Genomic DNA, 124,024 nt, shown 5'->3' with positions numbered 1-124,024 from the left:
CCAATAGCATTTCCTAGTAAGCGCACAGAAACACAAGATTGCGCTTTCGGGAAGGCAAAATAAACGGAGGGAAGCCGATTTTGCACAGGCGTAACACGCTCCAGCGCAGACTTTCTTTGACTTTTAGTATCTGCATTAAAACAGTTCCTAGAAAAACTACAGAAGGAAGGAGAGCCGGCACATTCTTGACGTTAACTTTGAAGTCCATACTACAAGCGCCTTAGGAAAAACACGGACACGCATCGCGGACGTACCTTGTACTCGCAGACTGCTATGGATCACAGCAGCGTGCAAAAGAGAGGGGGCCAGGGGAGCGGCAGGGAGGGCCTGGCAGCCACCGCAGCTCTCGCTCTCTGCGCTGCCGGGAGAATTGGCCAGTTCAGACGCTTCTTTCTCCTTCTCTCCTCCCTTCCTCTTCTGTAACTCTGGTCACTCGGCTGTCCTGTACCTAAGAGGAAACGTGGGTGTCTTACAGCTCTTATGAGACAAGGCTTCCTAGGCACGTAACCTCTGTCTCTCACGCACTACGCAGCTGCACCACGCTTTGGGTTACGTGTACCAGCCCTGCGGTGGATGTTGGTGGTCTTGATACCTGCGAATATAGATAGAAGCTATCAATTCAAGTCGTTAGAATCATTGCACAACAGGTGTAACCAAACAAAAGTAAATCTTTGTGAATAATTAGGGCAGTTGTAAGATAAGAAGCTCCTGAATAATCCCCCTTTAGACAGCTAGGCCTTGGGAGAGCAGATGTGCAGAACCATAAAGTAAGAAAGGTGCAAAATGACCATTAGACCAGAACAAACCGACCTTGAAGGACATCATATACGTGATCCCAGAACCGAGTTTGTGCAGAAGTAAAGGTCAGTCAGCGAACACAGTGAAGAAGACTACGAGCCTTCATCTGAAGACCCCAAAGATCACCTGAAGACCACCACAGAAGGCGACTGCGCATGCAGATCGGACATTTACATATGGTAATAAGTTCCAGGAAATCCCATGTTTATGTAAACAAATTCTCAGAAATCCTATGAATGTGTATGATTTCATCATATGTAATTACTGAAAGTTTATCGAGCTGTCAGAGCCGTCATGGTGGAACGATCCCCAGTGCTGCCCAGCACCGCAATAAAGAATGCCTGCTTTCTAAAACGCCAAAATTAAGTTTTAGAGAGTGAATTATTTTGCCGCTTTCCGTAACAGATTTTGGCACCCCAGGTGGGACACTGCTCTTGAATATCAACAGATCCGAGGGATCGTAGGACCTCCGTCTGGCACCAAGGGATTCTCGGGGAGAACCTCCGATCCCCGGACCGAAGAGCTCTGAGCAAGGACTGGAAATAAGGTAAAGGCATTCTTTCAGCATTATGTTCTGTTGCCTGCCCATCAGTCCTAGCGAAAGCTGCGCAGGGTTGGGCTGTATCCCTGGGGCAAAGGGAAAGCCCCCTTGGATGCAAACTGAAGGATAGGTCTCCTTCCAGAAACCGAGGCTGGGGAGTTTGATCTGCGAATTTGAATGCTGAATACGGTCATGACTGTAACTGGGTGCTTTTGTGTGTTTGTTGCGCTAAGAGTTTGTAATTGTGGGGTGGTGTTATAAAAAGCTTGGTTTAAATTGTTTTGTGTCTTGTTTTTAAAATGGGAACAGCAACTTCTAAAGGGGAAATGATCTTAAAGAAATCTCCTCTCGGGTGCGTTTTACACAATTGGAAGCAAACAGCAGGACCCCAGGAGGAGCTGCAAAGAAAGCTGATCTAATCAAACACCGTAATCAGCGGTGGCCATTGTATAAGCTGGGGGATGGAGAAAAGTGGAGGTTAATGGAACTTTGTATTGCCATTATACTTTGTTGCAATCGCTGTGATACTTTGTTGCGATTGCTGTGATACTTTGTTGCAAGTGCCGTTATTTTTAGGACGGGAAGGAAAGTGGGATGAAGTCCTGTATGCAGATATGTTTTTCACTTTACGTTCACACCCTGAATGGCAGAAGTGCGGGATAAATTTGGCTCCCTCAGATCCTTTGGTGCTGGCATTGGAAAAAAGAGTAAGAGCAATGGAAAAGGGAAAGGTTTGAAAAAATGTTGTTCTGCTGGTCGTATTGGACAGAGGTGTTTACAATGAGTTCAGGATGAGCCAGAGGATGACCCAGAAGTGTTGGTTGCCCCCGGGCCGAGGCAGAGATGGCAGAACGACAAACCTGAGCCCCTTGACACGGGCGACTGAGAGCAGAGGAGGATGCCGGTGGCTGGGAGAACGCGTGGCCGGCAGCAGCAGCGCTGCCAGCGCCATTGGGATGGGCTGTCGGGAACGAAGGACCCCTGACTGTGAGGGGGCCCTTTTCAATTGCTGAGTTAAATAATTGGAAGCAGGCGGCGGGCAATTATAGCAATAACCCTGATAAGGTGGGTAAAGCCTTTGATACAATGATCAGAACTACAGACCCTGATGGGAAGGATATCGATGCTCTTTTATGTCGGTATTGTTTGATAGCGCAGAAAGAGAAGTCCTCTTTAGAAGGGCAAGAACTCAAACAGAGGGACAAATTGCTACAGGACAATTGCAGTAAGGCAAAAGCAATACCCTTTGAAACTAGAAGCTAGAATCGGGTTAATGCCAATTATTGAGAAATTTATAGAATATGGTCTGCTGAGGGAATGTGAATCAGAATACAACACCCCCATCTTGCCAGTAAAAAAGGCAGATGGGAAAAGTTATTGATTGGTACAAGATTTAAGAGCTATTAATCAAATTGTTCACAATATTCATCCAGTAGCTGCAGACCCATACACTTTACTGACAACGATAAATGAAAACCAAGAATAGTTCACAGTTATAGATTTGAAAGATGCCTTTTTCTGCATACCTCTCGAGCGAGAAAGTCAAAATATATTTGCCTTTGAGTGGGAAAATCTGGAAACTGGTCATAAATCACAGTACACTTGGACAGTGTTGCCACGGGGATTCAAAAATGGTCCTACAATATTTGGAAATTAATTAGCCAAAGAACTGGAAACCTGGAAAAGAGGATACAAGACAGGGACTGTGTTGCAGTATGTCGATGATATTCTAATTGCAGCTGTAACCCAGGAAGAGTGCTTACAATTAACTATTGATCTTTTGAATTTTCTGGGAATGAATGGTTACCGAGTTTCAAAAGAAAAGGCACAAGTCATTCGAGAATCTGTCAGGTATCTGGGATTTGAACTTTTGAAAGGACGAAGACTGAGCACAGAAAGGAAGCTATCTGCCAGCGTCCCGAGCCCCAGAATGCACGGGAGCTGTGGACCTTCCTGGGAACGGTGGGGTGGTGCAGGCTGTGGATTGCAGGCTATGGACTCATTGTGAAACCTTTATATGAGCTACTGAAAACTTCACCGCCTGGATGTTTGGAATGGGACGACAGCACCAGAAATGCTTTCAAACAAATAAAAAGAACTCTGATGAAGGCACCAGCTTTAGGACTCCCTGATCCAACTAAAACTTTTGAATTGTTCGTTCATGAGCGACAAGCTATGGCTCTGTCTCCTGGCATCTGAGAGCACTCCCAACAGACGCGCTGTGGGCTATTTCTCCAAGCAATTGGGCCATACTGGCAAAGGACGGCCAGGTGGTCCGAGGGCTGTCGCTGCTGCTGAGCTGTTAATCCAAGAAGCCCGGAAACTGACACTGGGACAGAACATGACTGGGTTTGTAGCACACATGGTACTCACTGTCCTGGACCAAAGAGGTGGGCACTGGTTGTCTCCGAGCCAGCTGTTGAAGTACCAGGCAGCACTTCTTGAACAAGATGATGCTGTTTTAAAATCAACTGCAGTAGTAAACCCAGCAGTTTTCCTGTCATCTCGACAACTGGAACAAGAAGAACCCACACATGACTTTACAGCCGCCCGGCAGCCGAGTGCTGCAAGACTACAGCTCCCAGCATGCTCTGCAGAACAACATGGCTACCAGAAGCCCCACGCCTCAGGACTACAGCTCCCAGAATGCTCTGCGGAACAAACACGGCCTACCAGAAGCCCCGTGCCCCGGGACTACACCTCCCATCATGCTCTGCAAAACCAACACGGCCGACGGGCAGCCCCGTGCCCCAGGACTACAACTCCCGGCATGCCGCGAGAGGCAGCCCTCCCCTCCCCGCGTTCCGACCCCGCGGGGACACCGTCCCCCCGCCCCCGCCGCGCCCTTGCCGCCGGGCTCGCGGCAGCCCTCGCCACCGGCTCTGGCACGGCAGGGGGCCCCCGCCGCCCCGTGCTTCCCACAGGGACCCCGCCGGCCTGGCCGCTTCCCCGCAGGCACCGCCACCCGCCCCGGGGCTTTCCCCGGGACCCGCCGGCCCATAGCCCGGCCCCTGCTCACCTTCTCCCGCGGCGCAGCCGCAGCCCGGCGACTGCTGCGCTCCTCCCGTGCCTCACACCGGCCCCTCCGCAGCCACGCGGGGCAGGGCAGCCCCGGCCCCTCCACCGGCAGCCCCAGCCCCTCCCCACGCAGCCACCCTTCTCAAGGGAGGGTCAGCACCAGCAGCCTCACTGCCCGCACCTGGGCCTTCTGCAGCCCCGGCCCCCAGCTGGAGCCCAGCAGGAGCAGGGGGCCATCGCCCGACCCCCACAGTGCATCAGTCACCTCCTGCCCTGGGCTGCGCCACAGCCTCTTGCCCGGTGCAAAGGGAGCGGAGCTGCAGGCGTGCGGGACAAAGGAGAAGGCGACTGTTGATTCGGTCAGGCACGGAACAAGTCCCAGGAGCGACTGTGCTCCGGTGCCCGGGACCCCGGATGGTCCCTCTGGTCCCCGGGCAATTCGGGAGTTGTTCCCAGAGCCACGCTCGTCAGTCCGGTGGGGAAGGGACAGTCGGCCAGCTGGCTCCTGGAGCAATGGGCTGCTGGGCAGACATGGAGGCCACCAAAAAGGAGGAGCAGGGCGTGGGACACTAGAAGAGGGAAAAGTGGCAGCCAGCTGGTCAGGGGGGTGTAGCGAGAAAGCACAAGGCAGGGAACGGGAGAGCGAGGGAAGGATGGGGACAAGGGAGCCTGACAGAGGTGGGGAAAGAAGCAGCAAGGAGAGAGGAGGAGAGGGAGCAGAAAGGAGGAGAGGGAGCAGGACAGAGACCAACAAAGAAGGACAGGGAGCAGGATGGAGATGCAGGAAAAACCTGGGACAGGCAGCACAACAGAGAGGGATGAAATAAGGGCAGGAAGCCGGACTGAGAGAGATGGAGAAAGACAAAAAGCAACAAGAACAGGGCAGAGAGAGGGGAATAAAACAACTGGGACAAGGAGCTGGGAGAGTGGACTATGGAGGGAAGGAGCGGGCGGGGGAGAAACAACACAAAACAAACCACATAGCTACACGCTACAGGGCAGAGAGGGAGGCATTAAAACATAGGGAGAGGGAGCTAGAGGTGGGGAGAAAGACAGGCTACAGGGAAGAGAAGGAGGAATTAAAAAATTGGCATCCAGAGCCAGACAGAGAGATGGAGAAAGCAGAAAGTGAAAACTAGGGGGCAGGAGCCAGCCAGAGAGAGATGGAGAAAGGAGAAACCGCTGTGGGTGCCAAGACAGAGAGGGAGGAATATCAAGAAGGAAGGGAGAGGGAGCCGGACATGGCGCGATGGAGAAAGGTGACCAAAAAGACCAACTCCAACAAGGCAGAGGGCAGAGAGGGAGCGATGAAAGACTCGGGAGAGGGAGTGGGACAGAGAACGGAAAAACAGTGACACGTACGGGGCAGAGAGGGAGGAATTACCAAACGGGGACAGGGAGCCGTACGGGGAGAGATGAGGAAAGACAAGTACTAGCATTGTGCTCCAGGGCCGAGAGGGAGAAATGGAAAAGTAGGGACCAAGGGCTGGGAAAAAGGAGAGAGAGGAAGAACAAATCGCAACATGCCACGGGACAGAGAGGGAGGCATTTAAAAAAATAAGGGATCGGGAGCAATCTACAGAGGGACGTCGGGGAACAAAAATTTTAAGAGCAATGCATACAAGGTAGAGAAGGAGGAATTTTTCAAAAATAAGTAAAGACGGCGAGCCAGACAGAGAGACACAGAGAAAGCAAAACCAGCGACAGGCTACAAGACAGAGAGGGAGGAATTAAAAAATTCTGGCAGGGAGCCAAACAGGGAGAGACAGTGAAAGAAATGAAAACGAACACGCAACTCACTGCAGCTCCTGCCAGTGGCAGGAGACCTCGGTCGCCCCAATGGTTTTCCCTCTGCCTCGGCAGCAGGTGCCTCAATGCTCCTCCAGCGCAAGGCTTCCCGGCCGTTCTCCCGTGCAGCCGATGGAGGCACTGAGCTCCCAGCACTGCGTGCTGGTAGTGCGCTCTGTCAGGGACGGCTCGGAGGGATGCTTCCTTGCTGCAGGCACTGGCCATTCCTTGCTGCAGGCAGCTGCCTGCAGGACTCCCTTGGATTCCCTCCTTGGACAGCTCCCCTTCATCAGCTCCCTCAGGCAGGCATGCCTGGACAGACCCTTCCCCAACCAAAGGGAGGGATTAAAAAAATAGGGACAGTGAGCCGCATAGTGGGAGGTGTAGAAATAAAACATAAAAAGCAATAGGGTACAGGACAGATTGAAAACATTAAGAAATAATGACAGGGAGACAGATGGGGGGATAGATAGAAATTAGCAAGTGGCAGGGTACAGGAAACACCAGAAAGATCTTTAAAATAGGGACAGGGTGGAAGATAGAGGGAGAAATAGAAAGAAAATTCAAAAAGCGATGGGGTACAATTCGCACAGGTGAGAATTAAAAAATAAGGCCAGGGAGCTGGCAAGAGAGACACATAGGTATAAAGAAAATTTTCAAACTGACGGGGTAAAGGAAAGAGTGAGAAGTAGTAAAAAATAGGAGAATGGAGCTAAATAGAGGGAGGCATAGAAAGTAAGTTTGAAAAGCAATGGGGTACAGAGCAGAGGGAGATATTAAAAAAACATAGGGTCAGGGAGCCAGATGGGGGGAGATATAGAAATGAAAATTTAAAAGTAATAGGCTACAAGGCAGTGCAGAAAAACTAAAAAATTGAGAGAGGGAGCTGGCTAGAGAGACACATAGAAAAAATTTAAAATGCAACAGGGTACTAGGCAGAGTTGGCAGAAGAATAACAAGTTTTGGGGAGCCATACAGGTAGGTGGGCAGAGAGGGAGACCGAGAAAGGGAGGCAGGCAGACATCTGGAGAAGGGTGGCAGAGATGGGCCAGGATGCAGAGGAGAGGACGCGTGACTCACCACAGCTCCTGGTGCCAGCAGGAGACCTTCATCGCCTCGACGCTTCTCTCTCTGCCTCTGCCCCTTCCTCCTCTGCAGTGCTGCATGCCGGACCCTCGCCCATTCAGCATCATGCAGCGGACACCTCTATGCTCCTCATCCGCAAGGCTTCCTCAATACCTGGTGGCTCACCCACATAGCCAACAGAGGCACTGAGCTCCTAGCACTGTGTGCTGGTGTCTGCCCTGTCAGGGACAGCTCGGAGGGATCCTTCCTCACCACACAGACTGGCCATTCCTTGCTGGAGGCACCTGCCTGCAGGACTCCCTCCTCAGCCCATTCCCCTTCATCAGCTTTCTCAAGCAGGCATGCCCAGGCAGCCTCCTTTACAGCTAAAGCCCCTTCACACAGCAGGGCCAGCCCCATCCTCAGCCTCACTGGCCACACCTGGGGCTGCCCCAGCGAGGGCCCATCAGGAATAGGGGCCATTGCCAAAGCCCCACAGCACATCACCCCCTCCCCTGCACCTCTCCACAGCCACATGCTCTGCACCCAGGGGCTGCAAACACATCCAGGGGCACAGAGGAGGCAGGAAAAGTTTATTCATTAATGCACATAAGAAATCTTGGCAGGGAGTTTGCTGCAAGGCTCAGTGCCCAAATGCAGCAGGACAGAGGGAGAAAAGAGAAGAGAAAAGCAGGAGGAAGGACAGAGGGACATAGCGGTGTGGGACAGGGAGCCAGAAAATGGGATGCTGCGAACAAGAGAGGGACAGGGAGCAGGACAACTGTGTAGAGAGAGGAGAGCAGAAGAAAGACTGCAGGGGTGAACAGGGACAGAGAGATGGAGGAATAAATAAGAGAGACAGGGAGCAGGAGAGAGAGGCAGAAGGGACCAGCAGGACAACAAGACAGACAAGACAAGGGACAGGGAAAATTCTGAAGTGACAGGGGAAAGGAAACATAGGCAAGAAATAAAAAAATAGAAACAGCGGGATAGAGGTAGACATAGAAAGAAAATTTTCTAAAAGCAACAGGGTACAAGAAACATGGGGAAGAACTAACACATAGGGACAGGGAGCTAGAAAGAGGGAGATATAGAAAGTCTAAGAAGTGACAGGGTAGAGAACAGAGAGGGAAGAATTAAGAATGAGAGGCAGGGAGATGGAGAGAGGGAGATGTAGAAAGACAATTTTGCAAGTGACAGGATACAAGAATCATACACGAGAATTAAAAAAATAGATACACAGAGCTGCAGAGAGGGAGAAGTAGGAAGAAAATTTGAAAACTGACAGGGTACAAGAAACACTGGCAAGAAATTAAAATTAGGTCAGGGAGACAGAGAGAGGGAAAGGTAGCAAGAAAATTTAAAAAGCGACTGGGTTTGAGAAACCTATGCAAGAATTTAAAAACTAGGGATGGAGAGGTAGAAAGAAAGTTTCAAAAGCAGTGGGGTACAAGAAACATAGGCAAGAACTGAAAGATAGGGACAGGGAGCCTGATAGAAGGCAACTGTGGTGGGTTGACCTTGGCTGGCTGCTGGGTGCCCACCAAGCCACCCTGTCACTCCTCCTCAACAAGACAAGGGGACAAAATACAACAAAAAAGCTTGTAGGTCGAGAAAAGGACAGAGAGGTCACTCACCAATTACTGTCACAGGCAAAACAGACTCAGCTTGGGGAAATTAATTCCATTTATTGTCCATCAAAATCAAGAGCAGGACAATAACAGATAAGCACAAATCTAAAAAACACCTCCCCCACACCCCATACTTTTTTCCTGGGCTCATCTTCATGACTCCTGACTTCCCTACATCCCACCCCCAAGCAATGCAGGGGGACAGGGAGCAGGGGTCGCACTCAGTTCATCACACATCATCTCTGCCGCTCCTTCCTCCTCGGGCTCTTCTTCTGCTCCAGTGTGGGCTCCTCTCCACGGGGCCACAGGTGCTGCCAGGAGCCTGCTCCAGCGCAAGCTCTCCATGGGGTCACAGCTTCCTTCAGGCACATCCACCTGTTGCAGCGTGGGGTCCTCCATGGGCTGCAAGTGCATGTCTGCTCCACCGCGGACCTCCACGGGCTCCAGGAGGACGACCTGCCTCACCATGGCCTTCACCACAGCCTGCAGGGGAATCTCTGCTCCAGTGCCTGGAGCACCTCCTCCTCCTCCACTGACCTTGGTGTCTGCAGGGCTGTTTCACACTCACATTTTCTCTATCACAGTGTCTGTGCAGCATTTTTTTTACCCCTTCTTAAATGTCCGTCCCAGAGGCATGACTGGCATTGCTGATGGGTTCAGCTTGGACCGGCTGCAGATCCATCTTGGAGCTGGAAGTGGCTGTGCCTGACATGGGGGCAACTCCTGGTGTCTTCTCGCAGAACCCACCCCTGCAGCCCCTGCCCTGCCCCAGCTAACAAAACCTTGCCACGTAAACCCAATCCAACAGCAATCGCCTACAGGACAGAGAAGGGGGACTGAAAAATAGGGAAAGGGAGCCACAGAGGGAGAGGTACAGCAGGAAAAAAATAGCGATGGGCTACAGGCCAGAGAGGAGGAAGCAACAGGGAATCAGCCTGAGAGAGATGGAGAAAAACAAAGAATAGCAATGGGCCACAGGGCAGAGAGGGAGGATTTTAAAAAGGGGACAGTGAAGTGGACAGGGATAAACTGAGAAATGCCAGGAAACCTTGATGAGCTGAAGGGGGGAGACAGGGGAATTAAAGAATAGGGACAGGGAACCAGACAGAGATAGAACGATAAAGACAAAAATAGGCTATGGGACAGAGAGGGAATAAATTAAAAGATAGGGACAGGGACCTGGAACGAGAGAATCTAAGAAAGTAAAAGTATGTATCTAGAATAGAGGGCAGAGAGTGAAGAACTAAAGAATAGGGTGGGAATTGTAAAGGGCTAAAGGGCAGATGGGGAGAAATTTAAAAAATTGGGATAGGAATACAGACAGATAGATGGAAAAAGACAAAAATAGTTATGGGCTGCACGACAGAGAGGATGAAAAAAAGAGGGAAAGGGAACCGGACAGCTCTTAAAATACAAGCCTTCCCAGATACGTAGCCTCACATGTGCACGTGCTACCTGGCTGTACTGTGCTTCCAGTTACGCATACGGACCCTGCAGTGCACGTTGGCAATTGGGTCTGCTGAGGGCTACACTAAGAGGGATCCTTCCTCACACTGAGAGGCAGGCTGTCTCCTGTCTGCAGCTGGAGGCAGTTGCCAGCTGGCTCCTCTTTATTTTTTTCTTCAGCTGCTTTACCTTTTTCTGGCCTCTCCAGCTTCAGCTGCGGCAGCTCCTGTCCACAGCCAGGAAGCGTCCAGCTGTCCATTTTTGCCCATGCCGCTAGGAGAATGAGGCCAAAGGCAACCCACACAAACCTGAGCCAGATGCAATCACCAGCATCCCTGGAGAGGAACCGCCAACCGAGTCCTCAGTTCTGCCTCTGGGAGAGGGAAAGAACAAGCAACCATTATCCACAGGGATGACTGTAGCTCTCCTCAGGCAGGAACCCCTCCTTCTGCAGGAGCTGCTGGAGACGTCGCTCTTTCCCTGAATTGATGCTAATAGCACCTGCATTTAAGGAGAATAAAGCATATTCAAGGGCCAGCTTGCTGCCATGAGGACAGGGTTTGTGGGCAGACCATGCCTACAGGACAGGCTTCAGGGGAGGTGCTGGAGCTGGGGGCAGCTGCATGGGGCGAGCAGGGCTGGAGGAGTTTTGCTGAGTTGGGGAGGCACCCAGCGCCTTTTCCAGAGGGTGGGCACCCAGAGGGGTGGGGGCAGCCATCTCCTGCCCCTTTTCCTGCATCCTCTCCACCAGCTCTCAGAAAATCCCTGCGACCTGCCCTGATGGGGCCCGACTCCAACTGATCATCAGCCTGTTGCACCAGTGGGTTGGAAACATCCTTGCAACTCGTCAGCATTCTCCAGCAGGCATGCCCCAGCAGCACCATCCCCTGGGCCTGCAGCCCTTTTACACAGAGGGGCCATCACCATCAGCCTCACTGGCCCCCCTGGGGCTCCTCCAGGCCACAGCTGCAGCCATGGCCCCTGACACCCACCGTGTAACCTGCTCCCCTGGACTCTCTGACAGCCACTCACCAAGTACAAAGGAGTACAAGCACAGGCATGAGTGCAAAGGAGACAGCAAGTGCTTATTCGGTAATGTATATAAGTCCCAGGAGTGAGTCTGCTATGGGGTTCACTGCCTGTACACTCACCCTTGCCCTGGAACAAGGCGGCAGTTGTTTCTGGAGTAGCAGATACAGAAAATGAAAATACAGTGATGGGGAGCAGGACAGAGAAACAGAAAGAAAAAAAATAAAAGAGGGAGAAGGACTGAGGAGCAGAGAAAGAAAGGTACAGAGAAAAGGACAGGGAGATGGATAAAATAAAATAGGGATGAGGAGTCCTGCAGGGACATGGCAGAAGAAAAACAGGGTAAGGGAGCAGGACAGAGGGAAAGAGAGAGATAAAATGATGAGCAGGGAGCTGAACAGATGGATTGAGAGAAAAACTGAATGAGAGGAATAAGGGAGGAAGGAAGAGAAAGAGACAGGGAACAAGCCAGAGGGATGGAGTGGGGAAAGAGAAATACACAAATTGGGTCAAAGAGAGGGAGAAAGAAAAACCAGCGCTGGGCTGCAGGATGAGAAAAAAGGCCAGGGAGCAGGACAGAGGGGAATAATGGGACAGCAAGCTGGGCAAGGGGACATAGCAAGAAACAATGGGAGAAACAGTACTATGGAGATATACAGACAAAAAGTTAGGGGGAGGATGGAGGACAGAGAGAAGACGAGAAAAGGGACAGGGAATAGGGCAGAGATGGAGAAAGAAACATTAGAAGCTGAGAGAGAAGGACAGTGACAGGACTAAGGCAGAGTGATGGAGAAAAAAAAAAAAAAAAGAAAAAAACCAGTGATGGGTAGCAGGCTAGGAAGGCAATGAAAGACTGGGGGGAGGACAGAGCGATCTAGAAAACAGGTGAGGGACAGGGAGCCAGAAAGTGGGATACTGCAAGAGAGAGAGGGTCAGGGAGCAGGATGCTGAGACAGAGAGCAAACAAGAGCAACAGACAGAACGACAGAGAGGTGGACCATGAGAACAAACAGGGACAGAGAGGGGAAGCAATAAACAGTAGGGACAGGGAGTAGCACAAAGGGTCAGAGAGTAAGAGATGAACAGGAGGGAGGACTGGGACAGTGATATATAGAATGGAAAAAAACAGAGATGGTGAGCAAGACACAGGGATAGAGAGAGAAACCGAAGGCAGGAAAGGGGGGGGACGGGGAGAGGCAGGAACATGGAGCAGCACTTGCAGGTGCAGAGAGGAAAAGAACACCAGGAAATGGGGCAGAGCAATTGTGGGGGAAAAGAGACAGATGCAGATCAGGACAAGGAGATGGAAAAGGAGAAAAAAACCAGCACTGGGCACAGGACAGAGACGGAGGATGAAATAAAGAGGGCAGAGGAGCAGGACAGAAGAATACAGACGAGAGCTGCAAGGAAGAAAAAAGAAAACCTCACAGCAGCGTGCAAAAGAGCAGGGACCAGAGGAGAGGTAGGGAGGGCCCAGGACGCAGAAGAGGGGCGACAGGGCCCCGAGGGCCTGGCACTCACTGCAGATCTCGCTCTCGGCGCTGCCGGGACAACCGGCCAGTTCAGGCACTTCTTCCTCCTTCTCTCCTCCCTTCCGCTTCTGTAACCCCGGTCGCTCGGCTGTCCTCCCCCTAAGAGGATACATGGGTGTCTCACAGCTCGTATGACACGAGGCTTCCTAGACAGGTAGCATCGCTCGCTCACGTGCTACTCGGCTGTACCATGCTTTGGGTTACACATACAGACCCTGCGGTGCATGTTGGTGGTCTGGCCTGTTGCGGACTACGAAGAAGGATCCTTCCTTACCCGGAGAGGCAGGCTCCCTCTTGCCTGCAGCGGGAGGCAGCTGTTGGCCAGACGGCCTTCCATTTCTTCTTCTTTACCCTTCTCCGGCCTCTCTGGCTTCAGCCATGGCAGCTCCTGTCTGCAGCCAGTAAGCGCTCCGCCCGTACCCTTTCACCGCAAGGGGAGCGAGGCCAGGCAGAGACAACCCACGCGAGTCTGAGGCGGGTGCAGTCAGCAGCATCCCCAGGGGAGGAACGGACATCTGCGCCCTCAGCACTCTGTGCAGAGCCGGCGCTGCAGTACCACGCTTTGGCCACGAGGCAGCAGCAGCGAGCACCCGTGGGGCGGGAGCGGCCATTCCTTACCGGGAGGCAGCAACGAGCGCGGCGGCGTCACCCCGCGGGCACCGCGTTGCCGCATCGCCGTTACGGCAGACGGCAACATGGAGCACGGCCGCGCCCCTGCGCATGCGCAGCGCCTACCCGCAGTACGGCCGCTTGGCCGCTGAGCTGCAGCAGCGAGGGCAGTGGGGGCGCGTGCCGTCGCGCATGTGCGGCGCCCGTGCTGCAGTACCGCATTTTGGTCGCTGGGCGGCAGCAGCGAGAGCAGGGGCACGCGCACTCGAGGCGCGGACGCAACGCTTTTCAGGGAACAGGCGCAGCGGGAAGCCTGCAGAAACCGCACGAATCCGGCAACAAAACTACACCTCGTGCCGCGCCGCGAGGGCCGCGGCAGTAGCAAGGACTATGCCGTGCCACATGCGCCGGAGAGCAATGCGGCTGCCCAGCAGCCACGTCCATATAAACTACACCTCCCGGCATGCCCTGGGGAACAACATGGCCGACTGGCAGCCCCGTGCCCCAGAACTACAACTCCCAGCATGCTGTGAGAGGCAGCCTTCCCGGCTTTCTCACCCCGCGGGGACACCGTTCCCCCACCGCCGGCGCAGCCGGTAGCCCGGCCAAGCCTCGAGCACAATCCTGCGCTCCGCAGCGCAGCTCCGGGCAGCCCTGCTGCCTGCCTCCAGCTCCAGGCAGTTCCCGCTGCTCGGCTCTGACACTGCACCCCACTCGCTCGGCAGCCTCTCTGCTCCTCCCTGGGCTCACACTGGCCCCTCCACAGCCACCCAAGGCAGAGCAGCACCAGCCCCTCTCCAAGCAGCCCCCTTTTACAGGGAGGGGCTGGCGCCATCAGCCTCACTGCCCTTCTGCAGCCCCAGCCCCCAGCTGGAGCCCAGCAGGAGCAGGGGGCCCTTGCCCGACCCCCACAGTGCGTCAGCTCCTCCCCTGGGCTCTGTCACAGCCCCTCGCCCGGTGCAAAGGCAGTGCAAGTACAGTGGGGAGGGCAAAGAAGGCGAGTGTTTATTCAGTCACGCACATAACATGTCCTGGGAGCGAGTCTGCTCCGGGGCTCGGGGCCTGCCCCTGGGACACTTCGGCAGTTGTTTCCAGAGCTGTGCTCATCAGTCTGGCCGGGAACAGTCGGTCAGTCTGTCGGCTGTTGGAGCAACTGCCTCTGGGCAGAGGTGGAGGCTGGCAAAAATGATGAGCAGGGCACAGGACACTAGAACAGAGGAGAAAAGGCAGCCAGCTGGACAGTGGGGGTGTAGCGAGAAAGCATGAGGCAGGGAACACCGAGAGAACAGAAAAGGCAGACAAGAAAAAGGCCAGAGGCACAGCGAGGGGTGGGGGGGAAGGGAGCAGCACAGAGATAGAGAAAGAAGCAGCAGGGACAGAGGAAGACAGCCAGAAAGAGGGAGTGGGAGCAGGACAGAAAGAAAAATAAGGACAGGGAGCACGATGGAGATGAAAAAACCTGGGATGGGCAGCATGACAGAGCAGGTTTAAAAAAGAATAGGGGCAGGGAGCAGGACAGAGGGATACAGTGAGAAATGATGGCACAGGGAGCAGGACAGAGCAACAGACAATAAGGAAGAGGGAGCATGAGAGAAATGGGGTGGGGGCGGGGAGGAGGACAGAGCAACAGAGGGGAAGAGAATCAGGGAGCAGGACACTGGGACAGAATGAGAAAAAGAGGGGCAGTGAGCAGGACAGTGGTAGAGACACAAGAATGATGGAGGGATAGAGAAACAAAGAGGGAGACAAGAACAGACGTAATGATGGGGGAAAGACACACAGGCAGGGAGCAGCAGAGAGGGATGGAGAAAGAGAGAGGTGGGGAGCAGGACAGAGGGTTATGAAGAGAAAAGTAAGATGAGGGAGAAGGACTGAGGAGCACAGACAGAAAGGTACAGGGAAAAGGACAGTGAGATGGAGGAAGAAATAGGGTCAGGGAGCAGGACAATAGGACAAAGGAGAGGAAGAAGGATGGATAAAGATGAGGACAGGGAGTGGGACATACGGGGAGAGAAAAAATAGGACAGTGAACAGGGGAGAGGGACTGAGTAATACAGAGAGAGATGCAGATTGGGACAAAGACGTGGAGAAGGTAAAAACAGTGATGGGCTGGAGGACCTGTTTCTGACAACTTATCACTCCTGATGTCACTTCCATGGCCTCAAAAATGGGACATAGCACAAGACAGAGGAATGAGGGAGTGAAAGAAAAGGCACAGGGAACTTCTTAAAAAAAAAAAGAAAAACCAAGAGAGAGCAAAATAGTGATGGGGAACAGGATAGGGATGGAGAGCAGACAGAACAAGAGAGGAACAAGAAGCAACAGGAAACAACAACAAAGTCTGCATTCCTCCTCTCAGAATCCTGGAAAAACAGCCTGCCTGTTGCTGCTCCAAAAGGAAAGGGATAAAATACATGGGACTGTTGTTACTACAAGATGATTGCTGTTATTGCTACTTGCTTTTCCTTCTCCACAAGGCAGTGTGCAGAGATTCATTTTTTTCAAAGACAAAATTAACTTTTGTTAATCTCAGCTGCTGCGATTTCCTAGACAACTTTCCAAATAGAACTTTCCCCATGTTAGGTGGAATATCTATATAGACCATTAGGAATTTTTTTTTCAAGTCTGTTTGCTTTCTTCTCAGATATAGGTTACTACTACTGCTTTCCCTTTCACTGAGTTGCTGAAGTAATTCTAGGTCTTCCTTTCCTCTTTCTACTCTTCACCCACCCCACTTCTTTACATCATTCTTTCTTGACAGTCTGTTGGGCTAAGAAACCTTAACCCAGAAACAAAAATCCTCTTCACTGAGCTGGTGAATTGCAGCTTGCTCATTCTGACAAAGGTTTCTAATATTATTGGCTGTAGAGTACCTCTGTTGGAAGGCCGCTGGTTGCACAGTTTACTCCAGGTTCCTCTGGAGTGAGAGACTAATTTGTGCCATAGTTTAGCACTAGTGACTAAAGTGAAGCCTTAGGCCACATTAATTACACTTTAACCTTTGGTTTTATCTATGTAAATGTAACCGGTAGATAAGGAAGTATAAGTAAAACTTTAACTACAGGATATTCTGTAACAAAAGATAAGGAAATGTGTCAAGACAGAGACAAAAAGGGTGGCTGGAGGCTGTGGGAGAAAATCAGAAGCAGAGAAGACCCCGTACTCTGCAAACAGGATTGGACAAGCATAAGTGCCATCAGGAAATCAAGCCGCCTATAGAGACTATAAAATCCAGTAACAATTGACAGGCGGGGTCCCTCTTCAGAGGCACCCAGCTCAAGCTGTAACTACTATGGCATATTAAACATAGTAGAAGGAACTCTGATTCTTTTATTAAAGCGGAACCTAGGGACAAGCCCTATTGAGGTGGCATCTGCATAATTCCTACCATGGTCTAGGTGGCGGCTGTATAATTCCTACAACTACTCTCGGCATCCAAGCTCTAACCCCAGCTGCAACTTTTTTATTGACTATAACTAATAACAGTGATAATGATAAATGTACTCCAAATGACCAAGCACCTGCCCTGGAGAGGAGCCAGACCTCTCCAATGGTAAGGATTTCTTACTTATTCAGTATGGAAACGGCTGAAGATGGAATTCAGTGAAGAAACAAATTCACATAAGAATGATCTGAAGAGCAACAGTTCTCACCTTTGTGAAGTCCCATTAAAACCTGTATATGTATGCCCCTGTACGTGTGTGTGCGCGCGCACGCGTGAATGCGCACACAAATGAACAGAAATCCAAAAACCCGAGAACATTTTCAGGAGCAGAAAGAAACCAAATATACCTGTCTTTGTTAAGACACATAAGGTTAGTGCAAGAGATACAAAGAAACAAAGTATTTATTGTTAAAAGCTTTTCTACGAATCACTCGGCATTGTACAATGAAGATATGGTGGCTACAGAGTAGAGGGAGTCTCTCTCTCTCTCCCCCTCCCCACTCCCCTTTTATACACGTATTTGCTCACTCTCACAAGCCCACAGTTGTATTTTTTTAATGGAGTTCCTTTCTTCAGTGAGATTGGAAAAGGTGTTTATCATACAGGATCTGGCAGAACAGATACATCCTATTAAACAACAGAGCAGTTACAGAAAGGAGACCTCTTTCTTCAGGAAAAAAGATCTTTCTTTCCCCCCTCATCTATTTGCACTGCCATAAAACGTTTCTCAACACAAAAACAGGCCAAAAAAACCCCAATACCTGACTAGCATTTTGGCAAAATTAGGAGCCCTAGGATATGCACCAATATTGATATATGCACTAATATTTTCACTCAGCTTCCACAGGATAAATTCTAAACAATGTGGTGTAAAAAAACTGCCAGCTGAAACAATGTCTGCACTACAACTACCAACCCTGCTAAGTCAAATAACTGAATCCTTGTTGATAACAGTGGAAAATGTTTTGACAATGTGTCTCAAAGTTACTTGCAGAACATTTGGTTCTGTCCTGCACGCCCATTTCCCAGGCTACATACAAGTTGAGACTGGGTCTCTCCCACATGCTCTCTACACGTATACATACACACAAGCACACAAAATATACTGACTCACATGGACTGTGCTATTTCCAACAGTACTCTGCACATTATCCTGTGCTACGTCTTACTGGCACTTCAGTGGCGCTCTGCTCTATCTTTTTATTTAATTTTCCACTGCTGTATTCTTCTCTCTATTCCACAATCAAACATTTATTTTCCCTTTAATTTCCAAGAAATGCTTGGTCTGAATCCTGACTCATGGCCAACAGCTCAAAGGACTAAAAAGTGTTTCAAACCTGCCATGTCAACACTTCAGCTCCAAGATATGTTTCCCTTCTATTGGTACTCCAGAATTTTGGTTTAACCCTTTCCTAGTTTGGTGCTATATTTTCTAACAATCTATATTATTATCTATACATTAACTACATCTATGCACAGAATGGGGTTTTTTTGCAGTATGCACAGATTTGTATTGTACTGTGGCAGCAACTGAAGACCCCAAAACATCTTCTTGTCATCTTTTATACACACAAAAAGACAACCATCCTGAACTTAAAATGAATTTGTAATTCACAATCTGCCACAATTACATGCCTGTTCAGTACCACTGCCTTTCATTTTCGTATGCCCAAGCAGCATTTGGTCCAGTTCCTCCCAGTATTGCTCCATTATTTCTCTTCAAACATAATTTCTCTTTTTTTGCAAGCAAGAAGGCTCCTGGCTGCACTCCTGGAACAGAGGACAAAATTTCTCTCTGTGTCTCTTCAGTAAAAGGCCTGAACTCCTTCTGAACACAGGAAAAAAGCATAAAAATCTCAAACCCCAGTTCAACCAAAGGAAAGACATGTGACAGCTATTCCTAAGACTCACTGTTGGTGACCAGCCTTTTTGCGTACAGTAGGAATACGGGCAGTGGGATTTAAGAATTTAGATTTTGGATTGCCATCTTCAGTGCCATCTACAGTGTGCACACACACACACACACTTCAGTACAGCATTGGTGCTTAACATAGATTGACCTTCCAGTGATGCTGTTGTGAACACTGGGCAGCAACACCACATTAGTTTCATTAATTTGCTCTGAAAAAGACTTGGAAACAGATCCATCCAATTGATTCTACAGAGAGATTCTAAAAGCAGGCTGGACTCCATTATGTTGCCAGCTGTGGCACGTGACTGAAATTTCTCTATACGAATATTTGCCAATTCAGTGGGAAAGTTCTCAAAAACCAGAATTCCCTGGCAGACATCCTGCAGGCATCTATCCCAGTCCCATGCCGTTCTCACATCCTTGCATATCTTTCTCTGCATTTCTTATTCCTGGAGACTGAATGCATCCCCTGAATGTAGCTGCTCTGTTTACCACATACAGAAAAGAGTTTTATACACTGGACAGCATGCACACAACTGACAAAGCAGCATAATAAATATGGAAGCACAGTAGCAGATGACCCTCACTGTTTTCCCTCATGATGCTTGCTTGTAGTCCAATTAGTGGAGTCCTGAAGTAAATAAGATTTCAAGTCATTCACTGTCTGGCAGCCTCACAGCCCCTCACTATACTCAGTTTAAGATTGCAGGATTTCACGTTTTACTGTAAAAAGAGGTTTTAACACAAAAAAGTTCAAAACGAAGCCATTCCCGGTAAAAGGCCTCAGGCAAAGAGGTACAGCTATGCTTTTTCTTACACCAATGGTTTTGCGTGACAGTACTGCCATCATATGACTGCAATTAAATGTAAATTTTCCAAGACATCTCTGAACACAATGGTCAGAGTTAAAAGCTATGGCACTATTAATGTGAAAGCAGAAGTATTAAATAAAAGGGTGGAAGAGAAGACTCTCTCTTCTGTGACTAGACAGAAGAAACTTTTAAGTTAAAGTAAGAAAGACAGCAGAAGAGAAAAGGACAATACTACAGCAAAACGCATTATTCAGAAGAGCTGCCTTCCTTCCGGACAACATGTGCATTTGATTCTCTTTCCAAGAAAGTGAAATAAAGGAGATGAATAGGAATAACCTAGAAGAGAATTTTGAGTGCCACATCATCTGGACAAAGAGTTATACTTTGGCAGCTGCTTTTTGGACTAGAAATCAGATTGGGCCATTAATTACAAACTAATCTATGTACTACAAAAAATGAGGGGGGGAAGGATTTAATGAAGATGTCCCTGCTTCCAAGTAAATATGGTATAAACTCCCATAGTCTGAATTTGTTGTACGTTTACAAAGAAGATGGTTTCCAAGGGATATGTTCTCTGTGCTATTTAAGGCTGATAATGCTTTATAACTCCATAGCATCCTACCTAACCAGTATGTATCATGTATGGGGGAACTAAATAATTCATAGTAAGAGGCAGTTCACCTATGATCAAAATGTGAGACCAATCCAGGGACTCTGTTAACATCTCAAAGTAAAGAGAAAACTGCCATGTTATATGAAGTTAAGCTTCTCGGATTCTGCACCAACTTAACAATTAGGGAAGCTCTTTTCCGTGCTGATTCCTACTGGCACACAGAGAAACATTTAAGAAATCTTGTATTTTACATAAATGCTTATTGTTAGTATCTGCTGTGTTCAAGGCAGGTATCAGCAAAGCACCATTAAGTTATTTTCATTTTCTCAGAATGCCTCATTTCTTGCTTCAGCCTCAGCTTTGCTAACACCACTGATACTAAGGATGCGTAAGAAGCTCTTATCCCGGGGACAACTCTCTTCCACTCAGTACAGCACATTGATCATACCCATCTAGTGATATGTAATTCAGTCTACCTTTCACTGCAGTGGTGAGGGAAAGAGGAAGTGTTAGAGTTTGCAGAAGAGATGTCCTGACTATACTTCTTTCTTCCAGAGGGGCTCTTCATTCCAGGAATGAAAATCCTCCTAGTTTGTTCTTTCACATGGTGAGATGGCTTCTTGCACTGCTCCAGCTGGAATAAAAACTCTATTCAGGAATATAAAGCATTCCACAGCTATGAGAAAGACTATCTTGTCTAATTCCAGAGAATTTACTATTTGAGACTCTTAGGTAACACACAATGAGAACTGCATTTATTTCTCTAAATCTGTAGTCTCCTATAACACCCATCTCAACCTCCCCCATCAATGCCACCCATGATTCTATGCATAGCCCATTAGGATTTGCTGTGTAGTGTCTGAACTTTCCACTAAAACTTAATGATGCACATTGATGAATGAACCTTTAATCTTCTTTAACACTGACACTTGTACGGCGCTGTCTCTGGCCTGGAATGGTTTGAGACACCCCTCGTGGGCAAGATTTTCAAGGGTCACTCTAAAGCTGGTGTTCTGACTGGTGTGTTGATGGTATATTCTCATCCAGTCAGGAAGCAGGTCCATGTGTAACAGTGAGCTAAGTAACACTGAGAAGTCCACTGGTTTGGTGGTCATGATGCCAACGGGATCTTGTGAGCAGCACTTATGTGTTGCGCACTCCCAGAGATTGTTCCAGTTCCTGCCGGCGCTGCTGGATCTGAAAAAAAAAAATAGAAACTGTACAGTTCAGCAGATTCAATTGTTCAGTGGCAGGAAGATTCATTTATAAGCCAGCAGTGTGGATAATTCCTTCATACCTTGCAGTAGAAATATCTGCTCACAGCCTCTTGAGACCATGGCTCATGATAAAATTCAGCTCTGCGTTCTTCCTCTGGGTTTCCAACTACATCAGTCATCACCTGTGACAAAAACATTTTTCACTATAGCTCTTCTACCACGTAGAGAAATATTCAGATTTACCTAGAGTCAAAAGTTATCTTCATTACTACATTAAAAATGTTCAGGACTGTTCTCTAAGCCCAAGGCAAATGAACAATGAATGGCATGTGTGCTTACTACAAAAACAAGATGGTCGCATACAACCTGTGAACAGCTCCTAACCTCTGCTCCTCAACTGTGCCAAGGAATAATTCTGGACAGCAGTAGTTGCCCAGGCTAAGTGCCACGATCTCTAACAATTTAACAGCATGGACAGTTTAGTTCCAATGCCCAGGAAAAGTTCCCCAGCACTGTATATAGCCTATGTATCCAAAGAACCTCAGTAGTTACCCATACACAGGGTACCAGCTTGAAATTAATAAGGTATTCACGTCAGATTGAAGCACAACTCTATACCACTGTTGCCCTTATTTCAAAGCATATCTTACCTTGATTTCAAGGAAAGTCCTGATGGGGAAAGCATTAAGGAAAAATAACTCTGTTGAAATGCAAGGAACAGAAAACCCTAGTAATTCCAAAATGGGCAAAGTCCTGAGCTGATTTTTCAGTCTCTACACAACTGCCAAGAAAGCAAGATTTGAAAAAAAACGACAAGGTGTTTAAGGAATTAGTGGATGGGACCACCTGGAAAACTGCCCTTAGGGACAAAGGAGCTAAACAGAGCTGGCAGCTCTTTAAAGACATCTTTCTTAGCGTGAAAGAGCTCTAAATTCCCATGTGTAAGAAACTGGGCAAGGAAGGCAGGAAACTGGCATAGCTCACTAAGGACCTCCTGGTCAAGCTAAAGTGTAAGAAGGAAAACCCTCACTGAAAGGGCAGTCAGGCACTGGCACAGGCTGCGCAGGGAAGTGGTGGAGTCCCCATCCCTGGAGGTATTTAAAAGCCGGGGAGATGTGGTGCTTAGGGACATGGTTTAGTGGTGGCCTTGGCAGCGCTGGGTTAATGGTTGGACTCGATGATCTTAAAAGGTCTTTTCCAACCTAAACAATTCTAGAATTCTATAAAGGCACAGGCAGTGGAACCAGGGACATGTATCTTGAGAAGAATATAGGGATGCTGCCCAGATGTGTAGGGATGGGCTGAGGAAAGCTAAGGCACAGATGGAGCTGAATTTGGCAAGGGATGCGAAGAATAATAAGAAGGGCTTTTGCAGGTATGTTGGCCAGAAAAGACTGAAGAAAATGTACACCCCTCTGGTAAATAAGACAGGAGAACTGGTGACAACCAATACGGAGAAGGCTAACTTTTAATTAACAACGGTAATCTCTCTTCCCACATCTCTCAAGCCCCTGAACCTCAAGGGGGAAAGAAGTCCCTCCCATCGTAGGAGAAGATCAGGTTTGAGACCATCTGAGGAACCTGAACATACACAAGCCCATGGGACCTGACGAAATGCATGCCAGGGTCCTGACGGAACTGGCTGATGTAGTCACTAAGCCACTCTCCAACATATTTGAAAAGTCATGGCAGTCAGGTGAAGTTCCCAGTGACTGGAAAAAAGGGAAACATCACACCCATTTTTAAAAAGGGTAAAAAAGGGTAAAAAGGAGGACCCTGGGAACTACCGACCAGTCAGCCTCACCTCTGTGCCCAGAAAGATTATGAAACAGATCCTCCTGGAAGCCTTCGGCTGGGGCTGCACGGCTAGAAGGCGCGTCCCCTGGGTGGTGGATAGGGGATCCCTCTCTGGAGGGTGCACTGGATAAAATTGAAGAAGGTGCTGCGAACCAACGCAGCCTAAGGGAAGGCCACCCTGACAGAAAAACCACTGGCCCTCCAAGTCATGGGGGTTGGGCAGGAGGCCAACTACCTCCTCCCAGAAAAAAAAATAAAAAGTTGCAGAAACGACGAGCATCAATTTTCTGAGATGGAGAAAATCAGTAATGAAGTGAGGAGGAGGAGATGGAACTGGATCGGTCATGTCTTGAGGAAAAAACCAACAGAAGACTGCGCTGTGGCCCTTGGGAGTCCAGAGCACGCAGCCGCAGACCGATCGAAGTGGAAGAACGATGTTCGTGCCTTGTGTGCCTCCTGGCACTGAGAGAATTCAGATTCAGATTCAGATCCTCCTGGAAGACATGTCGGAACATATGGAAGGCAGGGAGGTCATTAGAGACAGCCAACATGGCTTCACCAAAGGCAAATCGTGCATGACTAATCTAGTAGCCTTCTACGATGGAGTGACTGCATTGGCGGAAAAGGGAAGAGCAACTGATGTCATCACATGGGTCAGGGCAATTGTCAGTATCAATACAGACAGATGGATGAATGGATTCAGAACAGCCCTTCAGAGAAGGATTTGGGGACACCGGTGGACAAAAAAATAGATATCAGTCAGCAATGTGCGCTTGCAGCCCAGAAAGCCAATTGCATCCTGGGCTGCATCAAAAGAACCGTGGCCAGCAGGTTGAGGGAAGGGATTGTTGTGCCTCTCTACTCTGCTCTGGTGAGACCCCACCTGGAGCACCGCATCCAGCTCTGGGGTCCACACTACAAGAAAGACATGGACCTGTTGGAGCTGGTCCAGAGGAAGCCACAAAAATGGTCAGAGGGCTGAAACAGCTCTGCTGTGAGGACAGGCTGAAAGAGTTGGGGGTGTTCAGCCTGGAGAAGACAAGGCGCCGGGGAGACCTTATTGCAGCCTTTCAGTACTTAAAGGGGGCTTATAAGAAAGATGGGGACAGACTTTTTACCAAGGCCTGTAGTGAAAGTTCAAGGGGCAATGCTTTTAAACTGAAAGAGGGTAGGTTTAGACTGGACATAAGGAAGACATTTTTTATGATGAGGGTGGTGAGACACTGGAACAGGTTGTCCAGAGAAGCTGTGGATGCCCCATCCCTGGAAGTGTTCAAGGTCAGGCTGGATGAGGCTTTGAGCAACCTGATCTAGTGAAAGATGTCCCGGCTCATGGCATGGGAGTTGGACTAGATGATCTTTGAAGGTCCCTTCCAACCCAAACCATTCTATGATTCTATGATTCTATAAAAAAATAAAAATTCTGATGACTAAGTCTCCAGCATCACAGAATCAAGGGTTTATCAGCATTTATTAGCATCTTTTGCAGAGTAGTATTGTCCAATCACAATTCTGATGCCAGCAGGGCAGAACATTATAGAAAAGGCCCTTATGGGACTGGTTGTCAGTCAGGGAGAACACTGAACAACTGTTCTATGTATGCAGCTAGAGAAGCTCCACAACACCTTAGTTTGTAAGCTTTTCAAGCTAAAGTCTGCTTTATTTAAACGTTCTTTCAGATGCTGGACCCCTTTTGAATACAATAAAAATAATAATATTCATAATCTTAACAGATTTTTTTAAGACTATTAACTACAAACTAGACATTTATATTTGAAAAACAATGATTTTATTAAAATAATTTCATGGATTCATTAATATAACTGGTTTTGAGATGTCTGAGAAAGACACAAAGTGTGAAACTTTATGAGGAACAAATTATTCATTTTGGCTGGCAAACAACTGAACTTCTTTACATTCCATTTCTTGGGTATCTGAAACCTAAGCTCAAAGGCAGCTGATATTTAATCTGTCTATTTATTAAATAAGATTAAATTATGAACTAACCAAACACCCAAATTGTGTTATTGTACTATAGGATGTTCCTGTTGAGTTTCATATAGCTTTAATTTTACGGAGTACACCAACACAGCCCTGCACTTCGGTCCTACTGTCTGACCACAAATTCACCTATCTCCCCCATTAAGCACCACTATTCGACTGGAACTGGAATACAGGCTAAACTGTCTTTCCTGCATACTGTGTCCTCTGGGATTGCAGTATTCCACTCATTGTCTGTCTTCCACCAATTTTCCATCCTGGATGTTTCAGCTATACACTCTATATACATTTAGATAAAATAAGAATTTTACATTCTGGTTCCATTATTCATTCTTCTTCAAACCTTAGCTCACCTTCAGATCCCTACTTTGAGACCGGAGAAGGTCTTGGATGTATCCTTTGGGATCTTTGGAGAAACTCAGCATGAAATCACGTTGTATTTTTAACTGATTTATGGATTCGATTGTCTCATGAATCTGACAGAAAAAAACAAAGCAGGTGTTACTTAATTCCTCCCATGCTCCAGTGACACTGAGGTCAGCCCCATTAGCATCTTTGTACTTCTTGTAATGTACAAAGGTGATAATTCTACACCACAGACTTGTGCAGGTACCCATGGCTTTTTCCCTTCGAAGAGGGAGTTAACCGCAATCCTGCAATTACATGTTGGTTTCACTTGTACTTCTGCAATACAAGTATGTACAGGGTTCTTCCTTGCTTCCTGCGTTGAGCTGCTGGATGGCATGCTATATACAATACTGAAGAGCTAAGTCATGTCACTGTACAATGTAGTAATTTCCTGCATATAATAAGTCTTTCTGCCAAGTTTGGGATTTTTCAGGAAAGGCGTTATATAAATATGTCTTTAAACAGTGCCCAATGCAAGAAAGCAGTTATTCCCCTCATCAGTCATCATCATATCTTCAATATCCTGCTGTGGTCCTTAAAATTTCTAGTGATTGCCTGATCAAGTCGATGTTAAATGAACTCACATAACAGCTATGACTTCTAGACTTTTTCTTATGAGAAAGCCTACTAAATGGCTGAAAAAAGAAGAGTGTGAACAATGAGAAATCAGGAGTATGGAAGTTTTATAGAAAATGAGTCATATCTTCAGAAATATTATGAAAGAAATTAACATTAACCAGCAGTGAAGAATGAAGACTCCAAAGAGAAGTCAAGGTCCTGCAATCATCCTGGGTAACAAAATCAAGTATGATCAACGGGAGGACAGCTAATGAATCATTTGCACAAACACAGAGAAAAGCAAACTTTTGCTACCCTATTCCTCTAAAATTCTAGTTTGAGACTGTAAAACTACCTTGTTTAATTTCATGTATACATCTATTTTGCCAAAACAGCTAATGTGGCCAGGCACATGGAAGAAAAATAATCCTCCCCTGATCTGGCTATTCCATCAAGGCCACTGGTGTAGGCACAACTGAAAGGTATGTTAACAGAAGAGAGCTGCTGTCAATTTAAAATCATTCCTTATTTGGGAAAATGATGTAGCCATGCTGGAGAGAAATCTGGTGGCATGCACTGAGTTTCCACTAGAGGACTCTGTGGCAGCACAGCAATAAATGGTACAGATGACAGCAACGTAGCAGTCAATGCCTGCTTACCCAGACGTGACCTCAGTAACTTCACTTATCACAGCTTGCCCTCTGCTGTATCAAATGCTCAAAAATGAGGTGATACAGACATGGGAAAACCTAAGCTGGACTGGAAACAGAATAATCCTACGCGTGCTGCATGCAAGCCTATATAGGCTGGGAACCAACTGGCTGAGCAGCTGCCCTACTGAAAAGGACCTTTCTCAAGAGCCATAAAACAAAAGATGCTGCAACAGTTACCAGAATCCATAGGACTGCTAGTGTCCAAACCCCCTTTAAAATTGCATGAAGAGCAGAGTTTAACCTATTTGTTTGCATTACAGGTAAACAAACAGAAACTGGGCCTGACTGTATGTCACATAAATCATCTCTGGTCCATAATGTCACACCTCTTCTTCTTCCCTTGCTCTGAGAAGCCAGTTTTGTTTTTCCCTTACCAAGCCACATCAGCCATTTACATATGTGTCAAAAGCTGGCTAACAGCCCCCATGACATGAACCCCTAATACAGCCTGCAGAGCTCACCACTGCTGTAAGACAGATAGTATTATTTGAAGTGTGCATGATTCTCTTTCAATAACACTGAAAACAAGTCTGCCAAACTGCTCCAAGTGATTTTTCTGCCATGCATTTTCTATATTTGCACCTACTGCAGAGACCTCTTCTGCAACCACACATGCACAAAACACATCTGGAATGAGATTTTCTTAGCTTTGCCTTATAGCAGTTTAGCAAGATACCATGACCTCTCAATAAAAAGTTATAGTCAAACAGTTCAGATGATTCTTGAATGCCAGGGGACTCATTATACTGCCTGTGAAACTCTGCTTCTATCACCTTGACAACTGTGTCAGGCCCTGGATCAAATCCTAAGCAGGAATGCCACTCACCCCTCTGTATTCCCATTCCATGTGGCTGACTCATCCCTTGAAAGCACATCCAATTGAGAAGTTCCTGCCTCACGACATTACTGCCTTTGACGTGTCACACCAAACCCACATGAAGGTACGCAAGGAGTGTATATATATGCCATGTGATACTTTACTCCTGGGCTAGTACCTTGTTGTCCAATGCTGTAATCTCCTGTTGGTTAGCTGTGGAGAGAAGAAAACTACTCATCTGTCCCTTTAATGGGTCTTCAACTTCTACATCTATGTCATAACAAGCCGTCTTCTTCTGATCGTTGGGGTCAACACTATGGAGAGTATAACAGAAGATCATGAGAACTGCCATAATGAATCAGATAAATATCCATCCAGAACACACTCTTTAATAAAGCCTGTTGCAGATGCTGTGAGAAGAGTTTAAGAACAGGGTATCTTTGTATATCCTAGCATATCCTCTCATCTTTCATCAGTCAGAATTCAGAGACTTTTGAGCTGGAGGTTTTGTCCAGACCATCAACTTTAATAGCTGCTAATGGACATAATCTTCATTAAATTGTGCAAGATCTTCCCAGACCTGTTATAACTCCGGCCTCCAAAGCTATCTCCAGTGGTAAATACCATACTGGTCTGGTCTCTGCTCGACTACATCTTTTTTGAGATAGGGTAAGTAGAACTGTACACTACCATTCTGGATGTGAGCACATAATGACATTTTATTTGGTTCTTGGTTCTTTCTCTATTAATTCCTAGCACTGTAATTGCTTTGGCAGCTCTGCAGCATTGTAATTATTCCCAGCTACTTCTTAAGAGGTAGCAGTGAATTTGGGGACCACCACTTTGTTTGTAAAGTTGCCTGCTTAATTCTTCAAAGAATATAGCCAGTCATACCTTCTTGTTACAGAATCTATATTGACTCTTCCCCAATATATCACGTCTATTAACTCCATCCTGTACTACAATTAGTACCAATTGGCTTCCAATACCCAGGACTGGTCCTGGTATGTTCTTGGCATCATGTTAACTATTTACCACCCCTCTGTTAGTGAAGGAGATTTCAGTAATAGGTAACACATTTCATAGAATCATAGAATCATTTAGGTTGGAAAAGACCCTTAAGATCATCGAGTCCAACCGTTAACCTAGCACTGCCAAGTCTACCTCTAAACCATGTCCCTAAGCACCACATCTACACGTCTTTTAAATACATCCAGAGATGGTGACTCAATCGCTACCCTGGACAGCCTGTTCCAACACTTGACAACCCTTTCGGTGAAGGAATTTTTCCTAATATCCAACCTAAACATCCCCTGGCACAACTTGAACCCATTTCCTCTCGTCCTATTACTTGTTACTTGGGAAAAGGGACCGACACCCACCTCGCTACAACCTCCTTTCAGGGAGTTGTAGAGCGCGATAAGGTCTCCCCTCAGCCTCCTTTTCTCCAGGCTAAACAACCCTAGCTCCCTCAGCCGCTCCTCATAGGACTTGTGCTCTAGACCCTTCACCAACATCGTTGTCCTTCTTTGGACACACTCCAGCCCCTCCATGTCCTTCTTGGAGTGAGGGGCCCAACACTGAACACAGTATTCAAGGTGCGGTCTCACCAGTGCCGAGTACAAAGGGACAGCAGTTGGTAGTTAAGCAATTTCATGACAGTCCTGCATGAAAAATCATTTACAACTCCTCATTTAGTCTGTGTTAAATTTATTTCTATTTGACACCTTGGTGTGATAAAGTTTTTCAGATACACTCTTTCCACCTGCCCTCCAAAACCCATACTACTGCACAGGTACGAGACATTCCCTAATCTCTAAAGTTAACATTGATTGAAAGAATGAATTTTGATTTTCTTATCTGACTTTAAGCAGCGCATTGTCTTCCAAGAACAGTTTTTTTAAACTTTATTAATATATCAATTTCAGTAGTAGGCTTCCTACTTCCAATATATTTCAACCAATCTTATTATTTTCTTTTTCATCTTTAACAAGCTAAATATCAGTATTATTTTTCGGCTTGTCCTATCCTAAATTTATATTTAATTTATTGGGATGTAGACAACATTTACTTTCTCTTTAGACGAAAATTTCTTAGCAAGAAAACAGTTTTTCAGCCCAGTAGTTGGTAAATCAGACTTCAGTCATTGCCACTTATAATAAAAAAAATGCTGGCTTCTCACTACCGTTTTTGAAATGTTGAGGTTGTGTGCATCGGCTGTAGGTAGTAAAAAAATTGGCTCAGGATCTAATTGAGCTTGTTAAACTTGGGGGAGCAGAAGAACTTCCATGGATGGATTTGTATTAGGAGTGTTGCAAGCAGGTGGAGGGAGGTGATCCTTCTCTATGCTCAGCACTGGTGAGGCCACACCTGCAGTATTGTGTTCAGTGCTGGGCTTCCCAGTACAAGAGAGATATGGAGCTACCAGAGTTCCGCAAAAGTCCATGAAGATGATTAAGGCATTGGAGCACCTCACACATGAGGAAAGACTGAGAGATCTGGGACTGTTCAGCCTAGAGAACAGAAGGCTTGGAGGGGAGGGAAATTACCAACACCTGAAGGGAGGGTTTAAAGAAGATGGAGCCAGTATCTTTTCAGTGGTACCCAGTGACAGGACAAGAGGCAATGGGTGCAAACTGCAACACAGGAGGCTTCATCTGAACACCAGGAAACACATTTTTACTGTAAGGGTGACCAAGCACTGGCACAGGTTTCTCAGAGAGGTTGTGGAGTCTCCCACGTTGAAGATATTCAAAAGCCATCTGAACACAGTCCTGGCCAACTGGCCACAGGTGGGTCTGCTTGAGCAGGGGAGGGCATTTGAAGAGATGATCTCCAGAGGTCCCTTCCAACCTCAACCATTCTGAGATTCTGTGGAAATTCTACGGGAATTCTAAGGAAAACCTGGGTCTGGGTCTCGTTCTGCTGCTCATGTCAAAAGCCACGGAAAAGGCCGAGGCACTCAGTGTTGTCTTTGCCTCCGTTTCTCCTGGTAAGTCCTGGCCTCAGGCCTCCCAGGTCCCTGAGCCTACGTCAGAGTCAGGGGAGCGCGGCTGTTCAGAGGGACCTCGACAGGCTGCAGAAACAGGACGCCAGTCCAACGTTGTGAAGTTCAACAAAGGCAAATACAAAGTTCTGCTCCTGGGACAGAATGACGCCACGCAGTGGTACAGGTGGGCATCAGCTGGGTAGAAAGCAGTTTTGCAGGAGAGGACCTGGGGGTCCTCATGGACAGCAAGCGGAGAATGAGGCTGTGAGGTAAGCCAGCCGTGACAAAGGTCAGCTGCAAAATGGGCTGTATTAGCATACGTGTTGCCATCAAGTCAAGGAAAGAGGCTGTTCCTTGCTATGGCACGCTTGTGAAACTGCATCTGGTCTTCTGGTCACAGGACCAGAAAGACGTGACATTGTGGCGCGAGGCTCGCAGAGGACCACCAGGATGTCTGGGGGCTGGAGCACATGCCCACCAAAAGAAGCTGCAAGAGCTGCGTTTGTCCAGCCTTGAGAAGAGAAGGGGGAAGGGAGATCCTATTGGGGAGTGCAGCTGCCGCATGGGATGGCGAAGAAAAGACAGAGCCAGCCTCTTCTTGGAGGTGCACAGCACTAGGATGAGAGGCAACAGAAACTCACTGCAGCATGGGCAACTGACTCTGTATAAGGAACCATTTTTTTAAAATCATGATGGTAGTCAAAAGGGGGAAATCAAGAGCTAATCTGTTTGCAATAGGAGAATATTGGAGGGCTATGCTTTGTAGTCTACTTGTGTAAAGTTAATAGCATGGGAGATGGCTTGATGCTTTGCAGAAATGGGAAATCCCACAGATGTTTCTCTTTATACCTCTGATTTCAGGTGTGTCAGCTGCAATAAGGAGTGCAACTCAAGAAAAGCTCCAGCTCCAGCTTGAGCTCAGGTAAGAAGATTTGACTTCTACCAGTTTTAAATTTCATGCATCTGGTATTGCAGAGATCAGCAACTATTATACACTGTATTTTTTAATTTGCATTCTGCATTCTCTTTGAGTCTACCTAATATTTAAAATATTTACCAAGATTAGAGGCTTTCTGTTCACCTCTAGTTAATTTCCAATTCAATCCCATTGCATTTTTTGTTTTCCCTTTCAAAAAAGGGGAGTGGTTGGTGTCTGAAGAGTGGTTCTAAAATACTATTATTTCTAGAATGAGTTTAGAATACTCCACATTTTAGTCTCTGTGCACATACTCTAAAACTAGAATGAGTAACTGTGATCTAGTTGACCCTCTTGTAAAGCATAGGCCTGAGGATTTATCTGAATTAAGAGCACATATATTTAAAATCACTAGCGATGAAAAATTCCCTGTAGTAGTGTGCCGGTTTTGGCTGGGATAGAGTTAATTTTCTTCATCGTAGCTGGTATGGCACTATGTTTTGGATTTGTGCTGAGAACAGTGTTGATAATACAGGGATGTTTTCGCCAGTGCTGAGCAGTGCTCACACAGAGTCAAGGTCTCTTCTGCTCCTCACCCCACCCCACCAGCGAGCAGGCTTGGGGGCACAAGAATTTGGGAGGGGACACGGCTGTGACAGCTGACCCCAGCTGCCCAAAGGGATGTTCCACACCATGTGACATCATGCTCAGCAATAAACTAGGCGGGGGGGAGGCGCTGCCTGGGGACTTGCTCGGCATCAGTTGGTTGGTAGTGATCAATTCTTTTCATTTGCATCACTTGTTTTTCTTGGGTTTTATTTCTCTCTCTTTGTTATTTTCCTTTTCATTTCAATTTTTGTTGTTGTTATTATTATTATTATATTTTATTTCAATTATTAAACTGTTTTTATCTCAACCCAGGAGTTTTCTCACTTTTATGCTTGCGATTCTTTTCCCCCATCCTGCTGAGGGAGTGAGTGAGCGGCTGGGTGGTGGTTAGCTGCCGGCTGGGGTTAAACCACAACAAGCAGTTGGCAAATTGTTTCAGTGGTTCACTACATTCTCTCTTAAAATTTGAATGCAGGGGGGCAGGGCAGAGGGTCTGTGAGAGTCTGTTTAAAGCTCAACTGGACTAGGTCCCTCAGCATCCTGATATAATTTGAACCTGCTTTGTGATGGGAGGGGGGAGCTCTAGATGACCACCAGCAATCCCTTCTACTGTACATTATTCTGTGATTTTATGAGTCTAAAAATTACTTCCTTTAAATTCAGTGCCAGATTTCCAGATTTATTTTAGCTTAGCTTGAGACTGTAAAGACTCTATTGCAAAAGTATTCCCTGTTCTCAGGAAATTAATACTTCCCCTTTCCACAGCATTATGTCAGTGCAGTGTAATGCTGTCAGGTGCTGTGCTGTGCGGTGCACGCGGTGTATCAGAGAATGCTACTATACACAGGGTCCTGCTCTTTAGCTTGTAGCTAACAGAAAACATACTGCCTCCAGAAACCCTTTGCCACCTCTCTGCCCTGGAAACATAAACCATCACTTCCTTGTCATTTTTCTCCAAGACAATGACTATAGATCTCTGAGGACCTCAGCTTTTTTTGGTCCATCAACCAGGTCACTGAGTTGTCTTCAATGACAGTATATACACAGCTATCAATCTGCATGGTAGTCAAGCTGCTTTTTCATTACTCTGGTTTATATATTCAAATGAATTGAAAAGCAAATTTTATTTTTTTTGATAGCCTATATAATATTTAAACTTCTTATCATATATATTACAAATTTCAAATAAAGAACCCAATTTCAGGCATATTCAGAAATATTTGTTGTCAGTATTCTCTAGGAAATCAAAGCACTACACTCAACTAACAATAATGTTTAAACATCCAGAATCAGAGTTTTGACCAAGACCACAAAGGAACTTGGGAAAGACTGAAATATCTTAACAGCAAGGTTGCAATCCCAAAAAGTCTCTTTATCCCCCCCCCCCCCCCCCCAGTTGTCACTTAAATATGGACTGTGCTGGAAGTTCCCTAGGTAGCTGAAAGTTGTATTTCATCTACTATGCCAGAAATACATCTGTTCTGACAAGGACGCCAGAAGTTCAGTATCTTGGTCACAATGGCCTTCTCTGAATCTAGGCATTCTTTATTGTAAATCTCTTGAGATCTCTGACTAGTTGGCATTCTTAGAATAAGACTAACACCCAAACAGCTGACCCAATCCCAACAAAGCATGCATGGACTGGCCACTGTATCTGAAACTGTAATACCGTTGTACGTTTTACATAATAACTCAGTCATTAGAATGATTGCCCATGATGTACAATATCTTATTTGAATTCCTTTTATTCCACTGTAAGTAGATTCAAACTCTCGTTCCTCCCCCCTTAGGAAAGAAAGAAACCTGACCAACTCTCTCAATGGTATTCTCATAAGGATAAACATGATAAGAAGTTTTGCATACTCCTAAAGAATTGGTGCCATTCCATTGAAACTAATTCAGAATTTTATAGACCGGAATGACACAGAGAATGAACAGACAACAAAGTCCAAGGTACTCACCTGGAAGTTATAAAAACTGGATTCTGGTCCCTGCTACTGTAGCTGTTTTCTGCATTTTATATGCACATGGCAGTGCTGAGCTGACTGACCAGCTTACCTGATGATATGGTTTATCACTATAGGGTCTGGTGGCAGCAGCAGGTTAGTGAGTCTCTGAGGAATTTCAGAAAACTTTAGCCGTGGACAGTCAAAGATCTGGAATACAATAAAGCATGTTATCCTTGTCCAAAACCTAACCTGCAATTAAATGAGAAGGTAAGAAATCAACAGTTCAAAAGTAAGGTGATTTTGAAAGCTATAATTCTGGCTCCTTGCACAGAATAAATTTTTGGTCATTTCTGTCCCTGCGAATTGCTGCTGTACCTACAATCTGGGCTAGCCGACAGATGCATCAGATGATGGCAATTTCAGATGTTCCACTTTTGGTTTAGCTGCTGAAGGGCACAGGCCACTTTAATGATGGGAGAGAACTGAACACTTCCTCTCTCACTAAGGGTTTGCAGCAGCGTATCATAAAGAAAACATGTTTTTTTTTTACTAGAGGAAATATAAAAACAGTTTGCTTTTTTTCCCAAGGCATGTTTCCTGAAATATTTTGTGCTAAAGAAAAATCCAAGAAAGCATTTTTTAATTTTAAAACCATTTGCAATTTATTTTTTAAGATTAAGGAAAAAAAAAAAAAAGTCAACATGGTTTTACCTATTTTTAACCAAAACCTAAAGAGCCTCTTGGAACGGATCCACTCTTTTCCAATCAACATCTTGTGGTTACCTTCTCCTTAGGTCCAGAAGCTAAATATGTACTGAATTCAGAAAAGAAAAATCTTTTGAAAAGGATCAAAATCTGTAGTTTTTGGAAATTTTCTATGAGTATTTGCAGTGTGTTGCCATGAATCTAGAACCACTCCTTACACCTGGAGTTTTCAGAAATATAATTATTACAGCCTTTTCTTCCTACTGGGATTTTTAGTGCTCTGAACAGGTGAATAGGCTTTTCTCTAAAGATATTCCATTTAAACTGACTTAAAAACCCCCCGAACTATACATTAACATTTGCCTTAAAACATGCTGTTATGTGGAGGCAATTTGTAAAAATGTTGAGGCCTATGCAAATTCAAGTGCCTCTTAGGGAAACTGTTTCGACCTGATAGAAGAGAGATACTACTTGTAGTATTGTATCTACAAAGAGAAACATGCTTTTCAGCTCTAGAGACAAAGGATGCAAGCAGGGTTGAAAAGAATGGACTAACAGGTTGTAGAATGGACATATGAAGTCAGACTGTTCAACTAGGATGCTGTGGTTCCTCAGCTAGAGTATCTTCTGACATCCACAATTTTCTGGAGTGAGGGGATTTGGTAGCAGAAATACTTAGAGGCCAGACCGGGCTTTTGAAATACCTTTGGACCTTTTTTCTTGCCTTTGCTTGTAACACAGTGGATTTCAAATCTCCCAGCTGACGTAAACAGTGTTTCTAAACAGAAAAGGATCCTTCTTCATCAACTCTAAAATCTGTCCAATTTGCTGGACTTACTTGCATCCAGGAATTCCGCCAGCTAGTTTCTAAAGAGCAAGGAAATAACCAAATCTACTGAGTCTGCAACTCACTCTCTATTTCAGTTCTGAATTCTGACACTTGATACAGATGACTGTGGAATTCCCACTCAAAATCTTTGCATACCAAGCTCCATCCAATCTGCTGTCACCACTGGCTCGACACTCATGTCAAACTCCTAACGTGGATACCCAAGAGACAAGAGCTTTAAGAAAGGGCACACAATAGTGAGAGAAGGGGTTAGAGACTGAAAACTAAGGCTAGATGGAATTTTGCTAAAGCTTCTCACATTCCTGCTTAACTGGAGTTAATGGTCTAAACTTATAACCACTGGCTCTGAAAGTCTATATGGCTATAGTAATTCTGGTGTGTGAAGTAACTCATTCAGTGATAACTTTTTAGTCTGTACTGTGTTGTCATTAGATATAACCACAAGCACACCAGCATAGGATTTAGAAAAGCCGGCATACCAAATGAGAAGACCAGTATCTAAAAGGGAAGGCTAGAGACACTGATGCGTTACATACTACTCCCCTAAGTGATCTGCGCACTTCCAGCTATGACCATGATTTTTTCCAGGAGTTACATGCCTACAACTATATAGTCTACAGAAATATCATTAGACTGGAAGGCATTCCTGACCCAGTTCCTTTACCCTCCATATCTCAATCTGAGAGTATCAGGGTGAAAAACAAAAATACTCATCATGAAATGTTTCATTTGATTTAATGGGATTCATTTTCCTAAGTACTAACATCCGCTTTGAAAGCAAGATTAGCTACTTAAGACAACTTTGCCAGAGACCCAAGGAAAACGGAAACCGCATCAATCCCATTTATGATTTAAATCAATCCCATTTATGATTTAAATTTATGCAAGCACTGCATTCTTATGAAACTACTCCAGATTAGCCAGCTCTTGCAGGGAGTGAGGTTCACTCTCCTAGAAAAGGAATCCACTACTTCTCAGCTCCCTCATCTGACTAATCTTCTGAGGATGGGAAGGCAATTATCAGCTCTGATGGTATTCCTGAAGAGGTCTAACACAAAGGAGACCTATGAGCTTATAAGCCTCTGATGAGATACACAAAAAGAAGATGGCTCCAGCAAGTTCTTATTCTAGTAAGGTTCTTAAGCTGAAAATCAAAATAAATACAAGTGAGAAGGCCCTCCCGCTTACCGTAAGTAAGGTATGAACTGTGTACCAGATCAGACAGAGGATCTACTACACATCTACCACACTAACCTGCCCTTGATAGTGGCCAAAAGTGGATACTAAAGGAAAAAATATAAGAACAGGAGAAACATACTAGTCCTTCCCCAAAAAACCTCTCCCAGTCTCCACAGCTTTGCAATTACCTTGCATTTATAACAGCCCAAGATTTTTTTTTCCATTGATTTGTCACTTTTGGAACCTATATACACTTTCAGCATCTGTAATGTCCTATCGCAACGAGTTCCAAAGTTTAACTATGCTGAATTCCTTTTTTTTGTTTTTAATTTGCTACCTGCCAGTTTCAGTTGATGGCCTATAATTATTTACCAAAATAAACAGTAATTGCTCCTTGTTCACCTTTTCCATTCTGCTCATGATTTTTCAAATCTTTTTCACCTCCCCTTTTCCATTCCTCTTCGGGCTGGCACATAGAATCACAGAATCGTTAAGGTTGGAAAGGACCTCTGAGATCATCGAGGCCAACCTGTTAACCTAACTGCCTGGTCCACCTCTAAACCATGTCCCTAAGCGCCATGTCCACACGTTTTTTTGAATACTCCCAGGGACTGTGACTGCACCACTTCCCTGGGCAGGCTGTTCCAGTGCCTGACCACTCTCTCTGTGAAGAAATTTTTCCTAATATCTAATCTAAACCTCCCCCGGCGCAACTTGAGGCCGTTTCCTCTCGTCCCATCGCTTGTTACTGGGGAGAAGAGACCGCCCGCCCCCCCCCCCCGGCTCCAGCCTCCTTTCAGGCCGTTGCAGAGAGCGATGAGGGCTCCCCTCAGCCTCCTCTTCTCCAGGCTGAGCCCCCCCAGCTCCCTCAGCCGCTCCTCGGAAGACTTGTGCTCCAGACCCTTCACCAGCTTCATTGCCCATCTTTGGACACGTGCCAGCAGAAACAAACAAAACTGAGTCTAAATTGGCTACAGATAAATAGAGAATGGAAATCAAATCATCTAAGCAACAGAGCGAACAGCTTTGTAATTTTGCCAAAAATTCTTATGTGGTTTTAAGATGGAATTTTCACTATATATGAAAAAGACTGCATGCTGTAATTCTCAAAAAAAACCCAACCAAGAGAGTGACTATATAATCCAGATCATTTTGGTTCTATATTCCTAAAAATACCCATGAATTTCACAATGATTTTGTTGTATTTTGTATTTTCAAATGTGGAAAAACCCAGTGCTGCCTTTTTTTTCAAGCATTGGCCACTTTGAACCATTGTAGGGCAAATTAATAACAGAAAATAAAACCTTAAAAAGAAAACTAGGACACAACTTTCATTGCAACATTTACTTTCAATGCTCACTAAAACATTATTCATTTATTATAACTGCCAGTACTTTCCCTAAACAGGAGTATGTCACAAACCCTACCTTCAGGTACTTTCAAAATAAATTAGGTAAGCCTGAAGCTACAGAAAAACAAAGCCAATTAAGATAGTGATAGCTCAGATAACATTACCTTTACAAAATAAATATAATCATATTTACAGAAAAGGTGGAGATGCCTCTAAGTGGCCTTCTTGGTTAGTTCTAGAGATCATTGTGAAAGACAAAAAGTGTTAACATGCTACTTTCAAAACATCATGCAGATCATTGAGGGTATTTTATAATCTGATGCAGATGTAGGAAAAAATAGCTTATCTAATTATATTTTCCATGTCTTCTGCCCTTCATAAACAGGGAAAGAGAAGGGAAGAAAACAGGTCTACATATGATTTGGCAATCAGAATCAGCAGATTATTTCATGTTTCTTAGTACAAAATGATACATTGGGGGGAAAAAACAGTAAATCAATACAGTGAAACAATTAGCGAAAGTCCTCCTTGCTGGAAAGGCCACAACTTATGTAGGAGCGCTGAACCACCAGATATGTTTTTTTGACCACACTGGCAAATGGGGAGGGTGCTTATTATATTAGTTGTAGTGACTGTTGAAAGCCATTCAGTACTGAAGATACTGCAAATTATTAAGGGAAGTTAAAAATCAGTCATTTTCATCCATCCAAAATTTGCAGATGGATATTATAGTTAAGAGCTACTGTGTCCAAAAAGGAGTTACCTGCTGGAAGTACTTGTCGCAGTTAATGTATTCCTTATCATGGGAGTCTTGCAGCTTATTTGTTTTGATATACTGCCAGAGAGCCTGGATGATGGCTGATCGGGTCTGTGTGTGTATCCCCAGCAAACGGGCTAATCGTGGGTCCAGTTTAAACTGTGGAGGCTGTAACAGAAAGAGAAGGAGATGGAGATGGCAACAGAAAGAATAACAGATAGATACACAGGTATTTATTAAGTTTCAGCTTTAATTCTCAAGGGACTCAGGAGAAGCACCCCATTCAGTGGCAGTGATTGCAAAAATACAAGTTGCTCAGATGTGTACCACTGTCAGTGCTCTGGAAGAACTATGTCTAGGGTTTGAAAAGAAAGAGGGACACTCTACATGTGTGCTGTGGTTTAACCCGGCAGGCAGCTAAACACCACACAGCCATTCGCTCACTCCCCCCTGCCCCAGTGGGATGGGGGAGAGAACCGGGGAAAAAAAAGTAAAATTCATGTGTTGAGATAAAGATGGTTTAATAGGACAGAAAAGGAAGGGAAAATAAAAATAAAAATTAAAAAAAAAAAAAAATCTATAAAATAAGTGATACCCAACGCAATTGCTCACCACCTGCCGACCATTGCCCAGCTATTTCCCAAGCAGCAGTCCGCCCCCCAGCCAACTCCCCCAAGCTTATATACTGAGCATGACATCGTATGGTACGGAATATCCCTTTGGCCAGTTTGGGTCAGCTGTCCTGGCTGTGCTCCCTCCCAGCTTCTCGCTGGCAGCGCATGAGAAGCTGAAAAGTCCTTGACTACTGTAAGCACTACTTAGCAACAACTAACACGTCAGTGTGTTTTCAACATTATTCTCATACTAAATCCAAAACACAGCACTATACCAGCTACTAGGAAAAAAAAAATTAACTCTGTCCCAGCCGAAACCAGGACAATGTGCTATGCATACAGACTATCTGTGTCACATGCTTTAGATAACAACAACTTGCATGCAGACTCAGGAAAGAATTTTCCTTTTCAACACTGATGCATAATTTGACTTTAGGGAGTGGGAGAAGAAAAAGAATGGTCTTTCCTCTGAACTGCTGGAGGTTAACCAGAGATAGAGAGAATGAAGTCAGAATGATGCTTCTATTGTTGCTAATAACTGCTCAGCTGCCTCACATCAACAAAGTACCTTGGAACTCTGTTTTTCAGGCGTGTTCCCACCATTTTGCTGCATACCAGAAAATTCACCCAACCACAACCAGTCAATGGAATATATTTCTTCTCCTGACCTCTGTGATACAACTCTTCAACTACCCTGTTCTCCATCTCTACTAATATACGTTCCTTGGATACCTTGGAATTTGGTGCCTCTTCAAGTGTGTACCCATACTCAAGTTTAATATTTGCCACATTATTAGGCAAGAATTACTCTGTTGGGTGCTAGGTCACTCAAAGCTAGCTTTATAACAAATCAAGACTTAAAGATAAGAGAACATCTAGTTTAAAGCATAGATTTATAATGGTGAGCATAACAAACATCATTATATTGTCTTAACAATAAAGATTCTCACTGGCTATATCAGCATTTCAGTTAGCTCGTACGCTCCCTAAAATTAATAAAATTTTCTCTCTGTTAACATAAAATGGAGTGTCTTTATCCTGGATAGATGCTATTTGCATGGAGGGGAAAGACAATGGCACAGAATGAGTTCTTAAAGTTATACAATCAAAACGTATCTGAGACTGAACTGCCATTGAAAAGGGAGATCCCACCTCCTCTCAGCAGGAGATTTCTATCAATCAATTTCCTTAAGACAGCAACATTTCTTTCAGGGATGGTTTCAGTCAGATTAGTGAACTGCACAACTGTGAATCTCCATCGTTTGTGCCAAGAGAATAGAGACTGTGGCAGTACACACCCACAACAGAAATGAAAGTGTTTTTTTGGAGCAGCTTAGCTTTACAACAGCTTAAAACAGTTTGAAACTGTGCCCAGGAACCTCTTTTATATTCTGTCCCAACGCAGAATAACCTAATTTTGCCTATTGGGTTTTTTTTTTGTTTCCTGTGACTGGGACCAGGGAACTGATTTGGAAGTAAGTTTCGTTAGCTTTCAAATGGATCAGTTCCCTGACTTGTTTGTGTTCAGCCCACAAATACTACTAGTACAATAGAACTGACAAAAAAGAGGAAGCAGGAATGCCTAACAAGGCCAAAGAGTAATGGCAAGTCTAACCCTTGCAGGGCAATGTTGTCTGATGCCAGATTAGGGTGACAACGTAACCAAAACTTAACAAACCGGGAAAGCTGTGTAGTCTGCTCTCAAAAGAAGGCTGCCACAGCTACACAGCTAGTTAAGGTACCACTAGCAAAAGCCACTCCTTTGAATTTCTGTACCGGACCACACACGTAACTCATGTGCAACTTATCCGACTATTCTTTAAGAAGCCTGAGGTGGAAATGCATATTCTTTCTGCAGGTGGGCAATAAAAATACTAATTATCATAGTGCCAAGAACAATATTTTGCTAGACTGTAATAGAAACTTACTTGATGTGTCCTGTTTACATTTTAAATAATTGGTCAGTTTGCTGTTATTCTAATCTCAATGAACTATGTGACATTCTGAGTCCAAGTATATTGGGTTTTGATGTATGTGACAGGATGAATTTGCTCCATTGCAGTATGTCCCAATGGCTATATTTTCCATGCCAAAAGCAGTGCACTGACCTGGTAGTCCAACATGAGGAGTAATGTGCACCGCACGCTGACATCACCAGGTCTTTTCACCTGGAAGCCATCCGTTTCCTGGGTTGTGGGAGTTCTGTGCCACTGCCAAAGGAAAAAACAAGGAAGATGGTCAGTCTTTTTTTCACCAATCCATCGAAGTCCATCTTGCACAGTACACCGTGCAAGAATAAGACAAGTGCAAGCCTTCTGAAGATCCTGCAATTTAAAAAAAACCACCACAACAAAACCCCCCAAATAATTTCTTGCTCTGCCCTTACAATTCAGCTTTAGTGCACAATCTGTTCTGCTGTTAGCGTGCTTTACTTGCTGGGAAAAATGTGCACAATTTTTCTATTATTTCATACATTCTATGTTCTATGGTGTGCACTACATCTCTACTACATCTATGTTTTTAGACTATATAGATTCTGTTAGTAAACATTCTTAAAAAGAATGAAATTTTGAAAACTTTGAAAATACCTTAAATCAGATAATGAATGCAAGGTAACTTAAACAAGGTCGACAACGGGCACATAGCTGTTCATCTGTGCTACTATCAGGTTTGTATGCAAAGGGTGCACGACCTTCTTACCTCCACAAGATGGTTGTCAGGTCCATAAAGATCTTTGTCCAGTTCAATAACCAAACTCTTAAAAAAAGATGAAAACTTCCGTTTCTGTTTGCTGAGCTGTACAATCGGAAGAAACAGAAATGTTTAAGGCTGCGCATGTTAGCTTGTGTTCTATGCTTCCTTCTCAGGCTTTCTCTTTCTCTTGAACATTAATTCCCATATAGACCACAAGTGTGATAAATCTAATTGAGTTTTCCCTCTGACAAATGCAGAGTAAAATGCAAAAATCTCAACAGTGGTGGAAAAGTGAACACTTAAGGGAAGATTTCCCTGACTCTCCTAATGTTACTGGAAAGGACTGGCTTGTAATGTGAACACAGCACCTGTTGGAGTGGGGCCAGAGGAGGCCATGAATTTGATCCGGGGGCTGGAACAGCTCTGCTGTGAGGACAGGCTGAGAGCTGGAGGTGTTCAGCCTGGAGAGGAGAAGGCTCCGGGGAGACCTTATTGCAGCCTTTCAGTACTTAAAGGGGGCTTATAAGAAAGATGGGGACAGACTTTTTACCAAGGCCTGTAGTGAAAGTTCAAGGGGCAATGCTTTTAAACTGAAAGAGGGTAGGTTTAGATTGGACATAAGGAAGACATTTTTTATGATGAGGGTGGTGAGACACTGGAACAGGTTGTCCAGAGAAGCTGTGGATGCCCCATCCCTGGAAGTGTTCAAGGTCAGGCTGGATGAGGCTTTGAGCAACCTGATCTAGTGAAAGATGTCCCTGCCCACAGCAGAGGGGGTTGACTAGATGGTCTTTGAAGGTCCCCTTCCAACCCAAACCATTCTATGATTCTAAGGCCACTGTACCTTTCATTTTAACAGCTTGGTTTTTTTGATGAATGCTAATTTCTTGGTCTGATTTATCAGATGACAGTAAATTTTACAGATTAATTATATGCTAAGTATTTCCTTTTACATTTTTGCCTTTCCATTTAATTATCAGTATTTGCTGTTTACTACACAGCTCATACTGTCTAAATTAAAAACTGGGAGATCTATAATCACATAATCTGACTTTCCATAGAATACAGTCCACAGGATTTCAATGAATTTCTTCTTATTTAATGCAGAAAATCTTTTAGAAATACATCCTCCTTCGATTTAAAATTTGCCAGTAACTGAGAACGTACTTTGTTCCAATAAAGAATCTTTTTGTTAAAATATATGCTCTAATTTCTAAAGTGAATTTGTCTAACTTCAATTTGCAGATGTTGCACTTTGTCGCCCCTTCATCCTCCAGCAAGATTATGATTCTGATTCATGTGCAGTTATCTCCAGACAGACAGATGTGCCTTGAAAGCCTTGCCCTCTCCACACATGCATGTTCTCCATCTGTTTATCCCACTAAATACTTTGCTTGTGAAATGTATTCAAACAGGTGACACCTTTATTGGGGAAGTCCATCCTTCCCCAGGGAAAGCTGAATCCATCACTGAGGTTTCTGAGGACTTCAGAATGATAAGTCTTTTCTTCCATCCTTGCTCTGACCATCCATACATCCTCTTGTCCTCCCTAGGAATATGAACTACCTACTTCTCCTTGTTATCCTACTCTTCGCAAGATGCAATGCCTGCTGTAGGCCTGACTTATCACACCTCTCATGACCTGAACCCTCCCGTATCTTTTAAGGGAATCATCTCAGCCCTGTTCTCTCGACCTCCTCCTACCTGACCTGTCCTTAAGTCTGCTCCATCTCCTGCTGCCCTCCCCACCCCTCCCCAACATTCCCATTATGACCTTATCCCTCACTCCAGCTGGACATGGCGCCTTCCCAGCAGCAACAAGCCAATGCTGCCATTCAGAGATGTCTTGTCTGAGTTGATGTCCCCAGTAAAGTCCACCACCCCACAGACAATCTCTAGATCCTTGCCAGCCCCAGTGAAGCACAGGTAAGTCATACGTCATCCAGGAGCTTCCCCTCCACTCGCAGCTCCCATGAAGCAATGCTGCCATCAGAGTCATCAGCGTCAGATTTTGCAGGATTAAATGTGTTGGAGATGTAAAGTCTCAGTTTCCGCTTTTGCTGTTATACAAATAGAGAAAAGAAAAGTACACATCCAGTTTAAGTCCAAGACCCAAGGAAGCCACAGGGAAGGTGATAGTTACGTATTTAGTAGAGAATATGCATGTTTAGTACAGTTGCACCAGGTTATACTAGAATTTAAGATTTGGTTATGTATAAGAAACGCACTGAAGTGCTGAATCTGAAACTTCCTTTCAAAAAATACTGACTATACAAACATGCTAAGACCCACTGTAAATGGAGAAAGACAGGAGGTTGCAGGGCCAAGCCTATGAGGCTATACATCCTGTACTTCTGGATTGGATATTTGGGAAATCATTGTAAGAAAAGCACGATATGATGCCCTTCCTGTCTAGACCCTAGCTAGATTGCTAAGACTCAGCTGCAAACCTTTTGCTACATGAATGACTTTCATAGCTGCATCAGTTCAGATTTGGAAATGGCAGTCACAAATACAGCTAATGCTGCAAATTACATGCTGGGCACATCTCTGCCTATCTTCATTCTACCATCATGCAGAGCCTGGTAATAGTCTTCCTACAGACACACACCCACCTACACACACCCCTGCTACCTAACCTTCCTCTTTAACTGCCTTTCACTCTAATCAAACATGTTGCAGCTCCAACTTGCTGTGAGACCTGAGTGGAGGAAGGCACTGTGCTCATCCCTAACCCAGGTGCTCAAGTCTGTGAAAGGTACAATCATGTCTATCTGTTGTCATTTTTACAGGCTATCTAAGGTTTCCCAATCACTGTACTGGCTTATGGCTATGTTATTTCTCAGTGCCCTTCTCTCCCGTGCACCATGTGGAAAACCTGGCCATTAACTCTGATGCATGGATTCCAGAAAAAAAAATTGCCAAAAATGTCTTTGTGGCTCTAATCTCAAATATCTGTTTATAATATAATGACAAAAAGGCTACAGTTGTCAAGTTAATGCAGTCAAAACAACCTTCATACAACATAAGAAAGGAGTAGTCTTGTAAAGCTCTCACACTCACACACAAACATATAGGAGAGAAGGAAGTTATACACATCAGGTCAGGAAACTGAAAATCTAATATGGCACAGAAGAATGTGGGAGGCAGAGATGTATGGCTGAAGAGGAAGAAGAAAATGACTACATTTTGGCCAATCTAGAGAAGACACTGACAGAAAGGTTTGATGCAAATGGAGTGTCAAGAGTATGCACTGAGAGGGAACAGGATTTTCAACAGTGCCAAGAGTCCAGAGAATGACAGGTTGACACAGATAGGAACAGGCAGATAGGTAGAAAAATATTCCTGGAAATCTATATTTTTTTCTCCACCCTTTCCTACAGGATTTCTGTTGCTAAAATGATCTTTCATTGTATAAAATGGTTTTTTTTTAATGCTCCAGAATCTTTATTTGGTGTGGAGGACTTGTGAAGGACTTCACATTTCTAAATTCACAACTCTTCAAATTAACTTGCACATTTTATGCACTGTTCCTAAATTTTATCCCCACCTGGATTATTTGCAAAACTGTATCTATATACATAAGCAGCTTTTTTCTTAGTAGTTCCTCCTGGATACTCTACTGCTACTTCAGATTTATATCACTGATTCCATTTCCTCTTCTTTTGACTTCCAGAGACATTATCTCCATTCTCCCCTTTACCCTGCAAACTCCTTCTCTCTTCATATCTCCCCATATCCAGATAGGAACTGGGTCTGTTTCCTCCGAAGTCTGACATTTCATCACCAAGATCATCCTCTGCAATAACACCTGTATTCAAATATGAATATTTTAGATGTCTTCCTCTCTCCTAGCTTTCAGGCTCTAGCTTCCTTGTACAGTCCACCTAAAACCAAGTTAGTAACAATGTCTAACTCCACTGTGAAATACAAAATACCTCTCCTTGATACTTTCCACCGTTTCCCTTTGCTAACCCCTTATCATTTTTCTTTCAAGTCATGCACAATCCAGATGCAGCTTACATTGCAGAACTGGTCTCCTGCTGGGTTCCCTACACTTTCCCTGCTCTGCCCAAGTCAGAGTCTGCATATCATTTGTTTGTTTCTCCCACATCTCTCTCTTCAATTTACAGTGCTTTCTTCTAAACAATGAATTCTCTTTCTCAAATTTAATCCTTTCCTCACTGTAACCCCTATAAATCAGCCCACTTCTTCCACATCGTCATCAGAAAGGAACTTGGAATAATTATGAATAAAACTCCTAAGTAATGGCTATCTCCAAAGTTATCTTTTGTCCTATTTTCTACATATCTTGATTTTAGATTGAAAACAATTTAACCTTTGACTCCAACATGTTACAGACACTACTGACAACCTGTAAGTACTGTGGAATGCTGAGCCTTTAGTCTCTGCTAAGCAAAGACACTCTATCCAACAAGGAAAATGTGTCACCTGCACTCTGGGGGCTGTCTCAGATTTTGGCCCAAAAGCTACTGAAAATTTGCAACACTATTAAGGCGGTGATTATCTCCAATATGCAACCACAGAAAGATCCGTTCTTCTGACTCATAACAAATATCCAGGAAATCAGTCAAACAGGGCAACTGCAGAGCTGTAAGAGGACCCCAACACCAAATGAGCTTTAAACATAATAAAAATCTTTATTAGAACACAAAGCAGAATAAGGGAGCGTAAAGAGGGAAAACTCACATTTGCTGGATAAAATGGAATAAATAAATTAAAAAAAAGGTTTTGTAAACCAAATTTTCTCCGTTCACATGTCCTTGAAAATGTTTCATTTCTTCAGGCTTGCTCTTATTCCAGCAACTCAGGTTGCAGCAAACCCTGTAGGGTCATTTCTAGGGAGACACAGAGAATCCTCTCTTTTTATTCCTTAAGATCCAGCTGTGTTTGTGCTACTGCCTTCTCTCAGGAGACTCCAAATTTCTCCTTTTTCTTCTGGCTTCTTACTCAACGAGGCAGTCCCTCATCCTTTTTGCCTCACCGACTGCCCTACCCTGCACTCCAGCTGGCACAGTCTCCCCCTCCCTCCGAGGGCTCTACCAGGCCAAGCGCACCTTAGGAGGTGACAAACACTAGCCTTCCTTTCTACAGCTGAGCTACCACCCTTTAAAAGGAACCTATGTAGCCAACTGCAAACAAGTGTCAGCCATCACAATTGTCATAACCACTAACTCTAGACCTGACCTGCAGAGTGCAGTCAGATCTGCCAAAGACGTTCTGGTAACCAGTCTAAAAAAAATGTGAAAAAGTCATTTGGCCATGAATGCTGCTTGAACAGCCAAACATGTCCTCCTCTGTACAGCACTGTACTGACCCAGAAACATTCAAGTCTCCACAGCTACCTTTCTGAAGCTGCTGCCAACATGTCCACCTCCTGTTTGTTCCCTTACGAGTTTCTGTTCCATTTTTTCCTTCTTTCTGCCCTTCCCAGAATTCCCACTACCATCTCTTCCTTGCACACATCTAGTGTTGCCAGCACCACTGGCTCCTCATAAAAGCTACCTGGGAACAGCTCTGCTCAAGACATTCTGGGGGGCTGACTATCTTATTTTCCAGTTCCAGGACTAGACAATGGCACTTGAACTTGCCCTACATACACTTATCACCAACAGTGGTAATACATACTTTGAGCACTGGCATTTAAAGAAAATACATTTAGAATTCTCCAGCAAAACATCAGAACCATAGCTCTACAAATGAACATTTTCTTTGGACCAGCAGGCTCCTTCTCCTCTACCATGACTTTTCTCCTGTCAGCTGCGAGACACTACTATCCCACCCGACGAAGCAAGATCCTGGCAGAGATCCAAGAGTATAGTCTGAATCCCTCCTGAAGGGATCTACCTAATGAGTAACAACTTCAGCACTCACAGCTACACTGCTATCATAAGGATGTCCAGTCCTGCAAGATGTTAGCTCAGAGAAAATATACATAGTCAAAACTGAGCTCAAGGAAGAACACCAAAAGGGCGCTGGCTGGGGTTTTATAGCCACTATATAGACGATAAATTCTCCTTGGCTGAAGACAGACACGCAAAATCACTGCACTCAGTTCACTTATCAGTACTCCTGGGTTCCACAATAATGTCAAGTTTATATCCAGAAGGCTCTGAGAGTGAGGTATTCTTCCATCTGCAGTTGAGCAACTCCATCTCATCCAGGCAGGAAACGATACAACATCAGTTATGTGCAACATGGTTACTTTGCAGCTTAAATACCGCAGTGCAATGTACTTGGGCAAGAAGCCATTGCCCTTCAACAAATTCTGCAAATTTCTTAGCAATGCACATTATAGCACAGATCTAAAGTGTATTCTCCTCTCTCTATGGTGGCTTCTCAGAGAACAGAAAAGCAACGAACCAAAACCTGTGGCCTTGTTTTTTACTGGCAGGATTCTCAGTAGCCTGGAGCAAAAACTAAAGAGAAAACTTACAGCTCTAGGGCAAGAAGAAAGCATCGCATTTCATCTCTTCAGACACCCTGAAACTTTACCACCCACAAAGACAAAGCTCAATGGGGGGAACTTCATGGAGACTTGATCAATGTTGTGAATCAAATAACCTCTTGTCCAAAAATCAAATGCTTAATCTGCTTATTCTCCAAGTGTAAGATACACATCTTTAACATGTATCTTTGACTTGTCTTCAGCAAAATGAACTTGAAATAGCAGTCATATTAAAAAGAAAAGCCTTCCCCAAAAAGCACTGTATTTCACTTACAATTTCTCCTTGAGAAAAGGAAAAAAAAGAAGCATATGCGAAAGAAGAGCGGTCATATCAGTGATGAACTACTGCAAAGGTCTCAGCTACGACAGCAGCACAAACGTCGGGAGAGCTCATGCGGAATGAAACAGATCTGAACAGTAGGCTGACGGGAATGCTGGAGCAGCAGAACTACAGCTTTTTCTCTCTATAAGTTCTTCAATGTCATCTTCACACAAATCAATACTGCTTTAAGTTGAAGTAAATGCGTGAAATGCCAGAAATACATCAAATCCTCCAGAAAACTACCTCTGGTTTATAGTGCCACATTTTTTTTCAGTTTCTATCAGCATTAAATCCCTAAAAAGTAAAGTCAGAAACTAAGTGTCTGAAGATACCATGATCCATGTGCTATCCCCAAGACAAAGCTCCATCGACTGCTGAAGTTTAAGTTTCCCTCAGTGAACTCTCAGGCAGAACACAATACCTCCAGGACACTTCCAGGGAAGTTGTGCTTGGGATTTCAAACAAATTAACTAAGTTATCAGCAGATAGTCCACTGCTGACAGAATCAAGGAAATCTGGCTGCCAGTCCTATGAATAGTACTGTGTTAAGAGCTCTCATTGCACATCTTACGGATGGATTTCTATGTACCTCAACATAGCATAAAAATCTCATGCATAAAGCACAGGAAAGATTAAAATCTGTGTTTCTGTCTTTGCATATAGAGTAACTGTTTTGTGGTCTCACAAAAACTTTTTAGGAAGCAAAAAAACAGTGGAAGATAAAGTAGCATGGAGACTAGAAATCAGGAGACAAAAAGAACAATGACCACTAATAACAAGTGTTCAAGTCTGACCATTATAAAAGAATCAGATGAAACAGAGTGTCCAGATCAGAACCGGAATATAGTGGTATCACTCATCCACAGTAGCAGCAAACAGATACGTGAAAATTTGTAGAAGAAACAAAATTAGTTAGGTAACTCATGACAACAAAAGATGGATAAGAACTTAAAAATGGTCAACTCAAAGCAGGAAAATCAGTGACTTGGTAGAATATGCAAGTAGCGTGAATACTAAAGGAACTGCCCAATATTTACTGAGTTCAAAATTGCACCAACACATGAAAAACACCTGTAGACAGTTCTATAAAAACTTCAACAAAAAAACACCTCCAAAAAAGTCAAACAAATGTTATTGAGGAAAACAGAGAATAGTATGCACAATAGTCTATAAAATCAGTTATAGTAGCTTATTTGGTAGTTGTATACTATACTCTCTCAGGAAGAGAATCGGGAGGTGTATACTGACGGGTGATAAGAATAGCTAGGTGCACTGAAAAATTCTTTCTCTCCAGCGATTGGGAGGACTGAATTTGTTACCTAAGAGAAGAGAACATTAAAGAACCTGAAAGACATATTTAAAATACGGGCTGATCTAAAGAAGGAGATTAGGTGTTTGCATTTTCCTTTTCTCACGATGCAAAAAGCAGAACACATAAAATTATGCCACAAGACCATAAATTCAAACCCGACCAATGGAAGTATGTTATGTACGCTATACAAAGCATAATGAACCATAGTTAACCCATAGAACTCATTGTCACAGAACGCAGATTTAAAACTTGCAGGTTTTTAAGCCAGGAGAGACTTTATTGTCCAGTTCAATTTCCTGTGCAACACAGGCTCTACTCATTCATCAAACAGGGCAGCTCTTTTTAAAGGATATCCAGTGTTTAAAGACTTGACATAATGAAAAATCTATTACATCTCTGATATCTTGCTCTAGTGGCCATAAATATGCACATCGATCAGTCTCAATTGGTCTATTGTTGAACTACTAGCTGTTGGACCAAAGCCAAAAGCTCTTTAAAAAAACCCAAACAAACAAAACAAAAAACAGGGAAGGGGCTGGAATAGCTATATTATGTACAGATTCCAGGAATACCCAGTCATCTCAACATATGAGAATTTCAAAAGATGTCAGACCTTTCTGTGTCTTAATAGAAACTGATCTCTGATTACTGGAATTTAGGTGGAACTGTTACCTACAGTTGGAAGGTTTCTGGCACCTTCCTATGAAGTATTTAGCACTGGAACACGTTACCCAGAGAGGTTGTGGAGTCTCCCACCTTGGAAATGTTCAAAAGCCGTCTGGACATGGCCCTGCTTGAGCAGTGAGGTTGGACAAGATGACCTCCAGAGGTCCCTTCCAACCTCAACCAATCTGTGATCCTGTTACTGGTCACTATAAGTAAGGACCCTGATCCACGCCAGCCTCATAATTCCTGTTGCCGCTGCATGTGGGAGAGGGAGGGTGATTATGCAAGATTTAACCACATTCTCATCAAATACTTAAGCTAGTTTGTGATGGGTTAAGAATGCACACGTACTTTGCCTGTTTCTGTCGAGGCTGAGGAACTTTTTGCTTAGTGGCTTGATTCAGTCCTAACTAGTTAAAAGCAGCATAGTACAGTAAGGCTGCGGGCACAGCTTCTGACAGTGAGTAACTATCCAGGCAACAAGCCAACCAGTAACGCAGTAGCACATGTTGGTGTGGTCCCATTCGCAACTCAGTCCTCTCAATAATAATGTGTGTAAGAACCCCCAGATCAGCCTAGAGAGGACACCCTGGGAACTCCTAGGGCCAAGCTCAGGGGTGCCCAAAAGGAGGCGGACTCACCTAAAACCCACTGACTCTGAGGTGACCCTCAAAGACTGGGTGACTGCAGATCAATATACATGTTAAGGCTAACAACAATAAGACAAGCACACGCCATGACCCAACTCTCCCAATGTATTACCGCATACTAATCGGAGGATATATCTGTTGTCAGGCTGATCTCCTCACACTAGGGAAACTGTAAGCTATTTGGCTTTTTTTTATTTTGTAAATTTTATGGTTGATGATTAAAAATGAGAAAATTCCTAATAAAACTCCCTCAATAAATTGTTTTGTTTAAATTGAAATTGCCATAAATTCTGTTTTGCCTTCAACATATTTCTACTTTAAATGGCTTGTGCAGACGTTTCCCCTGAAGAGCTTTAAAATATCTTATCAAAACCACTGTAGTGCTTGATGGAGTTCACCAGTGGGCCCTGGGGTCACTGAGCTGGCAGCAACAGTAAGTCCAGGTCACAGGTCTGTATCATGTAATGCTTTTCAGAACGTATGAAGGTACAATTTCAAAAATGAAATCTTTGTTTCCCCTCCTTGATTTGGAGAAATTTTGCTTCTCTGACAGTTACAACCTCTTTCTAATTTCAAGCCTAACATTTATTCAGTCACCTTTTCCCCATTTGTTCTTGTGCCGGCATTGTCCGTCAGCCTAAATGTCGATACTTTTCTTCCCCTCTGCCAAAAAGGCGGCCACCCCCCGTCCCTCCCAATTTTTTTTTGTGTTTGCATATAAAAGCTGAGTGACATTCACAAGGTGAATCCTCCTTTCCCTAGGTTGTTCCAGAAGCTCTGTTTTCACATGATCATTCTAGTTTGAACTGTTCATTTTGAGCATCGATGACACTGTGTTCCAGCTTTAACAATCAGATCACACGTCACTAGGGTCTTCTGCAGCAACGCTAGAACTTTTCTGTTGCTACAGGGAATTCTAGTTACTGACCTATCCTAAGATTCTTTTTCTCTCAGTTGCATCACATTAAGTATAAGATTGTTATTATCAAAATAATAAACCTCACCTTTAATGATGTTTCAAATCAATTGGTAACTATTTTATAGCAGAAATTCCTCCAATTAATCAAGATCAGCATGACCATCACAGAAAAGGAAGTACACTGTCCATATGCCACAGACCTCAAAGTGCAGAGGGGAATCTACGACAGCTAAAAAGTGATAGAGCTGCCACTGCTCTGAGTTACCTTAAATTTTCTTTAGTAATCCCCACCTCTTTCTCCATAACGTCCCATGAAGACCGAATAAAATGCTTTGCTCAAGTTGGGGTAAATGATACCTACTGCATTTGTTGATTGAAGTGAGTGCAGGTTTGATTCCAGGAGCTCAATGACAGTAGGGTTCAGAGTATGACACAAAAATCTCCATAAATTATTTTGTTCTTCTGCTCCTAAGAATATCCCTTGGATGCTCGAGGTTTAGAACTCCGTTCATGGAAAAGATGAGAGTCTCTTAGAACAAAAGAACTGCAGAGCTCAGGTATGAGGTGCTGCGGACGCAAGGCATACTGAGCAAAAAAACCCAGTCTTGCCTGAGAGGGCAGAGGACCAGGCAGAAACCCTAGTGTTTCAGAAAAAAATGCAAATTCCCTTCTGCCAGCAATCCAATACCAATTCCTCAGTCATCTTAAAACCTGGAAGCTGGTGCGCCAATTTTGGCTGGGATAGAGTTAATTTTCTTCATAGTAGCTGGTATGGTGCTATGTTTTGGATTTGTGCTGAAAACAGTGTTGATAATACAGGGATGTTTTCGTTAGTGCTGAGCAGTGCTTACACAGAGTCAAGGCCTTTTCTGCTTCTCACCCCATCCACCAGTGAGTAGGATGGGGGTGCACAAGAAGTAGGGAGGGGACACACAGCCATGACAGCTGACCCCAGCTGACCAAAGGGGTACTCCATACCATATGACGTATGGTTGGTGTGTGGTGCTTAGTTGCCAGCTAGGGTTAAACCACAGGAGTGGGGAAAGAATCTCAATTTACAAAACCAGGGAGAGAGATATTGTGACTGTATTCAGACGCTACTACTTTTTTTTAACCTAAAAATGAAGAATTTGGGAGGAGATAACTTAGTTTGAGGAACTGCAACTACATGCAGGTCTGGTAAACTCAATGTCCCACAGCAGTTCACTATGAAAGAGCGACAGTCCCTGGATAACAGGGTGAGAGCAAACCATTGTCTGTGGTGCCAGGGCTTGGAGTAGGAGCCTCGCTTGTGGGATGGGTCACTAGATGCCCTTCTTTCAGCCAGGTGACCCCTGATTCAGGCCTTGGGATGAAAATCATCTCAGTCTTAAAATCATGTTTACATCCACAACTGACTAGTTATCTCAGGCTTAGATAATGGAAAGAAATAGGCACTTTTTAGGGTATGATTTATCTATATTCTTTTAAATAGCTACTTCTGTATGAGAAGAACTGTGCCCTGAACTCCATTGCCTACAGTGACTCTTGCGACAATAAAGGGAGCCCAGAGTGACTAGCTTACATATAAATAAATACAATGTAGATGTCTATACTTAGCCAAATAAATCCCACTCCTGAAGTCCACCATGGCCCTAGCTGTCCAGATTTTCAGTAATGCATTCTTCTTTAATGACATCTACTCGTCTGGAGTTGAGCCATATGGTTTCTGTTTCCTTCAGGCCATGGTGCTTGCTATATCTGTACCTCTAGCCACACTGCAGTCAAACAGCCCTGTCTGTCTGATTCCCTCCTAAAAAGTCCTTTCTGGAATTCTGAGCGCGTGAGTGGGTGGGTCTTCCGTAAAGTCAGTGCAAGGACTCGCAACAAGTGGCATGCAGCAAATCCTGCTCTGCGGACAAGGAATTCTGAGACTCTCGTGATAGATGTAGTCCAGGAACATAGGACTGACAGAAGAAGAGGAGAGAACACGCTCGTACCCAACAGGCAGAAAAAAGACAAGGCAGGGTCTAGACTGGGAAAGCTGGCAGCTGAGAGGGATTGCTGGCAGTGGTAAAGTGAGCTGGCAGGTGGTGAAGGCCGTTTCCCTCGCTTCAACCAGCCTCACAGCCCCAAGGTCTCCCTGCTGTCTGAGCAGTCCCGCAGCTGTCAGCTGTTTCAACAGCGCAGCTGCTCACAGAAGATCCAAGTAGGATCAATAGGCCCAGCATATTTTATGCACTGTCCTCAATCAAAAGTGTTTGAAAAATTTCCCCCCTAAAATTTCTCCAGAATAATTAGTCTTCAGACAGAAAAAAACATCCTGAGCAACACTAGACCATAAACCTGTGGTTCCCAAAGACGGTTTCTAGCTACAACTCAGTCACTGTGACCAATATGATAACTGCAATTACAACTGATAACTCTGAGCAGTTCTGGATATTCCCTACCTATTATCACATACCTCAGACAAATTTAAATTTTTTCCAGGATTACAATCCCAGTTTGGGAACGACTGTTTTAAGGGAAATATTTCAAAATTACAAGAGCTTTGATAAGAGATGGAAATGCTTTTATTGCTGTTACCAATGCTCCAACTATAATAAAATGAAAATACTTAACATCAGAACAACCCAAACTTATCTAGGCTTAGCTCTATTTTGACAGGTCTTGAATTTCACAGCTGTTACATGCTAAGTCTAGACATGAATTTGAAAAACATCTGTTTGATCATTCTTTAGATGTTAACTAGCTGAGTAACTGATATTTAAAATGTGTTTGCTGAGCCCTAGATGGAAACAGAATTTTCTGTCTACAGTTTCTGTAGAGTGTCATGCCTCCTATACTCTTCCCCATTACAGGCCCTGAATATCACCATTGTACAGCTTAGAGCTGGAACTTCATGTACTGGTCAATTCCCTAGTTAAGGGCTTTGCCACAGAATAAACATCTTCCTGCAGATTTACAAATGCAAGTCTAAGTCTTCAATTACTTTTAAACATGGCCAAGTTCCTAGCTGGTTTAAAACAATGCTGTTATACCCACATTACGAAGCTAAGACAAATTATTCCTTCTGAGAGTCCAATCTACTATATACAACACTTTTTGACTACAAACTTCTGATTTAAACCATCTGCACTTCAGTTTCCTATCTATAATCTTAATTTTTTCCTTTTTTTTTTCTGTTTCATGTACATCAATTGGAAAAACATCAGAGGTAAAAGCCTTCCACATCTTATCAGCTAGCTGTACAGTGACAAACAGAATGGAATTTTCATCTTAGTTGGGCTGATACCCATTACTGTGGTACAGACAAGAATGACAGCTTTACTTCACAGTAGACATACAGCTACAAAACTCTTCATACTACAGGATTTACTATATGAATGAGTATGAGCATTCAATACAGTCACAAGAACTTAAATAAGACATGAAAAGAAATTCTTCACAGTGGGAGTGGCCAAACATTGGAACAGACTGCCTGAAGAGGGTGTGAAACCTCCATCCTTCGAGATTCTCAAAACTCAACAAGGCCTTGACAACCCTGTTTTGAGCAGGAGGTTGAACTAGATGACTTCCACAGTTTCCTCCTACCTAAACTTTTCCATGATTCAGCTGAATAGACTCAGAAAACTTAGGAAAAGACCATTTCAGTAGGATATTATGAACAGTGAAGTGTTGGACTTGACCTAATAGAAATTGCAGAAAACGTCATTCATTCTTTCTTACATGAACCATCCTTTTTCAGACTACGTAAATGTGTACATTTTCGCAGGATCTTTATCAATTTTTCTGGAAGTAATTCTTCCCATTATATGTTCTGTTATTCCACAAGTTTAGCTTTTGACTCAATTCTAATAGGAAATTTAATACATCTTGCCAGCACACCCCTCTAATCTCTTATTTTCTTCTTTTTAATCATTCTGATACAAAGCTCCAAAAACAGTGTTTATTTATCCAGAAGCTATTATTCCCCTTATTAAAGGCATTCAGAAACTAGAGCTGGTAATATCCACAGAATTTTCTCCACCAATTTTCCATGCATGCTGCTCCCCAGCTGCTTATTCTTAGGAGCTTTGTCTGACCTGTTTCAAAATACCTTTGTTAATAGGACTTTTACTGGAAAGATCATTCCACCGTTTAATGCAAGGATTATTTTTTCCCCCTAACTCAATCTACAAATTTTTCATGACATACCTTCATTGGCCTCTTCAGCGCTTCCTGAATATCCACACGCTTCCGCATAATGGTCTGGTCTAGTTTGCGTTCAAAGGCCAACAGATCCATGTAGGCCTGGGACTCAGGAACCAGCTCCCGGATCTGAGAAGGAAGCAAGGAATATCCAAGCACTGGAAGCAAGAATCTACTATGTTCCAGAGCAGTAATACTGACACCTTCCCAGCCCGTAGACAGATGTGCTCAGAAGGAGTTATCCCTAAGACAGCAGTTCCCAATTAGCAGGGCAGGTCTCAGTGGCCTGGTACAAGCATATGACTGAAAAGCTGGAGCACAGAACTAAAGCTAATGAACTCTGGAAGACCCCAGCTGGATCCACAAGGCCTGAATCATGGCTGCTTTTTTTCAAGTGAGGCTTAGCTACAAGCAGCCTGGGAGCCACTGCTCCCGGCAATACAAAGTATGACAAATTTGTCCTGTTTAAACTAAAAAAGTGCTGTGTCTCTCGACTAAAAATAAAGGGTGCATGTTCATGTTGATTTTTTAAAAACAAGTGTTACCCATCTTAAGTAAAAACTGCTATTTAGGAAGTCAACCTTTGTCAACATATCTTCTTGGCTGAGGTAAAGTTGATCTTCACATCAAAGTTTCAACAGGACCAGCTATGACGTGTCAACTTACGATCTTGCCAACTTTTATTGGTATTTTAATACATTAGCTAAACTACATTAGTTCTATTAACAAACCCCCTTTTTATTTTCCCTTTTCCAGAGAAGTTAGCAGAGGAGGTGATATGAAGTAGGTTAGGAGGAAGACCTAATGATCTGAGCTTAGAAATAGGCAAGTATACCCTTACATGAAAAAGTTGGTTCTTAATTGGGAATAACTCATGCAGGCAAACCATAAAAGAAAGGAACTGTAAATAATTATAATAAATCTACTGGACTGCCTTGTCTATTTCTACAATATTCACTCTAGCTTTCACCTATTTAACTAAAATTTAACTGTTAGAATACTTCTGTTCTATAGGAATTAGAAGCTCATTGGTATTCCTGTTTCGCTTTAGAATCAGAAGTCTACAGTTTTAATTTGGTGTAAGACACAAACACCTATGTGAGGGACACCAGGCATACACCTGTTCGCTATGTTCTGCAAGGACATAAGAACTGTTGCACAAAGTCATCCCGACAGTCCGTCTATCCTAGTACCGTGTCTCTGACAGCATGTGGAAGTTCTTGCTCTTTAGTACCTACAACAGCCTGAGGCATTGTGTTCCAGAACCTCAGCAGGTAGTGTGTGAAGAAGCACCTCCTCCTGCTCACTTTGAACCTGCCATCTGTTACTTTCATTTGATACCATCTTCTTGCACAGCTGGAGCAGCAGTGGACAGGGATTCCCTATACACCTTCTCCATACTGCTCATACATTTTACAGTTTTTTGTCATCCCTTTCTTAATATTTTCCTTTTCCAGCCTGAAGAGGAACAATTCCTCCCCTCTGTATTTAGACTGATGAAGACTATCAAATAAATGTCTCTTTCAACCTTATTTATTTGTTTGTTTGTTTTGAGATGCTAGAACACCTGCTCTATTTACAGCAGGACTGACACTTTGGAGAAGCAGAAACCACGGAGCCAAAAACTCTGTTTGGCTTTAGGTGAACCACTATATTTTTAACTGCTTGCATTCTTTCACAAAGTCTTAGTATCAGCAGAATAATAAAAGAACATGAACATTTTTAAGAGCGAAGCACGAAGAGCAAGTATTGCCCTGGAAACGTCAAGGAGTTGCCAGACAGATTGCAGAACAAAGGCAGCTAGGCAATACTTCCTCCCCACAGTGAATACAAATCTTTGGACCCTACAAAATACCCCAATGCTTTTATCCTGTCCCACACAGAAGAAAAGATTCCTCACTTCCTTCCCCACAGAGGAAATTAATCATGCTATACTGCAGTCAATTAAAAATCTGGACCCAGAACATAGTTTCAGTCTTTCAACTCCAAGTCCCAGCACAGTCAGTTCATGAACTCCTAGGCACACTATGAAGCAGGGAGCTGGCCTACACAGCCCTCAAGATAAAGCATATCCTACAGCTGTGATACAATCTTTCCAGCTGGTTGGCAGGGTACTGGACCCAGGATCTAACAAAATTTCTAAGAAGTTTGTAGAAACAGCAGTAATCTTCAATCAATATTTCTATTCCACACTATTACATCTCTTACCACATGAAAGTGAAAAGGTATTTCCTATTCCATTCCTATAACCAAACTGGATGTTAAACATTATAAGATGTTAAGAAAGAATAAACACTTTAAAATGAGCCAACAAAGATAATACTGCATATAATTCCTTGAACTGCAAATAGCTGCAGGTTGGGAGAGTATTTGGGAGAAGAATTGTACTTGCCTGTGTTTGTACTCTGCTCTGGGTATGTGTTATGGTCACAGTGAAGATGGGATACTGGGCTAGATCAAAGGTCCACTCAGGCCAGTTTTGGCTGTTCATTCAGTCTTTTGCTTTCTCACCCTACCGTTGGAATAATCTTCTGGAGGTATGGCAATGTTCCAATTTCATATTCTTTCCCAATTTTCCCTCAAGAGTGAGAGGAAAATTAAAGGGGAGCCCCAGCAGTATCACATCAGAATGAATAATTTTCTTTGTTTCTGGTATATCTTAGCTCAAAAAGATAAAGGTACTCTTACACTCCAGCCAGTAGTACCTAATTAATTTTTTAGTTTTCTTCATAGGTAACTGAATCTCAGTTATCTTGGTGTTTATGTGATAAGGATCTGTGCTGCCTGCCTAATTCCTTCTTCTTGCATGGTTTGCCCTAACCGAAAAGTTCATAGCTCCCTGCAAGTCTCCTCTCTTTTTCTACAAAAGTTCTAACTATAAATTCGTAAAGACTATTTCAAGACCTGAATTCTCAATTCTGGCCTTTATCTATTTCAAGAAACCATGAAAAGCACCTAGCAGCAGCATCTCATCATGTAAGGTTCTGAAACATGTATGTTAAATCTTATCTTAGAATTACATGGATAACTGGAATAGATTATTATTAACATTAGAAAGATAGGTCTTTCTAGGGGCTAGGGTTATTTTTTCATATTGTGAAAATTCAAATGTTTCAAATCTTTAAAAATTAATAAGAACAGATTATTATCAAATTAGGCAATTTTATCCTTGATTTCAACAGATTTTTTTTATCAATGGTGACAAAAGAATGGAAAAATGATAAGAGTGGGGGCAGTGAGGACAGTGTGCAGGGAACAGCATGATAGAAGAGGCTCTCACAATTTCCTTGTAAAAGCAGCACAACGTGGGGGCCCCACCACATGTGCCTGTAAACAAACGAGCAGGGCTGGTGAAACAGAAGGAATCAGAAGCCAGGGAGCAGCTGCAACACTACAGTCTCCGGGATATGGAAAACATCACGGGATAGCTTCTATGACTGGCACAGTATGACAGCCTGGAAGGCAATGACAATAGGCTGCACACTAGGTAAGGCTTCATCCGAATGCCAAGAGTTGCACTGAAACAGATGATACTGAGAGAGGCATCTCCTACAAACCACTGGTGATCGGACTGGTGACAATTTCTTGACCCAGATGATCAACAAGCCAACAAGGGGAGGTGCTCTGCTGGACCTGTTACTCACAAAGAAGGAAGAACCGGTTGGGGGATGTGAGGGTTAAGGGCAGCCCTGGCTGCAGCAACCATGAGATGGCAGAGTTTGCGATCCTGAGAGAAGTGAGCAAGACCTGGATTTCAGGAGAGCAGGTTTTGGCTTGTTCAGGGATCTACCTGGAAGGATCCTATGAGACAGTGGGGATCCCTGGAGGACAAAGGGGCTCACGGAAGCTGGCTGAACTTCAAGGGCAACCTCTTCAAAGCAGAGGGGAATGATCAGACCAATGTGCACAAAGTTGAGCAGCCCTGGCAGGAGGCCAGCAGCGTTAAGCAGGGAATTCCTGACTGGCCTCAAATGCAAAGAGGGAGTGCATGGAGGTGTAAGCAGGGATGGTCTACCCAGCAGGAACAGCACAACAGTGCCCGAGCATGCAAGCATGAAATTAGGAAGGTCAAAGCTCAGCCGGAATTGAACCTAGCAATGGACATGGCGGGCAACAAGAAAGCCTTCTGCAAGTGAATCGGCAGCAGAAGGAAGACTAAGGAAAACCTGGGTCTGGGTCTCGTTCTGCTGCTCATGTCAAAAGCCACGGAAAAGGCCGAGGCACTCAGTGTTGTCTTTGCCTCCGTTTCTCCTGGTAAGTCCTGGCCTCAGGCCTCCCAGGTCCCTGAGCCTACGTCAGAGTCAGGGGAGCGCGGCTGTTCAGAGGGACCTCGACAGGCTGCAGAAACAGGACGCCAGTCCAACGTTGTGAAGTTCAACAAAGGCAAATACAAAGTTCTGCTCCTGGGACAGAATGACGCCACGCAGTGGTACAGGTGGGCATCAACTGGGTAGAAAGCAGTTTTGCAGGAGAGGACCTGGGGGTCCTCATGGACAGCAAGCGGAGAATGAGGCTGTGAGGTAAGCCAGCCGTGACAAAGGTCAGCTGCAAAATGGGCTGTATTAGCATACGTGTTGCCATCAAGTCAAGGAAAGAGGCTGTTCCTTGCTATGGCACGCTTGTGAAACTGCATCTGGTCTTCTGGTCACAGGACCAGAAAGACGTGACATTGTGGCGCGAGGCTCGCAGAGGACCACCAGGATGTCTGGGGGCTGGAGCACATGCCCACCAAAAGAAGCTGCAAGAGCTGCGTTTGTCCAGCCTTGAGAAGAGAAGGGGGAAGGGAGATCCTATTGGGGAGTGCAGCTGCCGCATGGGATGGCGAAGAAAAGACAGAGCCAGCCTCTTCTTGGAGGTGCACAGCACTAGGATGAGAGGCAACAGAAACTCACTGCAGCATGGGCAACTGACTCTGTATAAGGAACTGTTTTTTTCTTTTTTTTTTAAACTGTGATTGTCCAAAACATTGGAACAGGCTGCCAAAAGATGCTGTGGGATGTCCATCCTTGGTTGGAGGTATTCAGAACCTGACTGGACAAGGTCCTGAGCAACCTGATGCAATCTGAACCTGTTTTATGCAACAGTTGGTCTGCATGACTTCCAAAGGTCCTTCTGATCCAAATTATTTTGTGATTACTGAGGCTTAAACAGTTGTCTACCCAAATCATGGTTTTGCCAGATACTCAGTGAATCATTTGTGTGTTTAAGGACTAAGAGGTCATTTTCAGCCTATATATTTTACATAGACTAAATTAGTTACTTTTTATTTTATTCTATGCAACTGCGAATACATGTTTTATGTACTACACGTACTGCAAGTAAAATGTACAAGTAATATGTTGAAATTATGAGCACATATGCAAACACAGCTTACAGTTCCTCAGGAGGGTTCCAAAGGAATCAATAGAAATGCTAGTCTATCTAATATCCTCTATGTATATTTAAGGATATCTCCAAATCAAAAACTGTGAAGGACATTAACATTGACCAAATGTAAATGAGAACAGAGCAGCCATTCAGCAACAGGGACTCTCCATAAAGCTGGGCTACTCAAGCAAACTTTTTTTATACAGCCAGATGTAACCCAGTAATGACACTCCACCTTCCAGAACACTGGCTAACCAACCTTAACATCTCTGAAAACAAGAAATTAAGATCTACAGTTCATCTTTGTCCTTCCCTTATTTCAGACCTAGAAGTAGCCACCAGGAATGGCTAATTTGTCCTTACCAAACAAACAAGTCAGGGATAATCCACCTTTTGAAATCCTCAATTCAAAATAGGTTAACAGTAGTATTGTTACTGATGAAGTATCTAAGGCTATGGGAGAGGTAAGGTTGAGAGATAGAGAAATCTTTTACTTGGCCAATAGCATGGCTGGAGAAGAACAATTCTGGAAGAGGTGGCCTTCCTTCACATTTGAGGCCACCATTTCAGACTTGAGAGTAGCTGATTCCACTGAAAACATTGATCAAAATCAGCTGCAGGTTTCTGGCAAAATGGCTAGAGTACCTGGTGCAGAAAGTATGCTGACTTTAAGCCACTTGTAAGGTCTGGTGGTACAAAGTCAAACTAGTAAAACTTGATAACGTATTTGAATTGTCACATGGAGTTAACGCTAGATCTGATACATGCCCATTACACTTCTGCATCTGTATTGCAGCTGAAAGAAACATTTATCTTATCATTATACAATGATGTGAAATAGAAGTGTCAATCTTCAGAACAAGTACACATGCAGGAAACAACTGCTCTGAGTGTACAATAATTCAGTTATCTACTAGATGATTTGAGAAAAGGATATATGATCACTATGTATGAAGCAGAAATAATATTACTAAGGAAAGAGGTGACTGGTTGCTGCTCTGGTGAAACAGAAACCTCGAGGAACACTGCCAGTAGGAGATGGAAACAGGAGTATCGTAATGCCTGTGCCTCTGCTGAATTCAATACAAAAGTAATAGGTTGAAGTTGTCTGGCCTATACTATACAGGACATGTACCAGCTCCTCCTGGTCTGAACAAATATTGTATAAGAAAGTATGAGAGAGGCAGGACTAAGAATGAACTATTGCTTGTGCTCTGTCAACTTCATCTGCTTCAAGCATGTCTGAATCACTACCTTCCAAGACAGACTCTTGTACTGCCAGATTCCTGGGTTAGAGATTTACTGCACTTATTTGCAGAAAAACTAATTTTGCTGTGTTATGACCACTTTATTGGGCAATTCAGATAATACTTTGTAGCAATAAATGTCCTTCTCCCTGTGTTTATCTACTGTTCCATTCATCTTACCCATAAATTTTACCATCAAATTTCACATATTGTGCATGACACTGGGGAAAAAAAAAGCTCTACTGCACTGGGCCAAGAACTGATCTTTCTGGTCCCACTAGAGATGACTCACTCACTGATATGTCTCCAAATTGACAGTGAGGGACTTTTTAATTTAAGGTAACCAATAAGCTTACCTATACTCTAAGATTGAGATGTCATTGATAACAGATCAAATGTCTTGAAGAAATCCAACAGTATCAATGCAATTTCTGTTATCAAAGAATCCTGTGATCTCTTCAGAAAAAGGCAGGCTTGTTGAACAAGATTAAATTTTTACAAAGCTGCACATGGCTCTATGAAGCATCAAAGTGCTCAGATGTCTTCACTCAGGTAGAGGCAAAAGGATCTCCTCAAAGAATGTAAAACTTAACAGAGAGATTAAGAGAAGCCCTGGCGTGGAACAAAAAGATCCTTTCTCATCTAGAGAGCAGGAAAACCTTCCAGAGGGGAAGAGAGATTTCCCAACTCTGAATTTATATTTTGCTGTCTGCCTGTCACCAAGAAAATGAAGGGCTGTGAGTGAACCCTAACTGGACTTGACGGCTTTCGACCAGAGAGAAGAACATAAGAAAAATATTGTTTAAACAACAGAAGTGCATTCTCCCCTCCTTCTCTGCACCTGCAGCAGAGTAATCTAATCCAGTAATCCTTGGTGCAGAGGCGGAATTCCCAGTCTTCCCTTCCCAACCCTCAAAAAATCGTGTTCTAATTCAAAAACTTCTCCCCTCTCTTTTTTACTTTGACATCCCATTAACTCCTAGTCCTATCCCTCACTTAGCCAGAACTCCATCATAACCACCATCATCCTAATAATGCAATTGTGTTAGGGAACGGTGCATTTGTAAATTTATTTAGAATGTTATCTTTATTCTGGCTATCTCATTATCAAATAAGTATTAGCAAAAGTAAGAGAGTTTCGTGACAAAACATATTTATCCGTTTATAGCCACAGAGTTATGGGAAGAAAACCAAAGAGTTAAGTCATATTTTGATTTAAAGCAGAGATGAAATGTGGAACCAGGACAGATAAACCTGGTATATGCAGCTAAAAGATACAAGCAAGATTTAGAGAGATTTACTCCGATTTCCCTACAATGCTTTAAGCAGAATGTCATGAAGACTTCCCAGTTATGAAATGCAGACTCATGGACATTTAAATCTAGACTAAACTCTCTCAAGTACACCAAAGAAACAACTCTGCTTCGGTCTCCAAGGCTATAGACAAAGATACACATTATGTCAAAACTGATCTCATGTGTCCATTCCGAGCTAACTCCTGCTGTGGCTGGAAGAGTACTAAAAGCATCATGTGAATTCCGAATTTATTATTCTAAGTATCAAGAGACCTAGCTGTATCACTTCTGCAAGAAAATTATGTCCCATCCATTCCTTAAAGATGTCAGAAATAATGGAAAAAATAAAGGCAAACAGGTATTTTAGACTTTCAAGTGGTCCTTAGGAATACAATCCTTCACAAGAACTTTTTGAGGAATTCACAGTGACACATAGATAAAAAGCAAATACTGGCCATGTGTTGCCCAAAAAAGCTGAAAAGCAGCAGTAAGATTCCATTTTCATCATGGCCAAGTGACACATGAAACCTTACATCTTTCAACAACTTTGACTTGGCATTTTTATTAAAGTGATTCAGAAAAGGACAAGAGAGAGAGAGAGACATAAATGCATTAAAAGCTGTACAATTTTTAGTTAATCATGACCTGAAAAGACTGTAAGACACTTCAGAAAAGGCTTTTTCTGAGTTTGCTGACCGAGCTGCATGGTGGCAGATGAGTTGCAATACTGAACAAACACAGTGGAATGCACAATAAAGCAAGCGATTTATCTGTACTGGTGGGTACTAATGAGACCATCGCTACTGAGGAAAGTGACTGAAACTCACTGTGGAGAAGTTAATGCAGTCATCTGCATGAGCAGCAACAAACAGACAAAGACGTAAGGTATAAAGAAAAGGAATGGTTCTGGGGCTTTTATAATTTAACCTGAACGTAAAGAACAGAATCTACAAGTGACACAGGATGGGGAAATCAGAAATAAAGGGATACGGATCTACACCGTGGTGAACTGGGAGAAAGAAAACAATACAAATTATTAAAGGTATTTGTACACCCAAAAAACCTAGAAGCAAAGAATGTAGGACATAGCTGCAGCATGCAGACTCTCACTGTTTCGCAGGGAAATCTTGAAAGGATTTAGGAAATGGTAGGGGAGGAAACAATAGCCCAGAACACCACTGTAGCCTAACAGGCCAGCGCAGTTCTTAAATACACGAGCAGGAAGACATGGAGCAAGACTAAGGATTTTACAATTACCGCCATGCTTGGCAATAGCATAATCACTAAAAGAGCACCAGAGTCACAAATGAAGAAATCTACCGACAAACTCACGAAAATTCTGAGAAAAGCTATTGAGACGATTAGCAGACAGGAAAGCATCCTCTATAATACAAGGTTCCATAAAGCCAATTAATTTCGCTTCACTTATGAGTATGTATCTATCTACACGAAAAGAAAAAAAAGTTTCTCTGCCTATCAAAGTGACAACACAATGAACTTGAAATTGTTTAAGTTCAGATTAGAAAGAAAGTGAAAATTCTTCGGAGTGAGTGTAGCCAAACACTGAAAAAATTCAACAATGACTGCAGAGAATATTTCATCACTAGTGATTTTAAATACATATGCTCTTACTTACAAGTAAATCCTCAGGCCTGTCTTGTAGAAGTTAAACAAAACCAAAACAAAGTAGCAGTAAGTTCTCATGATAGGGTCAGACTTCAGCTTGTCTAGTTGTACAACACTAAAAATAAATTAGTATTTTTTTTCTCCTCCCAGAAGATCAAACATGTGCTCTTTTTTTCCCAAAGTCTTCCATAAGAAGGCTTGCCAATCTCTAGTAAAATTAAATAGACCTCTCAATACAACTATTAGGAGTTGATATACAAGTATGCAGATCATAAAGAACACACAGAATACTGACAGGAAATGACAGAAAAAAAATCAGTGTCAGCCATGGAAAACCTGAGCTGAACCTGGAGATAGAAGTTTTCTTGAGTTGCACTCATTGCCACTGACACAGCCGAGATCAGAGACATAAGGAGAAAGAGATGTAAAATTTCCCATTTCTGCAAAGAGCAAAGCCATCTCCCATGCTCTTAACACTACACAAATGGACTACAAAACATAGGTCTCCAATATTCTCCTAATGCAAACAGGCTAGCTCCTGATTACTCTCTTTTGAAAAAAAAAAAAAAAAAAAAAAAAGTAATCATTTCTGTGACTTCTGCCATCAGAAAACGTAGGATCTGGGAAGTGCATTTTTGGCATAGACAGTTTTCTAAAAGGGGGTTGTTTGGGTTTTCATTAGCATGCCTAGGTGAAGTGTGGACACAAGCAAACCTAAGAAATATCTCTGTCAGCCTCATTGACCTCCAGCATGACTGAATGTATAAAATCTTTCCTGCTGACAGAGTATAACCCATTCTGCCACAAACTTAACATTGTAGGATATTGAATTCAGAAAGAATTTGAGTCACTTCAAGTGGAGCCCTGATAGGAGTACTGCTGGCTAGGAAAAAACTCTATATGCAGCTCAGCCTTCCTTGATCTCGACAAGCCTTCAGTGATGAAGCAGTCAGTACTTCTTCGCTAGTCAAGCCATATCAGAAGCACCTACCACAGTTGCTTCCAACAGAAGACAAGCACAAAAGTTACCGACATCCAGGGAACAATCAGTCTGAATTTCTGGGTTTATATTGATGAACAATCGTCAAACACACAAATGATTCACTGAGTATCTGGCAAAACCATGATTTGGGTAGACAACTGTTTAAGCCTCAGTAATCACAAAATAATTTGGATCAGAAGGACCTTTGGAAGTCATGCAGACCAACTGTTGCATAAAACAGGTTCAGATTGCATCAGGTTGCTCAGGACCTTGTCCAGTCAGGTTCTGAATACCTCCAACCAAGGATGGACATCCCACAGCATCTTTTGGCAGCCTGTTCCAATGTTTTGGACAATCACAGTTTAAAAAAAAAAGAAAAAAACAGTTCCTTATACAGAGTCAGTTGCCCATGCTGCAGTGAGTTTCTGTTGCCTCTCATCCTAGTGCTGTGCACCTCCAAGAAGAGGCTGGCTCTGTCTTTTCTTCGCCATCCCATGCGGCAGCTGCACTCCCCAATAGGATCTCCCTTCCCCCTTCTCTTCTCAAGGCTGGACAAACGCAGCTCTTGCAGCTTCTTTTGGTGGGCATGTGCTCCAGCCCCCAGACATCCTGGTGGTCCTCTGCGAGCCTCGCGCCACAATGTCACGTCTTTCTGGTCCTGTGACCAGAAGACCAGATGCAGTTTCACAAGCGTGCCATAGCAAGGAACAGCCTCTTTCCTTGACTTGATGGCAACACGTATGCTAATACAGCCCATTTTGCAGCTGACCTTTGTCACGGCTGGCTTACCTCACAGCCTCATTCTCCGCTTGCTGTCCATGAGGACCCCCAGGTCCTCTCCTGCAAAACTGCTTTCTACCCAGCTGATGCCCACCTGTACCACTGCGTGGCGTCATTCTGTCCCAGGAGCAGAACTTTGTATTTGCCTTTGTTGAACTTCACAACGTTGGACTGGCGTCCTGTTTCTGCAGCCTGTCGAGGTCCCTCTGAACAGCCGCGCTCCCCTGACTCTGACGTAGGCTCAGGGACCTGGGAGGCCTGAGGCCAGGACTTACCAGGAGAAACGGAGGCAAAGACAACACTGAGTGCCTCGGCCTTTTCCGTGGCTTTTGACATGAGCAGCAGAACGAGACCCAGACCCAGGTTTTCCTTAGTCTTCCTTCTGCTGCCGATTCACTTGCAGAAGGCTTTCTTGTTGCCCGCCATGTCCATTGCTAGGTTCAATTCCGGCTGAGCTTTGACCTTCCTAATTTCATGCTTGCATGCTCGGGCACTGTTGTGCTGTTCCTGCTGGGTAGACCATCCCTGCTTACACCTCCATGCACTCCCTCTTTGCATTTGAGGCCAGTCAGGAATTCCCTGCTTAACGCTGCTGGCCTCCTGCCAGGGCTGCTCAACTTTGTGCACATTGGTCTGATCATTCCCCTCTGCTTTGAAGAGGTTGCCCTTGAAGTTCAGCCAGCTTCCGTGAGCCCCTTTGTCCTCCAGGGATCCCCACTGTCTCATAGGATCCTTCCAGGTAGATCCCTGAACAAGCCAAAACCTGCTCTCCTGAAATCCAGGTCTTGCTCACTTCTCTCAGGATCGCAAACTCTGCCATCTCATGGTTGCTGCAGCCAGGGCTGCCCTTAACCCTCACATCCCCCAACCGGTTCTTCCTTCTTTGTGAGTAACAGGTCCAGCAGAGCACCTCCCCTTGTTGGCTTGTTGATCATCTGTGTCAAGAAATTGTCACCAGTCCGATCCAGGAATCTCCTGTAGGGCTTATGCCCAGTGCTCCTGCCCTCAAAGCGGAGGTCAGGGCGGTTGAAGTTCCCCCATGGGTCTGAGGGCCTGCAACCATGGTGCTTCCTCCAGATGTCTAAGAAGACCTTTGTCTCCTTCTTTTTCTGGCAGATTGTCTGTAGCAGACAGCCACCATGCTTTCACCTGCGTACCTTAATTTTAGTTTAAACTAAAGATGGTAAAAAAAACCCCAATATACAGAAGAGCGTGCCCTTGAGATTGATATTTTTTTCCAGGTGAAAGCTGGCTATCATTAAAGGTCCTAGAAAAAATAATAAATAGAATTTAATCCATTTCAGGTAGGAAATAACAATTGGAGCTGCATTCTTCGCTACCTGAGCAAGACAAACAAAACAGTTTTAGCAATTTCCTTAAAAAAAAAAAATCATCAGACACTCATAAATAGAGATTTGGCAACTTCCTTAGAATTAGGGTAGCCTATAATTTCCATTTTTGAGACAGGTAACAAAAACCAAGACCTCTTGCTCCCTTAAGTCTGACAAGCTCAATTAGATCCTGAGCCAATTTTTTTACTACCTACAGCAGATGCACACAACCTCAACATTTCAGAAAGAGTGTTCAGAAGCCAGCATTTGTATATTACAAGTGACAATGACTGAAGTCTGAGTTATCAGCTACTGGACAGTTTCCCTGCTAAGAAACGTCAGCCTATAGCTTATTGACAAAAGTGTCTCTACCGTTGAGGCTTCTATGGTGGTCAAAGAAGGACAGCTAAGGGCTGACACTCCTTAGAAATTTTAACCCTAATTAATTTTGATCCCTAAGAGATAGTGTTTCAGAGAGGATTTCTGACTGGCTACCACAGAGCCAGTAACACAGTCCAGTAACACGGCAAAAACAATTAAAGACTGTGCCATTCTGAATTTCATGGCCACATGCAGATACCATTCAAAAATGCAAAGATCCTGCAACACTACAAGCAACAGTTAAGCAAGTCTTTCACCATCCACTCATGGTAATCAGTTATGAGCACAGACTAATGTGGGCAGATAGAAGCAATACATGTAAGTACCTAAGCTCTACGCTGTTTATATCTGAATGTTTAATTACCTAAAAGAAGGCTATAGGTCACATCTATGAATTAGGATTATGAGCAGTCCTTACGAGTTATTCTCAAAGTTGTAGCAAAAGCAATTCAGTAGCTCCTTTATGTTCATTGGCCAGGCAGCATCTATGACCCTGCCAAACCTCTGAGGCATACAGTCCAAAGAACCAACTGGAGATGTGATGACAAAGTCAATCAGCATGGAAAAGCATCAACTCTAGAGCAGGGAGTCAGATGGCATATGAAAGCAACATTTCTGGAGATTTCTGCTAGAGATGCTCTATGGAATAGCAGCTGGATCACAGGTACCAGCTTGAAGGCATGTTGAGAGGTCTCTAGTCCAACATCCTCCTCAAAGGAGGGTCAACGATGAGATTATGATGGGGTTTGAAAACTTCCAAGGGTGGACATCCCACAACCTCTCCGGGTTCCGATGCTTGACTGTCCTGTTGTGAAAAAGTTTCTCCTTACATATAGCCAGCTCCTCTCCTGTTTCAACTTATGCTCGCTGGCTCTCACTCTCCTGCCATGCTCCATTGGAAAGCCTGGCTCCATCTTCTTGACCATCCTCTCTTAGGAGCTGGCAAGCTGCTATTAGGCTCCCTCAGAGCCATCCTTCCTCCAGGCTGAACAAGGCCAGTTCTCTCAGCCTCTCCTCATGTGCTGATCCAGCCCTCTGACCAACCTGACAACCCTCTGCTGAACTCAGTCCAGTTCACCAGTGTCTTTCTTGAATTGTGGGTCCCAAAACTGGACACTGCTCTAGCTGTGAGCTAACAAGTACTGAGCAAAGAGGGGTAATCAAGTCCCTCAGTCTCTTGGCTGTGCTCCTATTCATGCAGCCCAGGATGTTGTTAGTCATCTTTGCTGCCACGGCACACTTCTTGCTCACGCATAGCATACTGTCCACCAGGGCCTCCAGGGCCTCTCCAGCAGTGCTGCTCCCCAGCCAGGCAGCCCCAGCAAGAGCTTACTGCCTCCCACTTTCCCAAGGAAGAACTTTGCATGTGACCTTGTTGAATTTCAGAAAGTTCCTGTTGGCTCATTCTTCCAGCCTGTCCAGCTCCCCCTAAATGGCAGCCTGTCCATAAGCATATTGACTGGTTCCCCCCACCCCATGATTTGGTGTCATCTGCAAATTTTATAAGCAAGCACTCCACTGCCTCCTCCAGGTCACTGATAAAGATGCTAAACTGAATAGCTGCCAGGATAGATCCCTGCAGTGCTCTGCTTGTCACTGTCTTCCTGGGAGAGTGCAACCTATTAGCTACTAACTACCCTCTAAGCCGAATCATCCAACCAGATGGTTGTCCACCCATCTAGATCAAAATGTCCCAACTTGGATACAAGACTATTAAGGGAGACAGTGTTGAAAACTTTGCTAAAGCCAAGGTAAATTATATCCACTGCTATCTCTTGCTCACAGATCCAGTCACTTTATCAGAGGAGGCAATCAGGCTGGTCAGGCATGACCCTTGGTAAATCCATGCTCACTGCTCCCTATTACCTTCTTGTCCTTCACGTGTCCAGAAATGTGCTTCAAAGAGCACTTGCTCCATGATTTTCCCAGGGACCAAAGTGAGGCTAATTGTCTGCAGTTCCCTGGACTGTTCTTTTGGCCTTTTGCAAAGATGGGTGCAACAATTGCCTTTTTCTAGTCATCAGGAACCTGCCCCAATGTCCACAACATTTCAAAGGTGATAGAGAATGGCCTTGCAAGAACATTGGCCAGTTCCCTCAGATGCAGCCTGTTGGGTACCATGGACTTGTATGCGTCAAGTTTTCTCAAATAATCCCTGGCTCAATCTCTGTCCATTGCTGGCTGTTCCTCTTGAACATGTTCACTCATCACAGAGGTATGGGAGACATCGTTAGTGCAGACTGAGACAAAGAAGGCTTTGAGTACTTCAGACTTCTCGGTCTCTGTCGTCACTATATCACCCAGCCCACTCAGCATCGGGCACGCGTTTTCCTTGGTCAGCCTTTTATTACTTATTATAACAGTAGAAGTTTTTCTTGTTGCCCTTGGCATCCCTTGGAAATCTCAACTCCAGCTGAGTTTTGACTTTCCTGATACCATTCCCTATATGCCCAGGCAACATTTCTAAATTTCTCTTTTGTAGCCTGTCCCTGCTTCCACCTCTTGTACACTGCCTTGTTGGGACCTCCACTGTGAGTTCCCTGCTTAGTTAAGCTGGGCTCCTCATAAATCTGCTCATTTTCCTGCATATCAAGACAGACTGCTCTTGTGCTTGGAGGGTCCTTAAAGACCTGCCAGCTTCCTTGAGCCACTTTGCCCTTCAGAGCTGCTTCCTATGGGATCACACCTACCAGTTCCCTGAATAAGCCAAACTCTGCTTGTCTGAAGTTCAGGGGTTGTACTTTGCTACTCTCCTTCCTCGTTCCCTTCAAGATCTTGAACTTCATTATTCCACGGCTGCTACATCCAAGGCTGCCATTGATTATCATATCCCTAACCATTTCTTTCTTACGAGTGAATAGCAGAACCAGGCATTCCTCACCTCTGGTTGGCTCAGATGGAGAAAGAGGTGGACAACAGCCATGCAGTGACCAAACGACAACAGGACAGCTATTATGGTATGGGATCTGTGCAGAGAATCTCATATGGTGGTCAGTGAACAGCAGCCAGAGTTAACTGGATATTTGTGTAAAGGAGAATGAAGTAGAGAGGATGAAAAGGAGATGACAGCTGTACAAAAACCTATCAACACAGCTAGACAAAACGTCCTCAGGGGAATTTGGGGCACAGTCAGAACAGTAGCCAATACTGAGAGACAAGCATGCCACTGAAGGAGAAGCAGTTTGCTGTTTCAAAGTTGCACTCCACTCAGCAAGTTAAATGGGGAAAAGCAGAGCCACACAGCTATGGAGTCAGAATGATTTTCAGTTGAGATTCTTGCATCAGAATGGGTAGGCAAGGAAGCTGAAGAAACAGAACAGTGAATCACAGTCACGGTGCCTGGGAAAAAATGTAGTGACTCAGAACCAAGACAAAATAAGACACTGACCAGAAGCAATGAGGAGACAAGGCCCGGAGAAAGAAGAGGCGCAATCTGATGTGCAGTCATGTTTCTCTACAGACCTTGTGACCCAAGGTTGAAATTGAGGCACAACTGCTAGACTTGGGTCACAGAGGCCACATCAGCTCCAGAGATCTAGGTCCCTAGCTATGAATGAAGATGCCTATGAACTTTTCCAAAATTGAATGACAGTTTCAGTGACCTGAGAACAGCGGAAGGATCCAGAGGCACAGAAAATGGGGTTGGGTATAGCCTGCTGCACAGAACTGGAGTTAATGTTGAATATACTATAAAAAATGCTAAGCCTTATTACATTACAGTACGTCAGTCTGGGCTTAACCAAGTCTTTCTTTTCATTAAAATTGCATTTTAGACAATAGATATGCAGTAGATCCAATCGACTTGCATTTAAGTAAAGCATTTGACATACAGTCATAAAGGGAACCACTACTTAAGACTGAAAAATGGGGATTACAACAAGAACAATATGTGGTAAAGAACTGGCATAGAAAAAAGTATTAAGCAGGAAGTACCTCATGGACCATTTTTGACACTGATTTTATTTAGATATTTTCATTAATAGCTCCAGCAAAAAAAGGAGAAGTATGCTAACAAAACTTAATGACAAATTTGGGTGGCACTGTCAATACAAGGCAAGAGGATAGTACAGAGAATGTAAGGAAGCTGAGAACTGTATAATAGAAATGGGATGAAATATAGCATTACAAAGCACAGGACCATGTTCCTCAGCGTCATTACCGATAATTCCTGCTCTAATATGGGAATTCATCAGTTGCAAACAATAGAAAGTAGAAATACTTGTGACTACTAGTCAGTCACAGAATGACCATATGCTGTATCAATGTGGTAAGGCCATAAAAAATAAAATGTGATCCCAATCTGCATCACTAGCTATTTCCAGTAGAGATAAAAATGCATTAGTGGCATTCAAGCACTGGTGATACTAATAATCTGTAATACTAGGTATAGTTCTGGTCTCCTGAGAGGCGGATTTAAAGAGGTTCGAAAGAGGTGAATTTAACCTGGAATAGATATAATGAAGGACTAGAGGATTAGAATTGTGGGGAGCCCCTCTTGCTTGGCAAGCTAAAAGTAATTGCCCTGCCAAGCCTATCAAAAAGGAAAAAAAAAAAGCAAAAAAAAAAAAGCTGACAGATCTAAAGTATCTCAGAAGTAAGGAACCTAACTAGTCTTGAGGCAGCAATTGTGTCGTGGCTTCCCTGACAGAGGGAACCAGACTGGATGTGTCAGGAGGTCCCATGCAGTTCCATAATCCTGTCTTCCTACATGTAATAGTTTGCTAGGTTGAACTTTCTCATACGATTATATCCATTCAAAATTAAATCCTTCTCAAATAGCTGAACTGTAGCAGCTGAGCAACCCTACCTAACTAGCAATATGCTCCAGCACTATAGCACAGGCTTGACCAGAGAGCCTGGAAGTCCAACAGCAGGTTATCTGTGCCGACTGCCTGACTGGCTATCACAGCAAGTAACGCTATTACATAAGACAGTTTTCCAGGGTAAAATGTATTTAACATCTTCCCCTCTCCCCTTCACAGTTCCCAGAAAACACAAGCAAGAGCCTGCAAAAAATCTGTGGGTAACAGATGCTGATTGGCTGGAAGTAGCTCCAGAAAGTTGGAAGTTTTACCCTGCGTTTCGTGTGCATTCCACAGCCACCAGTGCAAATCTTCCACTTGACAGGACACCGATGCACACAGCATTTTCCCATCCCATGAACGGTGAGTGTAAGGAGGTTCTGACACCCTGACTGCAGCCTAATGGAGTACCTTAATCCAGACACAACATCATATCATCAATACCGGCACTCCAGCTGCACTGATAAAAACTCCACTGCAGACAGAATTCTAGCAATTTGTGTTGCCTTATCACTCCATCAGTTAAAATTATTGGCTAGCAGCAACAAAGATACTGAAAGGCCAGAAGATTTGGTGCCAGCATGGTTCTGAAAGGTGCCAGCATCTGTATAGCTTTTTGATATACTTGAATAAGGCTCTACCTATTAAAGAATTATCATGGATTTGATGAACAGAGGCACAAATCTTCTGTTGCCAAAAAAGTTTGGTTACCTCTGTTCTGAGACCTTTTTATCTTATAAAGGCACCAGACCAAAAAAAAAAAAAAAAAAAGCCTTGAAATGGACATATATTTAAAGCAATAGCCTCACCATACAGAATGTATAGTTGTCTGTGAAAACAATTTGTGTGGGACAGACAGAACTGACAGCACAAGAAATGTAGCTTTCATTCTAAGAAAGTACAGACTCCAAGCAGAGCAGGAATGAGGCTTTAACACAAACACCATGGAGGCTGCAAGTAGTTCAAAGGTCTGGATTTAATGGTAGCTTAGTCCTTTCAAAAGAGCAGCATGAGAGAACTAATGGCTGACCTGTGAGAGGCTGTGCTTTCAGAGGGTGGCAGGAATTACAAGAAAAGAAGTGACAATATGACATCAGAAGTACCAAAGTGGGCTCACCTCCTCAGACGGCTGGCACTAGGTACCTGTGGAATGTCGCAGAAGAGAACCTGGAGGCTGCCAGCAAGTTTGGGTTTACACTAGCAGTGGAGAGGTAGACCTGAAAAGGACGGGGAGACCTACACCCCTCTCAAAGGGATTCTGAGCCCAGAAAAAGCACCAGAAGCCAAAGAAACTGGGACTAGGATGTGATGAGGGTGTGTGTTTTGAAGACTAAGGAAGCTTGCCTTTTGGGACCAAGTAGGTTTTGGGGGAACTGTAGTGAAGAGGGCACAGGAAAGGAAAAGTCTGGGAATAATGAAAGAGAAGGGGAGCGGAAAGAAATTCCAACATTTAAAAAGAAAGTAGAAGATATAAACATTGAGGATCAAGCATAGGCAGACACCAAAAGCTAGACATATCGCCAGCGATAAGAGAATTAATAACTCTCCGGACAATGCAGGCCCACTGAACTCTGTTGTTTACACAGGTTCACTTCAGTCCTACTAGGACACAGCCGCAAAAATTAGAACCTGGCAGCTCTACTGGGCCAGAGAGACCAGAGAACAAGCCCATCTCCTCCAGGCACAGCTGCGCTCTGAACCAGCTTTTGGCCAGCCTCAAAAATTGATCAAAAACATCCTTAAGACCCAGAGGGCCCCAGCGCCAAGTCGTGTACTTCGCAGCCCAGCACCACTGTCCATCCAGTAAGTGGCAGTGCTGGCTCGGCTAACCCAGTGCACGAGGACGAGACAGGCCGGGCTGCACTCCACACTCCCAGCCCCCAGCCCCAGCCCCAGCCTTGCTCTCTAGACTTTCACCCACTGCCTACTTACTTTTTAATTAGATTTTTAAACAAAAAGTGAAAGTATTTTCTAAAATCCCTCTAATTACACTAAGATGCTGAACTGATTGTGAAGGGAATAGGAAATGAAAGCGACTCACCCTCTGAGGGAGAATTTTGTCAGCCATCTTCCTCCTCTTGGCACTGTACATTTTTTAAAGAAAAAAACACGTTACCATGGTGACAGATCTAGGAGTAACGAGGCCACCTGCTAAATTATCCTGACATCTCCACATGCTGGTGCACAGCTGTGCATGCATCAGCAAAAGGGTCTCACCCATGCCCAGGACCTAGGACCCCTTCTCTCAGCAGCCTAGGGAGGTAGTTAGCTAAGAACAAATCAGGGCTGTCTGTTATGCATCTTGGAAAGAAGTGTGCAAGTTCTTTGATCACAGCATCTTCTATGGTGCAGGGCGGCAATGTATGCAAGTGCATGTGCACATGCTGTCTATAGATACAGAAAAAGCATGTAGGAGGACAGTGCACACGTGTGGAAGTGTACATAGATATACCTATGCATATGCACATGTAAGTGGTTGAGTGCCTGTAAACAGAATGTGAAGTTGTTCAAACAGATGACATGCATTCTTCATTCATTCCCAAAACTGAGTAATGAAAACACACATATATATGTGTATTTCATATGATGTATGAAAACACACATATATACACACTCTTCCCTATGTATATACGCTTGTTTTATTGTAACTTATTTGCATGAGTGATATACAAAGGTAAGTGGGCTTACGTTTCTGTATTTGTTCACCTTTATGAATGCACATGTGGGAAGATGTATGTGTGCCTGCAGTGTATATACACAATGTGTCCATACCCGTACATAAGCACATTTATATATCTATGCTTTTAAAAGCATACTTCTGTTTGTGTACATACACACAAATGTATATGTGCCTAAGAAATGGTACTGTCAGGAAGATTGCCAAATACATTGTCTTTTGAATTCCTCAGCTTCTAAGAACCGTTTGTGCCCACCAAACCTGTCACCTAGCTTTCTCTAACAGGGCCAAGAGGGAATTCAGGCCTTATTCTTCACCTCTATAATTTGTGAGGCCTTTATCTTAAGCAGGAGATGAATCACTCCATCTGTGACAGACAAATGGGAAAAGTGAACCGCCTGCTGCCACTCTGCCATGTCACAAGGATGTCCCTCCTTACTGTTTTCATGCAGGAAGTCTGTCATCAGCCATGTCCACGTAAAAGCTGTTTCCACACACATCGATGTGGCATACTCCCTTCCTATGTTTGCTAATAATAAGCCTGGCCTGAAATACCAGATTCTTAGATTCTTCCCCATCTCCATATAAGCCAAGCCTGGGGAACTCTTTGTGCCTGCAGGTGCAAACTACATCCTTCCTCGGGAGCAGAAAATTCATCCACACAGTCACACCCAACTTCGTAGGTGAACAACGTCCCTTTTTAAAAGCGTAGGAATAATGGGACTGGAATGTTACATGGTGTGAACCTCCAACACCTTCCACAGCTCACAAAATCAAATCTGCACTGAAACACTTCACAGAATCTGGAAGTAATGCCTGAGCAAACTCCATCCTCTCAAAGGGAAATGGGATATGCATGCACCTGCAACAACCCCAAAGGCTTGCAATTAAAAAGCCAGTAACAAACCAACCAAAACCCCCCAATAACTTGGATCTCAAGCAGTTCTCCAAGAGCCTATTACAGAAACGAGATTTTTGTCTCCACCAAACCTGCCAAGAAAGGACGACTACACCTTCTTGGCCTGTTTGTGCCGTAAAACGTAGGACTCAACTACTCCCAGACTTGGACCCAAGGTGCCAGAAAAGTTTGCCCGAAAAAAACAGAAAAATTTCAATGGGAAATGACAGGGAGGTGGAAATGAAAGAGGGGAAAACATTCAACACATTATCTGAAGGGAAGGCATGGCAGAAGAAACAGAGAAACTTTCCTGACTACCTAGGAAGCACTGGTGTGAGCTGGACTCACTACAGTAGAGATTACTGCTGTGTGCCCAACTAGAAGCACTGAAGTTAAGACCTGCGGAGGGGGAACTGCTTCCTTCTGTGAGTTGGACCATCAACTTTTAGAAAACATTCTTCTTTAATGATCCCTGGAAACTAGTTAGTGACTAAAGTTTACCTTAATTATCCAGCAGCGGCAATTTTTCAGGTTATATCTACCCTGTATATTGGAGGGCTAGGCATCGTTTTGTGCAGTTTCCTGGCGCACCTCCTGGGAGGTGCTGTAGAATGTGCATTTTGGCTAGTGCTGGGCAAGGCCTCCACGATGCACATGCATCTCTTGTGCTCACGTGCTGCACTCACACACATTCCTTCTGTATCCAATCTTATTCAATCGTAATGTATTAATACTCTCAGGATTGGTGTCCTTTCCAGATGCATCCCAGATATAAGCATTCCCAAGTCTGGCTTGCTGATCCAAGGCATATAACCTGGACAGAGCAGGGCTCCTGAAGCACTGAGCTTAGAGTCATGTTTTACCTCAACTAGATACGATGACACCACCAGAACACTGGCTGAATCTATATATACACCTATAAAGATTTTGCAAAAAGCAGACCACCTAGATGACTGCATCCTATGTATTTATCAGAAACTGGCTCACACTTGGAACTCAAGACTGCTGTGGTCTAATAAGTCACAAAAAGAAATTAGCGAACTGTTATTTAAGAGAGAATGCATTCAGCACTGTACAAAGTGGGTGGGTATATTTTAAAAAGAAAGTTCCTTTAAAAAAAATCCCTCTAATTCTATGAAATTATATCCCATGCATATCTCTTTACTTTATATGTAGGAATGCCTGTGAGAACTGCAAGTTTTATGACCACTCTCCTGAGTGACCATAGTACAAGTATTCACATGACCAACCAAAATTTTTTTCCACTTGTCTCGTTTACAAACCATTTTGTTAGCCAGTCAGAAATCAGAGAAACTATACAGAACAGATAACATAATATAATAATTGTACTATATTAGAAGAGAACTGTTCATTAACTTTAAAGGCTAAATATAATGGCCAGATTTGCAGCCTGATAACCCACTGAGGTAAAAGCATTGTAACTGCAAAACCAGACATCAGTAAAAGTCAGTTTGTTCAAGACCATTCACAAACAAAGTAAAGAGTAAAATTTACCAATGTTTTTCCTGCTTCAAGAAACTGACAATATATAAATCTTCCATTCTGCCTCATTCAATCTTAAAGGTCTTACCTATTGCTAAAAAGATACCGTTTTTTTCTTCCTCAAATTGTCCTCCCATGTTTTCTTTCCGGAACACTCACCTCCTAGTTCGGTTCTGAGTGGCTTGCTGCTGCTGTTGCACTTGCTGCTGCACCTGCTGTTGCTGGACCTGCTGTGGTGCAGTGCGCTTTCTTGTTGTTTCCATCACGGTCTGGGGCATCCCAGGTCGCACTGAGGGGCTTCCAACGTATGGGGAGCCTGGGGGACCCATGGGAGCCCCCTGATGGGGCATTCGAGCTCCTGATGGCATCCCAGGTCGCTAGAGAAGAAGCAAAACAGAAAGAAGAGCCAGTTTGGTCCCTGTTTCTTCAGCTGCAAAGACATTTGTACATAATCAGACACCAGCTGCAGCAAGTTACCCATTTTGACCATCCTGATAAGCACTAAGCAGCAACACAGAGCACATGAGCTCTGGACTGGTATTTCCTAGACAGCGTAAAGAGGAATTCAGTGATAAAGTAGACAGGAAACAGGGATGAAAAATACTAGGCTTGGGAAAACACTCAATGGTCCGTAACATATCCAGGCTAGCTTACAGCAGAAAGCTCTACCTTCAGACTGAAGAAAAAGCTCCATGGCAGCTACACGCAGTCCAAATTGGTGCAGCTCACATGCTAATCAAAGCTACTAGCAAGCTCACATCTCCAGTGCTTCCGATTTTGCACTGACTAGCAGGCTGCTTTGATCAGCAGGGAGACTGTAACAAGCAAAGGTGAACCACGAAAACACTATGATAAAACATTTTCCATTAAGAGTCCTCTCCTTCACCTACACCAGAGAGCAGTGTAAGTTCATAAAGCAACAAGAATCCTTTAAGAAAAGGTCATGTCTCTGATCAAGCCTCTAAAATAAAATAAAAAAAGGAATGTGGTAGTTTGTCAGCAGCCCCTGTAGGCATTCTAAAGGCCTAACATTTATGTTGACTTCAGCGTGCTCTGGAGAGACACTTTGGGTCAAATTACAAGCTTAATGCTGTACAAGACACACAGTAAACTCAATTCTAATTCCTAAAAGTTTATAGTCATCAAGGAAAAACATCAGTAAAATAATTACCACCTGTAAAATGCAATTTAAAACAGAGAGAAGAGCTTAGTTTCATTCTAAGAATTATCAAGATGTTTATTGTATGTCTACGTATATGTGAAAATACAGACAAATACAAACACACTCTATAGGCATTTGAACCAGTATGTGAATAAGAATAATCATACATGAAAGTCTTTTCAAAGTCAAGTCCCTCTGCAAAGTCTTTTAAGGAAACCAAGAAGCAATGGCATCCATTATGGATAAATAATTGGTTAAAGGATAGAAATGAGGTGGAAGTAATTGGTTCTGAAAATAAAAGGAAGGCACATGCAGAGTTTTCCTAGGATTCATGCTTTTCAGCATATTCATAAGCAACCTGAAAAAAAAAAAAAAAAGAAAAAAGAGAAAGAGAAAAAGCAAGGAAGTGAAAAAGTTTGTTGGTAATGATAAGTTATTCAAGCTGGCAAGGATGAAGGCCAGCTTCAAAGAACTGCAGAAGGACTTTATGAGACAATGAACACTTAAAAGGAAGATGAAAATGACTTTCAGTACATATTGAAGTGAATTACACAGGAAGAAACAATCCACTCATCACATACAAAACAACGGGCTCTGAGCTGACTGTTGCCCAACAGAAGCAAGATCTTGGAGTCTGTAAACAGACACTTCCAGGGAAAAAAAATTCAGTTCACTGCTTACTAGAGGTCAAAAAAAGCCCTTAAACAAAAGAAATGACAAGGAAGGGAACAGAGAACATCACTGTGCCACTGTCCACGGTTTGCCCACATGTTGAAAGCTGTGTGCAGCTCTGGTTCCTGCAGTTCAGTAGTGGTAGAGTAGATCTGAAAAAAGTACAAAGAATGGCATGGAAATGATTAAGATATGGAACTGCAGCCACATAAGTAAAAGTAAACATACTATGATTTTCTGTCTGGAAAGAGGTGATCCAAGGTAATCTAAGGGGGAATTTGCTAGAGCTCTGCAAAATCACGAGTGGCCTGGAGAGGGCAGTTGGGGATTGACTGTTCACTGCCCCTTCCAGAATAATAAACTACAGCCACCAGAGGAGGCTAGGAGGAGTCAGCACACGGACAACCAGAAGGGGGTAGTTTGCCACACAGTGGGTAGTCAGCCTGTGGAGCCCCATTCCAAAGGGGTGCTAACGACAAGGAAAACATACTGGGCTCAGAAACTTCTCCGAGTTATCAACAGTTAAAGACTGAGAAAGTACTTGGGAGAGGTATACTAGTGGTCTCCAAAGTCAGGTGTGCGCACCCCAGAGGGTATGCAAGACAGTCCACTGGGGGGTGGGAAAAAAATGGGGTTTGTACTGTTAATAAATAAAATAAAAATTTAAAAAATAGTTTATTTCATCTTTATCTCATCCTTTTATAATTTCTAAATATATAATATATATTATAATAATATGTAATTCTAAATATAATTTGGACCTGCATCTCCAAACTAACCACCCAAATGCACTGGAGTCCCCAAAGCCCCAGCTCAGTGCCCTCCCTGATCATCACAAGTCTTAGATATTCCTTGCACTTGTATGCATGAAGGAAACTGGAGAAAGAAAGAAGGGGAATGAATGACCAGCAAAGAACCAATGGCCGTAATTGGGACAGACAGAGAAGGAAGGCTGAGGCAGGACAGAGACCAGCACAGGAAGCCAAGCAGGTGAATTCAGCAAGTATTCACGTAGGAAACAAATTGTGGGTATGGCCACCGAGAAGAGAAGCAGCAGGAGGCAGCAACAGGCAAAACTGAGGCTTTGTGCAGAGCTGGAAACATCTTCTCCCATAAACACGAAGCTATGAAAACTGCTGGAAGAGAACAGCTCTCTCCGTTCCCACGTACTCACCCCCACCCTCTGACCCAGGCAGAGTCAGCAGAAACAAACGGCCCAGAAAATACGTCTCACTTGACCTTGTATTTACGATCTCCCTGTTGTCTGTCAATCTACACATCGTGGCCTTCCTCCAGCAAAGAGCAGACCGCTGGGCCTGCTGTTGCCTGTCAATCAGCCAGGGACATCTGACAGCCATTCAGGAGAGACAAGAACCTGGGCACAGCCATCTCATGTTCATCCCTCCCGGAGCCCGTCTGGCCACAGGGATCAGACTGCAGGCCCGCTTCTCTGCTTCTATAAAGGACACCCTAAGGCCTGGAGGACAAGGTCAGCAAGCCAAATCTAGTCTCGATCTAACTCTGACATCTTTGAACTTCCTTCAGTTCCCTTTGTTAAGCATCAAAATAGAGAAACAGTGAAAGGACAAAACTGAGAAAAAGGAGACGGCTCTAGCAAAAGCCTATTCAATCTCCCCCTTGTCCCGCCTCATTCCTTCCCCTCCCTTCTCATGTTCCTATCTCCAACATCACCTGTAGATAAAATATTACTCACTACACAACTGCCATCTCCCTGCCGCAAGCCCACCAGACTCCCAAGATATAGAAATGCTTTCTCTATCTAAACTTTTATAGAAGGAGAACACACAAGCAGTACCTTACCTTATCCAGAAGCTTATTTTGTTCTCAAACGCATGTGCAAGGGAAGACAGTGACAGACAATACACTGAATTTTTCACAATACTGACATAAAAAAAAAAGTCTTGATACTAAAGAGTATTAAATGACACCTTTTGAAAGAGATCTTGGAGGTGCACCTGTCTATGGGTTAGGATCTGTCTCTCCCTTCTTCCTCAGAGGGATGGAATCTGTCCTGAACAAGTATCATCCATGATGAAGGCTGCAGTGCAAAACAGCACTGACACCACCTCCTTCCTGGGAAATCATCTACCCTAGACCCCCCTACCTGACCCAACCCTGATCTTAGGCACAGACCTATCCCCTTTTTTCCTCCATTGATTCCATATACCTGTATTACTCTGCACTACTTCAAACACTTTACTGGACAGAAGGCAAAACCACTGTCGGCCATAGGAAATGAGGAGGACCACGGTATGTGCCCAGCTGAAGGGACCACTCTCACAGCTCTGAGAAGATGAGGCAAAGAGTAGAGTAGAGCTGCTGGCAGAGCAGCTAGGCAAGGCCAACCAGTACAGGACACAGAGAAAGGCACACAACCAATATTTCATGCATGTGTACTGGTCCCTAAGAATTCTGCCCTTTGCCGCAGTCCATCACTGCCCTGGCTATACCCTTCCAAAACTGAGCACACTGTCGGTGCAGCAAGCACACCACCTCCCCAACAACTGCTCCCAAGTCTCTATCACTACCCAGCTTCCCAAGCCACACATTTGCCTTTTCTACTTTCTTCCCTGCTTGAACCTCCTGTCACATCAGAGGACTGCCTCTCTCTTCTTCCTCTTTGTCATTCTTCAAGTGAGCTTCTCCTGTCTGATGGCTGAAATGAGACAACACTGGAGTGGGGCTTTTCGATGTATTTCTACTGCAGAGTCTTTTCGCAAGGGACATCAACACCATAGTAGCCAAAATGCTGAAGCGGAAAAAAGGAGGGTTCCTGTCTGGACATACCAGGTAGAGGAAAATAACCTGTAGAACTGATAGCTAAAAGGAAAAGAAAGTGTCAAGAAAAGAAAAGCAAAACCACCTACAAGAGCCTTAGGAAGAGACTGAACAGAGAGCAGGGAGTCACTGCAATGCACTATAGCAGTGAGCTGCACCTACAGCAATCTCCCGTTCTGAAAGCCATAGCCTCTCTCCATCTCGGCACCATCAGGAGGACTCCGAGGTCACGCAGCGCACAGCCACGGGCTTCTTGTCAGCAGAGAAACTGACAGATTTTGAGAAGTACACCACCAATTACCAACTACAGAAACAGCATATTTTTTTAACTAAAAATAGAAGCTACCTTGGCTAGACAACATATCATGTCAAGGCATTACAGCAACTACTGATTTCTATAAGGCATAAACACAAGCAAGAGGAGATGCCAGATGCTGTCTGGAGGTAAGAATGGGTCACTACAAGTATCTGGAACAGTTAAGAAATTTAGACTAGACTGATATGGTCTGATGGCAACAGGTTTCTGACTGCACAAATGGTTTCCGAACTGAATGTGCTGTTTCAAAATGGACTCTTAGAAGTACAAGGAAAAAAGTGGTAGATGGCTTCTCTCCTCTCCTATAACTACAGATGTTACTTATTTGAGATCCTTTTTTTAATGTCTATGAATCTTTTAGAGATTTAGTAAGCAGAAACATCAGTATTCCAATTCTTCTTGCTTGTCTGCCATAATTCACCTTCCTCCATTCCCCAAAAGCTCTCACATCCTAGAATCAGGCTCCAAGTGTTCCAGCTTCCACCCCTTTTTAAATAATGTTCAGGACAATCCAAAAATCTTTAACTTAGAAAACATCACATTTGCAGAACTGTGAATTGTAACTTGAGACAAAGTTCAGTGACCACCTTTCTATTTCACGCATGTCCATTCACAGCTCAGAATAATCAGACACCAAACTTCGAACGAAGCACTTGGATGCAACCAAGAAAAAAAAGGAAGCCTTGGGAACTGAAACTAACAAACCCTGTGCACCATCTTGGAGTTCCATCAGCTTGCTTGTTTTAGTAGATCTGATCATATCCACTACTGTGATATGATGTACGGAATGGATTTTGTGTGAAGAACTACCAGAATGCGCCTCTTGACTCTGCAAAAAGGATGGCTTTGGGAGGGGAGAGGTAACAACAGAGCTCCGCAACATCATGACTAGCATGCAGAGAGACGAGGCTGATCAAGAGCTCACTGTCTCTTCCCTTACGAGTATTGGATAACAGCTAGCAGTTGGCAGGATCAGGTACTTCTTTACCTATGATAAGCTGCAAAAATTCCTGACACGGAATACTGTGAATGCTAGAAGTTTATATGGGTTCAGGAAGACATCAGTGGACTAACCTACATAAATAAAATCCATAGAGGTACTACACACAGAGAGCAGCTTTGGGTCAGAAAGCTCCAGAGCCACAAAGCGCACAGTATTTGGATGAAGCGTCACTAGGTTTTTGCTTTGTTCCTATACTTCCATGCAGTCTTCTGCTGCTCCTGCAACTGGGGACACTGGGCTAAATGACCCAGTGTGACTGGTTCATAGAATCATAGAATGCTTTGGGATGGAAGGGACCTTTAAAGGTCACCCAGTCCATCCCCCCTGCAATTGGCAGGGACATCTTCACCCAGATCAGGTTGCTCAGAGCCCCATCCAGCCTGGCCTTGAATGTTTCCAGGGATGGGGCATCCACCACCTCTCTGGGCAACCTGGGCCAGTGTCTCACCACCCTCAGTGTAAAAAATTTCTTCCTTATATCTAGTCTGAATCTACCCTCTTTTAGTTTAAAACCATTACCACTTGTCCTAATGCTACTGGCCCTGCTAAACAAGCTGTCCCCATCTTTCTTATAAGCCCCCTTTAAGTACTGAAAGACCTCAATAAGGTCTCCCCGCAGCCTCCTCCTCCCCAGGCTGAGCACCCCCAGCTCTCAGCCTGTCCTCACAGCAGAGCTGTGCCACCCTCGGAGCATTTCGGTGGCCTCCTCTGGCCCCGCTCCAACAGGTCCATGTCCTTCCCGTGCTGAGGACCCTGGAGCTGGACGCGGGGCTCCAGGGGGTCTCCCCAGAGCGGGGCAGAGGGGCAGAATCCCCTCCCTCGCCCTGCTGCCCACACTGCGGGGGATGCAGCCCAGGAGACGCTTGGCTTGCTGGGCTGCGAGCGCACATTGCCGGCCCGTGGCCAGCTTTTCATCCCCCAGCACCCCCAAGTCCTTCTCGGCAGGGCTGCTCTCCATCCCTCCATCCCCCAGCCTGTACTGATACCGGGGATTGCCCCAACCCAAGTGCAGGACACTGCACTTGTCCTTGTTGAACCTCATGAGGTTCACACAGGCCCACTTCTCCAGCCTGTCCAGGTGCCTCTGGATGGCATCCCATCCCTCAGGCGCGTCGACTGCACCACTCAGCTTGGTGTCATCTGCAAACTTGCTGAGGGTGCACTCGATCCCGCTGTCTATGTCATTGATGAAGATATTGAACAGCACTGGCCTCAGTATGGACCCCTGAGGGACACCACTCGTCACTGTTCCCCATCTGGACATTGAGCCGTTGACCACTACCCTCTGGATGCGACAATCCAGACAATTCCTTATCCACTGAACAGTCCACCCATCAAATCCATCTCTTTCCAATTTAGAGAGGAGGATATTGTGGGGGACCGTGTCAAAGGCCTTACAGAAGTCCAGACAGATGACATCCGTAGCTCTTCCCTCGCCCGCTGATGTAGTTACTCCATCACAGAAGGCCACTAGGTTGGTCAGGCAGTTGGTTCATATTCCCACAGTAGTTCTTTTTTAAAAAACAGAAGAGCAATTCAAACATCTCACAGATCAATTACCTCTGTGCACCGACATTCATCAGCAAATCCGAGTTTTCTCAATGAGCAGTTCAAATTTGTTTAACAAGCCCATATTGCCTAAAATCACATTGACCTCTATTAAAGCCCTAGCTAGAATTAATAAGATTTTCTTTTCTTAATTACATGTGAACTTTTCTTTATTTGTTAGCCTGCAATTAGTCCAGGGCTAGGAAAGGAGACACCTTCAGTTTGTGCTGGCAGCTTACTTACACGATTGAACACTGTACAATGTTTTCACTCTACCAGTCTTCTGCAAGTACCTTTCCAATCAGATTTCTTCACTGGTCCCTTGATTTCTCCAGGCTGCCCTACACTCACCCCAAACATCTCCTTGTTTAACACACCAGGGAATACATATGCGGCAAACCAGTGACTCCGTTCCAGGACCCCTGACAATGTTCCAGCATGGAGAACCATGCAGACAGCCCTGTGTTAGGGAAGTAGAACAAACTGTCCAAAACCAACAGTTCATGAGGCTCTTTTCTAGCCTTTCTAGTGTTAGCTGATTTATGCTCTGACAAAATAGTATTTATGTCCATGATAATATAAAAATTAGTGGGATATTTTTCATTAGCAAAGTTCTACTTTTTTCAAACCTAATATTCTCCTCACCTCGCTGCTCCTAGTAGTGACCTCTACAAACTGATGACTGGCTGGAAGAAACAATCACTTTTATCCACTTAGAACAGATCGCCATTCCATTTGGGGAGAATATCTTTAGTTCTTCCCATTCTAATAAAACAAATATAATTTTTATAATATACTGAAATATGAGTCCTTGAGGTCATCCAGTCCTTCCTCATCTCAAAGAGGTATCACCAGTATCTCCATCATCTTTGATAGGCACTGATTAAAGAAGTAAACATCTAAGAGCCTCCAGTGACAGAGATTTTACAACTTCCCTAATCAGTCTCCATCCTTAGATATTATAAATAAACAAAAAAATCCCATTTTTTCCTCTTATTGATGAAGTCTTCACAGGCCTCCCACTACTACTGCCCTCTCGGTCACTCTTTTTGTTTGTTAGTCATGCAGATGACCAAAATCAGAAAAATATTCTTGTAAGTATCAGACACGGATTTACAATTGGTTCTGTATAATTCTCTGCCCCATTTCTTGACCAGGCTAACAGTTTACTTGCTTTCTTAGTAGCAGTGGCTGCTGCTACACACGAGGCAGCTCACAGTGACGTGCAAGCCCTCCTCCTGAATGGTTACAGTTCATTTAAAACCCAGCAATGTATGAGGAGACGCAAAATTTGTTTATGAAATTCATCGCTCATCCCCTTTTCCAGATCACTGATAAATCTATTAGACACTCCATACACATCTTTGGGGCACCAGGCCTGTCTTTTTGTCTGTTGTAACATTGGCAATGTGCTATTTATCACTATATTAAATGTTTGTTTACATGATGGCATGCTTTGAGACCCTTCTTTCACTGTACTAAATGCGGTTTCATATAACACAGTTTCTGTACTTACCATAAAATTCTATGACTGGATTTGAGAGGTAGGTAACCAGACAAAAAGAAGACTGAGGATAAGCAAAGGAGTCACATAAGCGATATACATAGGTTTGTATAAATTAGCAGTCTTGATGTATAACTAATATTAAACTGTAGAGATTAGCAGGAACTATGAAAAAACACATATTAGCAGAAAATAAATATGGATAAGGACTTATATTAACAGGAAGAGCTTCCTAAGCACAGCACAGAGGACAAAGAACAAGATCACTATGGGAAAAAGAAGGTGATTTGAACTGGCAGCAAGTATATTGTAAATACAGATATGACTCGATAGTTAAGAAAAGGACATAGACCTTTATAGGTGTATCTTGTGTATAAAAGGCAAGAAGATTGGTTTTGGAAGGAAGATAAAGTGGGAATAGAAAAAGGACACAGAAGCATATTAAAAAGGTCAGAACAACAGGACGAGAAAACGAACCTCTCAGCAGCTTCTTGTGTGAAGATGACACAGGCAAGGTCGACAGCACAAGGCACCAAAGAGAAGACCATTGCTGCAACTAAGTCACAAGAGGACAGATGTCTGGACAAGGGCTTTGGCAAGACCTGCACCATGGACCTTCTCAAGGCTATATGGGAAGATACCTGTTTGAGTAAGAAAAAAAAGAAAGAAAGAAAAAAAAAAGGGGGGGGAAGACAAAGGTAACATCTATTGAAGGGCTCCAGCCAGCAGGGAGGCCTGTGATAGGGTCTAGAGGATAGAAGAAACTGAGAAAAGCAATGGCCTGCAGGAAGATTAATAACTTGGTTTGGGTCAACAAAATTTAAGGCAACAGCTGGACACCCAGAGGGAGATGTCATAAAGACAGCCTGAAACATACTACTGGACAGTAGAAAATGCATCAATAACGAGATAAATCAACATAAATGTGGTCATTAAAGCCATATTTATCCATAAAAGTGCTAGAAATGGAGCAGAGAGGAATTTAAAAAAAGGACAAAGTAAAGGATGAAGCCTTTGGAGAAAAAAAAAAATTCTCTCTTCCCACGAAAACAATGTACAAGACCCTGATGAAACAGGAGTAAAAGAATTGTAAAAATAAATAACTGAAAGAAATCTAACATCTTTAAAAGAAGAACTGCTAACCAGAGGTGTAACAAACTATCAAGAACTCAAGCAGGACAAGAATGAAGTATCGCACTTGAGATTTTTAACCATCAAGAAACTTCACCTTTCGGAAGTATCCTATTTTGACTGGGAAAAACAAGGAAGAAGACATCTTCTACACTGGCAATATGGAAAAGAACAAAGGCAAGATCAAGTGCACAAGAGCAAAGGGCGAAGTGACCTTAGCAAAGGAACATATGCTTCCAGAAAGATCAAGTGAATCCAAAAGCTAACTGCCCTTAGGAAATACTACAAAATTATCCTGTTCATTTAAACGTTCGCATAGCAAAAAATTTTCTTACAACATTCTACCTCTATTTACTTCTCCCCATTGGGGGTGGGGGGTGGGGGGAGAAGCATGCAATAACCAAATCAAACAATATTATCATAGATAAAATAAAAAATAAGTAATTTGAAGAGGAGACTTTTCACTGAAATTAGAGTAGAATCTGACTCCAAGGAATTCCAGTAAAGTTTGCTACGTAACTTGATTTTTCAAGGAGTTAATTCAGATGCTGACACACTATGGATGGTAATAAAACTCAATAGCCAGCAATATGTAACCTCAAGGTAATGGCTGTGATGGCACACTTTCTTATTTGGTAGGATACAGGACCTGAAGAGATAAAATGAAGCTATAACTTTTTTATCTTTTTTAAGTAATGGAAGACTGACTACCATAACCTGTGTTCTGATCAAAATGAACCTGAGATGAGGAAGAAACTAAAGGAAAGAAAAAAACAAGGAAGCAAAAGCAGAACTAAAGGAGATCATCATGGAGGAAAGGAGATGGTCATACATGAGGTGTTCAGGCAACAGCATAACAGGCAAGAAGCCCAAGCCTCTCTAACAAGTAGCAGGAAGATGACAAACAAATGCAGATGTTCCAGGCAAACGCAGATATTCAAGTAAGATGCCACTAGTGGCAAAACTCCCAGGGCAGAAAAGACAGACTTTTCTAGCATCCAAATAAGTAATGGAAATGAGTTCTGCTACGTTCATTCTGGTATAAATTAAAAATTCCCATGCTTAAGAGGCTAGCATGCTGCTTTCACATGAAGTTCATCTAGATGCAGAAGAAGCAAATTCACATAACTCTTTTTGCCACTCTTCTTGATACTAAAGGAAGACCACTGGTGTGGAAATGCCAACAGAAACCTTGGAAAAGGCAAAAGCATCCCGTATGCCCACCCCTCCCAACTTGCCTATGGTTCTGCCCAGCCATAACCATGCTGAGCCGGACTACCTTAATGAACCCACATGTCCACAACAAAACCACTGCCACAGACCGGCCCACCTGCTCTGCAGTCATCCCCGCACATCCGCCCATCTCGCAACAGGCTGCTCTTGTACGCTGGCACCACATCACCTCTTCACTGTTCTCACAAGCACAGAATGACACCTAAAAGTCCTTAGCCTTGCAAGTCCCACCATATCCAGGATCTGCAGGACACGCGCTAGATCCTACGCATCTAGAGGAAGCCCAAATTATGGAGACAACTTCGGAGCCTGCCGGGAGCTCCACAGATTTCTGTGATCTTTGCACAAGAGCCCCCACGTGATGTCTTCAAAAAGGTGTCGCAGGAGGTGCCAGAATCCTCAAGAGAGAAAACACTCGGGACTATCAGTGTCCAAACAATATCTGCATTCCTCGGGGCTCTTTAACAGTCTTATTGCTGTTAAATGTGTATCAAACAAGAAATCCAAATGTTATAAATGGTGACTGCTCTCAATCACTAGAGAGTCATTTAAAGAACATCGTTTCCAATGGCAGCATAACAGGGTTAGCATTTCCCCTTAAATGGAGATCGAAGACCTGATTCTTAAACAAAAGCTGGAAAATTTTTAAAGACCTGAAGGATTGCTTTAATTAAGCATGGCACCCTGAAATTCTCTCGTGGGTAAGTTCCCATAGACTGTTACAGATCTGCAGAGCTAATCTCTTCAAGCCCCTGAAAGTCACCTGTTAAGTAGCCAGAGGATACACAAGAGCCAAGACTGGAGACAAGAACCAGAGGCAGTACCACAAGGCTTCATCAGGCTTTCATCAGAATTGTTTTTCAAAACACAAGTTTGATTACAGAACAAAGTGTCCTACAAGCCCATTTGGGTCAGATCCAGTGCAGTTTCTGCACCATGATCAGGCTCAAAAGCACGCTATTCACCATTCATGGAGAATCAAAGCAAAAATCACAGCACACATCCCCCCAGACACAAGCCTACATTATCAATGAATCAGTGCATATTCTGGGGGCTTTACAGACCCCGGTGCTCTCCTGGCAAAGCAGTTACCAGCGCCCCAGGAGCACACTGCAGGAGCCGATCCAGCCCAGCACAGAGCCTCCAGTTTCCACTCATCCCTCTATTTAGAGCCAGCCAGCTCACTAACTTTCCCGACTCACCACCCCATGGACCAGAAACTCAAAAAGTTTGCTTTTCGTAGCTTTGCGAGCCCCTCCTGTAACTTCGTCTGTAGCCATCAGGGTCTGCTCAGCCTCTCTCACTCTCTCTCTTCCTCTTTCTTTCCCTTTTCTGCCTTTTTCTCCAACTCTCCCCTCTGAGTCCTGCTGGGCTCTCACACTTCTAATAGCGCGGAGTGGGGAGGGGGCCCCTTCAGGGCCTTCCTGACGGCCCACTCGCGCTAAGCCTCAGCTGCTGCATTCCTCCACTGATAAGCCAGAAATAGTTTGTGCTGCCGGGTTCTGTGTGTTTACTCTGCAGGGACAGAAAATCCAGCTTTTTAAACCCCTCTGTCCAAACAGCAGAGATAAGCAGGAGGCAAATTGAAAACACGTCTCAGCTTTTCCGTAGCAGTGCTGCAACCTCTCCTCCTCTGCACCAGGGGATGGTAAATTCTGGGGCAAGGGGGAAGGGGGAGGGGGCAACTTCAGCAGTGACATAAAACTCAATACCGCACAGAGAGCGTTTTCCCATTAGAAAATGCAGCAGGAGAGCAGTGAGAAACAATGGTTTTCCCTTGCTCCCACTGCTCCTCCTGCACTGCATTTCCAGGCCTTTTCCCCAGGGACCTGGCAGGCAGCACACAGAAACATTCACTGGCAGCATTTCCAGCATGTGAGACTGAGAACTAACCCCTTTGGACAAGAGAGAGAAACAGCAGGAGGCAGAAAGCTGGGAACAGGGAGGGACAGCGTGTGAGAGCGAGGGGAAAGAAAGAGTGTGAGAACAGCGGGAGGAAGGGGGCGGGGGGCAGCATGGCGACTGCACAACGCCTGACTTGCTTCCACGCTCCCAGCCGCCCACAGCCTCTCTGGCGGGGTGACCGCCCTCAGGATGCTTTGGTACCACTGTGACGGATCCATTAGAGACCCCAGGTGATTGACAGACGCAGACAAATTATTAACACCGCAGCTGCCGCAAGACATCAGCAGCTCGCTGCTTATCACACAAAGCCCTGCGCAGCAATGCGCGTCACCCCAGGACACCGCTGGGAGCACGGAGCCCACCTGCCACCCAGGGGAAGGGGGCAGAAAGCAGCAGACCACCCCCTCCGCACCCGCCTGCTGCTGCAGCGGTCTCGGACGGACATCAGCTCGCGCAGCGCCAGGCGCTGGCAGCGCGGCGGCCATTCTGCGAGGAGCAGTGCTGGCTCCTCCGTAATGGCAGAGCAGGCAGCAGTGGCCTGGGGCACCGATCTGCTTACTGACAGCTCCTTGTGTGTCTGCAGCTTGCAAGGAGCTGACGTTTCCCAGTTTGCCTAACACAGCAATAGACAAGATGTTGCCAGGTTACGAGAGAGGTTTATTCTATTCCTCTGCTTGAAATTCTTGTCTAGGGGCTGTGAATTTTCTGGCAAGACTGCACACAGAAGAGAATCAGATCTGAAACAAATAAATTTCTGCCCTCAACCAGTAATAAAAACAAGCACAGAAGAGATACTGCATTAGCCAGCAGTGAAGAGCAAGCTATAAAGATCATACGGCCCTTTGCACGTGGGAACGAAGGCAACAACCTCCATTGATTTTTAGGGTGACCCCAATCCAAGCGCTACTGTGCGGCAATAGCCATAGGAATCGCAGAAATTTCGGGAGGGTGGGCATTGTTATCCGTTCCCCCTCCCCCTCAGTCCCTCCGAAGGAACATGCCACGCAAAGCGGGGTGGCCTTATTCAGTGCCTAAACTATTCCTGAGGTTCTCGCTGACCTGAACTAAACGCACATGCAATCTGCAACCAGACTGCGTCGTGTCTGGTGGATTTGGTAGTGTTAGGTTAACGGTTGGACTCGATCTTAAGGGTCTTTTCCAACCTAAATGAATCTATGATTCTAGGTGTCAGCACGCCTGGCAAGGTGGCCTTGGGCCTGCATCTGCAATTTTTTTTTAGAGCCCAGAAGTACACAGGAATGTCGGCTCCCATCTTGTGAGCCCTTTCCCTGCTCCCGGCAAGACGACATGCGTTTCCTTCAGCGACCACGCCGACTGTTGGCTCCTGCAGTTGCCAGAGAAGCCCCCACTTTCCCTGCAGCGGGGTTACTGACCCAGGCCTGCGCAGGTGTCACGACTCCCATTCTTTAAGGGGAACCGTGCAGCCGCCCTCACTGCACAAAATGGCACGAACGAGACGCTGGCGGCCCGCTCGGGCCCGCAGCGGCTCGCCGGAGGAGGCTCCCGGCCACCAGCCGCCGGCACCGCCCGGCCCCGCTCCCCGGCCCCGCCCGGCCCGCGGAGCGGCCCGCGGCTCGGGCCCTGCCCGCGCACACGGCGCCGCCGCGAGGGCAGGGGCCGGCGGCGGCGGGGCGCGGCTCCAGGCTGCGGCGCGGCGCGCGGTCCCCCCTCGCGTCCCCCCGCGCTCCTCCGCCAGCACCATCGGCACCGAATGGCAACGGCGCGCCCGGCACGGGCAGGGCGTGCGCCAGCCGCGGCCCCGGGCGCGCCGCTAGCGGGCGGGCGGGGGCCGTGCCGCACGCCCCGGGCCCGGCCGAACCGAACCGAACCGAACCGCGGCGAAGCGGGCCGCGCCGGGCCGCCCGCAGCTCCCCGCGGGCCCCGAGCGCGGCGGCGCGCATGCCCGGCGCGGCTCCCGTGAAGGTCAGCCGTGGCCTAGCGGGGGACGCGCGGGCGGGGACGGCCGGACGCGCGGGCGGGAGCCGCCTTAACCCCTTCCGCGCCGAGCCCGCCCGGGCCGGCGCCCTGAGGACCGGGACTGGCCCCGCCCGGCGGAGGCCGGTGTGCGGGGAGGGCTGCGGGGCGGAGGGGGGGGGGGGGGGGCGAGACAGTGTCGCGGTGGGGGCGGGCGGCGGCGCTGCTCGGGCCGGGGGTCGGCTCCGCCCGTCCGCGCCCCCGCCGGGGGCTCGGGGCCGCGGGCAGCGCCGGGCCGGGAGACGTTCCCGGCGAGGCGCCGCCGATGCTGGGCTTCCCGGGCTGGAGGTGGAAGACGAAGCAGAATTGGGCGCTTCGCAGACGTTTTGCCATTCCCGTGATAGCAAATTGATTGCCCGGCGGTAGCCGGAGGACGCGGCGAGCGGCGCCGAGCCCCGCGCTGGCCGCAGAGCTCGCCCGGGGCTTCCCCCCGCCGCCGCCGCAGCCCCCGCGGCCCCGCGCGGCAGCGGAGGAAGCGCTGCGCCCTGCGGCCCGGTTCCGTCGCGGTCAGCGCTGGGCCGCCGGGGAGCTGCGCCTTATGTCGCAGGTGTTGGGCTTTTCTGTTTTTCTAATCCGTTGTAGATAAAGCAATAAGCTACAGTTGCCCCCATCTCCATCAACAGCTGGCCTCTTTATTACATTCTGAAGCAGGAGGGTATCTTACGAAGTGGTACTGAATTTCAGTTGAATACCATACAATATGTATTGTATTCTATCTGGATGTTCCTAACAGGCATTATATAAAGAGATTTCCTCAAAAGAACATCAAATTACAAGGTCAGCCACTTGAAAATTAAGGAATAGCAGACTCACTGCAGACATAGACTGAATAAGTAAAAAAAAAAAAAATCATGTAATAATAAAACTCGGCTCTTACTTAGCATGATTGTAGTTCTCCAAGCACTTTAGAAATCAGTAGAAGTAGTTCTTTTGTTTTGCAAATGGAAAATAAGGTACAAGTGGCTGGAGGTGACTTGCCCAACATCACCTAGTTCAGAATGAAACCTGTTCCCTGTGATTCTTCCACTCGCCACAATGCTGTCAAGGACAACGAGTGCGCAACGCCCTCGCACAAAAGGGCAAAGGTTGCAGCGCAAGAATGCCTTCTCCCAAATTAAGAGAAAAGTCATATAATTTTATTTTAAAACTGTTTCTTTTTCTATTTTTCCTACGTGTTTTTTTCTTCAAAGTGTAGAAAATAAGCATCTGTGTTCTTTAAAATAAGCGCCTGGTTCAACCCAAGTCTTCCCCAACTGCTACAAGTGTCCTCGCAGCTCCCAGCCATGTCTGGTCTAGAAGGTACCAGCGGCATGGGACTCACTCTGTAATGCCTGTGCTCCTTCACCAGTTCTTGGAGGCTGAGCACGCTCTGGGGCCTCCTTTCACGCCTCCACTGCTCACTTCCAGCTCACTTCATGCTATGTTCCTAGCCTGTTTTATTTCAAGGAAAGGCTGACATTCTTTTTCCTTTCCTCTTGGGGTTCTGAGAGGCCACGTTTTCTCCCACAAGTTTGTGGATTTTGTTTTCACTTCGGTGCTATTATTCAAGCCTTTAAGATTTTTAAACTAAGATAGTCAGGTTTGCAGCTGCTTTCAATTTTTTGATCTGCAGGTAATTAAAGTAGTACATGAAGGTGCTGGTTGCCTTAAAGAGGCATGGTTTCTCTCATCCAATTTTCACTTAAGTCAGCAGCGCTCTGTTGACTGAAACTTAAAATATTCTCAACAGTTTTGGAATTGATGCAATATGGCATAGAAAATGTACTGAAAAACAAATGAAAATACCTCAAGATTAAGGCTCTGCCTATTATAAAGAAATGACCACTTGTTCCTGAGTTCAGAATTAGTCAATATTCTCATTAACAATATGGATAATGGACTACAGAACATGCTTATTAAATTTGGTTTGGAGGGGTTACAGGTATGCTAGGAGAGATGATTAAAATCCTGAGAAGCTGGAGATGTGGTTTGAAAAAACAGGCCATAATCAGAAATAGTGCGAGGTTCCACATCAAGATAGAAATCAACAACTATATAAATAGAAGATAGAGAACAACTGGCTGAAAAGGTGGTGTTTTGGTTTTTTTTTCCAGAAAAAATATTTGGGGATGTAATAGATCATAAAGTGAATGTGAGTTAACAGTACCACACTGACACAAAATAAGCAGACAAAAAAAAAACCAAAAAACAGAAGAGCAGTAACTGAATGCTGCCCCATTTCTCTCATCCCCTTGGTGGCAGCATAAGCAGTGACGACGACACTCTAGATTCTACTTCTTCTCCTGCACATTTTGTCTCTGCTTCTTCCCCATCCCTTGTTCTCTCCAGGGCACAAGCAGTCCCAGCTCAACATTTCCCCGAGGCTGCAAAATTAAATTTTGCCAGTATTGTTGAGGAGCCATTCCAAAGTAATCCTGTTGTGGTATGAATAGATGATGTCTCAGCCAGACTGTCCTTTGCAGTTTGGGGCTCTGTGCATCAGAGAAAATATGTGTGGAAGAAATCAGGATGGTTCAGGGGAGAACAGTAAGCGTGACAAGAACTGTAAAGCCCCAAAAGAGAAAATGTCAGTCTTCAGATATCCAAAAGGCTGCTGCAAATACAGGCAAGAGCTGCTCCCCATACACGCAGTACAAGAAATAATGGATTAAAATTTCTCCCAGGAAGATTTATGTTAGATATTAAGGAAAATACAGCAGTAAAGTAGAGATGTTCTGGGATAGTTTGTCCAGCAAGGATGGGAATCTCCATCACCAAACGTCTTTCAAGAACAGGTTAGACAAGCATCTGTCCAGCGTGATCTAGGTAGGCAGCGTAGGTTCTGACTCGGGGCAGAACAAGGGACTAGCTGATTCCCAGAGGTTCCTTTTGCCTTATTTCCCTACGGAAACTGTATGGAATTTCATAAGACAAAGATAAGGTGCTTTTCTATCCAGAGTGGTTTCCCCTGACAGATTTCACAGATCTGATGCAAACAAGTTTAAACCGATAAAAAAGGGTCCCTTCATTTTTTTATTTTGGAAAAAATACACATCTGATTGCTACAACAATGTAAGAAGAAGGAATCTGCATACACAGACGGCTGCCAGTGATCCTTTGAGATTTCCCAAGTATCATACAGCTTTTACACTGTGGCTTTTTGCTCTCCTTGACTCACATATCTTCAACTACCATCTTTCATCACTGTCTCATAGACCTACCTTTTTATGTTAGGCCTTTCCACTAACTGTTTTTAAAATCCATCTGTAATGAGGAAACACCATAAGCAATTTGTAGCATGCATAAAGAAAGAAAGACGACTTGAAATAAAGGCAAAAAAGAATAAATGAAGGCAAAGAAAATCATTTGGCTCTGTCTCCAGAGGTTCCAAACGTTATTCTGCAGAGGTAGAGAGATCATTACAAACTTACCTCCTAATTATTTTAAAAGCAATCAAAGGCAACAGCAGGGATGCCAAAAGATGAAAAAAAGATATGTACTACTATAGGATGCAAAATACTAAGTCTTTAGTATTCTCATGATACCAACCATACTTGCATTTTACCCAACTCTGCACAATTCTGTGTGACCTCATAGTAACCTGTCTGGCCATACTATGCCTCTGCCTCCACTCTTCCACCCTCACCAAAGCCACTTTCCACAGCTTGTGCAGTGACATCTGGGCATGGCTTCTCACATCTTCCTAGCAAAGAAGCAGAGTGCTACAGGCAGCAGTCTACAATACTCCTTTTATTCTCTAGCCACAGGCCAAAGCAGAGCTACAAAGTATGAGAAGTTAGTGGGAAGACTTTGGTCCTGGAAGGAGAAGAGAGAAGACAGGAGATTGTGTTGGGAGTATGGAGTTCTGTTTTTTCAAAAGTGAAGGAAATAGAGGAATTTTTGGTGGGGAATCCCGGGGGACCAGAGAAAAAGACCTGTCAACAACTACCCACAAATCTACTGCCCCCTAGTCCGAAAAGTGTACATATCTTCGTGATACTTGGCAATGAGAACCATGGCTTTGGGGTGTGTTTGGTAAGAGCATCATAAAGGATTCACCCGCTATCACTAATTGCCAGAACACAGATGGGGGAACTGCTGGATCAGCAAGTCCACTGTTGTATAATCAATAGCAACCATGTTGCATGTAACCCTTTCAGGCATAAATTTATTGCATAGCACTTTAAACCTTGGAATTCCTATGGGACAGCTGCTAAAAAACTGAGTTCTTTGATTGACTGAGTATCTTCTTTTAGTATATCTGGCTATTCCCATTTATTCTTTTACCAACATTGCCCTTAATGGTTCTTTGTGTCTAATGTTTATGCTTCGAAGCATTTATACATAGCAGTCATACCCACACTCACTCCTCCTTTTGTCAGACAAAACAAGTGAAACTGTTATTTGGTCTCTTAAAACTGAGTGCCCATTTCTCATCATTCCATCAGCCTTTTCCATGTCAGTCCCAGTTAACCTGTCTAAAACACGGGCAAACGGAACCGTACCTATAGTCTCCAGAGGGGTGTGGCGTTAATACTTCTCTCGCCAGCAGAAATCTCTACCGAACTTGGCTAGGTGCACAACTGCCTTCCCCAATGACAGTGATAACCCCACGTTCTCATGCAAGGGGACTAATGTACTGGGCTGTTTCTCCTTAATCACTGCCATTAGGTAAGCCTCCAGCTTACGGTGCTGATTCCTGTTACAAGTCCCTAAGTGGCTGACGATGCACTATTCTATCATCAGATATCATCTGATTTCTATTTGTGTAGTCTTCAGAATCATCCAGTTCTTTCCATGTAACTTATTCTCTTCTGCTTCAACGATACCTGTCTATTTTGCATCATCAACAAGTTTAATTGCTACACTTCCTATTTTTGTGCCATGGGCACTACTGAAAATATTAAATGACATCAATCCCAAGGCAAATCCTGAAGAACCTGCAATGTCTTTTGTGTCTTCTTCACTGACCTCCCTACCCACCTTGCAATTCTTCTATTATCTGTCTTCTGAGTCCCAACTAAATTTTCAGATAGGCACTGTATCAAAGGCTTCAGTGAAGTCGAGATAAATAAAACATACACTGTTTCCTTTGTGTATAAAACTAGCTATCTGAGAAAGACAGTAGGTTAGTAAACTTGCGCTGCTTTTTTATCCCATCTACCATCTACGTCCTCCTCATGCTCAGTTATTTTCTCCTTCAAAAATCATTCTTGAGCCTTGCATTGACTTAGGGTCACACTAATGCAACTGCCTAGAGTATTCTTGCCCTTCTGTATTATAGGAAAACCGACAGGATTTCCTGTTTCTTTATCAGGAAAAAAATATTTTTTTAAAGCCCATTTTGATTAATATTAATCATGCTAGGAATTGTATTCCGTTCTCACTGAAAATCATTTGAAAAGTATCTATAGTTTAAGCAAATCAATAAGAAGTAAATACTGACTGAAGGATGTATTAACATGCAAAGCTACATAAGAACTGTTTGTCTTAGAAAGCACTAGGAGACTAGAGAAAGCACATAACCAAAGAAGGAAAACAGAGCAATCTTGGCATAGACTGTCTAATAAATCCACCTCCCATTTCAACTAAACTAGCAGAACAATTAATAGGTGAATGAAACCACATCAGACTCGGAGCACAACGGAACTGAGAACAACAAATAATATTGGTGATCATAAAAAAAACTGTATTGCCAGACAAGCCCAAGTGTCTTTTTAAATTATTTTATTTGGCAGAATAATTACAACAATTACAAACAGATTACCCCCCAAAAACGTCAAAGTTAATCTCAAACGGTACATAATTACAGCAAACATCAATGACTTTGGAAAATGGCAGCCAGTGGGAAATGGCAAATGTAACTTAAATGCAATGTAGTAAAACATCATTATATGCCTGAAATTCTTAACATGAACATAATTTGTATGTAATTGCCAGCAAAAATAAAAAATACTGAAAGGTTATAAACAAAATGTTATAAACAAATGATAAAAACAAGTGGAAGGGAAGGAGCTACTAAGGACACCAAGGATGGTTGTTATATCCAGATTGTTTTACCATCTTCAAAGATCTAAAAGAGGGAAGTAAAAGACACGTAGATTAAATCCTCAAATGAGAAGATTTGGGGGAAGTTTCACAGCCAGTTAGGACAGAGGATTAAAAAAAAAAAAAAAAAAATCAAATGGGCCTAAAATGTTAGACAGCAGATTTAGGCTGGAAAAGCTAAGCAGGTGGTAGAAGAAAAATCCTGAGGTGAAAGAACTGCACTGTGTCTGTAGCAGCAGGTAAGATGGTTTTCTAATCTTTTCAGCATTCCATTCACCTAGTACATAAATACATATATGAAATCACAGGAATAATGAAATGCCAGACACAGCAACTTATGACACAGAGACATGATTACAGTACTCAGGCTTCAGCTGGACAATAGGCTTTCAACTGAGGCTCTTTTTGAGCAACTGAGTGTTGCAAAAGTGGAAAACGTCTGGCTCCAGCACAATACAGAGGTTTGTCTCCTTGTCTCTCTCACCATAGCACAGGCCCAGTAGGCTGGCAGATTACAGCTTAGAGCAACAAACTGCACTTGGCAATGGGGCCATGAAGTCGTAAAGTGTGCACAGTAACACACTGCATATGCTCTCAGAAAGAAAGCATGTCTAAATGACAAGGCACGTAAGTGGTGGCACAAGCTACTTGTTAAATGGGCTTCAAAACATATGTAGAAGAAACATAGGCAGAAGAAACATAAGTTGAATCATTATGGCATTCAGCGCTTTGCAAAATAAACAGAATTTACAGTGGTAAAGCTCAAATAGCAGAGGGGTGTGTTTGTGTGTGGCTGTGAACTGAGGGAAAAGAGTTATGTGTGGTACCTTATGTCATATTGTCTGTCACATTTCACAATTCTTCCCATTCTTCGTACTCGGTTGTTTCTAGGGCCTGAGAGTACTAAGAGGTACAGATAAAAACAATGTAGTCTCTGGCCTTTACAGTTTACAAATTAAATTAACAGATGGAAATAGAAGAGCGCAATGGAACAGAGAGAGCGCTAGTCATCCTGACAGGCAGTGGACTTGGCACACCAGCTGCCTAGCTACGCTTATTTTGAATGGCCATTTCTGCCCAGAGAAGCTGTGGATGCCCCGTCCCTGGAAGCGTTCAGGACCAGGTGGGATGGGCCTTTGAGCAACCTGGTCTGGTGGAAGGTGTCCCTGCCCATGGCGGGGGGGGTTGGGACCAGATGATCTTTAAGATCCCTTCCAACCCAAACCATTCTGTGATTCTGTGAATTTCTACTCTGTGCACCCCATCCTTGGCACCTGTTTTCTGATCCATTTATACCCAGCCTGCAACTTGAAACCATAGAAACAACATACTTGTGGGGGATTTTGTCTACCCTGCTCTCTCAGGAAATAAGTATGCTTGATTCTTCAAAGAGATTCCTTAGCGCTCAGATGCTACAACTAAGCCAGTACATGTACATATGATACAGCAACACTGGATGTTAGTTACAAATATGATGCCAAATAATAAGACATAAATCTCTGCTAAGGTTATAGAGAGAAAGGCTTTCTAAATTGCTAGTTATAAGCCCGAGATACCAGGAGAATTAGAAAATTATTTCTTTATATTCCTTTAGTTAAGATCTTGGATATTAATCTGGAGTAGGATATTCACCTAGTCTAAACAAGCATAAAGCAAACTTAAAAAATTAGTGAAAAGTTTATGTACTGGAAGGTCAATCGCTAATATTCCAACCATAAGAAATATGAGGAGCAGAATATTGGAAAAAAAAATTCCAACACAAAAAAAAAAAGCTTGCCGTATTTCTGCTCTTGAGAAAAGCTTCTTTTGTCTATAACTGATTCCTTTCCTACTGCATCTGATCTATAACAGCTCTTCCACTTAGCTGATTTTAACTGTTACTTTTTTTTTTTTTTTTTCCAGTTTCTCCACCTCCTTCTGCTGTTCGAGTCAATCCTTCCTTTCCCCAGTCAAACTCCTGCCGTTGCATATTTCACCACTGCAATTCTGTCTTTTCTGAACTCGGCAAATACTTTTTTTACTCTGATTAAATCCATTTGGAATGCTGCTGGCAAAAATTTGCTCTGAAACTGTCTAAAATGCCAAATAAAGGAGTAAGAAAGTGCCCACGTCTTCTGCATCCCTGTCTTATCCATTTGCTGATTTTACCCCACCCTATGACAGCTTTGTCATGCATTTATCATGCCACTTAACTCCAGGATGCCTTGCCTCTTCCACAGTGCCGCAAGAAGTCAACAATCACAGTTCCTTATGAGAAAGAATTTAATCAAGGATCAGTTGCAAGCCTACATCCCTCTCCTTGTTATGGCCTTATTTTAAGGCTTAGCATTGTTCTTCGCTATTTCCCCCCTGTGTATGCTAACTCCATTTATCTATCAAAGGACCAATTCTGTGAACCTTCTTACATGCTTATGGGACACAGTTCTCTGACATTTCAAACCAGACAAAGCTCTGAAGAATACCTTCAGAAAATGACTGTTCTGTCTGGCAGCTGGTGAAGAACGGACCACATGTAACTAAAATAGCTAATAGTCTTTCAGCTTCTGAATCTGTTGCAGTCTCCCAAAATAAAACTGGTTAGGATCCTTCCTGCAGCAAAGCATGAGAGAGCAAGAATCAAGCAAATGCTCTTCCAGTCATTTGCTTTTGGCTAGAGGACAGAAGACACTCAATCTTAAGACTTAGGAAGATGTGACGTATTCTCTTGATTCCTATAGCAACAGTGCAGTATCTGCTCCTAGACTAATAGACCACCTCTCTCTTCTCAGAGAAAGCTGCACAATCATGTACGCACTGTTAGTGCTGCTCTCTCTGTTTCCTTTCGCATCCTAAACATGCACTGAATTCTAAGGTAGCTGCCAACTCAGACGACCGGAGTGCTGCGATGGATGGATACAGGCTCTTTAGGAAGGGCGGGCTGGGGAGGTGAGGAGGGGGAGTTGCCCTTTAGCCGAGAGTGCAGCTGGAGTGCACAGAGCCCCACCTTGGGATGAACGGTGAATCAGCTGAGAGCTTATGGGTCAGAATTAGCAGGCAGACCAACACGGGCAGCATTGTGGTGGGTCTCTGCTACAGACCACCTGCTGAGGAAGAAGTAGATGAGACCTCAGACAGCAGTAGAAATCCTTATGTTCATAGGCTCTGGTCCTCATGGAAGACTTTAACCACCCCAGTATCTGCTGAAGGGATAACAGAGCAGGGCACAAGCAATCCAGGAGGCTTCTGGGACACACTGAAGATGAATTCCTAACACAGGTGACTGAGGAGCAGACAAGGAGAGGTGCTCTGCTGGACATTATTCTTATAAACAAGGAAGAACTGGTCAGGAATGTGAAGGTCAGGGCAGCCTTGGCTGGACCCTGAGATGGAGGAGTTCAAGAACATGAGAGGATGGAGCAGGGCAGAAAACAGGATCGCAGCCCTAGACTTCAGAAGAGCAGACTTTGGCCTGTTCAGGGATGTGCCTGGAAGAACCCTATGAGTTATGGCCTTGGAAAGAAGCGGGTTCCAGGAAAGCTGGTTGATTTTCAAAGATCACCTCCTCCAAATTCAAGACTGGTTCATCCCAACAGACAGGAAATCAAACAAAAGCAGCAGGAGGCCTGCATGCATGAACAAGGAGCTCCTGACTGAGCTCAGACATTACAAGGAAGCATACAAGAGGCAGAAGCAGGGACAGGTGACCCAGGAGGAATACAGAGACACTGTCCAGGCATGCAGGGACGTGATTAGGATAAGAGAAGCCCACCTGGAGTTGAATCTAGCGAGAAGCATGAAGGGCAGACAGAAAGGCTTTTACAAGTACATCAGCAGCAAAAGAAAGACATGGGAAAATGTGGGCTTACTGCTACATGGGGAAGGGGACTTGCTGAGAAAGAACACAGAAAAGACTGAAGTACTGAATGCCTTCTTTGCCTCCTTCTTTACTGGCAAGATTGTCCATCAGGAATCGCAGGCTCCTGAGACCAGTAAGAAAGTCTGGAGCAAGGAAGACTTGCCCTCGGTGGAGGAAGACAAGGTTAGGGAACATTTAAACAAACTGGTTGTACAGTAGTCCATGGGACCTGACAGGATGTACCCACAAGTGCTATGGGAGCTAGCCAATGTCATTGTGAGATACCCCTCAATTATCTTTGAAAACTCATGGAAATTGGGAGAGTTCTTGAGGACTGGAAGAAAGCAAGTGTCACTTCTATTTTCAAGAAGAGGAAGAAGGAGGAACTGGGAAAAAACAGGTCATTCAGCCTCACCTCAATCCAAGGGAGGATAATGAAGCATATCCTCCTGGAAACCATTTCCAACACGTGACGCACAAGAAGGTGACTGAGAATAGTCAGCATGAATTTGTGAAGGAGAAATTGTACTCATGCACCAGGACAGGCTGAGGGATGACTGGCTGGAAATCAGCTTTGCAGAAAAAGACCAGGGGATCCTGGTAAGCAACAAATTGAAGATCAGCCAGCAATGTTCCCTTGCAGCAAAGAAGGCCAACAACATCCTGAGCTGCATTAGGAAGAACATTACCAGCAGGTCAAGGGAGGTGATCCTTCTCCTCTACTTGCCACTGGTAAGACCACATCTGGAGTGCTGTGTCCAGTTCTGGGCTCCCCAGTACAAGAAATACATGGACATACTGGAGCAAGTGCTCACAAAGATGGTTAAGGGATTGGAACATCTATCGTAATGAGGCAAGCCTGAGAAAGCTGGGATTTTTTTAGCATGGAGATGAGAAGGCTCAGGGGTATCTTATCAATACGCATAAATACCTCATGGCAGGGTGTAAAGACAACAAAGCCAGACGATTCTCAGTGGCACCCAGTGACAGTACCAGAGGCAATTAGCACAAAATGAAATACAGGAAACTTCATTTGCATACAAGAAAAAAAAACTTTTTTACTGTGAACAGGTGAACAGCTTTTTCACTTAGAACAGGTTGCCCAAAGAGCAACTTAACTCCATCCCTGAAGATATTCAAAACTTCACTGAACTTGGTACTCAGCCAGTTACTCTAGCTGACCCAACTTCAGGGAGGGAGGTTGGACCACGTGATCTCCAGCGGTCCCTTTCAACCTCAACAATTCTATGATTTTATGATTCTACTCAGGAAAGACTTAAGCGTTACAAGTAACTCAAATACATGCCCAATCAACATGCAGTAGATTCACATGAGGAACCATGGAATGGAGACTGACAGCAGAAACAAGGCAATGACAAAACACCTGGAATGCCCTTACCTGGAAACGTGCAGAGCTAGCTGCTGTCTCTTTGCAAACACAGCAAAATGACAGAGTGCAGAGATGGGGAGAAAAATAAGGGGTTAGACAGGCCAGTTTGGGAGTACTGGCTGAAAATGCTAGAGTTTTTTACCTTAGAAGGTAGGTATTAGGGGACAAAACAGTAGGATAATAAAGGTAAATAATGCACTTCTATTTACTGTCCCTTAATGCAGCACTAGGAAGAAGCTACTGGAATGAAAAGCAGGCTGTTGTTGAAAAAACTTTAAAACAAAAGAACACTGCTTAGCAACACCTATACATAATACATACAAATGCATACAAAATGCTGCTTCTGAAATAATTTTCCCAGTCCATCACTTTGAAATGATCACTGTTCCACTAGTGCTTCTGCACCCCACACCTCATATTTAAAAAAACCCAAAAAGATCAAACCATGCTTGGATCCTACTTCTGGTCCCCACTAAATGTAAGTTTGCTCCCTTAGAAGAGCATCACAAGGGGTTTAGAAGAAGTGGTGCCTAGTATATATTTGTTTACTGTATTAGCAGTTTCTTATTTGGTGGATCTACTGCAGGTAGACCTGTCAGTGCTTCTACATAGTTCTCGCCTTTTCTCCTTTCAGACATCAGAAAGGACTGCTGAGATGCAGACTTCCTGCATACACTTTGTTCTTCAGATTTGGCTGTCCACTCCTTTGAAAGAATTAGTATCAGAAAATCTCTGATGCCTCTTTGGCTAGCAAGAATACTGCTTTCCTTATGAAGAGCTGCAAAGAAGTCTTCAGTGCTGGCAATTAGTGACTGAGGAAGGAACTCCTCAGATGGGAACAACAGTGCACAATTAATCTGTTTTATACGGGGAGCCAGGAACGGCACCACACTATTCACAGCTTACTCCTCTCTGTCACCTGCAGGATCAGAGCACCTGAGTGTGCTGACTGCCTCTGCTTCAGGTACGAGCAACAAAGAGCTTGGAGCCTGCGCTGTTGAGCTCTGAACAGAATCTTCCCCGTGAAGCCTTCACAGTACATTTCCATGGGAACAGACACATGCCTTTCTTGTTGCCGAGGAGACAGTGACTGCTTTTTGAGACCAGTGAACATTGTGCCCAAAGCATATCAGCATCTTTAAGACCATAAGGAGCTTTACACAGGCATAATCACCCCCTCCCCAGTTAAACATGTCGATCATTCTCCCCATTCCTGTTTTCTAGAACCTCTTTTAAGCATTTTGATGTGTCAGATTTTTTCTAATATCTGGTTTTGATATCAACATTTAAAATGATTTTGTCAACCTAAACACCTCTGTATGCCTGGGAGTCTTTTCTACTATTGTTCTGTAACTCTTCCGATTCACTCTCACTGACCTAACCTGCAGTAAAACCAATTCCTTCCTCTCCATCATTTTCCTGTGATCTGATCTCTACTTGGAGGAAAGCTGGTTTGTAAAGCCAGTGTCCATCTCTCCTCCGGCTTCTCCCACTTCCACTATTTTTAAGCAGAAAACACGTCTGTAAAACCAAGGGCTCCGTACCCTCGCGGCCCCAGGGCGGCAGCAGCGCTGGTGGCAGCACACCACACCCGAGCTGGCGGCGGCTTCCCACGGTTTCTGAGCTCTGCCGGCAAGCGACCGGGCGGCTCGGGGAGGCCACGGTCAGCACCGGCAGCGCCCCGTACAGCTTCTTACTGCCCCTCTGCGGCAGCGTTTACCAGTCCACGGACGAAGTTCTGCAGTGCGGGGCCGCGGCGGGGGCGGGATCTGCACCACAGCCACGCAGCAGCAGCCCCGCAAGCTCCGTGAAACGCGCCTCCAGCTGCCGCGCAGGGGCGAAGGGGTGCCGCGGGCCGCGGGCAACGGTGGCCACTGGGCTGCGGGTGCCACCGTGCTCTTTTCACATTCTCTCCTCCCTCACACAACTTTTTCTGCATCCTTTCTGAAAAAAAATGCACTGGCAGGTGAGATTTGCAATTCGGGGAGGGAGTGTCAACTGAAACGGGGGCCTGCTGCTCCCCTGTATCTGATGTGGGGAAGGGGAGACAGCTAGAGAATATGCTTAAAGGAGCCACGGATGGAGTCTCCCATAATAGGGGAGCCTGGAAGCCTGGCATTTCTGGCAGCAGAAGGGCCCCTTCTCCACCCTTATATCTGAATTTACAGAACCAGCGCAGGGCCCTAACAGTGAAGGGGAACAAGCTCCAGTCACTAATCATAGAACAGAATCATAGAATCATTTAGATTGCAAAAGACGCTTAATATCATCAAGTCCAACCATAAACCTAACACTATCAAGCCCACCACTAAACCATGTCCCCAAGCACCACATCTCCCTGGCTTTTAAATACCTCCAGGGATGGGGACTCAGCCCCTGCCCTGGGCAGCCTGGGCCAGGGCCTGACAGCCCTTTCGGGGAAGGGATTGTTCCTAATACCCAACCTAAACCTGCCCTGGCGCAGCTTGAGGCCGTTCCCTCTCGTCCCATCGCTTGTTCCTGGGGAGAAGAGACCAACCACCCCCGGCTCCAGCCTCCTTTCAGGCCGTTGCAGAGAGCGAGGAGGGCTCCCCTCAGCCTCCTCTTCTCCAGGCTGAGCCCCCCCAGCTCCCCCAGCCGCTCCTCCCCAGCCTTGTGCTCCAGCCCCTGCCCCAGCCTTGCTGCCCTGCTCTGGCCACGCTCCAGCCCCTCCATGGCCGCCTTGGGGTGCGGGGCCCAGCGCTGAGCACAGCATTCGAGGGGCAGCACAGGGGGACGATCCCTGCCCTGGTCCTGCTGGCCACACTGTTCCTGATACAAGCCAGGATGCTATTGGTCTTCTTGGCCACCTGGGCACACCGCTGGCTCATATTCAGGCAACTGTCAACCAACACCCCCAGGTCCTTTTCTGCCAGGCAGCTCCCAGCCGCTCCTCCCCAGCCTGTAGCATTGCATGGGTTGTTGTGCCCCAAGTGCAGGACCCGGCCCTGAGCCTTGTTGACCCTCACCCAGTGGCCTGGGCTCATCGCTCCAGCCTGGCCAGGTCCCTCTGCAGAGCCTCCCTGCCCTCCAGCAGATCAACACTTCCACCCAACTGTGTGTCCTCTGCAAACTTATTGAGAGTGCACTCAATCCCCTCATCCAGATCATCGATAAAGATATTAAACAGAACTGGCCCTGGGGAACACCACTTGTGACCGACCGCCAACTGGATTTAACTCCATTCACCACAACTCTTTGGGCCCAGCCATCCAGACGGTTTTTTACCCAGCGAACTGTACGCCTGTCCAAGCCATGAGCAGCCAGTTTCTCCAGGAGAATTCTGTGGGAAATGGTGTCAAAGGCCTTACTAAAGGCTAGGCAGACAAAACCCACAGCCTTTCCCTCACCCACCAAGCAGGTCACCTTGTCATAGAAGGATCAGGTCGGTCAAGCAGGACCTGCCTTTCATAAACCCATGCTGACTGGGCCTGATCCCCTGGTTGTCCCGTGTGTGCCGCGTGATGGCACTCAGGATGATCTGCTCCATAACCTTCCCCGGCACCGCGGTCAGGCTGGCAGGCCTGTAGGTCCCCAGATCCTCCTTCCGGCCCTTCTTGCAGATGGGCTTCACATTTGCTAACCTCCAGTCAACTGGGACCTCCCTGGTTAGCCAGGACTGCTGACAGATGATGGAAAGTGGCTTGGTGAGCACTTCTGCCAGCTCCCTCAGTACCCTTGGGTGGATCCCATCTGGCCCCATAGACTTGCGTGTGTCTACGTGGCATAGCAGGTGGCTCACCATTTCCCCTTGGATTATGGGAGCTTCATTCTGCTCCCCATCCCTGTCTTCCAGCTCAGGGGACTGGGTACCCCAAGAACAACTGGTCTGACTATTAAAGACTGAGGCAAAGAAGGCATTAAGTACCTCAGCCTTTTCCTTGTCCTCTGTCACTATGTTTCCCCCCCGCATCCAATAAAGGACGGAGTCAAACCCTCTACTCGCTGTAAAAGGAACCTATGACAACTAGTTCAGTTGTAGACATCTACAGTTAATCAAAAAAACCACATCATCTTTATGCACTTGTAATGCAGGGTGCCAGAATTTGACCCAAGAAATCACAGAATAGTATAGCGAAAGGATTTTGAACAACATAACTATTTAACAAGTACTGGGATGTACAGTTGCAAAGTGACTGGTGTTTCTAAACTGCTACTCTACAATTAGTTGCTGTGATAAAAAATTGCTACGCAAACTCCAGAAACGATGATTACACCCGGAGCAGCATCAGCTGAAAAACACTGTCTCATTGTCTTTAGCTGGGCCACAGTCCTTGTTTTCCTCATGTTTCAAGAATTTCTTCACAAGTTAGAAGTGACAGAGGAATACTGTTCAGGTTAAGAACCAGTGTTAACCTCATTTATAGGTCCCACAAGTTGCTACAGCAAAACAGTGCAGGGGAGAAAAACCACCACAAGAAGCAGGAATAAGCAGCCAGGGCAGGGTGGGAACTTCTTAAATCAGTTTTATCAATAAATTCCATATATGTCAAACCATGACTTAAATATTTTCAAAGATAAGAAAGAAGCAGAGCAGTTGGAAACATTTTTACACAAGGGAAGCAGGAAAGGTGAAGAAAATTCACAATAAAATTCACTTGTAAATAGCTGCGTTTGTAGGCATTTGAAAGAAACTAATTTGGATTGATGCAGTATAATCAGAAAAAGAATAAAAGCAAGATTGCCACATGTTGCTGGCTCAGTGCTGGCCCTTCAGGGAAGAGTGGGTTTTGGAGAAAAAAAGATCAAGAAAGCCCAGGGGACAGTCTCAGGATTTCAACAGTTTAAATGCTGGTCAGGTTAAGAGAAACCCTAGATTCTGACTCAAGTATACACTGTTGAGATATCTGCTGTACCCTGTAACATTTTTAATAAAATACTCAACCCTCCACAAAAATCAATACAGCACATACTTCATAGATGTCAAAAGAGAGCAAGTCCTAAATAGTTACAGCTAAATGAAGAATCATTGTCAGATAGGGCCTGTTGTCTGCTTAACATCATGTAATATATTTGTCAGTGACTCAGGAGAAGGTATGAAATGGATATGTATACTAATTAAGCTTGCATAAGTCACAAGGAGACAGGACTAGTCATTTATACTCTTACCCAAGTCATTTGGTGAACTGGGAACAAAAAACTATACATAAACAAACGTGCATCGAGAGAGCCTGAAAGAGTAGGCAGACCACTTTTTGCATGGGATGTGCACTGTCGGGAAGCAAGAAACCTAAAAAGGTCTTCAGAAACATGGAAGAAACAATGCACATAAACTGTCCGCACAAAGCAAGAACTAAAGTGGGTGCATGAGCCAGGGACAACCTGGTACCAGCAGCTGATGCATACTACTGCAGCAGCAAGGTCATCCTGGTACCCTGAAACAGCCATGAAGAACAAAGCCAAAACACAGGTGTAAGGGGTAAAATAGGAGGAAGGTAAAAGCAACAGAAACTTTAGAAAAAATAGTCAGTACGAAACATGAAGATGGGGAGAAAAGCACAGTAAGACCAGATAAGGGAAAGGGATCCAGGAAGGATTTAAAGATGTATAGAAACCATTTACTAGAAAGTGAGGTAGGAGGCCCACAAAGAAGGTGCAAGGAAGTTATTGGGACAAGAAAGAAGCTAAGATGGAGCACAGGTATGGCAAGACAAAAAAAAAAAAAAAAAAAAAAAAAAAAAATCTGTGACAGTACTGTCAGTGCCTAAGGAGAAGGAAGAACAGTTATAGGACAGAGAGTTAAGAGAGAAGTTGTATTACATAGTACCAATGCTATGTGATGGGGTGAGAGGATATATGGTCAGATTCTCTGTGGTGGTTTAACCCCAGCCGGCAACTAAGCACCACCCAGCCACTCGCTCACTCCCCTGCCAGTGGGATGAGGGAGAGAATCAGAAGAGTAAAAGTGAGAAAACTCATGGGTTGAGATAAAGACAGTTTAATAGGTAAAGCAAAAGCAACACACACAAGCAAAGCAAAACAAGGAATTCATTCACTGCTTCTATCAGCAGGCAGGTGTTCAGCCATCCCCAGGAAAGCAGGGCTCCATCACACATAATGGTTACTGGGAAGACAGAACGCCGTAACTCCAAACGTCCCCCCTTCCTTCTTCTTCCCCCAGCTTTCTATGCTGAACATGACATCATATGGTGTGGAACATCCCTTTGGTCAGTTGGGGTCAGCTGTCCCAGCTGTGTCCCCTCCCAACTTCTTATGCACTCCCATCCTACTCACTGGTGGGGTGGTGTGAGAAGCAGAAAAGGCCTTGACTCTGTGTGAGCACTGCTCAGCAATAACTAAAATATCCCTGTATTATCAACACTGTTCCCAGCACAAATCCAGTGCATAACCCCATAGTAGCTACTACGACAAAAATTAACTCTACCCCAGCCAAAACTAGCACACTCTCACATGGCCTCTGCCACATACCACGCAAGAGCTTCCTAGGAGCTATTCCGCTGCTGAATGGCAGAATGCAATAGAGAAACTGTGGGGCAGCAACAGCCATTCAGGAAGACATGTCCGCATGAGCGTTGTCCACGCAGGCTCAGCATTCAAACAAGGAGCCGCTGAGAATGTCTGGCTGAGCAGGAGACAAGTGAGAGATGGAAGTACAGCCCAGGCATGATCCCTTCATAAGCGTGCTGCTCAAGGCCTAGCTACGTCAGCACAACTCAGTAGCTGCTGCCAGTTTTGCTGGAGAATCACCATCCATTCTATTCATACCTGGAAAGTTGGGGAAATTCGGCAATAACCTACAGGTGCTTGAAGAAACTAGACTGAAAGTCTGTAAATAAGAAGTGACCTGAAGCACTTTCAGAGAAAATAAGCAAGTACTTCATAATATAACCATAACTGTAAGATTATTACCCACCTTAACTTGTAATACTTTTATTGAGTGATTAAATGTCTTTCATAAAGACAATGTATAATATTAATGTGCACTCTAATTTGCATGACAGTATTTCTCTCCACAATTGCAGGTTCTGGTATCATGGCAATAAAAAAAGTGAGGATCTCCAAAAGCTAAGTTCTCAGGTCAGGTTCCTCCCACCCAGCTACCATATACAGCTCCATTCCTGAAGCCAAAAAGTTCTCTCCAAACAAACTGAAACCACTTCCCACCATTTCCTTTTCCTATTTTTTTTTTTTTTTTTTTTCCCTCCCCAACAGGAGCAAGAGTAGGTGGCAGGCAGGCAAAAGAGGTTGAGTTGTCCTGGATAAAGAAAGCTCTCCATATTTACAGCTCCTTTCCCCAATGCTTTTTGCATACTCTGCAGCTGGCTGTTTTTCATTTCCTAGTCTGCATTTCACGTCAAAACAACCCCCAAGCTCACCTCCAGAACTGCGGTCATTCACCAGAGCTCCCTACCCCTTCCTCTATCATATATTCTTTTCCTTATTTTCCTACCGTTTTCAAAGCACTGCTTCCTAGCCCGCCACTGCTCCTCTGCCTTTTTATTCAACATGCGCTCAGATGTATTTACTGATGCAAAGAAGTACTTAGCTCTCAGCTATGGCAAGAGGCAGTGCTGCACAGGAACATCATTCTGTGCAGTAGAAACAGAGCACAGCAGAGTCCAAATGTGAGGTGCAGAATAGGCCTCCACAGAGCAGTTCAAGGAGGGAAAGCAGAGGAAAGAAAAGGCAAGAAGAGTCATATGTGACAGTGCAATCTAAATAGCAAGTAAGCCATCAGAGTAGCATTAAGTGCAGATAGATCCTTGCTAAAATATTTGAGAATTTCCCACTCTTTCCATCTGAATTGAGCAATACATTTCAGAGGGTTTCATTTTAATTTTCTCTTTTAAGTAGTGTTTTTGCTTGGTATACTTGCTAGGTTTGTTTTTTCAAATTAAAAGTGAAGGGACTGTGATATGCACAACATTCACCACACAGCAGCATAAATCTATTAATCTTTTTTCTCAATTCTGTAAATCCGGAATGACAACTATCCCATCCCGTGTCACCCAGGCCTACTGGATGGTATAATCTGAGAGACCTGTGTTCTGCTTCTCTCCAAGGCACCTTCACCCTTGCATGAAACTCAAAGAAAACCCTAAACTTACCACCTGCTTCTAGGGACCCCATCTATCCGCACCATGCAGAACACCCACTACATGACTTAGTAAGAAAAACATAATTGGGCTTGTGAAGTTTTACTTCCTTTTGGTGAAAACTGATTTTCAAAGAAAGTTCTATCTTCACTCTTCTTCCCATCCAAAGTACACTCTATAAATAGAAACAAAGGATTTTTATATTCAATTTTAAATCAGTATAAAAGACTTGTATAGGTATGGGAAGCCAATATAGTTCAGAGGGCTAATACATGAAAGAAACAACAGAGTCAAAGATGGGGAAGGGAGTTTCATTTATTTAACGTCTTTTTTTTTTTTTTCCTTTAAAGTTGCTTAATGGCAATGACTGACATCTGGAATAAAAGAAACCTTTATCATTTACTATCGTCAGACGTTTAACAAAGACTGTGGAAAAATTCACATTTCTGACACCATCAGATCTCAGCAAAGGTCCACTTAGCCAACAGTTAGTGCCAGATGCTCAAAGAAAGACTATAAGAAATAAAAAAAGAAAATCTTGTGATTTTTTTTTTTTTACAACTATATCAGGTATTCTAATAAACATACTCCTATACATTACAACTTTTTTTACTATATGGGTAGAGCATCATAGCCACAACACTATTATTGCAAAAAACAAGACATACATATTCCCCTTGTATAACCTTCCTGTTTCTAGCAGCCATGGTTTATTAACATCCTGAACCGGGACTACCATGTTTAATAGCCAGCAATGGACTTGTCTAATACCTGTGTTTGAACCCATCTATACTGTAGACAGCTGAAACATCTTTTAGTAATAAATGCTACAATCTAATTTGGCATAAGCTGAAAACAAAAAAAAAAAAAACCAACCACCTTTGTGTTTGTTTTAAGCCTGTTGCCTGATCATTTCATCACATGTCCATGTGTTCTATAAATAGTAACGTGCCTTTCCTCCATGCCTGATGATCTCTAGCACAGTTATCTTTGTCTGTCATTTTTCTAAAGAATTCTCACATACCTCCTCTGATGGAAATCTCTCCACCTCTCACTATCCTTATCACTTTTTCTAGAATTCTTCTCGTTCTACTGGTCACTGCATCTTAAGGGATATAGAACTGCATTCACTCTTCTGGACATAGGTGAACCATGGATTCACAGAATATTATAACAATAACTTCAGTTTTGTTAATTCTTTTCCTGTAATATCTAACATTGAATTTTCCATTTTAACCGCTACTGTTAAGCTCATGTTTGCAGAGAACTATCTATAAAGATGCTAAAGATTTCTTTCTTGAGCCAGAAGAGATAATTTTGACAACAATGTGGCAACATTGGTGGGATTATTTTCTCTACACGCTTTACATCTGAATTAATCAACCTTAAATTTATTCTGCCATATTATCATCTAGTTTTGAAACTCTTCCCCAATCTTAAGAGACAGGTTTAGGTTCTACTGCACTGAATAATGTCACATTATCAGCTAATTTTGTTGCTTCATTATTTACCTGTTTAGAAATCATTCATCATACACTGAACACCAATGTGGAACCAAACAGGCACTCCTTCCATTACAGAAACTGAACATTTCTTCATCCTTCTGCAGCCACCACCTCCAGCAGCTCCAGGGCCCGGGGATTCCACTAGTTCAGGTTAGTCCTCTCCAAAGCTATACCTGCAGTGTCTTAATGGCTCGTCAGTTAGTGAAAGTATACTTCTGGTCTTTGTCTCCATTATCCCTTGACTAGCAGGTTTCTGTCTCTGTGTATTTTTCTTTAGCGCTTCCCCCATTTACTTCTTATCCCCTTTGCACTGAAAACATCCTTGACTGCATAAACTTAATGCAGAAGAGGTGTACTCTCACCTTCCACATACCCTTGCATTTCCTCACGAGTTCAACAAAGGGAAGTGCAAAGTCTTTCACCTGGGAAGGAACAGCCCCAGGCACCAATATATGCTGGTGGCCCACCGGCTGGAAAGCAGCTTGTCAGAAGAGAAACGAGGGTCCTGGTGAACACCAAGTTGAGCAGGAGCCAGCAGCGTGCCCTTGCTGCAAAGAAGGCACATGGTATCCTGGGCTGCATGAGGCCAAGTACTGCCAGCAGGTCAAGGGAGGTGATCCTTGCCCTCTACTCAGCACTGGTGAGGCCACAGCTGGAGTACTGTGTCCAGTGCTGCGCTTGTCCAGTACAAGAGAGACATGGACATACTGGAGAGTCCAGTGAAGGGCCATGAAGATGACGAAGGGACTAGAGCATCTCTCCTATGAAGAAAGGCCAAGAGCACTGGGATTGTTTAGCCGGGAGAAGAGAAGGCTCGGAGGGGATCTTGTTAATGTACATAAATACCTGAAGGGAGAGTGCAAAGAGGATGGAGCCAGGCTCTTTTCAGTGGTGCCCAGTGACAGGACCAGAGGCAATGGGCACAAACTGAAACACAGGAGGTTCCCTTGGCATATCAGCAAACACTATTTCACAGCGAGGGTGACTGAGCACTAGAATAGGTTGCCCAGACAGGGTGTGGAGTCTCCCACCTTGGAGATATTCAAAGGCTGTCTGGACGTGGTCCTGGGCAACCAGCTATGCTTGAGCAGGGGAGGTGGACAAGATGACCTCCAGAGATCCCTTCCAACCTCAACCATTCTGTGATTTCCTACTTTTCCTTACTGCTTATGAGGAATTTTCCTTATTGACTATATACTTCCCTTATTAGCTTTAACATTCTTTAGAAACCTTGCTGAGAGCATTTTCAAAACACTTAAGTACAATACGCTGACAGGCCCACTCTTATTCACATGACCTGTCGAAGAATTCTAATCCTAATAAAATAGGGGTACAACAGATAATAGAATAGGAACATAACAGACCAAGGGAGCACCATTTGCCTCTACAGAAGACACGCCAACTCCTTATCTGCAATGGCATGCTTAGACACCAATCCTTTGAACAAAAGACAGGACTCCACTAATTACAACTTCACATGCAATGTACATTGTTAAATATACTAACAGATGAGGATGGCTGCAGCACTTGACAGAAGCATTCACTCAGAAAAAAAAAAATTCAAGGAGTTATAAAGAGCCTGACAGAAGATATTAGAGAACACTATATCAGTCAGTAGTTCTCTCTTGTTTTTATCATACTGCAGCCAGCGCTGGTCACATCTCTAAAAAGTATACAGAAAAATTAATGAAGATACAGATATGGCAAGACTAGGTACAAAATAATTCTCTTACGAAGAAGACCTGAAAAAGAATGCTTGTTTGTATTGCAGGGCAGGGGGAAAACGTACAGAATTAAGACTAGTACGGAGACAAAACTATGAGCACATTATCTTGTAACAGAAGAACTAGAGGACCACCAACAAAAACAGAGGGCAACAAACTCAAAATCAACAAAAGCTTCTTCATGCAGAATAGTTAGCCTTGGGCACTAACTGGCATAGGACTTGCCAAGAGACACTGAAGATGTAGAGAGGGGTCAACTAGGTAAGGAGCATCCAGTTTTCTTGACCTTGCAAGCCACACAGCAAAACTTTTACATGTCAAATGGCCAGAAGACACGTACCACCATATACTTCAGAGGATGGCAGAGAGGAGAAGTACCAGATAGTCCACAGAAAAGTTATGATAGCAGATGTCTCACACATTGCACCACACTGCCTCGGGCCCTAGCTGGTCCATGCATACCACTTGATCCCAGGGAGACCTAGTGATGGCATTCTTGGCAGTCCCCGCTGGTTTGCTTCCTTACAAAGATAGATCTGGACTACCAAGCACAAAAACGGCACCAGAATTACTTACAAACCATATACAGATACCCTTGGACTAGACCCTTTCATTCATACAAGAATATCCAGAGCTGTTACGTTAAGTATTAAGAGAACAATGAGAAAGTTTGTAAAGAACAAAGCCCATAGAACAAAAGCCAGGCTCTACTGGGAACTAACAGGATCCTTCTGTGAGGGGCAGCGTATTGCCTAGCATTAATCATGAGGGACTTGAAAGATCATTCTAGAGAGATGACTGGGTATTATTACGCTATTTTTCTCTGATTACAAATAAGCACTACAAAATATCAATAATGTCCCCAATTTGCTGGCACAAATTAAACAGTAAATGTAGTCAAAAGTGAAGGTACCTTTACAGGGAGGGTTGGTGACTAGTCAGACAACATTTAACAGTGTCATTCAACATATGGAAATTAATACAAAGTCACCTCTAATGAACTGAAGTGCAGGACAGAACTGTTGGATCAAGCCATCTCATTAAGATGGATCCATTCAAAGTGTGTGTTTAAAGGCAAGGAGCGATCTAAGAACAAAGAATGAAAAACATCCCCCTAAAGCAGAAGATAGTGTCTTGGAAAGTGGAAAATCTGAAAAGGAAGTAAGGACCACAGTGGGAAAACAACTCAGACTGAATGACCTTGATTTGATCTGTTCTCCCTGGCAACCAATGATAGAACCCGAGGGAACGGCAGGAAGCTATGCCAGGGCAGGTTTAGGTTGGATATTGGGAAAAGGTTCTTCACCCAGAGGGTGGTGGAGCACTGGAACAGGCTCCCATGGGAGGCAGTGACAGCGCCAAGCCTGACAGCATTCAAGCAGCATTTGGACAACGCCCTCAGCCATATGGTGTGAATTTTAGGGTTGTCCTATGCAGGGACAGGAGTTGGACTCCGTGATCCTTGTGGGTCCCTTCCAACTCAGGACCTTCTATGATTCTATGACCTGTGCCACACTGTGGCCAGGACAGCCAAAGGAACCCTTGGATTTATGAAGAGGAGGAAGCAAGGATAGTAGGATGATTTTCTCTATATACTTCCATCGCTAGAGAAGTCCATGTTGGAACACTGAATAAAGTAGTGCCAAGTACAATCCAGAAGTCTGAAAAATGTTGTCCATGAAAGATTTAAATAATGCAACATGTTTAATGAACAAAACAAAGTTGAGAGATAAACGTGATGATGATGTTTAAGTACATTCAATGTAAGTACAAACATTCACAAAAATCCCAAGTGATAAAAAACTTTTAAATTAAATAGAAAAAAGGACTGGTGGGGATGGATGGATTGAGAGCAGCTCTGTGGAGAAGGACTTGGGGATATTGGTAGACGAAAAGCTGGACCTGACCCGGCAATGTGTGCTTGCAGCCCAGAAAGCAAATTGTATCCTGGGCTGCATCAAAAGAAGCGTGGCCAGCAGGTCAAGGAGGGGGATTCTTCCTCTCTACTCTCCTGAGACCCCACCTGGATCCAGCTCTGCAGTCCACAGTACAAGACAGACATGGACCTGTTAGAGCGTGTCCAGAGGAGGGCCATGAAAATTATCAGAGGGCTGTAACACCTCTCCTGTGAACAGAAGATGAGAGAGCCTGGTTGAACAGGTTGTTCAGCCTGGAGAAGAGAAGGCTCCTAGGAGACCTTATTGCAGCCTTTCAGTACTTAAAGGGGGCTTATAAAAAAGATGGAGAGAGACTTTTTACCAAGGCCTGTAGTGATAGGTCAAGGGGCAACAGTTTTAAACTGAAAGAGGGTAGGTTTAGGTTGGACATAAGGAAGACATTTTTTACGATGAGAGTGGTGAGACACTGGAACAGGACTAGATGATCTTTGAAGGTCCCTTCCAACCCAAACCATTCTATCATTCTATGAACCAGACACTGAATGAGCTTTATACTTTCTCCTGCAACTACTCGTATTGGCCACTGTCCACAGAGAGTCTGATCAGCATACCAGCCAGCTCAGTTACTATGTGGTTATCCCTATGATCTCAAAGAAGAAAAAACAAGAATAAAAAAAACTTAAGTCACCTTGCAGTATGTCCTTTCTCTACCAGGGAAATGGAAAAATTATCCACAAGTAACATTTAAAAATCATTCCTCACTGACCTAACAGCTGCAAACACAGCTCTTGCTCTCCATCCAGACATCACGTTTTAACTGTAAATTTTGCAGTTGCCATGACTCATACGTATTTTGCCAGGGGAAAATGACTGTTTTAAATCTTTAAAAATAATGAATTTATAAATTTTGAATGTTATGCCTTGTTAGGCCTTGCAGTTTCACCAAATGAAGTCAAATTTCTTTCACATCATCAAAAGCACATTTGCAAATCAAAGGCCACATGCTTATCAGAAGTTAAGTTTATACGATTTCCCACTTCAGTGCAATGGCTGTGCCTATAAATTTAAAAATATATGATTGGTAAATTGTATTTTCTTCTCTGCCATTTAGGATCTTGAAAGGAGCTGAACTGCCTTTAAACAAATTATTTTTAAGATTCATTCACAGGCAGAGAATAAGTGTGCCAAATTTCAGGGCAAAAAGTAAAAGATACAATCTTGATTAGACTCTGAAACTGAGATTCTTGGAGCAGGCAAATTCTTCAGTCTAGCTAAGGGCTTCATTTAAGCCATGGTAATAGTTCTGTTCAAAGAGAAACGCTTCTATCCCTAGGTTTGGACAACTACCATAGACAAACACAGACATCATCATTATAAGAGTACAAAATAGTAAAGGCTGTTGGACTATCAAAGGCCATAAAAGAGAAGACAGGAAGTTTCTCTCTCAAACACTGGAACCAATGAATAGAGAGGTTTTTTTAAAAATGGAAGGAACACCAAAACAGCTTTCCATAAAATTCATGGGACACTTGTCAAGCATTGAGGTGCCAGTGCTATCAATATACCCAGGTAGAAGAATGATCATACCACTGTTACTTTCATGTTTACTCAGTGGCTATCAGAAACATTTGACAAGGGCATCTCAGGCTGTCAATTCACAAAAATCAGACATACCTCACTTGATGATCTCTGAGTAACATTTCCTGAACAAGACCTACTAGCCATTGTCTACATTATTAAAGCATTATGGAGAACACAGCAATAATTCTGTGAGCTAGAAGAAAAAGCATGCAAGTTGTAGTTATTTGCTTGTTTCTATGCACTTAGGACACTTCTGTATAAATGAAAAACCTGGATAACTCTGTGATATAATACCAGAACTCTTAATTCTTTACATTTTAGATTAAGAACCATTCATTTCCTCCAACTGCACCTTTCCAGAAAAGCTAAGCTCCTAGAATGCTATTCAATTTAAGGGGAGACCAGCAAATTCCAGGTGTTAGCCCAAGCACCCTTGTTTGGAAACCACTGTGGTATTGCCACAGTGGAAGAGGAGTGAGCTCCAAATGATTAAGAGTACCTTACCTTTCATCAAGAAGCTAAAGGAGTTTTAATACATAAGCTCTTCTGATTCCAGCAAGGGTTGTGGACTCTCCGCAGGAATATACATTAGCAGGTATATTCCGCATTAACTTTAACATCAATGGGTTAACAAGTTAGTCAGCATAGAGAACATGGCACGTGATAGTTACAGGAACAGAAAGAAATCGAGTGGGGTGTCAGAACTGAAAAATAAAGAAACTTTCCTAGATGTCAACTAGAAAAAGCCTTTTGCCATGTTTGCTGCCTGGCATTCAGTGGTCATCTTGAACCCAACACCATCCGTAAGTGCAAACACCAGTGAAAATCACAAAAGCATTTCCTGCTTAGCACGTTATTATTCTCATTGTCTTTACTTCCAGCTTCTTTTGCCAAGCATCTGCAGTCACCCCGTTTTTGTCTGGTCTCTCCCTCTGCCAAACAGCTCTCATCCATCCCTCAGTCTTCTATCATTTGGAACCTGAATGAGGAGAACTACCAAACTGCCTTTCTAAAAGACATACCTTTACTCAGCAACAGCTACGAGCTGGATACAGGTACCCACTCCCTTTAGGAACATGCCAAAGTGAATGGTCCTATAGTCCTCCCTGGACTCAGAATCCAAAAGAACATTCAACTGAACAGAAAAGGACAGAATAGTGATGGAAAACATAACCACAGAAAACTGGAATAACTCCTTCCAATGAAGATAACTTAACATTGGAACAGCAGACCTAAGAATTTGGGGGATTTTCCAACATTGTTTACTCCAAAGTGCTGACTCCATAATTAGATGACTGCAAAAACTTAGAAGGTATGTGGAAGAACAAAAAGATTCAGCGTTTGCCTCATTTTCCTGTTCCTTTTCCACATATCCATTACTAGTCAGAGAGAGGATACTTTGGTCTGACTCAGCACAACACAGTTCTTAAATTCATGTAAGTTATGATTGGTAGACTAGTACTGGTATCTCTCTGGAACAGACTTTCCCTGGCTCAACCAGCAGTGAAAAACCAGAGGTAGCAGGCACTGGGCAAAGTTCCTAACTGTGCTGCAGCAGGCTAAGCAATATGGTTGTTAAAGGGCCAAATCAGATGACAATAACAAGCCTAATGTGTCTTAAAATAAAAAAAGTTACAACCTAGGCTATTTATTTCCAATGCAAAATAGAATGCATTTTTCCACCAGACAATTTATGCTACCAGTGAAGTGACCTGTGCAGGCTGTAAAAGGTGAAAAGGCAGTGATCCGGCTGTGGGAAAAACAAAGTCCCTTACAGGTATACTGTGTACTGGCTGGGAAAAAAGATAGATGGATACAGGTGGATATTCATCAGTGGAAGCAACAAGAAGAATGGAACTAATGGTAGAAAATAAAGACTTGAGTGGCAGATCTGAGTACCTTATCATGGAGATGACCAATGCATATCCAACAACAGCAGGTAGTGGAGAAGTCTACCAGCTGGGAAGACCTAACCATGATTTCAACCTGCTGTGAGAAGCATGGTAACCCTACAAATCAATAACCATCTGATAAGTACTAATCACATTTACTTGTAGCTAATGGAGTAATGAATTACCACAAAGAATACCTGCTATTACTACTACTCTTCATTCTTTCCTCTATTAGGCCCGCTCTTAGCAACCGCATCCTCTAACATTATTCGCTCTGAGCCAGTCTACCTAATAATCTGCCAGCACTAGCAGAAACTTACAGAAGCAGCTGGCTAGTGAAAGGACCAGCTTAAGTTAATAGAAGCAAGCAGGCAGTTCAGGACTTATTTCACAAAATAACATTTCCCATTTGTCCAAAGGCAAACATTTGCCAGTCCCAGTACAAGTCACAGACACATTCTTCCCACCTTTAACAGGTCATTTTTCAAAGGGCTAAAACCTACCTGTACCAGACTAGGTAGCTGATGAACACCCGGAGTCACATCTGTACAGACCAAGAGGAAGCAGGAAACTTATCCAACAGGATGGGGCCGGAGACCAGATATTATGTCATGATGAATTAGCAGCAGATATTCTCATTGACCTGAAGCAGGAACAGCTCTAAGACAGCAGGCTGAGGATGCATTTGGATCCAGCTCTGAAAAGAGAAAGTACATACTGAGTGAGAGGGAAGTAATATACAATATAAATAAAATTTCCTAGAACAGCACCAACCCATGTGACACTTCATAAGCAGCACAACTGGAAAAAAAGAGGGAAAAGGCAAGAAAGAAAAGATGCCACTGACATAGTGATTAGGGACTTCTCTGCAGACAACTGCACACAGATGCATGTCCACGTTGCCAAGACAGTACTTTTGCCCAGGCACTAGGCCATCCTTACAAGGCTGTTCAACTTACAGATGGGAGCCAGCTTGTACTTGGGGAGATTGGAGAGAACGCGAAGAAAGTACACCACTTGCCTATAACCTGTCGGCATGTTGACGAATGCTCTAATAAGAATCATAGGC

The 124,024-nt window shown here is 44.3% G+C and overlaps 1 protein-coding gene across 2 annotated transcripts; it reads right to left on the bottom strand.

Moving 5' to 3' along the window:
* Nucleotides 1-21,084: 21,084 nt before the first annotated feature.
* SMARCD3 (SWI/SNF related BAF chromatin remodeling complex subunit D3) lies at nucleotides 21,085-92,465 on the bottom strand. 2 transcript variants are annotated; one of them, XM_082309236.1, is made up of 13 exons: nucleotides 92,331-92,465; nucleotides 79,920-80,137; nucleotides 76,724-76,766; nucleotides 56,878-57,000; nucleotides 44,301-44,423; nucleotides 42,370-42,465; nucleotides 41,778-41,879; nucleotides 39,062-39,223; nucleotides 34,323-34,420; nucleotides 27,929-28,064; nucleotides 25,608-25,730; nucleotides 21,537-21,638; nucleotides 21,085-21,436 (listed from the first exon to the last, which is right to left on the bottom strand). In XM_082309236.1, the coding sequence occupies exons 1-13, from the start codon at nucleotides 92,406-92,408 to the stop codon at nucleotides 21,383-21,385; spliced, it is 1,458 nt and encodes a 485-aa protein (XP_082165362.1). In that variant the 5' UTR covers nucleotides 92,409-92,465; the 3' UTR covers nucleotides 21,085-21,382. The 2 variants fall into 2 exon arrangements, with proteins under 2 accessions (XP_082165362.1, XP_082165363.1); XM_082309237.1 differs by lacking the exon at nucleotides 92,331-92,465 and adding an exon at nucleotides 83,416-83,458.
* Between the last annotated feature and the right edge of the window lie 31,559 nt (nucleotides 92,466-124,024).

Source organism: Platalea leucorodia, assembly GCF_965183815.1.
Source record: "Platalea leucorodia genome assembly, chromosome: 1".
Lineage (NCBI taxonomy): Eukaryota > Metazoa > Chordata > Aves > Pelecaniformes > Threskiornithidae > Platalea > Platalea leucorodia.
The sequence above is the reverse complement of the archived record's forward strand: the minus strand, read 5'-3'. Positions and strand labels throughout refer to the sequence as shown.

Bases quoted from the DNA above. Each gene is read 5' to 3' on its own strand.
- SMARCD3 (XM_082309236.1), bottom strand. From the start codon at position 92,408: ATGGCTACAGACGAAGTTACAGGAGGGGCTCGCAAAGCTACGAAAAGC. The intron at 34,421-39,061 runs GTAACTCCTTTT...ATTGTATTCCAG, and splicing joins GCGACAAGTACTTCCAGCAG to ATCTTTGACTGTCCACGGCT. The intron at 28,065-34,322 runs GTAAGCTGGTCA...TACTCTCCATAG, and splicing joins GTGATAAACCATATCATCAG to TGTTGACCCCAACGATCAGA.